The 144,179-nt window shown below is 35.6% G+C and overlaps 1 protein-coding gene across 7 annotated transcripts; it reads left to right on the plus strand.

The window, feature by feature from the left end:
- Positions 1-62,673: 62,673 nt before the first annotated feature.
- LOC149564366 (uncharacterized) lies at positions 62,674-110,166 on the plus strand. Of its 7 annotated transcripts, none has more exons than XR_016364199.1 (5): positions 62,786-63,624; positions 64,116-67,104; positions 67,848-67,928; positions 109,434-109,490; positions 109,661-110,166. XR_016364199.1 is itself a non-coding variant. In XM_089827427.1 (3 exons), the coding sequence occupies exons 1-2, from the start codon at positions 62,952-62,954 to the stop codon at positions 67,097-67,099; spliced, it is 3,657 nt and encodes a 1,218-aa protein (XP_089683553.1). In that variant the 5' UTR covers positions 62,674-62,951; the 3' UTR covers positions 67,100-67,104; positions 109,434-110,166. The 7 variants fall into 7 exon arrangements, 2 of the variants coding, with proteins under 2 accessions (XP_089683553.1, XP_089683554.1); XR_016364198.1 differs by lacking the exon at positions 67,848-67,928 and adding an exon at positions 109,231-109,341; XR_016364197.1 differs by having other exon boundaries at positions 109,434-110,166.
- Positions 110,167-144,179: the final 34,013 nt, after the last annotated feature.

The raw sequence follows: 144,179 nt of genomic DNA on the forward strand, positions 1-144,179 counted from the left end.
TCCCTTGAGTGCGGACTGCTACTTTAACTACAGATTCTTGCCTTTTCTAATGTCGTGGGAGCTCCTTCTTGTGTCTTCAATGCATTGACTCCTGCTCTCCATGTTGAAATGTGGACTTTTTCCTTTTACTATTGCCTGGGGTTTGCTCATGGCGTTGATCTCCTAGTCCAACGTGGGTTGCTTCTCATTTTTGCTGGCCAGTGGCTTGGTTTGTTATAGCATATTTTAAAATTGATTCTGAATTTATTTATTTTGACACCATTTAAAAGGTGGGTTTCCTTTGCTCACACGCTGATTGCTACATTGTGATATGGTCTCCAAGCCGTGGGCCACTGCAAAAAAGTGGCTGACTCCCTCTTAAAACCTGGATCCCCTTCATATGGGCTTTTTCTTTAAAAATCATGGGCTTATTTTATGCATGGACTGTAGCTTTCTTCTTTTCTAATGCTGGTCCAAGCATGGCGTCCTTTTATAACCTATTGCTTGGTTCCATGTCCCATACACTAATTGCTCTGATATAAACAGTGCCATGCTCGAAATTATGGAGCAACTCATCATGATCCCACTAGTGCAAATTATCAAACTTGTCAATGCTACATTAGTCATGCTATCACACCAATCAAGTATATAAATAGCTTCTCCAAAGATAGCCATATGGAAAGATGTATCAATTATACCACCATCCATGTGTACTCCCTCATGTTAATGTATCCCACCATGTTTGATTGGTATAAGGCAAACCATCAAATCTAGCCTCTTGAGGAGAAAAAAAAAAGAGATATAGGAAAATACTAATAATTCATTCTTTCAAACCTACCCACAAACTCACTTGTAATTGAGTCCACACTAAAGAAATGTTGCCTATCTTTGTAAGCCGTTATAATTGGAACCCAAACAATTTCAACTTCAAAGCCATGATTTTTTAAAAGTATTTTGCATCTCTTCAGATATCTTCTTAAAGAATGAGATTTGAGTTTTAGATACTTCCAGTGTTGAAATGAACAGGAAGACCATGTTTTCCAAATATCATATCAGTTTGACAGGATTAGTCGGGCCCGAAAGTGGGTCCAGCTAAAAAAAATTTCATTTCCAAACAACTGATATGCAAACTGTTCCCTCGGACTAATTGGAATCCAATTCAATCACTAAACCATCAATTAAAACTCATTTTAACTCTATTTTGTAAACTATTAATTTTGTGTCAAGAGGTCCTTTGACTGGCCTTAAAACTTGATCCGAACAACTGACCATGCTCTGAAATCAAACACATTGATTTTCTGTTTTGCATACTTTCACCCCATCGAATTTTGTCTCATGATGAATTCCCAGTCAAAAGATATTAACCATCAAAGTTGACCTCTCAGAACCACTTGCAAGAAAACATGTCAAAAAAAAATAAATTGGGTTCAAAATTGGCTTCAAAAATTGGGTAAACTGACACTTGAGGGCATGAAAAATGGGGTGTTGATTCTTTATCATGAGGAGACTATGAATCTATGATTTGGGATCATGACGAATCACGAGATGCAAATGGAAGCGGTCAAAGTAGGCTACTCGAAATTCGCAAATTGAAATAATGGCAGAAAAGCGATTTTTGCAAATGGAATTGACCTAGAGAAGTGTGCAAATGGATTCATCAAGACTTGAAACTTGGCACACTTAAAATATTTTTGGAGTACAACACAGTGGTATAATCCATTCAATCTCACCTATCGCAGATTATGAGTTATAACATCATGAACATGGGTTCCAACAAATCTACAAATGACGACACCAGCAAAAAGATAGAAATCCCATTTGGAATCACATTTGAAAACTGATCAAACAGATTCGTCATTACTTGAAACTTGAAACATAACAAGTCTCTAACATCTATAATGCAACACAAAAGGAGATTTAATATTTTGGTCAACTGGTCAAAAGTTATAACACATCAAACATGACCTTCTAAAATTATGCACAATTTGCAAATGCATGAAAACAGTAAACTACCAACTTTGAGGGATTCAAAACCTAGTCAAACAGACTCGAAATAACTTGAAATCTGAAACATAGGTTCTCGGGTATAGAGAATAGACACTACCAAAGTATAAAATCATGAAACATTTCTAGGTGCGAGATATTTAATGACAAACATAGCTTCCTATTGCTATTTGACACTTGGTGAAAATGCAGGTTTGAAATGCGCTCAAAATAGGACTTTGCATAATGGTTCAAAATGTTAGTTTATCATTATAGAACATATGGATAGGATGGATGAAGGGTGTTAAAAACATAAAACACCACTTGGGGCTCAAAGGACAGGGGGGTATGAATGCATTTAAAAGCACTTATAGGGCTTGAATTTCTCAATGGTGCTCAAAATCAGGCCTTCAATTTTGAGTGCCAACATGAGCATCTGTAGGCTTTGAAGGAATCCACCACTATGACTCCTAGCTACCTTCTAGTTAAGTAACATGCTTTCTGTGAGAAATTGTTTACTCTTAGTGACCTTAAGGAGGCTATCTTTTTCATGGCAGATGACAAGGCTCCTAGGCACGATGGTTTCCCCTGTGAATTCTACAAATATTTTTGAGACTCCATTGGGACAAACGTTCACAAGGTTTACAAGGAATATTTTCACTCTAAATCCTTATGTAACCTTATAGACAAAGGCAATATCAAATTCATACCTAAGGTTGGTGATCCTGAAGATATCTACAATTGGAAGCCTATCCCTTTGTTGAATGTCTCCTATAAGATCATCACCTTTGTGAGCATCACTTAGTCCAATGAGTGCTAAGTGTTCCATTTATTCTCATGAGAGATGGACTCATTTGTGAATCACTACTCATGATAAATGTGTCAATGAGTTAAATCCTAATAGCAATATCATAAATTAACTTGTTGTGGAAAACATCCCCTACTTTTCAATTGATGAGCTTAAGTAGCTTTATAATGAATGGTTCATAAGGCTCAACACTTGGTGGAGGTTTTGCAAATGGGGTTAAAAGAAGAGTGGGTTTAACCATGGAGGTAACTCCATAGTTAAGCATGCTTGAAATGGAGTAGTACTAGGATGGGTGACCAACTTCCTAGGAAGTCTCACTACTTCACCTCTTTGAGCATTGCCTAGATCCAATGAGTGCTAAGTGTTCCATTTATTCTCAAGAGAGATGGATTCATGTGTGAGTCATTACTCATGATATATGAGTCAATGAGGTTGACTCAAAAATTACATGGTTAAATTTGGATAGCAATATCACAATTTGACTTGTTCTAGAAAATATCCCCTACTTGTTAATTTCTCAAATACTGAAAAAATTGCCCACACCCTCCTCAAAGCTAAGAATCGTGTGAAGTTGGCATGGGAAGTTTATGCAAAAACTAAAGAGACCCAAGTAGTCCTAGATGAACATGGATTTTTTTGTTTTATTGTATAGTATACCAAAATGGGAAGAATTTGTAGAGCATATAAAATAATAATATTACCCTAAAAATACCTATGAATAGAGATATATGCAATGGGAATTACTTTAATAGAAGAAAGACTAATCAGTTCAAGGGTACACTAACATATTTCATTCTCTTTTTGTTAAGATTGGTATACAATACTCCAAAAAACATAGAGTTTTGAAGTATAAGATTGGTCATCATAGATACACTCAGATCATAATGGAATTCTTGAATATAGATACCTTGTATAATGCATTCAAATATGCATGAAAATTTGAGGATAGATTCAAACAAAAAGGGAGGAGGGATAGTTCCATGCAAAATAAATGGAAAGGTGAAGGTAGTAAGCTTGCAGGAAAACAAACAATGAATGATCCATTTCCAAATTCCCAATAAAGAAGAAATGAGGTCTAAAGAAAATAGAGCAAGAATTAGGTATGGGGTGTGAAGTTCATAAAAATCCCTCTTATAACACAAAGGATTATAGAAATATAAATAATTTAATGATGGAAACTTGTAAAGAATCGAATGAAACCAAGGTGATTCTAGAAAATAGAAGGAAGATGAAAAAATCATTAAGGATGACCCATATGGAATGATAGCCATTGCAATGGTATTTTCTTGAGGTGATGAAGAGAGATTATTCCATTCACAAATGTGGGTAGGAGGAAAGGCTTTTTATTTTATTTTATATTCTAGACTTAGGAATTATAATGTGGTTATCCTTGATGATGTAGTGCATCTGTGTCAGGCATGATTTGAGGTGTTAATTTCGTGTCCAGTCAAACAACAAGAGAAATTTTATTTTGAGGCCTTTATAAACCCATCCATTTCCTCCATTTTGAATATCCACATATATCTACATCCAAGATACATATACAATATAACATCCATCATTTGCATGCACAAGCACTATAACATTCATGCATTCTTCAAGTATTCTAAGTGTTCAATCATGTTATCCATTGAAAATCAAGGATTAAAGCAATTAAAAGAGTTTATAGAAGCTCAAGATTCAAGATCTCCCTTCATACATTTGGGGTTTGTTAGTTAATAGTTTTTCTTCCTTGATATTTTGGTTTATACCTTGACTCTATGATTGCCCAATGGCTTATGGAAAACAAAGGAGTTAACAAAAGAATGGGTCAAAGTAGTAATCTATCAAAGACACCTAAATTGAAACATAGAGCTCCCTTGTGAGTGCAAGATATGCAATGAATTTTTCTTTCAAATTTTGGGGGTATGCACTTAATTAGAGAGTAGAAGAGGCAAAAAAAACCAAGTTGCTAAACACTTTGAACAACCTATAAAAGAGGGAGAAATAACTCATGAAGTATAATCTATTACAACCTAGATGCAAGAAAGGAAACATGCAAAAGTAACTACAATAGTAGGAAGGAAGGAAGAGATAGTGAAATAAGTAATTCCCAAATTACACAGTTAGCTAATGTTTTAACACTACCCAAATTGTTTATCCTGAAGCTACTCCACACATTACTTTACGACTTCCTTATGCAATGAACTAAATTAAACACATGGGGTACCACAAACAATAGAGAGAACAACAGACATGCTTATGTTGAAGAGAGTAAAACATACAATCTATTGAACAAAGGAAGTAAAGCTAAGTTCATTCACATTCATTCAACTTCAAATATTAACACATTCATTCCATATTCTCCATTCTAAACTAAATGAACAACAAAACTTAAAATAAACTCAGAAGCACACATAGTAGTCCTAGCAACAGGAGTTTTCCCAAAGAAAATTTTGTCCATCTTATTATCTTCATCAAAGATTACATTTATAGGACTTCTCAAAATGGTCAGTTACATTGGATTATTGTAGGGTAAACTTTAACAAAGTCGCCTCCAAAAAAGGATATAAAATATTGGCAAACCTTTTATTATTTTGAAAAAACATAATTATTTCTATTGACGAATTTCTCAAATTATTATTCTAAATATGATTAATATTGGCGATTATTTTTGAATGATATTTTTTTTGTTTAAAATATTGATGAATCTCAATAATAATAGGAAGTTTATTAATCACCATGGAATATTACAAATCAAAATTGAGCATTTTTTAACCTCATGGAATATTATGAGGATTGTTACATATACTTTAAATCAATAGTGAAAACTAAATATTATTGATATATCCATAAAGTAACTAATAATTATGATAATTATTGGCCAGTTCAATTTAATTTCTCCAATAATATATTATATTTAGGTGACCCAAATCTAATCATGTAACGAATATTGTGGCAAATATTTGAATTAAAAATTTTCAATAAAATAAATTATTGAGGGATTTAAAATCTTCTAGAACTAAATTTTATAAAACCATGGTGATTTAGGTTGTATCAAATCTTAAGTTATTAGCCAAATTACTAGTCAAAAAATTCTAAAATTAGCCAATTTGTGAATATTAGCCACTAAAATATACCTTGGTTTATTACCTTTGCAGAGCATCTCTAGAAGGAATAATATAAAAATAGGACAACCATGAATCATTTTCCATTATAGAGACTAACAACATGCCATGAATGGTGACAAAAGAAAGAGGAGGGGAAGAATGACAAATGTCTAGAAAAGCATCAAAACATCATGTCTTCTTAGAAGTAATTGATTTAGCTCTATAAGCTTTTATAACTTCGATTACTTTATCCAACTCTTTGACACTTGGAATGAGGATATTATCGGCTTAGATCATCAAGTAGTCATACATTTCTATCAACTCATCAATTTTGGCCACACTTGACTAGAATTTCTTCGCTTCCCTCTTTATGATTTCATCTACTACTGACGATTCCTAGATCTTGGATACTTGGAAGTTGAGTGGGTCAATAACTTTGTCAAAAAATGCCAAGAACTTGGATTTTATTCATTAAATGTCTACCAGGTTTCCATTAGTAGACATGAAGGACTTTGTGTGCAAGATCTTCAAATATTGAAATAAGTTATCAATGATCTTTTGCACCAGGTCATGAACACCCTTGAGTTCATTTGCAAATCTCATGGATCTTTCTATGACAAACTCCAAGGATTGCTTCCAATGGAATAGTGACTCTTTTCCAGTCTTCAGAATCCCATGAGCAATGACCACATTGGTTTTCATGTCTATACCTTATTGCAAAAGGGCCAAATTCTCTATCAGCTTGTTTGTTGTCTTTTTTATAGTTCTTTGATGATTTGAAGCCACTTCCTTGAGATTGTGAGTATCTAATGCTAGGCATCCCAAATTCTCAACCAATGGGGTACCTTAAACCTTTATCTGATCCACCCAAGCTTGGCCTACTTGCCCAAATTATTTTTCTTGTTGTAGATTTAGGATTAAGTTCTTGTTCTCCTCTACATTTAGGTCAAATTATCTCGAAGAAGTTCTTCTAAGTGCAAACATTATGTAATCCACTAGTTCTTTGTTTGAGGCCTTCAATATCTCCTTTTACACCCTAATCTCTTCTAGCTTATCCTTGATCTTTTCATTAGTTGACTTCCACATGTTTACTAGAGTTGTGAACTGGGATTCCAAGATCAACTATCCTAATCTAGAAATCCTCCTTTGAGAGCTCATGAAATCTGCCCTTTTTCTATGGCTCAACAATCTCAACTAGCATGTGGCTAGTTTTTGAATTTGTCGCCAATGCTACAATTATCTTCTGCTTCTTTGTCTTCTTGGATAGCTGAGAGGAGGTGACTTGTGTGATCAAGTCCTTTGATGGGGCTTCATTCTCATATCTCCTCTTCTTCCTATCAATGGTCTCCTTGAGCCAAGACTCTGTAGAGAGTACATCAATAGAAAATTGAAGTGTTGTGGGGTCAAACAACTTCCTTACGATCAATGGAGTTGGCTTTCTCTAGGAGGCAATAGGGAAGGCAAACCACCTTGGTTACCGAAAGGGCTAGAGTATCCCCTTGGTGAGATGTTTCTTGTTCCTAGCCATCCATGGTGTTAGTATCACCATCCAAATTGATGACTTCAATAGGGGAAGATGGCTTAGCCATTGATTTTTCTTGTTCCTTCCCCTTATCCTTGTCATCTTCCTTCTCTCCAATCTTCTTGATATTTATAAGAGGGCTAACTTTGCAAGTAGATGAGTGGTACATTATTTTTTAGAGGCTAATCTTCATCTTGGCCAATAGATTGTAATGGCCCCATAGATGTTGATGTAGTTGCTATAGTAGTTGTAGTTGCAATCAACTAGGTGACTCTAGTTGATACTCCACTCATAGACGTAGTGCTTCAATCCTTTTCTTCCTTGCTTGGGTCTAGTCCACCCATTTTTTTGTTCTTTTGATTATACCTTACATGAGAGCCTCCATGCTATCAATGACTAGATCCACAAGTGGGGCAGACAAAATTGGTGTACCTTTGATCTTCTCATAAGAAGTGGGGTACATGTAGGCTCCATCATTTGCAAGATCAAAAACATCAACAAAATTGGTATATAGTTTTATTTCATCAATAGTGAGTCTTGACCAAAATGTCTCTTGAGTTTGGTACTCATTAAGACACCCAGACCAAAATTCTTCAATATCTAGAACATGCCTATAGGAATGTCCCAACTTCAGATGATCCCTTAAAAAATTAACTGGATCATGTTAAGGCTTGAGCACCTCATAGTCTAACAATTTAATCTTTCTCTAAAAACTCTTTACGAAATTTTGAGCATCGAATCTAGAGGTACATGAATATGAGCCTAACACTATAGAGAATGGAATCCTAACAATATTCTTCACAATGGAACATAGGGTGTTCACTTCGAGTATCTATCAACACAGTTCAACTAGGACCACCTTGTTTTCAGGATACCTTAGCAACCTCTTAGGGAATTTATCATGAGATCCTATTCGCAAATAGGAGAAACTCTAGAACTAGATGAATGAGTATTCAAACTGGCTTATGGCCAAAATTTCTTCTAGTGAGAATATTCTTTTTGGGCATCCTTGCAATTCTTGGCACACCCTCATTATAAAAGCATCATTAACAACTATGTCTTCCTTGTAGCTCCTTTATAGTTGCAAATGCAGGTAGAATTCATAGACTTTGGTGCACTTATCATAATTTGGAATGCTAGGGAGTCCAGGCCATAAGTGGTGGGTTGCCAAAGCATACATTAAATAAGATGACATGTAGAATTGCTTGAATCTTGTAGCTGACTGCAACCGCAAGGTGAGATCATCAAAGATGATATGTGTCCAATTGATCTACATATTCTTAGCACGAATTTCTTGTACAAGGAAGAAGTGGTGCTTGATGAACTCCAAAATCTCTTCTTTTCCTTTCAGTCCAAGGAGGAGTGTGAGGATATCCATAATCTCTCACTTCATATTTGTGCCAAATAGAGTCTTTGGTATTTCTTTTCTTTGAGTGGGTAGTTTGGAACTAGGTCCTCTACATGACCTCTCATCTGAGGGTTTTCTTCTCATTGAACATGGATGCAAAGGACCTAAAATCAATATCACAATATTTCTCCTTTACAAGGACTCCAAATGCAGACTGAATCAATGCCTTGTTAATTGATATGAGAATGGATTGGTTAGTGTTAGGAATAAGGTGTCTCAACCTTGGATAATTCCTATTCTTATTATTTGTTTTGTAAAATGTATTTCTTGCAAATAATGTTGATGTGTCGGCATCTTGAATTGTGTATAAGGAGATCATAGCTAAAACAGTTATGACAGATTCCTATGACACATAAGAGCTATGTTAGGAAGATTCAATGACAGGTGAAGACATGTGGGAACTGATAAATTTGAGTATTGTACACTCTACCCCAATAGTGGGGTTCGGGGCATCGCCCCAAATTTTTTTTTAGGGTTCTTATTTCTCAGAGAATGGTAAAACCCTAATACGATTACCTTTGGGAGTAGCCCAAAAAGTTAAGCACATGTTATAAGCATTTTTTAGGGTTGCGAAGAGGGGGATGCAAAAAAGTGTATTTTTGGTATTGTGAGTTGCTACTGGAGTCTTCTGTTGTTGTTGTTGAACTTGCATTGCAAGTGTATTGTAACCTTGTGTTGAAGATAATACATTGTTCAGGTTCTGGAAGGGTGGGGTTGTTTTACCGAAAGGTTTTTCCCCACCAAAAAATCTTTGTGTTATGTGTTTCTTTCTATATCTATTTTTTTTATGCTTGGTTAGCTGTAATATTGTTGTTTACATGATATTGAATTTGTAAGTGTAAAAGATTTTAATAGGATTTGCATCATACTTCTCTTAAGAGATAAGTGTAGGAAGCTATTTCCGCACCTGAGTTTCCTTATAGTTAGGAAATACAATTTTCTTTGTTTCTAGGTTATATCTCTCTATGCACTCCTTCACTAACTCAAGTGCATGAGTTGCCATTGGAAAATTGACTGCTTCTACCAATCCACTCTCTTTAAGTTTTTGAGTGATTGGGTGAATGGGTTGGGAATTAAGCCTCCTATGAAGATCACCCAAAACATAGAACTTGAAGGATGTATCTATAAAATATTTTAACTCACTCTCCAAGATAATTGATCTATTGTAACCAATAACTTTGATTTTCATTCATTATGATTTCATAGTATGCATTGTTTGATAAATAGTCATTAAATTGTACTTGAAAAAACTAATTGCATGCAATTCCAATGAAATAGTTTTAGGAATTAGAACGTTAGCACCGCATGAATGAAATTAAGTTCAACCAATGATTATAATGAATATATCTGCATTTAATTCCATGAATAATGACTATTTAAACTTTACATTCATTTGTATGTAAAATACTAAGTTCCTAAAAACACTCTTACTTTACTTAAAGTAAAATGATATGACTAAGAATCACTTAATAGTATAAATACTTTAGCTTTACTAGAAGTGCCTTACTTCACATCAAAATTTAGAAAGAAGATATATTGAATAATATTAACACATGTGGGAGAGAGAGAGACACTTAGCTTTTTTGCAAACCCATTTTCCTTTTATTTGGAAATGCAACATGGGGAGTAATCCTTTGGCTAGCTTGTGTACTCTGCTCTTCCACTTTCTGCCTAAGGCTTTTCATAATTATTTTCCTTTATATCGGGTTCACTTTTGCATCACTAACTTCTCCACAAGTATCTTCTAAGAATTTCTAATGGATATTCGTGTGAGTGGTTTGATTTTCTTTTCTTGAATCATCTAGAGAAGTGACATTTTTCATTGCCTTGGGGTGGAAAACTCCTTTCTCAGTAACATTTCTCAGACTGAGGCACAACAAACAATGTTCAACCTTTTACTTCAATCTAATGGCTTTGATGTTAGATCTTGAGCATGCCTTATTTTTTTTGAGCTTTAAATGGTTCTCTTCAACATTTTCTCACACATTTAGTTCGATCAAGGGGAAAAATTATCTTGAAACTTTAGAATCCATGAGATCTAGAAAATTAGGGCAAGATGGAAGAGAATGAAATAAAAAACACTTACTTCTCATCAAGAGGACACCAAAACACACCCCAACCATACCTAAATCAACTAAACCTCATGCACATCAAAAAAATAGGAAACTCGCTTGGAAATACTAGGTAGAGGTTATGTAAAGGAAAACCCAAAAAATAAAGGAAGCAGAGTACTTCGAGAAAGATGAGATGTAAGTCACCTAAAAAATACTTAGACACTTCTCTCTTTGGAAGACACTCACTCTAACCAATGACCTCAAGATTTAAAAGGGGAAGACTAAAACTTGGCAACAACTAGTTTTGACTAGGGACTTAGGCATTGCAAAATGTCTGAGAAGGGATCCAAAATCTCTAGTTTTGCCTAGATGGAATGACAAACTATAGTAGGAAACTAAACTAAGCACACAAACAGAAAGGAAATCTAATCTAGGAAAGAAGTAAAACCAAACAAAGAAAGATGCAACGTAAACCTACCTAGACTAAAACTAACTATAGGGGTTACCTTCTTTTAATTATGAACTTGATAGAACTTTAGATCCTATGTATTGTAGGAAATGGTAGAACCTCTCTAGAGTTATATGCCAGAACAAAGGAATTATTCTAGTTTGCTTGCATAATCTTGAAAGGGCCCTTCCAAAGGGAGTTAAACTTGTGATGCATTCCTTTGGGATCATGCCTTCTATCCCATACTAGGACTAGGTTTCCCTCCATGAAATTCCTTGGTCTAGACTTCTTATCAAAGAATGTCTTAACACACTTCTGATGTTCTGTGATATGATCAACCATTCTTTCACCTTCTTCTTCTAGCTTAGTTAGATACATAATGCCCTTCTCCAATCCATCTTGGAATTTTGGATCCTTGATCACTTGCTAAAGTTTGCAAATGGGTAGGTCTAGTGGAAGAGGAAGACTCACTTCAACTCTGTATACTAGCTCAAATGAGGAAATCTCAATTCCCTCCTTAGGTGTAACTCTATCTACCCAAAGCACATCATACAATTTCTTGTTCCAACTCTTCTAATTCTCAAAGACCAATTTCTTCATGATACTAATCAAGTTTTCATTACTTCATTCTTCTTGACCATTTCCTTGATGAAAATAGTCAACTAAATGACTGGGATGTATGCTATTATCATAGTAGAATTCTCTAATCTCCATAGAAGAAAAGTATGAAGCATTATCCATGACAAGCTTCTTTAGCACTCCACTCCTTATCAAGATGTTCTCTTTGATGAACTCACAAATGACTTCAAATGTGGTCTTCTTAGTTGGCTTGGCCTCCACCCATTTAGTGAAGTATTTTGTAGAAGTGATGACATATAATGACCAACAAATTAAGGTGGATTGATTGGTCCAATGAAATCAATTCCCCATTTCTAAAAGAGTTCTTCAATTACAACTGACTTTAGGGGAAATGCAGCTAATTGAGGCTTACTAGAGAACATCCTACACTTGTCACACTTGGCCACCCACTTGTAAGCATCCTTGAACATGATAGGCCAGTAGTAGCATTGCCTCAAAATTTTATATTCTATAATTATTGATGAGAAATTACCACCATAGGCCTCATTATGGAAGTTATGAAGCAACCTTTTGTTGAACCCTTGGTATTTGGTCTTTGATTGTTGTCATTGATGTTAATAATCTAAAACAAGGTGTTGGTGCTTCCCAGAGTTATAGCTCTAAAAGATTTTCCCAAGAGGCCAATAAAGTTTCAGATTCAAAGTGGTTTTTTACCATAAGGGGTTTTCCACATTAAAATACGGTGTCACTTTTTTATTCATTAACTATCTTGCTCATGTGTTAATTTTTTATAACTTATATTTGTTTCAAGTTTTGAAAAGTATTTTGAACCACTGATTCACCACCCCCCCAACTAGTGTTTGTATTCCAATAAGTGGTATTAGAGAAGGGTTCCCTACATCAAGTTTAACAACTTTGAGTAGATTTTGGTTGAGTGGGATACTTATCTTTTATGGCTCAAGATAGTTCTTCAAAGGTTCATATTTTTTATTTGGATTATGCTTTTTGGGAAGTAATGATGCAAACATATTTGTTATCTATTAACATTGATGTTTGGGCTTCAGTTGTTAATGGTTATAAAGTTCCTAATACTTTACCTATAGATCCTAAAGAAAAGAGGAAGTATCAAACTAATATGAAAGCTAAATTTGCTATACTTAATAGTTTATCTAAAAATGCTTTTGTTAAGGTAATGCGTTGCAGTTCTTCTAAAGAAGTATGGGAGAAATTGAAAAACACATATCATGATAATGATAGAGTTAAAGAAGCCAAGATACAACATTTGAAATCAATATTTGAAGACCTTAAGATGGGTAATGATGAAAAGGTAGAAGACTATCTCCTTAAGATACATGAAACTGTAAATTCCATAAGAGGACTTGGTGAAAAAATTGATGTTGTAAAGAAAGTTTTGAGATCTCTTCCTGATAAATTTGATTGTAAGATATGTTCTATAAAAGAAACTAGAGATATTAACAAGTATACAATGGAAGATATTCATGGAGCACTTGTAGCTTATGAAATGAGAAAGTTTGGCAAGCAAGAATCCACAAAGAAGCAACATTCAAGGTGGAAAAGAAAGTGAAGCAAGTCTCTTCAGAATCAGAAGATCTTGATGTTCTTGAAACACATTTATCAAGGAAATTAAATAAAGGAGCAGGTCAATACAAAGGTAAAATTCCTTTCAAATGCTTTAACTATGGTAAAATAGGACACTTTGCATCTAAATGTCCTTATAATAGTCATGATGAAGTAGATGACGAGAAAGAGAAATCAAGTAAAAAAAATTCTATAACAAAAAGAAGTTCTTTAAGAAGAAGAAGAGTTTGATTGCTGATGTATCAAATAGTGAATCTAGTAGTTTTTAATGTGATGAAAATGAAGTATCATTCATGCTATAGAAACTACTTGTCAATAATCAGATAGTGATGATGATGTTGAACTTGCTAAGGCTGATTTAGAATGTGAATTTCTTTATGCACTTAAAAAGATCAAGGAATTAAAAAGGAATTTAAGTGTTCAAGAAAATAAATTCTTAAAAGAAAAAGAGAACTTTGAAAAATAAACTAAGGAAAAAATCAAAAAATTATAGAATTGAAATTAAAAGTTGAGGAACAAAAGAGAATTGTCTTTGTCCATAAGAAAGAATTAAGTTCTAAAGATCGGGAATGTAAAAGGTTAATGAATGAAGTAGTAACATATAGAAGAAAGTTATAAAAATATGAGAACACTACTTTGGATGATATGTCAAAGAAACCAAGAAGAACTGATGATTTAATAGGAATTGGTTTTGAACTTGGACAATGCACTGGTGACAAGAATGATAAATCTTTATTCAAGATATTTAAATCTAAAAGTAAGGATACAAATCTGAATGCTACCAGTTCAAACGAAGGTAAAAATGCAGATTTTAATTAGATTTATAATGATAAAAATCAGGTTATATCAAGCACTTCATTCATGGGTAAAAGATACTCAAATAGGTTTACTTCTTTCTTTGATGGGTATTGCTTCATGTGTCATCAATATGGACATAGAATAAGTAATTGCATATACATGTCAAGTAGGTATTCAAAGTTTCATTTTGGCTATTCTATTCCTTAAATTATTGGTCTAATATGTTAAAAATGCAATCTCTTTGGTCATGTTATGAGTAATTGCAAAACTAAGTCAATTCAGAATGATTAATCTTATGAAGTCAATTTAGAATGATCAATCTTATGCTAGTCTACAAGTTGATAAAGAATTTGATACTAAAGTGAATAAGATAAGGAGGCCTAAGATTAACAAGTCTATGTTTGTCCAAATGGCTCTACATTCTAAAGAAAATAATTTTTGGATAATTGATAGTGGTTATTCTAAACACATGACAAGAGATAGATCAAAGTTTGACAAATTGATTAACTAAAAAAATGGCAATGCTAGTTTTGGTGATGATTCTTCAAGGAAAATTAAAGGTTTGGGTTCTTTGATGCTTAGTAACAAAATTTCCATTCATGATGTGTATTATGTTGATGGATTAAAGTACAATCTTCTAAGTGTTAGTCAAATTTGTGATCATAGATATGAAGTTGTTTTTGATGACCCTGGTTGCCAAATCAAATTAAAATCTAGATAGTTGGTTGCATCAGGTAAAAGATCTAAAGGCATTCTATACAATTTAAAAGATATCACAAATACTAACAATCATGAAGATGTTTGTCTTATGGGATAGGTGAATGAAAGTTGGTTATGGCACAAAAGGCTTGGGCATTTGAATTTTGACAACTTGGTAAAAATTAGTAAGCATTAGAAAGTAAGAGGTATGCCATGTATAAGTAAGCCAAAGAATGTTATTTGTGAAGGGTGTAAATATGGTAAACAAACAAAGGCATCTTTTTCTTCAAAAGAATATTTTGCTTTTAAACCATTGCAATTAGTACATATTGATTTATGTGGTCCTACAAGGACAATACCATTAAATGGTGAAAAGCATTTCATGCTTTTTATAGATGACTATACAAGAATGACATGGGTAACATTCTTAAAGCATAAATCAGAGGCATTTAAAAAGTTTAAGATTTTTAGGAAAATGGTTGAAAATGAGTCAGACATGAAGATTAAATGCTTACGATCAGATAAAGGTGGTGAGTTTATTTGAGATGAATTTTTTGATTATTGTGGAAAACATGGCATCAAAAGACAATATGTAGCATCCAGGACACCTCAACAAATTAGAGTTGTTGAGAAGAAGAACCGAATAGTGAAAGAAATGGCAAGGACTATGTTAGATGAATCTAAAGTACCAAAGAGGTATTGGAAAGAAGCAACTAAAATAGTAGTATATATTTTAAATAAGGCATAACTAATGGTAAAAACTAAGTACACTCCTTATGAGTTACGGTATGGAAATCCTACATCTGTTAAGAATTTTAGAATTTTTGGAAGTAGATGCTTCATTAAGAATTTTGATGATAAAATAGGAAGCTTTGATTCAAGATGTGATGAAGGAATATTTTTAGGATATTCTTCTCAAAGTAAAGCTTACAAATGTTTTAATAAAAGGTTGAATAAACTTATTGAAAGTGTACATGTGAAAGTGGATGAAGTTATGCAGGATAAAAAGGAAATATGAATGGATAATTCTTTCCTACAAGATAGTGATAAAGATTTGAAAGAAGTAGATAATAAAGTTGATGAAGGTGAAGAAGAGATAAAAGATCAAATAGAAACACCAGAACCCACAGGTACAAAGGCTATAGGAACAACATTGAAGAAGTATCATCCTCAAGAACAAATTATAGGGGATAAATATGCAAGTATTCAAATGAGAACAAGAACTACATCTAGTGAATGTGCTAATCTTTGTTTGTTATCTCAAATTGAACCTAAATCATATAAAGAAGCTAGTATGGATGAGTTTTGGGTTAATGCTATGAAAGAGGAACTAAGTCAAATTGAAAAGAATAAAACTTGGGAATTTTCCTACACTTAAAGATTAAAATGTAATAGGTGCTAAATGGATCTTTAGAAATAAACTTGATGAAAATGGAAGGATATCAAGGAACAAGGCTAGATTGGTTTGTAAGGTTTATGCACAAATATAAGGTGTGGACTTTGATGAAACTTTTGCACCAGTGGGTAGAATTGAAGCAATTAGAATCTTTCTTGCATTTTCAGCTTTCATGGGCTTTATAATGAACCAAATGGATGTTAAAATGGAATTTCTTAATGGTTATCTTGATGAAGAGGTTTATATGGATCAACCTAAAGGATTTGAAAACAAAGACTATCATAATCATGTCTACAAGCTAAAAAAGGCTCTTTATGGTTTGAAACAAGCTTCAAGGGCTTGATATTCTAGGTTGTATCATTATCTTATCAAAAATGGCTTCAGAAGAGGTGATGTTGATAGAAATTTGTACATATACAATACATGTGATGATATTCTCATTGTTCTTGTTTATGTTGATGATATAGTATTTGGATCCAATGATGATGCTTTAAGTCAAGGTTTTTCAAAGCTTATGCAATCTAAATTTGAAATGTCCATGCTTGGGGAACTATCCTATTTTCTTGGGTTGTAAATTTCTCAATTGAAAAATGGTATATTCTTATCCCAAATTAAGTATGCAAAAGAAATGTTAAAGAAATTTCATATGGAAGATTATAAGCCTATGGGAACACCAATGATAATAGGATGTAAACTTACTAAAAATGATGATTCTCCTAATATTGATAAAACTACTTATAGATCCATGATTGGTAGTTTACTATATCTCATAGCTTCAAGGCCTGATATCATGCATGTTGTATGTTTTGTTGCAAGATTTCAATCTTCACCTAAAGAATCCTTTGTTATGGTTGTTAAAATAATTTTCAAATATATTCAGGGTACTTTGGATTATGGGATTTGATATCCTAAACACAATAATTTTAGATTTGTTGCTTATACTGACTTAGATTGGGTAGGTTGTCTAGATGAAAGAAAAACTACTTCAGGAGCAGCATTTTTCTTAGGTAGCAGGCCTGTGTGTTGGCATTGCAAGGAAACTCAAGTGCAAAAACAACTTCCTACACTAATCCCTTAAGGAAAGGATTGTGCAATTTCTATTTAAATCCTTACAAGTTCAGATTTGATATTATGTAAACAATAATATTGCAGTCAACCATGAATACAGAAAATAGATAGAGAAAGAAAACACAAACACAAAGATATGCCAGTGGGGAAAAACCTTTTGGTAAAACAACCACACCCCTCCAAAACCTACACGATGTATTATCTTCAACACAAAGGTTACAACACACTTGCAATGCAAGTTCTTTTAGGACATGGAAAAAAAATCCAGTCACAACAAAACACTACCAACAATACACTTTTCACCCTAATCTATCTGTAACCCTAAAGTCACTTATATCATGTGCTTTCCATTTTTTAGGGAAAATTCCAAAGAAGAACCATATTAGGGTTTTACCATTTTCCAAAAAAGTAGGAACCCAAAAAATAATCTCGTACACTAGATGGAGACTTGAGTGTATAGTACTCAATGATCAATTTCCACATGTCTTCACATTTTCACCCATCATCATATCTTCCAAAGATAGCTCTTACGCATCATAGGAATACGTCATAAGAATTTAAATCATGATCTCCTTACACACTATTCAAGATGCCGACACATACAAGTGGAGTGACACATCAATATGCCAATTAGACATGTACACTCACACTTAATTACATTATTTGCAAAAAAATACATTTACAAAACAAATAATAAGAATAGAAGTTATCCAAGGTTGAGACACCTTATTCCTAACATTCTCCCACTTGTCAAACACCTTGTTAGAGAAAAATGAAACTAACAAGAACTAACCACTATCGGTCGAAAGGCCCATAGAATCCAAACACTGTCTTAACTTCTGTATGCCCACTAGTTTCATCTTCCACCACATCTCTCACAAATAAAAACTACACATCAATGTGCTTCATTCTGGCATGGAAAGTTCGATTATTTGCAAGGAAAATAGCACTCTAACTATCGCACCAAATAGTAATATGTCCTACATTTATACCAATATCAAAACACAATCTCCTAAGCCAAATGGCTTCCTTACAAGCATGAGTAGTAGCCATGTACTCAGCTTCTATAGTGGACAAAGCAACCACAAGTTTTTTCTTACTCATCCAACTGATGGCACCACCAAACATAGTGAACACATAAGCATTGGTGGATCTCTTGTTGTTAATATCACCTACCCAGTCTAAACCCACAAACCCACGAAAACAAACTAAATGTGAAGCTCTAGAAGAGTTACCATGATAAAAAAATGGAGTAATCTAATGTACCCCTCAAATATCTAAATACTTGCTTAATTGCATCCCAATGTACCCATCTTAGATTAGCCATAATCTGGCTCAAAACTGCCACTGCTTGGGCAATGTCAGGTCCAGTATAGACCATAGCATACATAAGACTTCCAACTACACTAGCATAATGTATTCTACTCATGTCCTCCACCTCACTAGGAGATTTTGGACAATCATCTACAAATAACGTTGTTCCCATAGAAATAGGAACACACAATGGTCTACAATCTACCATGCTAATCCTGTCCAACATAGATTTCACATACTTTCTCTAACTCAACCAAAGTTTTTTGTTAGACCTGTCTCTATTGATTTCCATATCCAAGATGTACCTTTCTGCCCCAAGATCTTTCATCTCAAACTATGCTAACAACTGAGATTTAAAAATAGAAATCATACCCTTACCCTTCCCAAACAACAACATACCATCAACATATAATGCAACAATAAGAAGGTGATCATTTTCAACTCTAAAATAAACACAGTGATTTGATTTCAATCTTACAAATCCAATTGACAACACAAAGGCATCAAACTTAAGGTACCACATCCTCGAAGATTGTTTCAAACCATATAGAGACTTCTTTAATCTGCAAACCAAAGATTCCTTACCTTTAACAATGCAGTGCTTAGGCTATGACATATAAATCTCTTCCTCCAAATCACCATGAAGGAAAGTTGTATTCACATCCATCTATTCTATATCTAAATTATATTATGCAACAAGAGATAAATGAAATCTAATAAATGTCAACTTTGCAATGGGAGATAATATTTCACTGTATTCTATTCCTTGTACCTGTGAGTACTCCTTTGCAACCAATCTAGCTTTGTACCTTTCAACACTGCCATCTACACATAATTTCTTCTTGAAAACCCATTTGCTACCAACAAGTTTTCATCCTTTAGGAAAAGGTACAAGGTCCCAAGTTTTTTTTTTATCCAATGAAGCCATCTCATCGTCCATGACCTCAATTCAGGAACTTGAATCTTCCATATCCAAAGCCTCTTTCACAGATCTAGGCTCATAAGTGTTAGTAATAAAAAAAAAAGCACAACCATAATCTAACATACAATAACCAAACTATTATGGCTACTTTCTTACTCTCGTGGATCTCCTCAAAGGCTTAGGTTGAGGTTGTTCTTCCTCTTCTTTAGAACTACCAGAGCTACTAGAGCTCTCCCCATCATTAGAGCCAACATGGTCTTTTTATTCAGTCTTCTTAGGGATAGGAGGCAATTGAGCAATATCTTCCTTATTTTCTTTTTCATCTAGTTCTAGCACAATAGGAGAATATGTTAGCTCTCTAAAAATAACATTTCTTTTATACAACATCTTACTAGAGCTCTCTAAAGCTTGTATCCTTTCACACTAACACTATATCCAATGAAAATACATTTGACAGCTTTGTTTTCCAACTTAGATCTTTTCTCCTTTGGAACATGTGCATAAGATTCACAACCAAAAACATGAAGATGTCTAATTGAAGGCTTTTACTAGACCACACTTCCATGGGTGTCTTACCAATAAGGGCTAATGTAGGAGATCTATTAACCAGATAGAAAGCAGTGGCCATAGCTTCAGCCCAAAACCTTTGTTTAAGATCAGCTCCATTAAGCATAATCCTAGCCTTCTCCATTAGTGTCCTATTCATTCTTTCTTCAAATCCATTTTTTTGTGGGGTATAAGGAGTTGTCTTATGTCTCTTGATACCTTTTTCTTTACATAACTATTTGAATTCTACTAGGTAAAACTCATCACCATTGTCAGTTCTCACACACTTAATCTTCTTACTAGTTTGATTCTCTACAAAATCTTTAAATTCCTTGAACTGACTAAATACTTGTGTCTTACTTTTCAAGAAATAAATCCATGTAAAGATACAAAAGATATACACTTGGTGATTGAAGGAACTTTTACAGGACCAAATACATCAGAATGAATAAGATCTAAAACATCAGAAGATTTATGAGAACTAGAGTAAAACTTAACACAATTGTGTTTACCATAAACACAATGTTTGTAGAAGTTGAACTCAAGATTACAATCATTTAACCCCTTAATGAAGTTCTTATTTTTTAGGGTTCTTAGACCCTTTTCACCAATGTGGCCAAATCTCATATGTCACAACATTGTCTTTTATGTAGGAAGCTTTCCTTCCAATGTGTTTGCACCCATAGGTATACATGCTACACTGCCATTAGAACCAATAACCATAGTCTTTTTTACTACTCATTTAGATGGTGGAGATGAACTGATAGCTACTCTCTTCTTTGGAATAGAAGAACTATTACACTAAGAAATGCATGCATCAAGCTAAAATAGAGTACCTCTCCTAGTACACTTAGCAAGCACCATAACTCCTCTCATCATCATACATCCATCTTTATAAAAAAATAACATGCACACCTACATCATTCAACATACTTACAAATAATAGGTTTAATGTCAAACTAGGGATGTGCATTACCCTATTGATCCCCTTTACTCATCCATCAGGGAATTTGATAGTGACCCGTCCTTGTCCAACTATCTTTAGGTAAGAATCATCACCCAAGTACACCTTTCCACCATTGAAAACTTCATACTTTGAGAACTAGCTTCGACGAGAGGTCATGTGGAAAGAACCACCCAAGTCTATCAACCACACATCATTAGATGTATGTGCTGCCAAGGCTGAAATGAAAGCATCACCATCTTCTTGAGATTTTTCTGAACCTGAATCTGAGGCCTTCTTCTTCTTCTTTGGCTCTTTACAGTCTTTACGAAAGTATCCAGTCTTATCACAGTTCCAAGATTTTTCCTTGGACTTTCTAGGAGTCTTTGATTTTCTACGAGATTTGGATCTACCCTTTCCACACTTGTCGTCATTTTGCTTCCCTTTGTCATTGGATCTACCGCTAACAACAAGAGCTTCCTTAGCCAAATCTAAAAACTTTCTTTGCATCTCCTTAGATAATAGCAAAGGCACCACATCATCCATTCTGAAAGTGACTAAAGTATTTCAAAGAGCCATCACAATATGGTCCCATGAATTTGACAAGGAATATAACAGGCTCATACATCGATCTTGCTCCTCTATCTTGACACCAAATGATGTCAATTGTGAAATTAGTAAATTAAAAGAATTTAGATGATATATAAAAAATCCTCCTTCCTCCATTCTTAGAGAATACAAGTTCTTCCTCAGGAACAACTTGTTCACCAGAGATTTGGCCTGATACATAGACCCAAGCCATGTCCACAAACTGTTTGCGATCTTCTCATCAAGAACATTCAGGAGAACTAAATTAGCTAGATAGAGTCCAATGAGACCCTTAGCTTTTTTATCCTTGAGATCCCAATCTACTTGAGATATTGCTCTGGGTCTTACATCAAGTGAAGCTACCTCCATAGATCATGATCTTCAAGCAAGTTCTTCATCTTGAGTTTCCACAACTTGAAATCACTGCCATTAAATTTCTCCACCTCAATTTTTTTTGTATGATGAACCAACCATCTCAATCTACAAATAAGATTCAAAATACTCTGTACTAAAACTCCCACTCAGCTTGAGATTAGCTCAAAAAACCCTACCCAATAACTAGGATCAAGATTTGATAAAGCTCTAATACCACTTGTAAGGAAACTCAAGTGCAAAAACAACTTCCTACACTAATCCCTTAAGGAAAGTATTGTGCAAATTCTATTTAAATCCTTAAAATTTTAGATTTGATATTATGTAAACAATAATATTGCAGTCAACCATGAATATAGAAAATAGACAAAGAAAGAAAACACAAACACAAAGATATGTCAGTGGGGAAAAACCTTTTGGTAAAACAACCCCACCCCTCCAAAACCTACACAATGTATTATCTTCAACACAAAGGTTACACCACACTTGCAATTCAAGTTCTTTCAAGACACAAAAGACAAATCTAGTCGCAAAAAAACACTACGAACAATACACTTTTGACTTTGACCTATCTGCAACCGTAAAGTCACTTACATCATGCGCTTTCCATTTTTAAGGAAAACTTCCAAAGAAGAACCATATTAGGGTTTTGCCATTCTCCAAAGAAGTAGGAACCAAAAAAAATTCACAGTATAGCACACAATACTCGATGATCAATTGTAACATGTATTCACATCTTTACCCATCATCATATCTTCCAAAGATAGCTCTTATGTGTCATAGAAATCTGTCATAACCGTTTGACTCATGATCTCCTTACACACTATTCAAGATGTCGACACATGCAAGTGGAGTGACACATCAATATGCCAACTAGACATGTACACTCAAACTTAATTACATTATTTACAAAAAATATATTTGTAAAACAAATAATAAGAATATGAATTATCCAAGGTTGAGACACCTTATTCCTAATAGGCATAGTAAGAAGCAAGAATCTACTACACTTTCTATTGTAGAGGTTGAATATATAGCCGCATGTTCTTGTTGTCAACAAGTTCATTAGATGGTCCAAACTTTATCAGATATGAAAGTAATAGTGTCTAAACCAGTTCCTATCTATTGTGATAATTAGAGTGCAATCAATATTTCTAAGAATCAAGTTATGCATTCGTGCACCAAGCACATTGATGTTTGTTATCATTTCATAAGGGAACATATCTTGAATGGTAATGTTGAATTAGAATTTGTCCCTTCTTTAGATCAGCTTGCTAACATATTTACAAAACCTCTCTCAAGAGCCATATTTGAAGGGTTAAGAACAAGATTGGAGATTTTATCCCTCTCTTCTCTTGCATAAGTTCATAAATGAGTGATAGGTTTTAGCAGGAGCATATTTTGGTCATCTTTTTGTTACATTGAAACCTTGGTACATCTCCTTTGTCATTGATGTCAAAGGGGGAGAAAAATGAAGATGTCTACATAATGGATATATAGGTACAGGTACACATGGATATGTAGGTGGAAGTTGGCATTGACATCAATGTCGAAGGGGGAATATGTTGAACCCTTGGTATTTGGTCTTTGATTGTTGTCATTGATGTCAATAATGTCATTATAATGAGCATATGACATGGTTAACATCATGTAATTATCTTATTTGATTTCCTTAAATATTTTTCAAAACATATTCAAGACAAACATGTAAGTGTTAAACAATTAACACTTAATGTTCACATTGGTTTAGAAAATGGTTGTAAAACAACATTTTTGGTCTATGAGAAAGTTGAGAAGATTTGTATCCAATAGACCCCAACTAACATATCTTTTTGGAAAGGTCTTTGAGGTAGCTAAAATGGGTCTTTGTTAGTTTTTGCATAACACATGCATGTAAAGAGAAAACGTTTGTTTATCAGAAATAGTTACCAAATTGTTATGATAGTTTTAGCAGTTTTGAGCGGTTTTGGTCTAATGGAAGTTTGGGCTATGTACCTACCTCCAAAATTTTGAATTTTTTGGTTTATAAGTAGAGGATATATTCCTCTAAAACATCCAATAGATGGTTTTGACAGAAGTTGTAGGATTTGTGTGGAATTCCTTGTAGATCGAACAATTTGCAGGTAGGTTTTTGACAGCAAAGACGAGGTTAATGCTTTATGTTTCTATTTTCATATTTGTGATTTGATTTTCATTGTAGAAGTTTATTAGAGGTATAATAAGGGTTATATATTGGTTCTTCATTCATTCATATTAGTATTTGATCATATATTTTAATTGAAAAAGAAAATATATTTGGGTATTGAATGTTTTGAGGAGAATAAAAGTATATCATGTATTATGTTTTCAACAAGAAGTTGAAACTAGTGATTCATGATTTTTGTTGTAATAGATATGATCCTCTAATTTTATATCTCATTTTTTCATTTTGGAAGTTGGTGCTTCTTGTGTTCATGAAGTTGATGCTTCAGGTGTAAGGGATTCGTGTTCCTTGAAATTGGTGTTTCTAAAACAAGATGTTGGTGCTTCCGAGAGTTGTAGCTCTAAAATATTTGCTCAAGGGGCCTATAAATTTTTAGATTCAAAGTGTTTTTTTAATCCTAATAGGTTTTTTCATGTTAAAATATTGTGCCACTTTGTTATTCATTAACTATCTTGCTCATGTGTTAAGTTTGTATTGCAATACAAACACCACTGATTTCCGCGCCCCCCCCCCCCCCCCCCCTCTCTCAGTGGTGTTTGTATTGCAACACCTTTCTTGTTGGGGTTTATCCACGCATCTTAAGAAGGTTGCATCTATTTCTTCCTTGTACAATTGGTTGTCATATATGGCATACTTAGCTTATTTGATTTTGGGGTCTTATTTTTGCTTATATGTCGGTCCATCAAGCCAATCTCCATTAGTTAGAAAGTAGGAAATGTTCAAGAATGAGGGATCCTAAAGACTAACCATTAGTGCCCTTGTTGATTCATCTTCTTGGCTCAAGTCATGATTTTTTGCTATCATTTTGCACAAGCCATTCCCTTACACCAATTTGGTTGGCTTTAGGTTGATGTCATACTCTTGAACCTTTGTTATCCATGCACCTCTAGTGTTGCAACCTATCTCTTGTTGAGTCAATATGCTCTTCATAGCCAAATCAGGTACAAATATAACAAAATGAGAGTGCAATACATAGAATCTAATTTTTTTGAGAGCTTTTACCACTACATAGACATTTTTTTCTATTTGAGAATATCTCAACTCATGCTCCTTAAGGGGGGTACTTATGAAAGCAAGTAGTGCTTAGATACCTTCCTTGTCCTCTTGTATGAGTATTACAAATAGCGTATGAGCTAAGGTATAATAGTGTTATATGAACTCCTTGGTGTAATTTGGATGGACCAACATGGGTGCTTTGGCTATGGCATCCTTAATTTGGTCAATAGCCACTCTTCTAAAGTCATTTCATTTGAAACTTTGACTCCTTTTCATCATATCAACAATGCACTTGGTGATTTAAGAAAAATCAGGGATGAAGCATCTTAGAAATTTTAACTTTCCACAGAATGATTTGACTCTAGATTTTCTTCTTGAAAAATTTAGCTATTATATGACTCTAACACATTCTGGGTCAATTTGAATACCTTCCTAGGAAACTATATGACCTAGTACTTTACCTTCTGTAACATTGAATAATAATTTCTTGGGATTGAGAAAAATCCCATGCTCCCTCCATCTTTTCAACACCTTCTCTAAAAACCTTAGATGATTTTCTCTTTTCTTTTAGAAGATTGTCAAGTCATCCAGGTAGATAACTATGATGTTATCCTTCAAATTAGTGAAGGGTGAAGTCATAGCCCTTTGAAAGTTGGTGCCAACATTAATGAGCCCAAAGGGCATTCTATTATATGCAAATGTTCTCTAAGGAGTGGTGAATGCAGTCTTGAACTGATCTTCTAGGTTTACCGTAGTTTGGTTGAAACCCAAAAATCCATCTAGCATGGACATCATTTTAGAGCCAACAACTACTTGTAGTAGATGATCCATATTAGGAAACGCATAGTTTTCCTTTATAGATGCTTGATTCAAATTCCTAAAATCCACATAAATTTTGATCTCCCCACTCTTTTTCTAGACTAGGACAATATAAGCTATCTACATCGAATGATGTATGGGGTAGATAATTCAAGCTTCCAGCATCTTATGCACCTCTCTAAAGATGGCATCAAAGACCATAGGGTTGTATTTAGGCTTCTTTTTCATGAAGGGAGTAATGTTAGGCTTGAGGGTGATTTTTTGTTTGAACTCACCATTCCTCAAGGTCTTTAGGTCCTCATATCCCCAAACAAACACATCTTGGTATTCTGTCAACAATCATTTTGATTTTTCCCTTTCTTCTTTTGAGCAACTGCTACAAATATTAACCATCCTGGGTTTATATTTGGTACCAATATTCATCCCTTAATACTCTCTAAAAGTTCCACCTTTCCTTCCTCTTTCCCTTTGAATAAATGCATCATGCCTATCAAAACATTTCTCAAGATCTTTGAGTTGTTCAGCTCCTTGCTTAAATTCTTTCTTGGTCTTAGGGGAAAAATCCTTGTAGGAGCTTTCACTCTCTTCAAAGTATTGATCACTAAAAGGTTCAGATCCTTCCAAGAAATACTAGATTTTCTTATCATCAACACTTGCGAAGTTTTAACATTGTCAAGAATGTTCAAATTGAACAAGACTTCAACCTTGTATTGATTATTTGTGAAATATGGATGAGGGAGTAGCAGTGAGGATAATTTAGCTAATAAGTTTTCCCTCGTATTATGTTCCCTTAGAAGAACTTAAATTGAGAAAGTTTCCAGGTTCTCAATCTTGTCCTAGGCTCTATTTTTGTCATTCCTAAGCCTTGCATTCTTTACTATGTACTGAGCTAAAACTTGTTTCACTATTAGTTCCATGTCTTCTTGAGCTCTTAAAATCTTCACTCCTCTCTGCTTCATGGTAGTGATACCCAACAACAAGATTTCATACTCTCATGTGTTGTTGGAATTTTTGAATTATAGCTTGTAGGCAAGCTAATTTATATCTCCACTTTTGGACACAACTACCGCTCTAGCTCTAGACCTGATAATAGTGCAACTGTCATCAAACTCCAGAGTCCAAATTCCCAGATCACTAGGAGGATTTGGTTGTTCCTCTCAGTAATTAGAATTAGAGAACATCATGTGATTTATGAACTCCATTTCTTGATATAGAATTTGCACCTTAGGATCATCAGACTTTAAAACTATGAATTTGGCCTTCTCATCAGGTTCCAACTTGATTTTCTTATTTCCCATGAGAATAATGGCATGAGAAAAATCCATCTTGATTTTTCCTCCCATGTCTCGACAAAGGCTTCTACTCAAAAGCATCCCATAGCTGGTCGAAATGTCTACTACTAGGATGGTTAGCTTCATTCTCTTTGTAGGGTGAGCAACCAATGCTATTTGTGCATCTTTTACTTGACCTATTAGAGGGACCTTCTTTGCATCCATGGGATAACAATGTCTAAAGGTTTTGGTAAGGGTCAAGCCAAGGGCATGAGTGACTGAAGAAGGCATGACATTATTAGAAGCTCTAGAATCAATAATGTAGTTACTAAACATATGGCCATTTACATATAAGGACACATAGAATGGGTCTAGGGAGGTAGCTAAAATTGATGCTTCTTCTTCTTTGAAGAGCATAATCAAAACATGCTCTTCATCAACTAGTGGGCCACTATCTAATTGGGTTTGATCATTGCTAATGGTAGAGTTGACATTAGGATGATTTCTAGCATTAACATCTCTCTTACAATAAGCTACTAGCTTTTGTAACTCAATAGGATGAGTCTTGAGATAATCAAGGGGAGACAACTAGATATGAGCATCCTTACAATATTGTATAGTATCAAATGAGGAATGAGGATTACCACTTGATTCAAATTTTTATTTCTCTTTCCTCCAAGATGAGGAAGTGGATGCTTTAGCTACAACTAGTGAAGGGCCAATGGCTATGTTCTAGAAAGGAACAAAGTTCACCGAGTTCTTCTCTCTTTGACTTCTTATAGCCACAATCATTTGAATTCCATCTAAGGTGGAAAATCAGTTGCCTCCAACCTCTAAATCCAATTCAAACTCCAAAAAGAAAATTCTATAGTCACCACGGGGAGCATAATCATCTTCACTTTTAAGATACTCAATGGTCAACTCATTAGAAGTAGTAAGCTGCTTATTTATTCATTTTTGGATAGGAATCACCATAATGATCCACTCGTAGATGAAAAATGCATATATTTTTCTTCTTGGAGGTTGCCTCAATAGGAAGCTTTTGTTGAATAGATGACAGTTGCAATGATCTACCTTTGTGTTTCCTTCAATGAATGTCTTAGTATGGTTTTTGGAGAAAAGAGCTAGGTTTTCACATTTTTCTCTTCATAGTAATCTTTTCATTTGAGAGCTTCTGAAAAATTGCTTCAATATTGTTAGTTACATTAGGGACAGAGCTTGTAGACACTCCACAATGAATCTCTCTATTTTATTTTTTGGCAACTATGAAATCATCTTCTAACTTAATGGCCAAGGTCTAAGTAGCCAGAAAATTAGCCAAATGTGCACATCTAATTTGAAATCTTATATCACAAGGCATGAGGCTGATGAAGAACATCTTCTAGTTACCATCAGTAGATCTTCTTGTAGCAAGAATCCTATTGACCAGTCTGTTGAATTTAGCAATAAAATCTCTCATTGGAACACTTGGTTCTTTCTTTATCTAGGTAAGTTATGTCAAGGGAGTATGTTCATCATCTATACTCTTATAGCACACTTCAAATTAGTTCTACATGTCATCCCAGGTTATGATACATCCTATTGGAAGGTGCTAAAACCAATTAGCTGCATTGTCAACCAAAGCTTCCAAAAAACCCCTCACTGCTACATCTTCATGTTGAGGATAAACAACACTACATGTAGTGAAGAAATCTGCAATGTGCTCATCATTAGAGACCTTCCCATCACCAATGAACTTTGGAAAATTATTTTTAGAAGCTCCAAGGAGATCATTTTTGACAACAAGACATAAAGGGCCAATAGCATTACCCTAGAGAACAACCATTGAACCCAGAAAGATTAGTGGTACATGCTAAAAAGTGACAATTGTAGGGGTAACTAATCTATCAAGAGTGAGGGCATTGCACAAAGATGGGATTTGAGTGCAAAAAATAGGAGGTGAAGATGAATGGCTACATATCTGGACAATAGGGTGAGGAGGTAGAAAAAGAGCACCATGGATACCTTGATAGACTAGATCTCGAGAATGTGTTATCCCTCCTCCTATAGGATCTTTGAATAAAGGGGGCTCAAATTTCTACAAAACAGGGTCAACTTTCCCTTTACCACAAGCATTGTGGGTATATGTAGAATCTAGGGTGAACTATCTTAGGTCATAATGGGTGCACTTCTCTTCTTTCCCATAATACTCCCTCCCAATATTCAACATTGGCTTCCTCTCTTTTGAGGGAAACGATTACTCTTCTATATTGGTCAAGAAACTTTTGACTTTTCCAAGTAAGGGTATTCAACTGATTTATGATATCCTCTTGTTCATCCTAGAAAATGAGGTTAGGTTGCACTACTAAGATTTATGTCTCGTGAGGCAACACCATTTCTCCTTAAGAGTTGTTATACATGACTCAAGTATTTGATTGCCATAAATATAATCTCTAAGTTTCTCAATATAGCCACAAATAGACTTACTTAAGAGCACATAGGAAGTATGAGTATCATCCCTAGTAGAGTCACCATAAACTATTGGTTAACAATTTGTATTCCTTGATATTTTGGTTTATACCTTTACTGTATGACAACCCAATGGCTTATGGAAAAAAAAGAAGTTAACAATAGAATGGGTTAATGTAGTAATATATCAAAGACCCTTGAATTGAAAGGTACAACTCTCTTATGAGTGCAAGATATACAATGAATTTTCTTTCATGTTTTGGGGTATGCTCTTAACTAGAGAGAAGAATAGGCAAAAAAAAAAAATTGAAGTTGCTCAACACTTTGAACAACCTATGCAAAGAGGGGGAAATAACTCACAAACTAAAATTTATTACAACCTATATGCAAGAAAGGAAACATGCAAAAGTAACTATGACAATAGGAAGGAAGGAAGAGATAGTGAAATAAGTAATTCCCGAATTACATAGGTAGCTAATGTTTTGACAATACCTAGATTGTGTATCCTTCAGCTCTCCACACATCAATTTTAGGCTTCCTTATTCAATGAACTAAATTAAATGCATGGACTATGATGAACAAAAAAGAGAACATAAGACATGCTTATGTTGAAGAGACTAAAACATACAATCTATTGAATGAAGAACATAAAGCTAAGTTCATTTGCATTTATTCAACTTTCAACATTTTCCATATACTCTATTCCAAACTAAATGAATGAAAAATCTTAAAATGAACTTAGAGTCACACACAGTAGTCCTAGCTAAAGGGGTTTTCTCAAATTAAATTTTGTCAATCTAATTATCTTCATCAAAGTTTACATTTATAGGCCTCCTAAAAATAGCCGATTACATTGGATGATTGCCTTTGTAGAGCATCTCTAAATGGAATAATCTAATAATAGGACAAGCATGAATCATTTTCTGCTATAGACACTGAAAACATGTCATAAATGGTGACAAAAGAAAGAGGAGGGGGAGAATGACAGATGTCTAGAAAAGCATTAGAACATCATGTATACTTAGAAGTAACTGATTTAGCTCTATAAGCTTTCATAGCTTTAGTTACTTTATCTAGCTCTTCGATACTTGGAATGAGAATATTGCTCGGCTCACACCATCTAGTATTCATGCATATCCATTAGTTCATCAATTCTAGACACCCTTGATTGGAATTTATCTGCTTCCCTCTTTATGATTGCATTTGCTACTTATAGTTCCTAGAACTTGGACATTTGGAAGTTGAGTGGGTCGACTTCATCAACAAATGCCAAGAACTTAGATTTCATTCTTTCAATGTCCACCAGCTTACCATTAGTAGACACGAAGGGCTCTGTGTGCAAGATCTTCAAATATTAAAATAAGTTTTCAATGATCTTTTGCACTAGGTCATGCACATCCTTGAGTTTATTTGTAGATCTCACAAAGATTTCTATGACAAACTCCAAGGATTTCTTTTAGTAGAATAGTGACTCCTTGCTAGTCTTCAAAATCCTGTGAGTCTATCACTTCTTGCAAAAGGGCCAATTACTCTATCAGCTTGTCCTCTACCTTTTGTATAGCTATTTGATGATTTGAAGTTGCTCCCATGAGCTTGTGAGCATCCAACACTAGGCTTCCCAAGTTATCAACTAGTGGGGGGCCCTGAACCTTTATCTAATCCACCAAAGCTTGACTTATTTTCCCAAATTATCCTTCTTGTTGTAGCCTTACGATTAAGTTCTTGTTCTCCTCTACATTCGGGTCAAATTAACTCGAAGATGTGTTTTCGAGTGTAGACTTTATGTAATCCACTAGCTCTTTATTTGAGGCCTTCAATATCTCCTTCTCTACCCTAAGCTCTTCTAGCTCATCCTCGATCTTTTCACTAGTTAACTTCTACATGTTTACCATGGAGTCATGAACTAGGATGCAAAGATCAATTATTGTGATCTAGAAATCCTCCTTTGAGAGCTCATGAAATCTACCCTCTTTCTATGGCTCAACAATCTCAACTAGAATGTGCTCAGTTGTTGAATCCATTGCTAATGCAAAAATTATCTTATGCTTCTTTGTCTTCTTGGATTGTTGAGAGGAGGTGATCTGTGTGATCAAGTCCTTTGATGGGGTTGTATCCTTGTATCTCCTCTTCTTCCTATCAATGGTCTCCTTGATACAAAAATTTTTAGAGAGCACATTGATAGCATATTAAAGTGTTGTAGGGTCAAACAACTTCCTCAGGAACAATGGAGTTGGATTGCTCTAGGAGACAATAGGTAAGGAAATCACCTTGGTTATCGAAAGGGCTAGAGTATCCCCTCGCTTAGATACTTTCAGTTCTTAGCCATCCATGGGGTTAGTATTACCATCCAAATTGATGACGTGAATAGGGGAAGATGGCTTAGCCACTAATTTTTCTTTTTTGTTCCCCTTATCTTTGTTAACTTCCTTCTCTCTAGTCTTCTTGATATTTGGAAGAGGGCCAACTCCATGAATAGGGGTGAGTGGCACATTATTTTCTAGAGCTTGGTCTCCTCCCTGACCAATAGATTACAATGGCCATGCAAATGTTGATGTAGTGGTTGTAGCTATAGCTAACTAGGTGGCTCCAGTTGATACTCCACTCGTAGAGCTAGTGCTTTCTATCCTTTCCTTCCTTGCTTGGGTCCATTCCACCCATTTTTCTATTCTTTTGATTATACCTTGCATGAGAACCTCCATGGTTTCAATGACTAGATCCATAGGTGGGGTAGACAGAATTGGTGTACCCTTAATCTTCTAATAAGAAGTAGGGTGCATGTAGGTTCCATCATCTACAAGATCAAAAACATCAACATAATCATTATATAATTTTATTTCATCAATAGTGAGTCTTGATCAAAATCTCTCTTGAGTTTGGTACTCATTGATACACCTAGACCAAAAATCTTCAATATTTGGGACATGCCTATAGGCATATCCCAACTTTGGATGATCCCTTACAAAATTAATTGGATTGTATTGAGGCCTAAGTAACTCATAGTCTAACAACTTAATCTTTCTCTCAAAACTCTTTACCAAATTTTGAACCTTTGATCTAGAGGAACATAAATACGAGCCTACCATTATGGGGAATGGGATCCTGACAATATTATTCACATTAGAACATAGGGTGTTCACTTCAAGTATTTGTCAACATAGTTCAACAAAGACTGCCTTGTCTTCAAGATACCTCAACAACCTCTTAAGGAGTCCATCATAAGCTCCTATTCGCAAATAGGAGAAACATGGGAACTGGATGAATGAGCATCTAAACTAGGTAATGGCCAAAATTGCCTTTGGTGAGAATATCCTTTCTAGGTATCCTTGTGATTCTTGACACAACCTCATTGTAAAAGAATCATTAACAGTTACATATTCCTCATAGCTCTTTTGTAGTTTCAGATGTGGCTATAATTCATAGACTTTGGTGCACTCGTCATAATTTGGGATACTAGGGAGTATAGGCCACAAGTGTAGGTTTCCAAAGCATAGATTAAATAAGAGGATATGTAGAATTTCTTGAGTCCTCTGGCTGACCGCAACCACAAGGAAGGCTCATCATAGATGATCTATGCCTAGTTTCTTTGTAATCAACAAGATGCAAGATGAAAAAAACAAGATGCATGGATGGATGGAGTAATCAAGACCCCCCCATTATGACATACATCAAGAATATACAATAGAGAAGTATGAGAAGAACATAATCCCAAAAGAGGAAAAGGTCCCCCTTGCAAGAGAGAAGAGGTAGAAAGGAGACAAAGTAGTCCCCCCCCCCCCCCCCCCCCCCAAATATAGAATGCCCATCAATGATAGCTACTCCAATGTAGACACTGATCCATGACTATTGAATAATGTTCCTCCCCTTTGGAAGAAACAATGATAGAGGTACATGTGAGATGCTTCCCCAATGTGTGGAAAGAATCTCGAAGATGAATGATGTCTCTATAACTTGCTCAACTATCCCTATGTCGATACTAACTATCACCCCTTCCAATACTACTAAAAAGAATAATGTCAGATCTAGCAAGGATGGATGTAGAACATATCCCAAAGAATTAACTGTCTCCTCGAATGATAAAGAGACCTCCTACAACTATTGTACATAAGGATCCACAATCATATCAACCTGGAAAGACTGATCATGTAGAGAATGGACAAGAGGGTCAGAGTGGGCCCTCACAACAACTGAAGAAGGATCATCTTTGTCAAAGAGAAGATGTATGTCATCGATGGTATCTCCCAAATTTTCTATGTGTGACTCCACAAAAAAACCTAAAATATCTCCTATGTAGTCATTCCCTGATGTTGGAGTTGGAAGACAAGGTGTAACCTATTGTGCTAGACCTATCACTATGGCAATGTATGCATGTGGAATGTGTTGATGTTGTAATGTTGTGTTGTATTTGTCAATAGGATCCCATATATCTGAATCTATTGAATCACTATCACTAGTGTCACTATCAATTTCCATTGTGTATGAAGTGTAGAGAGGATTAGAGGATAACCTCAATGAATATTCCTCTCTACAAAAATCTCATGAGTCTCAGATCCATAATTCTATATGCCTTAACATTTTCTTCATATCCGATGAAAGTCAAAGGCCTTAGTGGTGGTGCCTTTCATTCTTGTGAAGATATGTTTGCCCATGCTGGACAACCAAAGACTCTGAAGTGTTTCACGACTGGTTTTTGGCTACACCATGCCTCAAAAGGAGACTTTCCATCTAAGGCATTATGAGGAGACCAATTAAGAATGTGATTGGCACTACTGATAGCTTTGACTTCAAGTGATGGATCAAGAGACTCAGCTTGAATCATGCAACTTGTCATTTACTTAAGAGTTATAATCCTCATTTCTAAAACACTTGTCTTTTGTAGATTGAATGCTACTGGATTCTAAAGATCAATACCCTCAAGTTTACAAAAGTCTTTAAGTCTTGAGTTCACATATCATTTTTCATTGTCCATGCGAAGCACCTTGATGGATTTCCTTGATTTCTTTTCAACATGACTCTTGAAGGCTAGAAACTTATCAAACACTTCATTCTTGTGATCAAGAAAGTAGACCCATATGTAGCATGAAAATTCATCAACGATAGTGAGAATGTAGCAACCCTTGCTAACTGATGTTACTGCAAAAGGACCTACTAGAACTGTGTGAACCAAATCAAGAACAATCGATGCTCTTGAAGACTTCCTTTTATCAAACTTCTCTTCTAGATGCATATCCACTGAACATGTTAAACATTCACCTTTGGAAAAGTTGATTGTAGGTAAACCTTTGACCATGTTTTTGGAGAAAAGTTAATGAAGATAGCATAAGGGAAGATGTCCATACGACTCATGCCATAATATACTTTGTGAATGAGATTGTGTAAACAACACATGTGAAGGAGACTTAGGCACAAAGTGGGAAAAAGAATAAAGCCTTTTGTGATGATTGAATTTACCCACTATAACTAATGAATCATCTTTAAGATTGCGCACCATTATTGAATCTAGAAGGAACTCAACTTTATTGTCATCTCCATAGTGAGTGATTTGGTAGATTGAAAGGAGATTAGAGCTAAGGTTAGGAACATAGAGAACTTCTTTGAACTCTGCATTTTCCATCTCAACTTGTCCTTTCCCTTCAACTTCCATTTTTGTATCATCTCCTACAAAGATGTGTGGTACCTTGGACTGCTTCAATGAAGAAAAGTCTCCTTTTGAAGAACCCATATGATATGAGGCACCTAAGTCAAGAATCCATTCCACTAAAGAAATTGAACTGGCCATAAGTGCTTGCCCTTTTCCCTTTGAAGTGGGTGGAGTTGAATCCTTGGAAGCATTTGGCACATTGATTTTGTTCTTCCTAAGTAGGTTTTCCAACTCGTCAATTCTCTTAGTCTTGTAATGATGCTCATCATGATTTGGTTTCTTGCAATATGCACAAAATAGTTTTTCCTTCTTATCATTGTTTCCCTTCTTGTTGGAAGAAGACTTGTCTTGTTGTGAGGAGGAAGATTGTTGTGTTTTTTATTGTAATTTTTGCTTCCACTGCTTCTTCTTGATGTTGGTAGAACTTTTGCCACTTTGATTTGATTGGTTCTCATTAGTAGCCACCAATGCTTCAGTCTTTGATGACTTGATAATTCTCATATCTATCAACTTGGATTTTTCCAGCATTAACATTTCTATGAATGCATCAAATGTAGGCTTAGCGAAGGCACTTCCCATGGTCAACTTGTGAGTGTTGTAACTCAAAACAAAAGATGCATACTCAGATGATAGCCTCTTCAAAATGTGATGAATCAACCGATCATTCTTCATGGGATTACCACAATCTTTAAGTAGTGCTCTCAGCTCATTGGTTTTGTTGATATAAACTTGAATTGTGTCAAAATTCTTAGGATCCAAGAGAAGTAGATCATCCTCAATCTAGTATCGCTTTTCCTCATCCACCTTACCATACAACCCTTCAAGTTTGTCCCAAGTAGGCTTGGCTTTCTTAAAGCTAGAAATGTGGAAGAAGAGATCTCTATGAACACAACTCCTAATGATTCCTAAAGCCTAATTGTCTTTTATTTTCCAATCAACTAGTGTGGTAGCATCAGTGGGTTTGGTAATTGTGCCATCAACATATAGATTTAAACCTCTTTCCATTAATCTACTCCATACAATATCTTTCCATGTAGCATAATTGCATGAAGTTAGAAGTGGAGCTTTAGGTGAATCCATGATGTATAAAATGAAAAAGAGCACAAGAGAGAGACATAAGAACACAATAGACATCCCCCTATTCACTCAATCAAAAGACCCCCAAGCCTACCCCCACCCCCAACCCCCCCCCCCCCCCCCCCCAAAAAAAAAAAAATGATGCTTTTGGTACTTTATATGTAGTGCATGTACAATAGGCCACTTGTCAAAATGTACAAAGTGGACTTCTAATTTTATTATTTATTATTTACAACTACCTTTTGAGGCTCAAAATTTGTCAATAAGCACTGCAGCTCAGATGTACAACAATTTTGAAAAGTAATCAAAGCAATACAATGCAGAAAAGGCCCTAATTTTGAAAGTGATATTTTTGTCCACACAACCCTATAATCTGAATGTAGATCTAGAGAGTAGAAAAAAATTAAGCACTTTCAAAACAAATGAAACCTGAAAATGTGTCTAGATGAGCTTGTACAAAGTGTTTAAGTTGCAAAATGAAGGATTGAATAGGTACAGTTGCCAAAAAATGCAATTTTTGACAAATCTATGCACTAGAACCAAAAAATAATAGCACCACTAAAAAATTCTACCCAAAAAAAAAAAAAATGCACCTGATTTGGAATCTGTATGATTGACTTATGGACTCCCAAAGTCAGACTATCAAATCAAAACTACATCTGGAGAGGGGTCTGGACAAAAACTACAAGGTTAAATTTGATGGTCAAACGACCATTGTAGTAGTTCAAATTTGGCTAGAAATGATAGTCAGATGCTTGTCAAATTTATCATAGTAAAATGTTGATGTCAACAAAAAAAGTCCACCCTAATGACATGGTACAACCATACGTTGATGTGGTGGCAGGTACGACCATACAGAACTATATGAATTTAAGGTATTTTCTAGTGTCACTATAGCGACATGGAGGGCTGAGAGGATGGCAAGGGTATAGATCCTCATTGGTAGAGCTGACTAGGTAGCAAGCTAGTGCTTATGTGGCTAGTACCATTGATGTGCAAGTTGAGGTGTCGACTGAGGTGACTCTGACATGGCACCTAGAGGTTACGTTATTGCTATGCTCCATAGTAGGTTTGAGTGCATGCCATGCGGATGGGTGTTGTGGCTATGGATGTCAACACATGTTCTGTGGTGATGCGTTGGGTTGGGGTTGGGGGCTGGTGGGTCTTGTTGCTGGAGGAAGTCAAGAAATTGAATCACCAACAGGCAAGTTAAACAGTTAGTGAAAGACTCAAAATATTATCCCACATTCAAAAAAATAAAAGCTCCAATGTGTATAAAATTTCCAAGCCATGAAAGTGAATTCAAATGAGTCGTGGTGGTATGTTGAACTTGTCGGGTCTTAAGTGTTGGTCATCGATTGGGCAAAGCCACCATAATTTGGTTGATGTGCCTACTAGTATATAGTGTCATGTGAACTTCTCCAAAATTTGTGAGAAGTTACCAAAAATTGTAGAAAATGCTGTCAAAATTTGGAATATTCCAATCAAACAATGAATATTCCCTACGAGGGTCGGGGTTTCACCACCCAATTCCTACAAAAAAAATTTCTCTGAAGGCCCAACGGGCTAATTTTTTTTCAAATTAGCACGAAAATGGCTGAAGAAAATTACAGAAAAATAAATGCAAATCTGAAAATAAATTTGGAAATCTAAAAAATGACCATACCATATTTGCAAATTAGGCCTTCGAGTACTGTTTTGCAAAAAAATTTTGCCTCAAATTTGACTATGGCCTAGGGTAGGCAAATTTATAGTCAAATTTTACTGAATTGACATTTTAGACGTAATGGCAAGGACCATTTTGGCTCCTCACCCAAGATCAAGGAACTCAAGTACAAGCACAGAATAGACCAAAGTATGATTAGAATAATAATATAGTATTCAATAGATATAATGTCATGTGCATACACACTAGGAGTGCCTAAATATAAAGGCATCTAGAATGCTTCTAGAATTCCTAGGAGTCAACACATTGATAAGTCTTACAACCAAGTGCATGTCCACCAAGAGTGGATTATCCTCCATTAAGCACAAGAGTAAGTGTGATGATGAGAGGATAAGCCTACAAAGGTGTAACATGTAAAATTATGTTGTAGACATCATGTGCTAAAATAAGAGTGTGAATAACTATGTTGTCTACATGAAAACTCAATTAATTATGCAAACTCTAGTGTTGTAGACACCATGTGTTGAATTAGAGTTGTTTACTCCTATGTTGTCAACAAGACAACTCATAAGAGTACGCAAACTCCTAGGTGTCAAAGTAATAAATAATAAAATAATACATTGACCTAAGTAAACTTAAGTAAAGTGTAAATAGTGAATACTTATTTACACCAACAATTTGCATATTATTAGTACAAATTACTTGTACTAGGAAGAAGTGGTGCTTGATGAACTCCAAAATCTCTTCTTTTCCTTTCAATCATAGGAGGAGTGCAAGGATATCCATAATCAGTCACTTCACATTTGTGCCAAATAGTCTTTGCCATTTTTCTCCTCTTTGAGCCAACAGTCTGGAACTAGGTCCTCTACATGTCCTCCTATCTAAGGGTTTCCTTCTCATTGAACATGGATGCAAAGGATCCAAAATCAATATCACAATATTGATCCTTTATGAGGACTCCAAATATGGACTACATCAGTGCCTTGTTAATTGATATGAGAATGGACTAGAGCATGAATTGCCATTGGAAAACCATCTACTTCTACCAATCCTTTCTCTTTAATTTTTTGAGTGGTTGGGTGAATGGGTTGGGAATTAAACCTCCTATGAAGATCACCCAAATCATAGAACTTGAAGGATGTATTTATAAAATCTTTTAACTCACTCTCCAAGACAAAATTGATCTATCTTAACAAACAACTCTGATTTCTATTTGCTATGATTGCACAGGATGTAGTTCTTAATAAATAGTCATTAAATTATACTTGAAGAAACCAATTACATGTAATTCCAATGAAATAGCTTTAGGAATTATAAAGTTGGGGCCACACGAACAATATCAAGTTCGGTCAACAATTATAACAACCACATTTGCATTAAAGTGATTTAACTAAGAATCACTTAAGAGTAAAAGGGAAAGAATAAAACTTGGCAACAAGGTCCTTTTTACATCTTCTACATTGATTGTTTCATTCATTCTCATACCTTCTAATATTGAAAGTGATTCAATTTAATGAAGGTTTAGAACCTATTTAATGTTATATCATCATTCATTGGCATCACTCCCCCTTTCTTCCCCTTTAAATCCTCTTTTCCTAGGAAGAACTAAGGTAGAACCTAATAGATCCTCTATAAAGCTCTTATTTTCATGACATAAAGCTCAAGGAAGGATTTAATCACTTAGGTTCTCTCTTTGCTTCATCAAATCACTTAGAATCTATTTTTGGCATTATAACATACATATCTTACAATTTGTACCTGATTTCTACGATCTAAGTCCTATTTTGAACCTTATAGGAGACCCTTGAGTTTTGAGCCTGGATTAGCAAAGACATAGTGTGTCCCTACACTATCAAGGATGCAATGTGTCTTTATCTAGGCCCTATCTTAGGTCTCCTTCTTAGATCTTGAGACTTGGTTTACCTATAATGCAAAATTTAAGGTGATTCAGCCTCCATCAGAAAGATTATCTCAATTCCTTTATAAGCCCATCCACTTTCTCCATTTGCATCATACACACACAAACATTTACTCAAGAAACTAAGTCTTCAATTCTCCAATCATTCAAGTCTTCTTCAAGTAAATACAAGGAAATCTTTTTGTTATCATGAATGTTGATGATACTACATTGAGGGAGTGTCCTAAGCATTGGAGAGTATTGACATGTTAAATTCATGACTATGTTTATCATTGATGTCAACATAATGTGGTTTCTATAAAGACTGGCTGAGTAATGGTACATAAAATGGTTTGATTGTCTAGTAATGTGTAGTTACAAACATGTTTGGCATAGTGTCCTAATGACTTGGTTAATTGTGTAGAGTCCAAGTCAAAGACATGGAAGTTGTACCCAATTTATAGAGAGAAACTTAGAGACAAAGTACTAGGAAAGTAGTTCTCGATATTTGTTTGCTAGATTACATCTAAGATGTAGTGAGGAGATGCATAGTTAGACAGTAACAAAGGACAATCAAGTGATGACATCAAAAAGTGTGCAAGCCCTTGTATCACATGTGTGAAGTATTTTATAGACTATGATCTAAAAGTGCTATTGTAATTGTAATTAATTAATTATCTTATTATACTTAATTAGGAAAACCTCAAGGCCAAATCAAGGAATTATTATGAAGATATGGTATAAAGGAAAGATGTTTCCCTTATTTTTAAGTGTGTGGAAAAATTATTTGAAGTGAAAAGTGTAAAAAGGGGCAAAGTGCTTACTAAGTGTGTGTATGCAATCTAAGGGATTATTGGATGTGATATTTGTGATCTGGTTACAAGATCAGAAGGATAAAAAGTATGGTTGACAAGATAGAGAAAGACGAAGGAACAATACAATACAATTCTATTATTCTTCAAGGAATAATATAGAGATCATTTGGACATTGGGTTCATTGGTCTTGCCCTTGAAGCTATTTGGGAAATGGGTCCAACTATCTTCCATAATGCCTAATAGGGTTGGCATAACTCCCAAGTTTGAATTTCCTAATAGGTAGTCAAAGTCTCGTAACAGGGACTCATATATATTGAATGTATTCATAGACTCCTAATAGGGTCCATCCCCTCACAAGGAACATTTATATTAGTACATCATCTTGTGGGTACCATTACCACTGGAATTTCCCTCTGATAAAGGGTTTTCATAGTTAACATATCTGGTGTTATTGTGTATGAGTATCTTGTTGTGGTTTTATTTTATATTACTCACATGGTTAAGTTTGTTTAAGGTTGATAATTGTGATAATAATTGGATAACTGATTCACCCCCCCTCCCTCCAATTATACCAGTGGACTATATATTATAACAATTGGTATCAAAGCATCAAGTCCTTGAAGGATAAGCTTAACATCTTTGGTAGATTGATGGAAAACCTTTTTAGAAAGGATAGTCCTAGATTTGATGGGGCCAACTATGATAGTTGGAAGGAGAAGATGAAGACTCATCTTTTGTACATTGGTGTGGGATATTGGATCTTGACAAAGAGTATGAAGACAATTTTTGAAGAAGAAAAACTAGAAGGATGTAGTGAAGATGAAAGAGATCTATTCATGTGTAACATGAGAGCAAGAGAAGCTCTACCAAAAACTCTTTCAAAGAATGAATATAGTCAGGTAAAGTCACTTGAAATATCTTATGAAATTTGGAAATCATTAGAATCTACTTTTGAAGGTGATAAGCATGCAAACAGAATGAGATTATAGAATTGGATATGTGCATTTCAAGATGCTAAAAAGATGGAAGATGAATTTGTAAGAAGTTATATTGGTAGAATATCAGAACTTGTTGCAGGAATTTGGTCTCATGGTGGAACCAAGGAGGAAGATGAAGTTATATAGAAGATCTTGAAAATTTTGACACCACCATTCAATCAAGTAGCTCAGATGATTCAACTAATAATTCCCTACACTAAGAATTCGACAAAGGAAGAATTGCTTGGAAGATTAGAATATGCAGAAGTATATCTAAGATAGTATGGAGATCTAGCAAGAGTCCAAACAATTTTTAGTGCCCTAAACATTCGATCTAATCTGATAAGGAGTACAAGTACACATGGAAATTTTGTTGGTAGTAACAAATCTGGTAAAGACAAGAAGATTGAGAAAGGAATAGCTCTTCTTTTGAGAAGAGACAAAGATGGTAAGAAAATCTATAAATGTTGGACTTGTGATAAATTTGGTCATTATGCATCTAAATGTCCTAAAAGAGAGAAAATGTATAAGGGAAAGTTTAAGCCTAGAATAGATAGAGATAGAGATTGTTTGTATGCAAATGAAGATGAATAATTTGATGAGAAAGGTCAAAGTGAAAGTGATGATAAATTGGGATTTGTGGCTATCAAGGAAGATGACCTTGATAGAGAAATTAGAGAAGAAAGCTATAATTTCTCAAGTGAAAAAGAAATTTTATTGGATAATTGACAGTGGTTGTTCACAACACATGACTAGTGATATGAATAAGCTTGTTAAGTTCAAGAATCATGATAAAGGTATTGATAGAATTGGTTACAATACAACCTATCATATAATAGGAATTGGATCCATTACTCTTGATGGTAGAACTATCATTGATGATGTTCATTTTGTTGATGGATTGAAGCATAACTTGTTGAGCGTTGGATAGTTGGTGGACAAGGGTTATCAATTGTAGTTCACTAAGAAGACCTGCATTATCAAAATTGGAGATGGTAAGCTAATTGTAACTGACACTAGTTCTAGAGGTAATGTATTTCAGTTGAATCCAACAAAAATGACATGTTTGGTAGATAAAGTGGATAACAGTTGGTTGTGGCATAGAAAATTCTATCACAGAGACTTTGATAATATTGTGAAGGTTAGTAGCATTTTTGCAGTTAGAGACTTGACCAAGATTAAAAAGCCTACTAATGTTGTGTGTAAAGAATGCATTTTGGCTAAGTAGAAGAAAGTATCATTTCCTAGAAAGAAGCTTACTACCACAAAGAAGTTGGAGATCATTCAAACTGATCTGAGTGGTCCCTCTAGAATAAGAGGATTCTATGATGAAAGGTATTTTATGATTTTTTTTGATGATTTCATTAGAATGATGTGGGTAGCATTACTTAAAAATAAATCTAAAGCTTTTGAGAAGTTTAAGATATTTAAGAATAGAGTTGAGAATGAATCTGGTGTTAAGATAAAGTATTTGAGATCTGATAGAGGAGAAGGATTCACCTCTAGAGAGTTTAGCATATTTTGTGAAGAGAATGGAATCAAAAGGCTACTATCTTCACCTAGAACACTTGAGCAAAATGACATTGTTGAAAGAAGAAATAAGTCAGTAGAAAAAGAAGCAAGAGTGATGCTATTTGAGAATGATACTAAAAAATTTTAGAGAGAAGTAGTCAAAACAATAGTATACACTATGAGTAGAGTATAGATCAAAAAAGGTATGAACAAGACACCTTATGAACTATGCTTTGGTCATTCATTGTTAGTTAAGTATCTTAGAATATTTGTGAGAAAATGTTATATTAAGAGAGATGATTTCATCGGTAATTTTGATCTAAGAAGTGATCAAGGTATGTTTCTTGGTTATTCAATGAAAAGTAAGGCATATAGGTGTTTTGACTATAAAACTAAGAAAATAGTTGAAAGTGTAAATGTAAGGATTCATGAAAAGTTTGGAACTAAGGAAAAGTTAGTAGAATATAATTTAGATGAAGAAGAAGATAATTCTAGAATTGTTAGATAGAATGTTGGAGTTTTCTTTGAGACTAACAATGATTTGTAGAATGATGTGCTAACTATTGAGCAAAGAGGAGAGTAGAGATCTGAACCTAGAGAAGAGATCAGAGTTGTGATGTCAACTTCTACCTCTAATAGGAATATGATAAAGAATCACCCTCTTGAGTAGATAATTGGAAGCAAAGTCAAAGGTGTTATGATAAGCAATAGAGTAAATGAGGAAATATGTTTGATGTCTCAAGTTGAGACTAAAAGCATATATGAAGCATGTACAAATGATCATTAGATTCAAATGATGAAAGAAGAATTATATCAAATTGTGAAGAATGGTACATGGGAGTTAGTTCCTAGACCTAAAGACAAGAATGCAATAGAAATCAAATGGGTACTTAGAAATAAGATGAATGAGAAAGGCGAAGTTGTGAAGAACAAGGCTAGACTTGTACGTAAGGGATATTCACAACAAGAAGGCATAAACTATGAGGAGACATATGCACCTATAGACATAATGGAAGCAATAAGGATGTTCTTAGCTTATGCAAAAAATAAGAAGTTCAAGGTTTATCAGATGAATGTTAAATCAACCTTCTTGAATGGAGAACTTGAAGAAAAGGTATATATTAAGTAGCCTAAAGGTTTTCATTTATCAAAATACAAAGACATGGTATGTAGACTAAAGAAAGTTTTATATGGTCTGAAGCAAGCACCTAGAACATGGTATGCAAGGTTGGACAGTTATTTGGCAAAACTTGGATTTGCTAAAGTTATGGAAGAAAATAACTTGTATTTGAAAGAAGTTGAAAATGGTTTGCTGATTATTGTAATATTTGTTAATGAAATCATTTTTGGAAGTAATAATGAAGCAAGTGATAAGTGTGCTAAAATGATGAAGAGTGAGTTTTAAATGAGCATGATAGGAGAAATAAAGTTTTTCTTGGGATTGCAGATTTTATAGAACAATGATGGTATTTTCATTTCACAAGCTAAGTACTTGAATGATTTGTTGAAAAGGTTTGGTTTGGAAAGTTGTAAACCTATTGGTACATCTATCATAACTGGTCACAAGTTATTCAACAAAGATGAGACACCTATAGTAGAGCAGAAGAAGTATAGATATATGATTAGAGGTTTGTAGTGTCTAACTCATGCTAGACTAGATATATTAAATACACTTGAGATTGTAGCCAGATTTCAAGATGATCCTAAGGAGTATCATTTTGCAGCAGTGAAGAGAATATTTAGATATTTGAAAGGGACATTTGACAATGGAATTTAGTATGACAAATTGAGTGATTTCACTCTATGTGCATATATTGATTTAGATTGGGCAAATAATATGGATGATAGAAAGACCACCAATGGTGGAGCATTTTTGTGGAGCATTCTTTCTTGGAGGAAGATTAGTTATTTGGTTAAGCAAGAAGCAAGATTATATTTTGTAGAGTATTGTTGAGGCCGAGTATGTTGCAACAACAAATAACTGTAATCAAGATATATGGATGAAGCAGATATTGAAGGATATCAGAATTGAATTTGAAGAACATGTTATCATTTTGTGATATTGCTATTAGGATTTAACTATGTAATTTGACCCATGTTTCATGAGTAGTGATTCAACATGAATCCATATCTCATGAGAATAAATGGAACACTTAGCACTCATTGGATCTAGGTGATGCTCACAAGGGTGAAGCACCAGGACTTCCCGGGAGGTCACCCATTCTAGTACTACTCCAGCCTAAGTGTGCTTAACTACAGAGTTTCCTCCATGGTTAAACCCAAAGCTTGCAACCCCATTTGCAAAACCTTCACCAAGTGTTGTGCCTTATGAACCATTTACTGTGGAAATTATCTCCTACTTATCAATGTTATCATTTACTGTGATAACAAAAGTACAATGAGTATGTCTAAGAATCCTATATTACATTCTAAAACTAAGCATATATCTATTAAGTATCATGTGCTGAGAGAAAAAGCAATAGATGAGGAGATCAAATTGGAGTATGTGAGTACTAAAGATTAGATTGTAGATATGTTTGCAAAGCCTTTTCCTAAAGATACATTTGAGCACTTGAGAGGTATTCTTAGGGTTATGCCCCTACCTACTTCTGAGTAGATGATGCAAAAATTGCATTAGTCCACTAGTACAAAGCACTATTATTAGCATAGACTGAATGTTGATGCTTCCTATATGGGGGATTATCTATGATGATCTGAGTCACTAAGGACTCTTTATATTTGGTATTGAATAGTGTCTTTAAACACTTGAGCTAGTTGAAGACTTGGTGCAACATATTACCAATTAGTATTTTTTTCAATTGGCATGTAGTAACATTGAGATTGAGGTCCTTGACATTGATGTCAATAGGAGAGAATTTGTATTAAAAAACCATCTCTTAAGGCATGGGGTATAGTATCTCCTAAAGCATGAGGGAGAGATATCTCTTTAGAGAGATTTAGAAAGATTCATGAAAGGAAGCATGAATATGCATCTGATGTATTATGAATTGTTTAGTGTGAAGTAAAAAATTGATGTCTAAGAAGTAGGAGTACGTACCTATTGTGCACTTATTGTTTTGAGATTATTTTTAGCGTGTGGACAACTATTGTTGGTCAGCAACAACAACAAAACACTATTTAGTATTCTTGGAAGTTAGATGTTTTTTCATCTATGTTTCCATCAATGCCAAAGGGGGAGATTGTTAGCATGAATGTTGATGATACTGCATTGAGGGAGTATCCTAAGCATTGGAGAGTATTGACATGTTTCATTCATGACTATGTTTGTCATTGATGTCGACATAACATGGTTTATGTAAAGATTGGATGAGTAGCAGACAAAGATCTCAATGGTATGAATAATGGTTTAATTGTCTAGTAATGCACAGTTACAAATATGTTTGGCACAATATTTTGATGACGTGGTTAAGTGCACAGAGTTTGAGTGGAGGATGTACGAAAGTTGTACCTAATTTATAGAGAGCAATTTAGAGACAAAGTATTAGGAAAGAAATTCTTGATATTTGATTGCCAGATTACATATGAGATGTAGTGAGAAGATGTGCAGTTAGGCAATGACAGAGGACAATTAGGTGGTGACATTAGCAAGTGTGCAAGCCCTGGTATCACACTTGTGAAGTTTTGTATAGACTGTGAATTGACAATGATATTGTAATTGTAATTAATCAATTATCTTATTATAACTAATTGGGAAAGCCTCAAGGCTGATTCAAGGAATTATTATCAAGATATGATATAAAGGAAAGCTGTTTTCCTTGTTTGTAAGTGTGTGATAAAAATATTTGAAGTGCAAAGTGTGAAAAGGAGCAGAGTGGTTACTAAATGCGTATAAGTGATCCAAGGGATTTTTGGATGTGAGATTTGTGATCTGATTACAATATCAGAAGGAGCAGAAGTTTGATTGATAGGATAAAGAAATAGAAAGTAACAATATAGGATGATTCTATTATTCTGTAAGGAATAATTCAAATATCATTTGGATAGTGGGTTCATTGGTCTTTCCCTTGAAGTTGTTTAGGTAGTGGGTCCAATTGTCTTCCACAACTATCTTAGTAAACATATTGTCTTTTCCTATCAAATAAAATAATTCAATCTATGCCCAAGGTATAAAATCAATGGTGCTCACAATAGTTGGGTAAATGTTATGTAATCATTTCCTTCTAAATTGTTTATAGGTACAACTCCCTTTCCAAATGATTATTAATGAATCTGAATTAACTAAAGAATAACAAAAATGCACACTTTTTCCTAAAAGTGCTTAAGGATCTCTAACGTACTCCTAGGTATGGAGGTAAAGTTCATAAATTCAAAGATTAAGAAAATAAATGAAAAGCACATAGTCTTTCCACAATAGAGACATATTTAAGAAGAATTTAAATTCTACAACAACTTTAACTACTCTTATACTAGGGATGAAATAGGTACAACAATTAAAAGAAATAGTAATAGACATTATCCATGATTAATCATATCAATTCTCAAAGTAACTACAAATGATTAAGTTCAAACACCAAGTTTCAAACCATGACAAAATACTGATAGATTTATATATTAAAGTAAATTTCTTAAGCACCAAGTCTTAAAGAAACAATAGTTGCATATATCACCACCTTCTGTCTATTATTATCAAACAAAAAAGCTTCCAAAAGATACTAAGCTATGAATGTTTTTCTATCTAACTAAAATCTAACCCTTTCCTAGTTTAATGCTCCAGTATTTATAGTCTTTTACAAACTTGAAAAGGCCTCCATCAAAACCTAGATTTTTGGTTACAAATGGTTATAGACAAAAATAGTTTTTTTTTTTTTTTTTGAAAATTTAGAATCCAAGAGATAATTGTCCATAACTAAACTTCTTTTTTTGGCTTCTCACCTTCTACCATGGGTTGTTTGACCAATTTCTAGCTCCTGAAGGTGCTTGTAAATTCCTAGATTATGTGAGAATGAGGGTTCTTCAGATTGAGCAACTTTGATCTACATGCATCCTTCTGCCACCTTAGTTCCCCGATCCTTTGAATCTCCCTTGACATAAGCTCTTTGCTTAGGTACAACATCAATTTGATGTTAGCTATTGTGGTGAAGTCTCAGGAGGTAGAGCTATCACTATCTCTGATCCTAGACATAGTGTCACTAAAGCTTTTGGTTAAGGTATTTAAATCCATGCTACCATCATTAAATTGCAAGACACCTGTGGGATTTATGATCTGCATATATTTCATTATCTCCTTATGCATTCTAGTAACTTCAATTTTGACCACTCACATTTCTTCTATGGCTGCCTCGTAGATAGAATCCTTCCAATTCATTTTTCTTTTTAGGATAAATATCATGCAGGAGTCCATGACCTTCATGGGGTTTTCACTCAGGAACTTTAATATGCCATACTTCTCCACTTAGTGTACTTGAAACATGACTTCCTGGCACTAACTCTAATCCATCTCCCATATTGGAATGAGGGTCTTAACTTCTCCTAATAGTACTTCTTCCTTCGTGTATGTAGTGATAAAGTCCAGAATAAATTTTCTTCTTCCTTCACAATGGACTCCACCCATTCATTCATTGCCTCCCAAAGTAACCTTCCTCTTTGCATTTACCTAATTGGTTGTTCATTGTCTCACAAGTTAGGATCAAAAGATTTTGGTGTTTATATCAGCAGGAGAGCACCAATATTCATAAAGGAGTCTATATACTTGGCCATGGTGATTATCAGCTTCTTCACTTCCTTCTTTTCTTTACTATCCCTTTCAGATTGAGTCAACATATGGCCCATAGAAAACTTGAAAAAATGATTCCTGGTGTCCTTGGAGATGGCCCCCAAGTCCATAGTAGTAACCTTGAAGTCCTCAGCATCAATTTCCCCAGAGTCTTCTTTCTACTTGTAGGTAGCCAATTTTTTTGTAACCTTACCCATTACATGATTCTTGATTAACCGCATGTCTCTCTTCTCCTTCTTATTCTTAGAGATGCAAGCCACATACTTTGTGACTAGATCTTTTACAGGTATGGACACAAGTTGGAGACTATACTTTTTACTTATTGAGTTGGATAGCTAGGGTAGAATGGTAGAAGTGGTTGCTACTCCTTGATTATTTTTGGGAGGAGTCATGAAACTAGAATGCACTAGGTTTGGAGCTTCTATTACTTTCACATCACCATCTTAGTTGTCTGACAGAGTAAGTTCTTCCCCTTTTTATGCTTCTGAACCATGGTAGTCCTTTGAACCTTTTCTTGAGCAAGCACCATAGACTTGGTTTTAGACTTGGTCCTAGGAGTTGTGAGCTACTTAAGGGATGCCGCTTCTTTTTTCTTTTTAGAAGTTGAAGTATCACCTAAAATATGAGATAGAAATGGGATGTCAAAGGTTAATGGTTTAGAGAAAGAAACTACTTTTGGAGATTTTGCAATCTGTTTCTCACTAACTGATCTCATACTCTTCCTCCTCAACCAATTATCCATACAGGCCAAAATGGATCTAGTCCTAAGATTTATATCATCCTCTTTGACTCTACTCTAGTCTACTTCAAGTGGAATTTTCTCATTTGCTTCCTGATGAAGGTTGCTCCCCTTAATACCATAAACCCATAACATAAACAAAGAAACAACATCAAATGTGAGAACAAAATATGGACATCTTATTATTGCCACAAATATGGAATTATAGAATTCCCAAGTACAATATGTTAACCCACATGGGCACCTTCATTACAATAATTTGTAAGACTAAACTGTGAACTACCACCTAGAGTTGTTCTACACAATGTTCGGGTCTTTCTTCCTAGACATTTAAACTTAATACCTAGGGCTAACAGACCCTAAAAATACATATCAAGTTAGCCAAATACATCTTTGACATTTATTTTAGGAATTTTAGGTGGCCCAACTTTGGAAGGCCATAACTCTTGAACTATTGCTATGATTGGCTATTATAACCATTTTTTGGAAACACCAACTCTTGAGCTATAGGCTCAAAATTGTGCAAGAGACCTTCCATCAAGTTTTCAGACCTTATCCATGGCTTCTAAGGCCTTCAAAACTAAGTTCAAAGATTATTTTCCAATTTTTTCCACCAAAAATCTGCAATAACTTCATTAATACTTAAGCTAGAGCAATGAGATTTTTATGGAAGGCTTATAATTCTAAAATGAACATTCATGTAGAAAATGAGAACATTTCAAGATCGTATGACAAACTAACTAAAAATAATAAGTTCCTAGAAATAAAAACCCCCCATCTACTAGTCCTTATTAAAATAGAAAACTCTAAAAATAAAATTATTTTTGGGTGATGCAAGATTGCTCTTACACCTAAGATGCTCCTAAATTAGACACCAAGGGTGATTTGAGAAGTGACTCCATCATGTCTTAGGTGTTCAGAGTAAAACTAAGATGGTTAACCTCCTCCCTTGCTAGTCATGATGAATATCCTCTACTGGCATCCCTTTCCATTTGAACAAGTATTCCTCATAAGTTATGTTCCTTGTACTTTTTCAAAGATGACTGTCTAGTATCTCCTTAATCTCCTTTGTAGCCAAACTAGTTGCTAGAATACTCCACTACACTTCTACAACTTCATCTTTGTCATCTCCTTCATAATACTCTATCAAATTTGAAATATTAAATACTGGTGAAATATTCAATTCAGTAGGCAACTCCACTTCATAAGCATTTCCAAAATCATGCTTGTTCACTATCTTGCATGGTCCAAACTTCTTCATCTTTAGCTTATTCTATGTACCCACTAAAAAATGCTCCTTTCTCAAATGAAGCATGATGTCATCTCCAATCTAGAATTCCTTATACCTCCTTTTCACATCTCCCTTAGCCTTGTACTGTGTATTCATCTTTATGATGTGCCTTCTCACCTCCTCATTGATGTTCTTCAAATGTTTAACAAATTCTTCTACTTCAACACTACTTATTTCTCCTTTATCCAACTACTGCAATTCAGAAGCATTCTGAGACTACTCCCATATACAATCTGGAATGGTGATTTACTAGTATTCCTATTGATAGAATTATTATATGAAAATTCTTCCTATGGTAAAATCATGTCCCATCCTTTTGGTTTGTCTCCAACCAAACATCTCGGCAAATTTCCCAAACTCCTATTCACCAGTTCTGTTTGTCCATCAGTTTGTGGATGATACAATGAACTGAACTTCAATTCCATCTTCAATTTATTCCACAATGTATGCTAGAAATACCCAACAAATTTGGTATCTCAATTTGAAACTATACTCATTGGAAGACCATGTAGTCTCACCACTTCTCTGAAAAATAAATCTGCCATATAAACAACATCACTAGTCTTCTTTCAAGTAATAAAATGTACAATCTCTGAAAATCTATTAACCACCACAAAAATAGAATCATGACCTCACTAAGTCCTTAGTAATCCAAGAACAAAATCTATGTTGACATCCTCCCATGGTTTCTCTAGTACAAGTAATAGTTGATACAACCTTGTATTCTACTTCACTCATTTCACCATTTGACATACTCTACAACTCTATACAAACTTCTTCACATCTTGTTGCAACCATGGCAAGTAATAATTCTCTGCAACCAAAGCTATGGTTTTATCTCTACCAAAATGTCCAGCTAATCCTCCACTATGCTTCTCCTTGATAAAATTCCCTCTCATTGAACTTTTGGGAATGCACAACTAGCTTCCTTTGAACAACATTTTATCCTAGATCATTAAATCTAACCACTTTGTCCTGTCAAGTGTAATAGGTTCTGTAGAAGCCTTCCAGACTTCACCAAAATTAGGATCATCTAGATACAAAATACTGAGTTCCTTGAACCCAACCACATCTATCTATATTTCTGTTAGCAAAAGTTGTCTTCTACTAAGAGTATCTACAACTTTGTTAGACTTCTCACATCTATGTTTCAAAATAAATGTATAACTATACAAAAACTCAACCCACTTCAAATGCCTTTGGTTTAATTTCCCTTAACTATTCAAATATTGCAAAGTTTTATGATTAGTATACAAAACAAACTCCTTAGGAAGAAGATAGTGTCTCCACTTCTTCAATGCATGAACTATAGCATAAACTTCCTGATCCTAATCATAATATTTTCTTTTTTGCATCATTCAACTACTCACTAAAATAAGCAACAAGTTTACCTTCTTTGCTCAAAACAACTCCTATTGCAATACCACTAGCATCACAGTCTACTTGAAACAACTTGTTAAAATCGGAAGTGCTAAAACAAGCTGCTTAGTAACTTTTTGTTTCAACAAATTAAAACTCTTATCTGCTCCTATAGTCCATCCGCTCTCATGGTTTCAGTTAGGGGTCCACAAATAATGTTAAAACCTCTTATGAACTTTCTGTAAAAGCTAGCCAAACCATGAAAAGATCTTAAGTCTGTCACACTCTTTGGAGTAGGTCATTCAAGAATAGCCTTCACTTTCTCTAGGTACATTTTTAAACCTTCTATTGAGACTAAAAATCCCAAGTACAACAAATCCTTCTTTATAAAACTACACTTCTTCAGGTTTATTAGCAACTTTTCTTCCCTCAACTTATCAAACACCTTGTGAATATGAATTAAATGCTCCTCCAATGTCTTACTAAAGATCAAAATATCATTTAGGTAAGCAATGACAAACTTAACCAAAAAATTCTTCAGTACCTCATTCATGAGCCTCATAAAAGTGCCCATTGCATTGGTTAGCCCAAAAGGAATGACTAACCACTTGCACAATCCTTCCCTTGGCTTGAAAGCAGTCTTCCACTCATCACCTTCTCAGCTACAAATTTGATGGTACCCACTCTTCAGATCTATCTTTGTGAAATACTTAGCCCCACTCAAACAATCCATAATATCATTCATCCTTGGCAATGGAAATCTATACTTGATTGTGATCTTGTCGATAGGGCAAGAATCTATGTAAATCCTCCATCCTCCATTCTTCTTTGGTGCTAATACAATTGGTACAACACATGGACCCAAACTCTCTCGAATCAACCCTTTCTGCAACAACTCATGAACTTGTTTGTTCAACTCTTCACTTTTTCCCGGTTTCATTCTATGCATTGCCTTGTTTGGAAAACTGGCTCCTATAACCAAATCCATCTAATCGTTGATCTTCCTCATTGGGGGAAATCTATCAGGTACATTATTTGATACAATATTAAAAAAATCTCCCAACATAGCTGTGACTTTTGTACATACCTCCTCTACTTCTCTACTATCTTTTGGAATTATAGAAAAACACATATACTCACACTTCATAGCTTTGAGAAACTCATTTCCATCAACAAAACATGTTCTAATAGTACTACATACCTTTTCCTCTTTCTCCTTCAATGACTTGAAATTATGTTTCACTCCATCCTTGGTTAGAGTGTAGGTATTTGCTCGCCCATCATGTATAGCATGCCTATCAAACTACCATAGCCTACCTAGCAACATATGAAATATGTCCATAGGTATGATACCACAAAGTGCCTCATCCTGGTAGCTTCCAATCCTAAACTTCATTGAGTATTGCTCATTGACCATGATCTTGTGGTCATCTTGCACTCAAACAATATGGTATGGACACAGGTATTTTTGTCTCTTCAGCTTCAACTTTGTGACCATCATTTCTGACACTAGATTGTTAGTGCTTCCACCATCAATGATCACATCACAACACTTATCTTCACATCTACACCATGTGTGAAATAAGCTCCTTCTTTGATCAAGTTCATTCTCACCATGTAGGAATGACTCTTCTGTTAACTAGGATTTCTCCTCTTTCAACATCTTCAAAATTTGATGATCTAACATCTTCATCAACATGTGCAACTCTGGCTTGGCCTTTTATTCTTCAATTTGTCCTTCCTTGGTGCTAGGAACATTCAAATGCTCTATGCCCTTCTTCTCTACAATGAAAATATTTTTGATGGAAGCCTCCTCTTCTAGATCCTTGTCCTCTACCTCTTCTTCTCTGATCTCTGTTGTTCTAATCATGGAAATGATTTGAATTGTTTCCCCTCTGGTTTTGATTTCTACTTCCAGCCTCATCCTTGTTCTTATGATCATCATTACGACATCCACTAGATTTTCCACTAGATCTTCCACCATGACCTCTTCCACTATTCTTGTTGTCAAATTTCTTGCTCAATTTCTCCTCAACTCTTAGGGAAAAATGGTATGCCTCCTCAATATTGTTCATTCAAATCAAAATCAACTCTTCCTAACTACTTGATTTTAATCCATTAAGATAATATGCCACTTTCTACTTATTAGCTTTTGGATGGTCGATTCTAATGAGAACTCGATAGAACTCTTCAGTATACTCTTGAACAAATTTTCCCGCTTGCTTCAACCCTTGCATTTTCTTCGACAGATCAAGCTCATAATCCATGGGAATGAATTATTGCTTCAATTTAGCTATCATCTGATCCCATATGGTGATTTTGTCATTTCCCTTTCTATTTCACTCCAACTAAAACTCCTGGCACTAGATCTTTGCATGTCCCTTTAGTTTCACCTTCACAAACTTGACCCTATTAGAATCCTCAATATCTTCATACTCAAAGTACTCCTCTAGTTCATTGATCCAATCAATTAGCTCCTCTGGGTTAAGATTTTTCAAAAATGTGGGAACCTCAAACTTAGGTCTTTTTCCAATCTTGGAGATGGCTTTAAAAATTCTTTCTTCCTTTGTGTTTAGAACTACCTCTAGTTTGGCATTTTCTTCTTTTTTGTCCTTATCCTCACTTTCATCTCTTACAAAAAGATTTATTCCTCTGCATATTTGTTCTTCCAATGCTTGCATTTCTATTTGGAGGCCTCTAAAATAGTCAGGTGTAACACCTACAGCTCTTCCACCACACTCTCTTCATAGAGGCATTTTTGCACTTATGTTGAAATCGTAGTGCAAACTGCCTCACAATCAGTGATCTATCTACACACTCAGCCCAAACTATGATCCTGGTGTGAACTACCTCATAGTTAGTGATCTATCTACACACTCAAGAACTCAGCTCTAATACCACTTGATAAAGGGTACTCCCACTAATACCATTAACCCATAACATAAACAAAGAAACAACAACAAATGTGAGAAAAAAATATGGACATCTTATTATCACTGCAAATGCAATATTACAAAATTCACAAGTACAATATGCTAACCCACAAGGGTGCCTTCATCACAGTAATCAACAAGGCTAAGTTGCAAACTACCACCCAGAGATGTTCTAGACAATGTTTGGGCCTTTCTTAAATAGCAATTTTATGCCACCCAGGAAGGTTCTAGACATTCAAACTTAATACCTAGGGCCGACAGACCCTAAAAATACATATATAGTCAACCAAATACATCTTTGACATTTATTTTAGGAATTTTGGTTAGCCCAACTTTGGAAGACCATAACTCTCAAACTGTTACTTTGATTGGCTATTATAACCACTTTTCAGAAATGCCAACTCCTTATCTACAGGCTCCAAATTACACAAGCGCCATTCTATCAAGTTTTTAGACCTCATCTAGGGCTTCTAAGGCTTTCATAACTAAGTTCAAAGATTATTCTCCAATATTTTCCACTAAAAATCTGCAATAACTTCTCTAATACTTAAGTTGGAGCAATGAGATTTGTATGGTAGGCTTATAATTCTAAAATGAACCTTCATGTAGAGAATGAGAACATTTTGAGCTCATATGACAAACTTACTAAAAATAACAAGTCCCCAAAAATAGCAACCCCCATATCAACTAGTCCTTATTAAAATAGAAAAGGTTGAAAATAAAAATATTTTTGGGTGATTCAAGATTTATCTTATACCCAGGATGCTCCTACATCACTTCCTCCTAGCTTGGTTCAACAATTTCTAAATCATCATCAATCATTCCCTCCAACTTGAACTTTAGCTTTAACAAGGTAATTAAGGGGAGCATCAACCTCGAATGGTCTCTCTTAACCACCTCATGCTCATTGCCACAATTTTCCCACAAATCCTCCAGGTGAGGAGTTGATTGAGACTGACCCTTTATCCCAAGCACCAGTTATGCAAAACCTTTACTGTCAAAATCCCTCCTCCCTTGATAAAAATCGAGGTTAAAACTGAGTAGGTTACTTCCAATTATAGAAGCATTAATCACAGTGCTACATGCTAGAGAATCGAGTTTGATAGGGAAAAAAGACTCCCATTTTTCTTGAGGAATATTATCTTTAATTACAGAAAAAAATTGTCTACATATCTCCATAATAACAAAGTAGTCTAGGGCATATAGAGGTAATTTCATAGGCTCTTCTTCAAATCCCCCTACTCTCAGGTATGTGAACATTGGAAATTGGATGTCCATAGGCTTGGATTAGCTTTTGGGCTTTTGGGGATATCCTCGGCATTGGGGTTTTCATAAGACTGAAATGCACATTCCCTATCAAAACATCATGTACTTTTTAAATTCTTCTAACACTTTGTCCTTGTGTCACAAGGGACAATATTGATAAATAGTTATATCTTCACTCCAAGGCTCATGAGGAATGGAGGCAATATTACTAACACATGCAATGCAATAAGTCAAGTAAGAGGACATATATAATTCATGTCTTGAGATCTCTAAGTGTTTGAGTTGACTCCTTAGTGAGCTAGCTATCAACTCTGGCCAAACTATAAACTAATTCCTAGTTAGGATAATATCTATGTAGTAGTACATCCAGTCTTCAAAGAGTAAGACATTAGAAGACCCCTTAGCTAAGTACAATAGAACCACCAGGTCATAGATATGAGGTTTTATATGGTCTTTGGCAACTATTTTGGGTAGCCTTGAACTTCCTTTATAATTTCATTGCGTCCACTTTTGGGCCATGAGGTTACAATACTTTGTAGGGTTCTCTTGGTACTGAACTAGGGATTGGGTAGGGCCAAAAGCAATAAAGGTGCATTTAGGTAAACACAAGACCAATGAAGTGGTTTCCCTAGAAATGGCCAATACTAGCTCCCCATTCCTATTCAAAATACTTCTGGTTCTTGCATCATAATGGTCAATACACAACTGAAGTAATTCTAGGCTTAAAAGAGTTAGAGGGAAAGTGAAAGCTTCAAGAAAATCACTCATCAGAACATCTAAACATCCTTTAATCTCATCAACCTATTCAAGAAAATTCTCTTGTAACTTATCAACCCTAACTCCCATTAGGTTGGTGTTAGAAATTACGGGCTTTTTACATTCAAGACTGGAAACATTCTTGAAAAAATTAGAGCAAACTTCATTCTAACAAAAGGAAACAAACACCCCAACACTGCTTTTTTTCAAAACAACAACACAGAAGAAGAGACAAGAAATTTTTCGCATTCTCGCCTGTAATCCACTAAAAAAAACCATAAAACTTCCCTTCTTTCACTGCTAATTGACCTTCAATTCACTTCAGCGTAGGATAAAATAATTAAGTGGTAAACTTGGCACTTTTAAAGGTAAGTTAACATACTTTTGAAAGTACCACCTCATAATGTGATATTTATGATGAGATCATCGTAGCCTAGCACACATACTTAAAACAATGATGGGACTTCCTTATTAAATGATCACCTTAAGGGAATGTCCTTGCAATAATTACAAACCCCAAACAACTGATCTAGCTTCGAAGTGAAATATTTTCCGTTTTATCACTCGTTGTGCAAATTAATCATCCACATCAAGTAATGATGAATTGGAATGGACACCTTAATCATTATTCTAATGTCATATCTAACATCTTGGGAATCACCACCTTTTCAAGAATAAGTAATACTGATGTGCATAAATCCTTAGTAGTAGAACTACTTTGAACCAAGTTCAAAGAGGTTTGAAGTGGTTCGGAAAAACATCTCCATTGTGCTTGATGGGTCCCACTTGCAAGATCAAGAGTCAGTCTCAAAACTTTGGAAAGATTCATGAAGAGGCATCACAAGACTCAACTTTCGGAGGTAAGATAAGACTACACTCGAACAAAAGGATATATGAAAAACTTGCTGACAAAAAAATTTGAAGTTAAGAGAGAAAATGAAAAACCACAATTGTGACTCAAAACTAGGGCTAACAAACTCCTAACAGGGTTGGCACAACTCCTAACAGGGATTCAAAGTCTCCTAACATGGACTCATATGTATTGAATTTATTCATAGACTCCTAATAGGGTCCATCCTCTAACAAGGAACATTTATATTAGTACATCATCTTGTGGGTACCATCCCCGTTAAGGTTTTCCCTTTGATCAAGGGTTTCCCTAGTTAACATATCTGGTGTTATTGTGTATGAGTATCTTTTTGTGGTTTCAGTTTATATTACTCTATATGGTGAAGTTTCTTTAAGGTTGATAATTGTGATAATAGTGGGATAACTGATTCAACATAAACCCTTGTCAGTTATATCAATGGACTGTATATTCTAACACCTTTTGCAAGCCATTAGAGATGAAATCCCTTACATCCATAATTCTTGTACATCCATGTCCGCTTAATCCATTCAATTGGTGAAGTGATCATATTGCATTCAACCTAAGAAGTCCTACTATTGTAAGGTGAATTTGTGCTTTTACTTTACATTTCAACATTTCAATTCAAGGTTAATTCCTAAACTAGGGTTTTACTAAGACAAACCCCCATCAATAATAGGAAAACTAGTTTGTTGCAAGTTCTCACAAATGAGAATACGTTCTAGATTTAGATACCCTTTTTGTCATTTTTCAGAACTATAGAATTAGAATAACATACAAACATAGTTGACTAGGGATGCATTGCTCCCCTACTTTAGGTGAAAGTCACTATCGTCAAAAATTCACCCATGCCAAATCGATGAAAGATTTATGGGTTTTGTAGATTTTGTAGTTTTAGGCCTAGATCTGGTGATACTTGTCAATTTGGAATAGCATATCAAGAAAAAAAAAAATTCTTTAATCTTATGGGAAGTCTTCTAATTTCATTCTCTATTTTAGCACATCTACTTATTACATCTAGTGTTTCATTTTATTTCATGGCTCTTGCTACATTAGGGCTTTAAGGATTTGGAATTCATTCTCCAAGTCTATAACCCTTAGATCTTTGTTTGCATTAGTTCTCGTCCATCACTTGGTTGACACTTATCTTCTTGGATATAGTTACCTTAGAGTTGGTATTGAAAGGATCAAATTCATTGATTCCCCTTTGAGGTATTAGGTTATGTAATGAACTTAGGTTTATTTCATTGTATCATAATTCCTAAGGTGAATTTCAAGCACATTCATTCATGGAGGTTTTGATTTACTTCAAATTCCTTTCCTATGTTTTTTTAGGTTGGGTCAAGGTTATACATCATTCAAGAACATATTCATAGATTTACATAGATTTGTATGAGATCTAGTAATACTACTTGCTAGCATTTATATTTCTATCTCATTTCAAGGTTAATTCATAAATTGGGGTTTGACCAAGGTAAACCCCCATCAACAAAATAAAATCGTATTTCTTGTAGGTTACAAATATTGAAAGATGGAATAGAGTGCACATTTGGATACCCTTTTCATAGATCTCCATCAACACTTTTCTTGTGAATATTGCATTTCATGTTGTTACTTTGTTCTTTCATACTTCTCCTAGCGCGTTAGGTGTCTATCAAAAAATTGGAAAAATAGTTGTTTATACTCAGTAGATTTCTAGTTTTTTAGTGAAGGGTCCATTTGGTGTGGAGCATTTGTACAAAGCTCAGAAGTTTGGTACAATATTCCAAGTGTTATGAGAAGGAAAAGTATGTAGTTTGTAATTGCAATATCTCTCAAGATCCAATCCGAAACACTAGCTAGTCTAGATCCACACTCTGGTAGAAACCTCCAAGGAAGATCTAAACTTGTGCTCACAAGCCCACCAAGCAATCTCCTTGTTTTCGAGCCCCAGTTACTAGCCCTTCTCAAAACTCACTCTTTTGCCACATCCTCTTCCCCAAGATGGATAAATCACGACTTAAAACTCCACAAGACCTAAGCCACAAGTTGGCCTAGCCTATTACAAATTAATATAAACCCTTACATTTAATAATATGCATAAGCCACAAGTTGGCTGCAACACAAATTAAATACCTACAACCCGAATTAAATGCATAAGTTGACTAACTACAAACAACTCGATTAACACATAACCAAGACCAAACTGAGCATCAGAGAAAAACCATGCCAAGTGTTAGCATTCCACCAAACATAATTGAGCTCCTTTATTGACCAAGCACCAAAATGTGCCGAGCCTTCCAAAATCAACTAAGTCTCTTCATTGATCGAGCTACTCGATCAACACTACAACCAAGCATAACCAAGCATAGTCGAGGACCATAAGCATCACCAAAATGCCTTTATTAACTGAGTCACTCAGTTAACACCACAACTACAAACTACTTAGTAATGACCAAGCGACACATCTTCCTGACCAAGTCCTCCAACTCCAAGGTCAAACCACACCATTCTGTAGGATTGCTAGCCAACCAAGGACACTCCTACATCAGACACCGTAGGTTCAAAAAAATGTTCTTAATAGCGCGAAGAACATCTTCTAGGATTCAACACATAAATCTCAAAATGGTTCTTCAAATGTGTTCATGAATGTTTTTCATATTATTTTCTTTTACATGCTAAAATTGTTATTATACATGTAAGTCAGTTAATGAAGTTGATACTCAGTATAGGAAGTGGAATCTACTTACTTAAAAAGGGCTTGGGGATAGTTGACCCATTCCCCCCCAGCCCCACCTTCTTAGTTATCTAACAATTGGTATCAGGGGATTGGTGCTTGGAGGAAGACGTTTGAAAGTCTTAAGCTAAAGATCTGAAGATATATAAGAGAGAGGTACTGAAGCAGAGCAAGGAGAACTTTCCATCATGGAAAAGCATAATGAGGTTGTACTTATTTGGCATTGGAGACTCTACATTGTACTACATGGACAATCAATACACATCGCCACCCCAAGGTCCTATGGCAATTGTGCATATGAGAGAAAAACAAGAACATAATTCTCTAATGATAGAGATTGCTTCTTTCCTTAAAGACATTGAATTGATAATATCAAAGATTGCGCCACTGCTAAGGGGACGCAAGACAAATATTGCCTATAAAATTGTAATACACATAGGTGAAATCCTCAAATTTATTAGTAAATGAATGTAAAATTAAATAACTCTAATCATTTAGTTATTTAAAAAATTTACATGTTATTTCGATAAAAAATTGAAAACTTTTAAAAACCAAAAATACCGAGTTCTAATTGATTGAAATGAATTATGTTAATAACTAGTTAACAAAACTCATTGCAATAAGTTATAATACAAACTATGGAATGCATACACTACATTAAAAACACTTGTTTTTTTTACCACTATATAGTTACATTGTTGTTTTGTTAAATACAAAAATGAACTATGTTTCAATGTAATAACCTAAAACCAAGACAATAAAGAAATTAGATAAGGACATAAGTAGGCACTTAGGTATATTGCACAATATAATGCAAAAAAAAAAAGAGAATGCACATGTTTGAAGGACCAGTAGATGTGCCCATTGTGCAAACAAAGGTTGTTGACTTAAATTTCAGGTTCAATATACACCACAAATGAAAAAATAGTTGAATTCATAAAGTCTAAGTTATGATGACTAAATAAAGCCATTCAATTCTATAACAATGTAATGCTTTAAAATGATATGACATCAGCTTTGTAAAAATGTAGCAAATACAAGCCTTTATTAACAAATCCATTTCATAATTATCATGGGAAAGAGAGTATAAAAGGTAAAATTTAAGATTTTACAAATATGAAAGTTTATATTTTATATATGAAAGTGAGTTCTCAAATAAACTTTGACAAAATAGATAGTGCCCGGTCTTTAACTCTTACTCAAAAAGTTCTATGAACCTCTAACAAGCATAAAAGAAAATTGAATTTATTTATATAATTGAACTTCTTTAAAACATGTTATTTCAACCATTTACTCCAAGTAAGTGGAAACCGCACCATGGAGTCCTTTTAAATATTATTTCCAACATTATAGATTTAGTCCAGTACTCGCGAAAAAGAGGCGTGAGAAGGTGGGAAAAGAATAATTAGTATTTTATGAAGTCCACTTGTTGAGAAAAAGCGATCGAAAGTTGCATAGACAATTTCACTGAATGCAGATTCATAGTTTAAATCGTGCGGATATGCGCGGCCGATGCCGCATTCTCGAGTTTTGACTTGAAATAAATTCATAAACAATTCAAAGCTGGCGCTGACCCACATTCGTTAAGATTTGCGTGAAACAAATCTGATCGAATACAACCGGGCCAGGCCATCAACATCATCTGCACGCATCTCTATTTTCGGGCTGTTAAATTAACGAACCGGCTCTTGTACCCTTCAGATTTCGGACAAAAACGAGTTTATTCCTCGTACTGCATATAGAGGTACATGTTGTACCGAATTTGGCTTTCTCATTTAAGTTCCATTTCGTCGCAGACGATCAACTTTTTTGAGCGTTCTGGCCACCTATAGTTCTGTTGTGCATGTTAAAATCATGCAAACAGAGCCGGACAGGGCCAAGTTTGATGAGCTACGCGCAGAAACGCTTTCATTGGTCGTTTGTACCGAAAACCCACATGTTACAGAGTGTTGCACGAGTTTTGTGAGGCTACTGGATTCGATTCCAGAACTTCAAACATTAAATGGCCGGGGAGTTCTTTCCATGGCAGCTAATCTCCAGGTGGGTCCTTTCCGAGACCTTGAAATTCTCTGTATTTTGTTTGACTTCACGCGAGCGGTCTTGTCTCACGTTGTTTCGAAAGATCATACCAGCACTCTTGATTTGCTTTCCCAAAAGAGGCATTTTGTTTCTGCATTTTCAGTTCCTCCGGATGAAGTTCGTATCCCAAAAGCACAAGTGAGGGGACTAGGGGTTTGCTCCTTTTCTCTGCGCAATAAATCTTTAGAAAACTCCCCTTCGCAATCCTTGAAAAGTCCTATTGAAGTTGTAGAACTGGATGCGACACTAAAAGAAGCAGAGGAGGCCCTCACAATTGGAGGTGATAATATGAAAGAGCTGATGCTTTCTATAATGGACTTGAAAGTCAGGCTTTGCAAGGCTGCAGAATCATTTGAGGCGATATTCTTCTCCGCAGAACCGCAGTTGCCAAGCTTTTTGGTGAGAGCCCATCTCAGAGGAGTAATGCAATCATTCCTAGCCTTTCAAAGTGAGCTCTCTGAAATTTTATGCTGGTTACCCTTTAAATTGTCTAGCCAAGTGGCTCGTAAGATTTGTCAATTAATAAATTTTAAATTTTTATTTGGCTAAGTTTGAATAAGAAATTTCAAAAATACCCTTAAAATTTTGACGACTACATCTCGATGATGGACCACATAAGTCTGATCCAAATATCGCTAAAAATATATATTTTTTGTCACAAGTTTTCTGTAATTCCCATTTTGCAAATTGTTATGGACTGGGAAAACTTTAATTCTTCATTACATTCAATTACTGGATTCACCAAAAACATGCAATTTGATTATAGCATTTTGTTGCCGCTGGAATATGCTATAATTTTCTGATTTTGATATTTTAAGTTGGAGAGATATACCAGTTATTACATGCTTCTAGTAATAATTTATTACTTGAAAATTTCTCTCTCATTTATGTAATTGTGTCTGGAAAGTTAATTTTACAAATTCGAATTTACCATTGAAGGTTTCTCTAGCACAGTTGAAGACTCAATTACTGAAGGTGGAGAAACACTGTGTCCAATTGGATGTCGGATTGCTAGACCGATGGTGGATAAGGTCGTCTTGGAGCTTTTGGATCCTGGCGGACCTTTCATACTTGGCATATGCGGACCTGGAGGCATTGGTAAAACCACCGTTGCAGCCTCTGTAGCTTCTGACTCTAAAATCAAGAGACGTTTTGTCGGAGGAGTTTTCTGGATCCCTGCGGACCAGAGAATTGTGGACCCCATGTCTCTGCAATCATGTCTTTGGAAGGCTGTCTCTGGATCAAAAACTGTTTTCAACTCTCTGGATGAAGGTCTTACTGCACTTAAAGGGAAATTCTTGAATTGCCTTCCGTCCCTCTTGATTGTGGATGGTGCCTGGGAAGCATCTCAGTTGGAAGGGCTCGTGTGTTTTGATGGCAAGCATCAAGGAAGGATTATTGTGACTACCTCAAACCCTCACATTCTTCCAGCCACGGACACCCACATCCATACACTGTGCTTTGTGAAAGAAGAAGATGCATCGGATTTGTTTCTGTGGGGTGCAGGATTGAATGATTCTTGGACCTTGGAGGAAAAGGAAGTGGCAGCCATGTTGGTGAATAAGTGCAGGGGTTCACCCTTGTTCATTCAAGCCCTTTCAAGCACTTTATACCCAGGATCAACAGAGAAACGACATATTCTGGATATATTGCCTAATAAAGGTGGGAAGTTTTATGCGGACAGGAGGACTATAGTGGATCAGAAGTTTAACACTCGGGAAACTGGAAATGAAGATGAAGTCTTGACTGAAAGTAATTCCGGTGTGAATAGTAATTCTGAAATGGAAACACATTGTATGTATGCTGTGTTTTATGATTGCTTTAATTCATTAGGATCAATGCATCCAATTTTGCAGGAGTGTTTTCTGGACCTTGCTGCTTTTCCAGAAGAAGAATGGTTAAGCTTGTCAATGTTGGAGGAGGTATGGCTGGCTTTCAGCAATGGGCTAAGCCATGAAGAGATTGTGGTCATCCTTAGTATTTTGGTATGCAGATCGATGGTAGAATGGCGGCTGAATATACGTGATAGCTGTAATCATGATCTTAAGATAGAGTTCAAAATCCCCAGGCTGCTACACAAGATGACCTCGAGAATGATTAATCTAGGTATCCAAGTGCATCCATGGAAGAAACAATGTCATGCTCATATGACTTCCCCGGAGCATTCCAACAAGGGAAAAGATATAGAATGTGGGAATATTTCATCAAAATACTTTGGGCACATAAAGAGGGTATTTGGTTTTGGTAATGCGTATGTAAAATGTGCCCGGGAGGACATGGATGTTAAGCCAGGTGAGATGGTTATGGAGAACTTAGGAAATAATAATCTGTTGGGGACAATGGATTTCGAAAGCTTTCCTATTTTTTCAAATGAAAAAAATGATTCAAGAAACATTGGCAGGGATTGTTGGACCAACCGTTTCCATCAGGAGCATCGTTTATTTGTGCCAGGCTGCAATGTGAAATCTGCACAAGGAGGGTTATTAAATGAGAGTTTGTTAAGCAGGGCCACAAAGATCTCTCTTTGCAATAGCAATTTTCAGGAGCTCCCATCTTCTTTCAGCTGTCCATTTCTTCACGTTGGGCTTTTTGCTGGGAATACACAATTATCATTCCTTCCCTCTTCTGTTCTAAGGAATTTGACTCAACTTCAAGTTCTTGATTTGAGCAGCTGTGTGTCTCTTACACACCTTCCAAAAGCAATATCTGCTCTCAACTCACTCCAACTGCTTGATCTCAGCTTTTGCACATCACTTCAATCATTGCCATCATCGATTGGCCATCTGAAAAAATTAAAGTTTCTCAGGCTGTCTGGATGCACATCTTTAACCTGTCTGCCAAAATCTACTGGTTTACTAAAAGAGCTGGAAACCGTGCAGCTTAGTGGTTGTATAAAGCTCAAAACTCTACCATCCACACTAGGGAGACTGCATTTGCTCAAGATTCTTGATTTGAATGGATGCTTGTCTTTACACTCCTTGCCTCTGTCAGTTGGTTTTCTCAGAGAGCTCCATGTATTAGATTTGAGTGAATGTAGGAAACTATCTTATACGCTTCCATACTATGCACAATTATTATTTCTTATCATAGGAATCCAGAAAATAGGAAGCATGGCAGTTCCAACTGCACTGTGGAATTGTAGTCAAGTTGAGGTACTTCGGTTGGCATCACTTAAGAACTTGACTTTTCTACCACATTCAATAGACAGATTGCAGCACATACGCCATCTTGACCTTTCCAACTGCAGGAGATTGGATATCTTACCAGAGCAGATTGGTAACCTGTGCCTGTTGCAAGAACTGGATCTGAGTCACACTGCCATTAGAAAGCTTCCAGACTCAGTAGGTAAGCTGGGCAACTTACTCCGCCTTGGTCTGCAAGGCTGCTCCAGGTTATTATGTATACCTAATTCCATAAGTCAACTGCCAAAACTGAGGTACTTAGACATGTCAGAGTGTTGGGATCTTGTTCTTCTTCCCAGCTCCATTGGAAATCCAAATTCTCTAGTTGAACTTGTGGAGCTTGATTTAGCATATTGTGGTTTCAAATCACTGCCAGCCTTCTCAGGGCATGCCCTCCCAAAGTTGAAGCAGTTGAGACTTTTTGGATGTCATATTCTTAGCACCCTTCCCCCTACAATGGAAAACCTAGCTTCACTGGAGAAGGTGGATTTGGAAGGTTGTTCTGCTCTGACTTCTCTGATAGGCATTGGGTTGGGCAAACTGGAGAAGCTAGAATGGCTGAGCCTAAGAAACTGCACCTGTCTGACTTCCATTCCAACCAAGGAGATTGTTGAGTTAAAATCTCTAAGGTATTTGGATGTTAGTGGCTGCACGGGATTGTCCCCACTTCCACAAACACTCATAGATCTTGCTGGTGAAGGCAACCTAACATTAATCCGATGGGGTTCTGTGTGGCCATAGCAAAGGTAAACAAATCTTCACTATTGCTGAAATTATTTCGTGCATTTCCATGTTGAATAAGAAATAGGTCTAATTGGTTGATACAAAGTGTCATTCTACATTTCAGCCGTTCACAAACATCTTAACAAATCTATTAATAAAATTCCTAACTTAATGCCCTCAATTCTTCCAAATTTTATGGAGGCATCATGTTTTGAACATATGCTACAAGGATACATAAATGTATGATTCATGATCTTGCTTTGTCACATAGTCTTAAATTGTTGGAATATTGAAAGCTTCCTAGGAGTAGAGCATATTTCTTCATGTCAATCTGCCTAAGAAGTGATCTGCACAAGGTGGTCTTTCCAGTGTTTCCTTTTTAATTCCACAGTCAACATAAATGTGCAATCATCTTCTTGTTTGTGACACTAAACCAATTGAGATTCAATTAAGGGTCACATATGATATAAATAAATCTTGCATCGGGTAGCTTGTTTGTTATATCCTTCTCCATATGTATAATTCAGATTTCATATCATTTTCCTTGTGTTTCGGAAACTGAGGGGGCATTGAGTCTGATGATCTTTGTTTTTGGAAGTTGTGTTAAATCTTCGTTCAGCCTTTACAATTCTTTGTAAAAGCATTCAGAAATATTTTCCTTGACAAGTCTGTTATTAGAAGGTTCTATGTGGAGCTGTAGTTCATTTAACCATATATGTAAAATTGTTTATGATTTTAATTTTTTAATGGGCCAATTCGATTCCAGGTCAATATGTATCATGTCATATAAACAGTGCCCCGCTAGATGGATGACTTCATCAAACATTTGAAGTTTCTATAAGAGGAGGTCAGTTATAGGATATATTAGAAGCGTCTAGCAGTGGAGGTTGTTTATGCATTTAGTAGCATTTTATTTTGTGTCTGAAAAGATTACACAGAGCAGAGCAGCACACAAGACTTAACCTCTCTTTGAATTGATAGAAAAGGCTCCATGAAAACTAAACACGACTCAACCTCATGTTATGGAAAAGATTTACAGTAATGCTCATTTTACAATGTCATAAATAGGGATTATACATACAGAAATAACTGAAAATTAACATGACCTATCTTAAATTAAAGAGATCAAATTTCCACAATCCATAGTAAAAATAAACTGATATATTTCTGGATTCGATTCGATGACCTATCTTGTTAAATAAAATTTCTGGAATGAGCTGTGTAAGTTTATTTGTTCAGCGTCTTGGATCAAACTGCATGATCCATCATCAGGAAACAATTGCCAGCAAGAGAATATAATAGTATGATGGTAATTGTTTCCTGATGAGGGATCATGGAGTTTGATCCAAAATGTTGAACAAATAAACTCACACAGCTGATTCCCGAAGTTTTATTTAACAATATCATGGACCGTGGAAACCATTTGTCTACAATAACCTATCTTTTTGAGTCTCTGGTTAGACATATGACTCAAAAGGTATTTATTTGACAAATTAGATTTCACATTTTGAGTACTTGCAAAATCGAATGACGCACTTAAACTAGTAATAACAAACACAGTCTTACTTGGTAAACTTAGAGGCTAGAAAATTCCCATATACAGAAAAATGCTGAACTTTACTGTCAACACATATCAACAACAGAAAAATGCATAATTGAACAACTTAGATGTATGCGAGTGTACAAGATGAATCACAATGCAAATATAAGCCTAACAGTATATCTCACTTTTAGCCCATGGAAACGAAAAATACTAATTGCACATTATTTTTAGCTTGAAAACTTGAATGCCAATTAACATATCATAACTTTCACTATTGTTAAGAATTGTTGGTGTAATTAAGTATTTACTAATTACACTTTACTTAAGTTTACTTAGGTTAATGCTTTAGCATATTAGTTGCATGTAGGCACCTAGGAGTTTGTAGATTCATATGAGTTGTTATGTTGACAACGCAGTAGTTTGCACTCCAGTTGAGCACATGTTGTCTACTACATCTTTTTATGAGATACACCTTTTCATTTTTATCTTCTCATTGTTGCACATGTTGGTTATCAAAATCGTTGATTAGAAACCTACGAGCCTTGCCTGTTCGATGCTAGGATATTTAATTGATTTTGGCCAACTTGATAGGATCAATTAAATTGATTTAAATCCTCCGTGCTTTTGGCTTCGCTAAACCAAGGCCTGTACCCCTGATCTTGGACAACAAAACTTGGATCCAAGATGTTTTATAGCGAATAGATTATAATGCAAAGGCAATCTCCTTAAATGGCAAGATTCTAAGGAAGAATTTCTGGATTACGAAGGATGAATAATCTTCAAATTTTAATTACTTTAGTAGAGTTGTGAATTGCTGAAAGGAAAATTTAAAATGAATTACTAAAACAAATAAGTATCAAACCCTTCAAAGAAAAAGATTTAGAAAATCACCAGCACATGAATTGAGAAATATGGATCAGTGCCGAATTTTTAAATAGGCAATAGAGTCAACAGTACATGTTCTCACATACAATTTTATGATATACAGTATCTATAAACAATCCAATTATCACGATGCATCAAATTATTTCCTTTTATGCGTATTTAAACTAGTCTATAATGTTTTAATCTATAAAAGGAGAAAATAGATACAAATATGAAAACAATTTTATTTTATTGTATTTGCATTTATCAAGTTTAAATAACAGTGAACAATTTGATCTACTTATCATGATAATGAACTATTAATAAAAAATAAAATGATTCACAAAAGATGAACTATATAATATTTAACTCTAACACAAATGAAATTTTTACTGATTACACTGCAAGGAAGTGATGTTGAAGACACCCAATTATTGACGCTCCATTCAACACAATTTCTCAAAATATTTGAAATATATGTCCAATAACCTCAATATGTAGGAGCTTAGTTCAACTTCAATCCTTTTCAAAAGATGAATTTGATAATATATGTCTCAGAATATGCAGAGCTTTTTATTTTAAAAAAATATCTTGAATGGTGTCTATTTGATTTTCTAGCACACATATTTATAGAGGTTTTAAAGGATGTCGGTTGTATTGTCAAACATTGCAACCTTTCACCAATAAAAACTAATCCATATTTAAATATGGCTTAAAAACTGTTTAGTTATAATTAGCATCTGCATCCTTGAGCAGCTTAATATTTAACACAATCTCTCAATCCCATGAAGTCCTTTTCTGCATGATAATCATCCATAAAATATCGATTACGTGCCACATTCTGCAGAGGATCTCTGTCATATTGCAGACCTGTCCATTATTCCTGACAAGGCCACCTTATTTACCATGTTGCTTAGATATTCTTCGACTTAGGATTATAACCCATTGTCTTTTGCAAGAGGCGTTACATGGTGGTTATGCTGTGCACTCTCTTAGTCTTTGTTGGAATTGTTCGAAGCATTTACTTTCCTTGCTTTAGACAGCTCCTTCATCCACGCAATACCTGCCACAACATTCAAAATGCTGTGAGTAAACAATATTGATAAGGGTTTTATGCAGAATGCTTCATCAAAGGATGCCGTTGACAAATCATTATTCCATGGTATTGTTAATTGATCCAAAGAGTAAATTAATATTTGCAATCTTCGATATCCAAACTCACGATAACCTCTCCACCCAAGGATCAAAATTCAACAGAATCTAATTTCTCCTTGGTTTGTCGATAGTTTGTAGCATTTGATAAAGTTTAAAATAAATATTTCTCCTGGCTGAGATCCACGGTGCCATTTATTCGAGCATTTGTCTTTCCCCTGATTAGAGACATCATTCCCCTTGATCGCAATGAAAATTTACTTCCATGAATGATCGATATGGAATGTGCTGACTTTTCTTTCACACTCACCATCATCATGACCATGAGAATTTTAATGCTAAACAGACGATCTGAAGAATACACTATGCAAAATTAGGCAGTTTAACTCCACACTCGTGCATTTTCTTGGTCTATTTGTGCTATATCTTTACCAGATAACGTGATCATCCTATCCTCCTGCTGTCTTCAAACTTTATCACAATTTGTGATTGTTGGTGATGGTTTATTAATTAACTTCTTATGGATTTCCATTAGTTTGTTGTGCTTTCCACGTATACCACTGTAGAGATAAAATGCTTAAATCATGTTTCATTTCTTCAAATGATGATGTATCTGTATTAAATCTTGAAACAAACTGTTGACTGTCATTGATTGCCTATGTATTTTTGATGCAAGATGCTAATGTGAGGCTTGGACTATTATAATGCTACAATTCCAGTTTCAGATCTGTTGCAAAGTCTCTATGTAATACGGTGAATTTTCAATGCATTTACTTCTTAATATTCTCCAGGTCATTCCTCATTATTCGTGGTCATCTTCATTGACATATAAGCAACTATCCAAATTATTTGTTTCCCTATTGATGTGTACCTTCTATACACCACGTGTTCTTAACTTTGTCATCAATGGTAATATCATGAATTTCCAACATTGTTTCACAAATGGAAGCCCCAAATTTTTGCAAATAATTTGGGCTCCATAAGTGGCTCTTATTGGGGACATATGCCTCTTGCAGGCGTAGTGAATATCTCAGCTATCTCTGGGAGAGAAGACTTGCCAAGACATAAGGAGAAATCAGCTCATGAAATAATACATATAGAAACCTAAACAATAGAATAAAAATACAATAAAATAGAGAAAGGAAATAATACTCCCCTTTTCATACTTATTGAAAGAATGGCTTAAGGTACTGTCCATGGATTGGGAAATCCTGCATGCGACCATCTGTATCCTACAAAAAATAAGATTGTTCCCCAGCCTTTTCAAAGATGATAAACGGTCGTAACCATAAAGCCTCGAACTTACCATTCTTTCCTTTGTCTTGATCTTTTGCATTCCATTTTAGGACCCAATCACCTACTTTAAAAGATTTGTTTGAAGATTTCTTGTCATGAAGAAATTTAACCTATTGCCGCTTATTTATATTTTGTTCCTGCGCAAGTCTTCTTATCTCATCTAGCTCAATTAGTGCATTTAATCTATTTTCCATGAAATTGATATCCTCTAATTGTTTCTCGGTCACAAATTTGTAAACAGGCAATAAATTGTTTAAAGGAAGCTTTGCTTCTTTGCCATAAACCAAGTTGAAAGGAGAAAAACAGGTTGACCTTTTCACCATGATTTTATTTGCCCACAATGCTAGATTCAGCTTCGAATCCCAGGCGCACTTCTTGTTGTCTAACATTCTTCTGATAATCTTCAAGATGTTTTTGTTGCTAGACTCAGCTTGTCCATTGCCTTGGGGATGATATGGAGATGAGTACGATATTGTTATGCCATATTTCCTACAAAATTCAGCAAACTCATTAGATCTAAAACACATAGCATTATCTGCTATAATCTTTTGAGGCACTCCAAATCTAGTTAAGATATTCTCTATAAGAAACTTAATCACGACTTTACTTGTAGACTGTCGAATAGGTATAGCCTCTACCCACTTGGTAAAGTAATTGGTAGCCACTAAAATCCAACTATGCCCACCGCTTGACTTATCACTAATTAAATCAATTCCCCACATTTGGAAAGGTTCCTCTACTTGTAATGTTCTTAAAGGAAGGGAACCATCATATTTTAACTTACCTGAGAATTTCTAACAAGCCTCACATTTTCGCACATAAGAATGACAATCTTTAAAAAGCTAGGGCCAGTAGTAACATGCTCACAATATCTTATGCGCTATGTTCCTAGCTGAAAAATGACCACCGCAAACTCCTTCATGCATCTCTTTGAGAATAACTACAGATTGAGCAATATCTAAACAGAAAAGCAAAATTCCATCTTGATTTTTCCAATATAAATTTCCCTGAATTAGAACATACTTTGCAGCTTGTAATTTGATAGTTATTTTTTTATTGTGACTGAGATCATCTCTACATTTTGTATGCTGTAAATAATAAACTATATCAATATATCAAGGGCATCTTTCAATACTAACTTTAGTATGATCATCATTAATCTGATTCACTTGCACAACCTCCAAATTTGATTCTACCATGAGTTTAGCCAATCCCCTGCCCTCTAACTAATTTTGTAATTTGAATAACTATATTGAATTCTTGGATTTGAATTATCCAACGACATCGTCTTCCAGTAGTTTCAAATTGTCTAAAAATATCCTTAATGGCAGCATTTGGCACATAAGCAATGATTTCAGCTCCGACTAAATAGGGTCAAAAAGATTTAATTGCTTTAACAAGAGCATAAGCCTGCTTTTCATTTATATCATAATCAAGTTCAACAGCTTGTAAAATTTTGCTAAAGAATGCAATCGGCTGATCATGCCCCTTGCCGTTCTTTTGTAACATAACAGCGACTATAGTATGATGAGAAGCAAATGAGAATATTTGAAAAGGCTTCTTAAAATCTGGAGATTTCAGGACTGGAGCTTCTTTTATAGCTTTCTTTATTTTAGCAAATGCTTCTACAGCTTCATTATCCCATGCGATTTTTGCTCCTTTTTAAAGTATTTTAGCGATAGGTTTAATGATCTGTGCAAAATTTGAAACAAACCTTCTCACGAAGTTGATTTGCCCAAATAACGATTGGATACCCTTAGTTATTTTAGGCATCTGGATGTTATCAATGGTTGCTATCCTTTTTGGATCTATTCTTACCCCTTCATTGGAGACAATATGACCTAATAGTTTCCCTTCAGTAACCCCAAAATGGCATTTTTTAGGGTTTAAAGAAATTCCAAATTCAAGAGCTTGTGAAAATTTTCTCCAAATGCTTACAATGATCTTCCACTCTTTTCGAATAGGCAGTGAGGTCATCCTGACAAACTACCATAATCCTATCAATTAATCCATCAAAAGCAACATCCATTGCTCTTTGAAAAGTGGCTCCCGCATTTGTTAATCCGAAAGGCATCCTAGCATACACGTAAGTACCCCAAGGAGTTGGGAAAGCAGTCTTATACTGTTCGGACTCTTTAACTTTGACTTGATTATAGCCTGAAAATCTGTCCATCATGGATAACAGTTCATTACCAGTTACCTTTTGCAGTAAGATCTCCATATTAGGTAATGCGTAATTATCCTTTAGAGAAGATATGTTCAAATTTCTGAAATCTATACATAATCTTATATCACCGTTCTTTCTTATTGGCACCAAATTTGAGACCCATGTAGTGTGCCTAATCGGTTTAATGGTTCTGGCATCTCTTAACTTAATGAGTTCATCCTTCATTTTTGGGGCTAGGGTTGGATTTATTGGGCGTTGTCTCTATCTAAAAGGTTTTGCATCAAGTTTTAAAGGTATTTCATGTTGAAACAAGTCTTCCCTATAAGCTTTAAGTTCATCGTAACTCCAAGCAAAGACATGTCTTTATTTTCTTAACAGAGAAATCAGATCAACCCTAATCTTGGATGACAACTTCTTCCCTATATAAACTTTTTTGGGAGAATTTTCACTTCCCAAGTTTATTTCCTCTATATCGTTTTGGATTTTAGTGGATTTGCTATTTTTTGCACTTTCTCTTTCATCAAAGATCCTTTCTAAGGCTACTAGACCTTTTGGTATTTTGTTTGTTTTTAATTGCACTTTTTCTTTTCCAAATAGCATTTCCTTGCCATCCTCTTCTTCCACACATCTGTTCCAATCAATGAACTAATTTTCATAATCTCTTGACAAGTTAAAAACCTAATAATATCTTTGTCATTTTCAAAGACTTGCCAGTTTTGTACATTATCTGGTATTGAAGGTCTGTTTTTCATTTCAACTTGAATAACCTCATCAAATGGAAGATCAATTTGTCTAATAGCAAGGTTGGCCATTATATCAGCCAAGTAGTTAGCTGACCTATCAATCCATTTTATAGAAAAAACATCAAAAAATTCTAACAAATCTCATACATAATTATGATATTGTTTTAACCTTGGCTTCCTAGTTGAAAACTTATGCCTAATTTGAGAAACAATCAGATCTGAATCCCCTAAAAAAGTAACTTAATCCCATAAGCCTTAGGAATATCAAGACCAATAATCAAAGCCTCGTATTCAACAATATTGTTAGTACACTCAAAATTCAATAGGAAAGAAAATTTAAACATTTTAGTTGATGGCGAAATAAATATAACACCAGCCCTATTTCCTTCCTTACTACAAGCACTGTCAAAGAACATTTGCCAAATGTTATTACAATCTTCTTTCACATGAATTGAAATCAGATTAATAGTTTTAGAAGTAGGTTTAGTTATGCTTACCTGGAAGTTATCCATGTCAAAATGGCAAAAGTTGACTTCAGGATCTGAAATATAATCCTTAACCAAGTAATATGACTGGGGTTCCCTCTCAATTCTGATTTCTTTGCCCCCAACTGGTATAGTAGCATATGAAAAATCTAGCTGTACATGACCACCGACCAAATTCGACCAATGTCTAGATAAAAACATGCCATAACTCGTTGATTTATCAACTACAGTAATGTGAGTCTAATGGAAAACAAAATTCAACATTTTTAATAATTCCAACTACTGGCACAGATCTATTATCCATAGCATAGCATTTACCAAAAGGAGTATCAACTTTGAGACCTATTTCTTTCATTACATAAGCAGACATGATATTAATTGCTGCACCAGAATCAATCATACAATTCTTTATCAATTTATTATTTATCAACAATGTTAAATAAAATGGGTCTACTTGATTTGACTTTTTATTCAATGCTATTCCTAGATATACAATAGGTGGTTCCTCATTATTTCTTGCACATCCTCTATGCTAGATAATATCTTCAAAGTTTCATCCCTGCAATCAGAAATTTTCATCATTTCCATTAGGGGAATAGTTATTTTCAACTAAGACAATGCATGATTCATAAAATTATAACAGTAAGATATTTGCTTACCATTACTGTGTGTAACTAGCTGTTTGGTTAGCCTAGAAGACTGATTATTTTCTTTCTGCTTACCCTGAGCTTGGTTACCAGATTTTCTGGATGTTTCAACTTGCTGTTGATTTTTTGCAAATATACCAGCAGGATTACTTTGATCAGCACTGTTGTCTTTATGTCTTCTTTGGTAGGTTTGTTTAGCATGTTCTACTGCTGCAATAGTATAAGTCTTCCTTTCTTCTGCTATCAATCTGCGTAAAATAGGTATATCTTTCTCATCTGAAAACACTTGCTGAATACAATGTTGTTGATTAGAACCCCTATAGTGACAATTAAAATTTTGGTCTTCATCTGTAGAATCATCTTCATCTCTACCCCACAATGGTTTTGATGAGATGCCATTAACCACAAGTTTTTCTTCACTTTCCTGATTTTCCTCCTTGAAAACAGATTGTGCAACAATGCAATGCTTAGGATCATGGGGCAGCCTATATACATCACACCATGGCCCGTCATCAACAATGTTGATTTTCTTTAAAGGATTAGGGGTGTCTTTAACATAATTTGGTCTTTCTGGTTTCCCATCCTTCCAATTTGTATTGTAAGGCATGTCCTGAAGTCTTACCCTGTCATTTTTGTGGAATGATGGTCTTTCATTTCTATTTTGTTTGACTTTTATTTCTTTTAACATATCCATTATCTCTTTTAGTTCATCCTTCTTACGGTTTTTAGGATTATATAATTTTGGATCATCCCTTTTGTTGATTCTGCCTGCTACTTTCCTATCATTTTCAATTGTCATGGCAACTTTGAAGGCTTGCGGCAATGAAGAGGGTCTTTGAGATCTTATCTCGAAATGAGTTTTAATATCAAATGCACTTAAGTAGAAATCAATCAAAAATGAATCCACTGGTCTAGTCTCCCTCGGGATCTTGTTGAGAACTTTGTTGAATCTTTTGTTAAATTCTGATACTGACTCATTTGTATTCTTCTTAATACTTGTTAATTCATGTGATGCAAAGCATGTGTCATTGTGATCACCAAATTGTTCAATAAACTGATCAGCAAAATCGCACCATCTAGAAATGGATCCATCCGACAAACTTCTATACCATTCTATAGCATCCTTAGTTAATGATTTTACAAAAAGTTTCATGAATACATCTTCGTGATCTTCCTCAAAATCTTCAATTACATATTTCAGATTAATCACATGTCACTTAGCAAATTTTGTTCTGCTTCTTGAAAACTTTGGAATAGCATTCCTTAAGTCTTTTGATATCGGATTTGGATATCCTCTAATCCCATTGAAATCAAGCTGTCTATATCTTTTGATTGCCATAGGCTGCCTTATTGCTTGATTTCTAATGCCTTGATTTTGCACCATATGACCTTGGGTGTTTTGATTGTTATTATTTTGATTCATACCATAGGGTTGTCTAATGTTTCCACCATTTTGTGGAACTCCTCTGGTATGTTGCCTAGTATTCCAAGCCTATTGATTACTATAAAAATGTTTGTTAAAATTATTATTTTGATTCTTATCCCTTTTGTTCTCATATAATGGATTAACATGACTAGTGGCAAATTGTGATTCTAGATTCTTTCTATGAGGTGGATTGTATTTCAATGATGTATTTACTTCATTTTGCATTTGATCAGACCTTTCTTCTCTCCACCTATTTGACTTTTCTTCATTACAAGTTTTTCTAGGTGGGGAAGCAATAAGATCTTTTGATATCCCTATTTTTGCAAGGATATCATCTGGCAACATTTTTAATGTTTTGGCTAATATTGCACTGTTTCCATTCGTTGTTTCAGCCATTTTCTTTATGATCATATCCCATTGCATTATCTGCTCTTGCTCTTCGTCATCCTCAACACGAGTTTTCTTCATCCTTTTTAGGACTATTATGACATGATTTGCACATCTCAATTTGTTTGTTGGTCCTTTCCTAAAAATTTCTGTGTCCTGTGTAAAGCATTTTTATTGTTGATTTTTAACTGTCTTCTTTCTTGGTTTTTTCTCAAAAGCTAATTGCTCAAGTCTTTTAGGTTGGGGATTCATGATCTTCTTCCCCACATACACCTCAAAAGCAAGCAAATGCTCTTCAATAAAATATATCAATGAAACACAATAGAGTCGCCACTTTCTTTTTTTAGAAAGAAAGAAATAAATACCTAGGTGTTTAACCAGCAAAGTTAACGTCAATAATAACTTGAGAATGATTTTCTGAAAATAAAAATAAAACTAGAGGTTTAGTTGCTTTCAAATCTTTTGTGAAATGGAGAAAACTTTAGATTAAGCGCGAACTAAAGTTTTGAACACAATTAGAAACTTTAATCTTAGGAAATTTTTTATGAATTTTATGCTTAAATACTGATAAGAAAACTAATTCACAGAATCTAAAAATTATAAAACAACAAATGAAAAGTACTAAAAATAAACTTAATAGTATATTCATGATTTGGTCAAATACTTATAAAAAGACAATCTGAAAACTTATCACAAAATCGTATTTAAATGAAACTCCAAACTGGTCTGATGGAGTAAGTATGCAAAGCTTATTTGCGACTTTGTCCCCAGCAGAGTCGCCAATATGTTGATTATCAAAATCATTGATTAGAAACCTATGAGCCTTGCCTACTCGATGTTGAGATATCTAATCGATTTTGGCCAACTTGACAGGATCAATCAAATTGATTTAAATCCTCTGCGCTTTTGGCTCCTCTAAACTAAGGCCTATACACTTGATCCTGGACAACAAAACTTGGATCCAAGATGTTTTATATTGAATAGATTATAATGCAAAGGCAATCTCCTTAAATGACAAGATTCTAAAGAAGAACTTCTGGATTACGAATGATGAATAATCTTCAAATTTTAATTACTTTAGTAGAGTTGTGAATTGCTGAAAGGAAAATTTAAAATGAATTACTAAAGAAAATAAGTATCAAATCCTTCAAAGAAAAAGATTTAGAAAATTGCCAACACATGAATTGAGAAATATGGATAGTTAAATGATCAGTGCCGAATTTTTAAATGGGCAATAGAGTCAATAGTATATGTTCTCACGTACAATTTTATGATATACAGTATCTATAAACAATCCAATTATCACGATGCATCAAATTATTTCCTTTTATGCGTATTTAAACTAGTCTATAATGTTTTAACTTATAAAAGGACAAAATAGATGCAAATATGAAAACAATTTTATTTTACTGTATTTGCATTTATCAAGTTTAAATAGTAGTGAACAATTTGATCTACTTATCGTGATAATGAATTATTAATAAAAAATAAAATGATTCACAAAAGATGAACTATATAATATTTATTTCTAACGCAAATGAAATTCTTACTGATTATACTGCAAGGAAGTGATGTTGAAGACACCCAATTATTGACGCTCCATTCAACACAATTTGTCAAAATATTTGAAATATATGTCCAATAACCTCAATATGTAGGAGCTTAGTTCGACTTCAATCCTTTTCAGAAGATGAATTTGATAATATATATGTCTCGGAATATGCAGAGCTTTTTATTTTAAAAAAAATCTTGAATGGTGTCTATTTGATTTTCTAGCACACATTTATAGAGGTTTTAAAGGATGTCGGTTGTATTATCAAACATTGCAACCTTTCACCAATAAAAACTATTCCATATTTAAATATGGCTTAAAAACTGTTAAGTTATAATTAGCAACTGCATCCTTGAGCGGCTTAATATTTAACGCAATCTATGAATCCTGTGAAGTCCTTTTCTGCATGATAATCATCCATAAAATATCGATTACGTGCCACATTCTGCAAAGGACCTCTGTCATATCGCACACCTATCCATCATTCCTGACAAGGCCACCTTATTTACCATGCTGCTTAGATATTCTTCAACTCAGGATTATAACTCGTCTTTTGCAAGAGGCATTACATAGTGGTTACGTTGTGCACTCTCTTAGTCTTCGTTGGAATGGTTCGAAGCATTTACTTTCCTTGCTTTAGACGACTCCATCCACGCACATACCTACCACAACATTCAAAATGTTGTGAGTAAACAATATTGATAAGGGTTTTATGTAGAACGCTTCATCAAAGGACGATGTTGACAAATCATTATTCCACAGTATTGTTAATTGAGCCAAAGAGCAGATTAATATTTGCAATCTTCGATATCCAAACTCGCGATAACCTCTCCACCCAAGGATCAAAATTCAATAAAATCTAATTTCTCCTTGGTTTGTCGATAGTTTGTAGCATTTGATAAAGTTTAAAAGAAATATTTCTCCTTGCTGAGATCCACAGTGCCATTTGTTTGAGCATTTGTCTTTCCCCCGATCAGAGACATCATTCCCCTTGATCACAATGAAAATTTACTTCCATGAATGATCGATATGGAATACGTTGACTTTTCTTTCACAAGCACCATCATCATGACCATGAGAATTTTAATGCTAAACAGACGATCTAAAGAATACACTGTGCAAAATTGGGTAGTTTAACTCCACACTCGTGCATTTTCTTGGTCTATTTGTGCTATATCTTTATCAGATAACGTGATCATCCTGTCCTCCTACTGTCTTCATACTTTATCACAATTTCTGATTGCTGGTGATGGTTTATTAATTAATTTCTAATGGATTTCCATTAGTTTGCTGTGTTTTCGACGTATACCACTGTAGAGATAAAAGGCTTAAATCATGTTTCATTTCTTCAAATGATGATGTATCCGTATTAAATCTTTAAACAAATTGTTGACTATCATTGATTGTTTATGTATTTCTGATGCAAGATGCTAATGTGAGGCTTGGACTATTATAATGCTACAATTCCAGTTTTAGATTTGTCGCAGACTCTCCATGTAATACGGTGAATTTTCAATGCATTTACTTCTTAATATTCTCCAGGTCATTCCTCATTATTCGTGGTCATCTTCACTGAGATATAAGCAACCATCCAAATTATTTGTTTCCCTGTTGATGTGTACCTTCTATACACCACGTGTTCTTAGCTTTGTCATCAATGGTAATATCATGAATTTCCAACATTGTTTCACAAATGGAAGCCCCAAATTTTTGCAAATAATTTGGGCTCCATCAACACATACATTCATGTACAATGGAGGATAATCCACTCTTGGTGGACATGTGCTTAGTTGTTATGCTTATTTCTTTGTTGACTCCTAGACATATCGGTTGCCTTTGTATACAAGGCACTTCTATGTTGTATTTACCCAATTATTTGATTAATCCATTCTCCTTTGATCATAGCTTGTCTCTCTTGTGCTATCTATTGAGCTTCTAGATCATGGCATTTCATTCTTGCCTTAAGAATATTCTTACATGGTATCAAAGCTATATCAAATTCTTACATGGTATTAGAGCCATAGAATTTTCATCACATAGCCATTGGAGAGATTATTTTTTGCAGGTCAAGATTGGAGATTGCTAGTGCAAATTAGATATTGATATCACATTCAGAATGTCCAAAAACCCCCAAATCGACTTTTGTTTCATCAAAATCGAATATCTGAGGTGAAATCTAGAGTCATTTGATTTTTGGAGGTGCAACGGTGGCAATTCAGAAAAATTAATTACAAAGGTGATTTTCAAACAACGATATTTCTCTCATACTGACTCCTTTTTTCGAGCAATTTTTTTTTGTTTTGGGGTAGGATTTCGTGATCTGCACATTGGTGCAGGTTGTTTGTGATCTCTGTTCTTGAATTTTTCTGAAAATTGTCAATCCCAATTTTTACATCTTCAGAGGCTTCATTTGAGCTCATATGGACACATATTCAGGTGTTATTTATTTGAAAGTGGATAATTTTTTGTCTACTTTTTAGATCTGGTATCCGTTTGGAGTAATTGTGAGTGGACATAGTACTTTCAACATTTGGCCATTTTTGGCCTATTTTGGCACTTGTAATTAATTAGATTCTTAAGAGGTCTTGTGTCTTATCTTGTTGAGTCATATGTAGCTTCATATTTTCAGTTGTAAATATCAAAAATCAGAGTTCCACTTTGGCCCAAAATTGGCAAGTGGCTATTGTGCCCGCACTAAATATAAAGTGCCAAATCATCTTTTTTGGGGTGGGGATTCTTTGATTGAGTAAAAGGGGGTGTGTGTCTTGTGTTCTTGTGTCTCTCTTTCTCTCTTGTGCTCTTTTAATTTTTTGCATCATGGGTCTACCTAAAACTCCACTTTTAACTTCACACAATTATACTACATGGAAAAATATTGTATAGAGTAGACTAATGGAAAAAGGTTTAAATCTATATGTCAATGGTACAATTGTAAAACCCATTGATGCTGATGCACAAGTTGATTGTAAAATTAAATACAACCAGGCTTTAGGAATTATTAGGAGTTGTGTTCATAGAGATCTTTTTTTCCACATTTCCAGCTTTAAGGATGCCAAGGGTGCTTGGGACAAACTTGAAGGGTTGTATGGTAAGGTGGGTGAGGAAAAGGGATTCCAAATTGAGGATGATCTACTTCTCTTGGATCTTAAGAATTTTGACACAATTCAAGACTATGTCAACAAAGCCAATGAGTTGAGAGCACTACTTAAGGATTGTGGTAATCCTATGAAGGATGATAGATTGATTCATCACATCTTGAAGAGGCTACGTTCAGAGTACACATCTTTTGTTTCAAGTTACAACACTCACAAGTTGATCATGGGAAGTGCTTTCACTAAACCTTCATTTGATGGATATGCAAAAATGTTGATGTTGGAACAATCCAAGTTGATAAATATGAGAATTCTCAAGTCATCAAAGTTTAAAGCATTGGTGGTTAGTAATGAGAACCAAACGAATCAAGGCGGTAAAAGTTTCACCAACAACAAGAAAAAGCAGTGGAAATTAAAATCACAATCAGAGACACAACAATCTTCCTCCTCATAAGAAGGAATTTTTCTTCCAACAAGAAGGGAAACAACAACAAGAAGGATAAGCTATTTTGTGCATATTGCAAGAAACGAAATCATGATGAGCATCATTGCAAGACTAAGAGAATAATTGGAAAACTTACTTAGGAAGAACAAAATCAATGCGCCAAATGCTTCCAAGGATTCAAATCCATCCACTTCAAAGAGAAAAGGGCAAGCACTTATGGCAAGTTCAAGTTCTTCAAGGGAATGGATTCTTGACTCAGGTGCCTCACATTATATGGGTTCTTCAAAAGGACACTTTTCTTCATTGGAGCAATCTAAGGTACCTCACATCTTTGTAGGGAATGATACACAAGTAGAAGTTGAAGGGAAAGGACAAGTTGAGATGGAAAATGGAGAGTTCAAAGATGTTCTCTATGTTCCTAACCTTAGCACTAATCTCCTTTCAATTTACCAAATCACTCATTGTGGAGGTGGAAATAAAGTTGAGTTCCTTTCTGATTCAGTAATGGTGTGAAATCTTAAGGATGATTTATTGGTTGCACTGGGTAAAGTTAATCATGACACAAGGCTTTATTCTTTCTCCCACTTTGTGCCTAAGTCTCCTTCACATGCCTTGTTGCCACATTCACGATCACAAAGTAAATTATGACATGAGCAGTATGGACATGTTGCCTTCCGCTATCTTCATCAACTTAGCTCAAAAAATATGGTCAAAGTTCTACCTACAATCAACTTTTCTAAGGGTGAATGTTCAACTTGTTCAATGGACATGCATCTAGAAGAGAAGTTTGACAAAGGGAAGTCTTGGAGAGCATCAATAGTTCTTGAGTTGGTTCATACTGTTCTAGCAGACCCTTTTTCAATGACATCAGTTAGCAAGGGTTGCTATGTCCTCACTTTCATTGATGACTTTTCACGCTACACATGGGTCTACTTTCTTAATCACAAGAATGAAGTGTTTGATAAGTTTCTAGCCTTCAAGAGTCATGTTGAGAAGCAATCAACTAAAGGCATCAAGGTTCTTCATATGGACAATGAAAGCAGATATGTGAACTCAAGACTTAGAGACTTTTGTGAACTTGAGGATATTGATCTTCAGAATCCTGTAGAATTTAGTGCACAAAAGACAAATCTTGCAGCAATGAGGATTAGAACTCTTAAGTCAATGGCAAGTTGCATTATTCACGCTAAGTCTCTTGATCCATGACTTGAGGTAGAAGCTATAAGTAATGCCAATCACATCCTTAATAGGTCTCCTCATAATGTCTTAGATAAAAGAACTCCTTTTGAGGCATGGTGTGGAAGAAAACCAATTATGAAACACTTCAGAGTTTTTGGTTGTCCAACATGGGCACTCATATCTTCAAGGGAATGCAAGGCACCACCACCAAGGTCTTGTACTTTCATTGGATATGAAAAAAGTGTTAAGGCATATAGACTTATAGATCTTGAGACTCATAAGATATTCATAGAGAGGAATGTTCACTTTGAGGAAAGTTCACCAAGCTTATTCTCTAATACTCTCCATACTTCATACATTGTGGAAACTGATAGTGACAACAGTGATAGTGATTCAAAAGGCTCACTTGTGGGGGATCCTTTTGTCAGATGTAGGACGAGGCTACAACATCAAAAAATTCCACATGCACACATTGCTATAGTGATAGGTCCATGTAATTCAGTACAATTGGGTACACCTTGCCTTCCAGTTCTCGCGTCAGGGGATGACTACTTGACAAATATTTTAGGTTTTTTTGTGGAGTCCTACGTAGCACATCTGGCACACATTATTGATGATATACATCTTCTCTTTGATGAAGAAGATCCTTCTTTAGTTGTTGCGAGGGAACACTCTGACCCTCTTGTCCATTCTCTACATGATCAATCTTACAAGGTTGATATGATTGTGGATCTTTATGTACAAAAGTTGCAAGAGTCTCTTTATCATTCAAGGAGACGGTTCTTTGAAATATGTTCTACATCAATCCTTGCTACATCTGAACTTGTTCTTTTCAGCAGTGTTGGAAGGGGCAACCATCAGTATCGACACAGGGACAGTTGAGTAGTTTTTAGAGACACTATTCATTTTCAGGATTCTTTCTACACATTGGGGAAGCATCTCATATGTACCTATGACATTGTTTCTTCTTAAGGGGAGGAATATTATTCAGCATTCATGGATCAGCTTCTACATTCATCTTGGAGCAGCTATCACTGATGAGCATTCTATATTGGAGGGGGACTACCTTGTCTCCTTTCTTCTTCTACTTCTCTCTTATGGGGGGCACCTTTTCCTCTTATGGGGTTTTTTCTTTCTCATACTTCTCTATTGTATATACATGATGTATGTTGTAATGGGGGGTCTTAATTACTCCATCCATCCATGCATTTTGTTTTTTCATCTCTCTTTTTGGGGGAAGGTTTTTCCCATGGAGTTTTCTCTCTTTCTCCACTTTCTGAGAGCTTGCATGCTTTTTGCATCTTGTACATGGGTACTTAGCATGGCCTAGTAGCCAGACCCATCTTGCATTATCATCTAGCTTTTGTGAGCTTAAGTGCATTCCCCTAAGTTGCACTTAAGGGGGAGTGTTGGTGTAATTAAGTATTTACTAATTACATTTTACTTAAGTTTACATAGGTTGATGCATTAGCATATTAGTTGTCATGTAGACACCTAGAAGTTTGTAGATTCATATGAGTTGTCATGTTGACAATATAGTAATTTGCACTCCAATTGAGCACATGTTGTCTACTACATCTCTTTATGAGATACACCTTTGCATTCTTATCCTCTCATTGTTGCATGTACATTCATGCACAATGGAGGATAATCCACTCTTGGTGGACATGTGTTTAGTTGTTATGCTTATTTTTTTGCTGACACCTAGACATATCGGTTGCCTTTATATACAAAGCACTTCTATGTTGTATTTATCCAATTATCTGATTAATCCATTCTCCTTTGATCATAGCTTGTCTCTCTCATGCTATCTATTGAGCTTCTAGATCCTGGCATTTCATTCTTGCCTTAGGCACATTCTTACATTGTATTAGAGTTATACAAAATTCTTACATGGTATCAAAGCCATACCAAATTCTTATAGTCTTGTTCCCACGGCATTGTAATGTCCCTTCTTATAGATGCCCTTCATTAAGATTTGAACCCAAGAATCAAAAGATAAACAACATTAAAAAAAACATAAAAGAGATGCAATCAACACCAGAAATATCCTAGGAAAACCCTTCGAGAATGAAGGGAAAAACCCAGCCACACAATGAAAATATATCTTTATTGATAGTGAAATGATCAAGTGTACAATATTCTTTTCTTGATGCGAATATATAACAATACGAGAGACTTTTCATATTATAAATGAAGGTCTCTTGAGTTTCTCATAACTGCTATAATTAATTATGACTCTTCGAATATTCATGCCTCAATGCATGTGAATGACACATATAATTTACATTTATTATTACAAATTAAACTTAAGTGTCCATTTCAACTGAAGATGATAATAACAATAATAACGTTTAGATTTTGAGAGATAAAGATCTCTATCGCAGCTAAAAACTTTAACACTTTCTCTTAGCAAGAGAGAGATCTTTAGTTGAACAGATACACAAAGCTGCATTTAAAAATGTCAATGATAAATTCTGATCATACGAATTCAAAACATAATTCATTGAGTTACTCAACATGAACACTTGTAACAATGAATCATATTCATGGAATCACTCAACATGAAAAGATTTGTAACAATCAATTATATTCATGGAATCACTCAACATGAAAAGCTGTAATAATCAATCATATTCATGGAATCACTCAACATGAAAACTTGTAATAATCAATCATATTCATGGAATTGCTCAACATGAAAAGATTTGCAAGACTCATAGCTAAACCTTTGTTCATGGACTCTCTCAATGTGGACTATCATGGAATCTCTCAACATGACATCCAACTCCCATCACGAAATCTCTCAGTGTGATGACATCATGGACTCTCTTGACATGATGTTCACTGTCGCATAGTGAAAGAGTTATCATAGCTGATCTTGCAATCTTATTTATTCACACAAGAATAAAATAGACATTAATACAATAAGACTTAGTTCCATTAAGTCTCAAATTTACAAGCATTACAAGCATATTTGAGTATGATAGAGATTCCATAAGTACTCCCTCCTAATTATGAAGCCTCCCTCTGAAGATTAAATCTAGATCATGTTGCATCTTGCAATCAAGGAAGAGTAATAAAAATCAACCCATCATAAATATTAATGCTAAGAGTTTATGAAGCCCAGGAACTCATCTCTAATGAGCCATTGATCACAATTTTTCAATCTTAATACAATCTTCTACATTATGTTCCCTACTAATTTGGCTTGCTCTATAATTATGACACTTAAAAATTCACTTGCAATCCTAAGAGCATCAAGGAGTTTCAACATCTCCTACCAAATAATTAGTATTTTAAAAAGGAAACACATCAATATCAAAAAAAAAAAAACACTTATCTGATAATCTTTTGGTATCCTTTGGCGAATTCACTCCACAGTCTTATAGAATCCCAAAAGATTATCTTACCCTTTAGCGCAAACTTAGATAATCTTACATAGTCATGAAAGCCTCACAATAATGGAACTTTAGATCAATTTGAGAACTCTACAGGTAGCTCTACTTCAACAACTCTTATCGCTTTTAACACAAACATGGAAAATCCAAAGCAAAAACTATTGGTGTCGAGAGTGTATGCAAGAAGTGTAGACATCCCTCAAGCTTTGAAAAAAATAAAAAAATAAAATAATGATAATCTCGAGAAAGCAACTGCAATAGCAAGTTTCTTCTTCCCTGTTCTTTATTCACTTTCTTTCCTTCCCCGTTTAGACTTAGTACTCACCAACAACCATGCTTACACTAATAATGGCATTGACCATTAAGTGTCATTTCATAAAACATAAGATGCAACCTTTTGCCCACAATATTTTTAATTTAGTTCCTTGCCCTTCATGTGAGAGTTCGAATTTGAGCCAATTAAAGAGACATCAGTTACATAAGTACAAGATTAGATAAAAATAGCTGCAAACCATCATAAATAAAATACAACCAGCAAGGATAGAACCACATGCGCAAAGATGATCCTCATAATCTGCAACGGCTGTTTTCCGCTCTATTCTTCATGAATGTCTCATGCAAAATCTCCTTAGCTTTGAAGTGATCACGAGGAAGGTCCATCTGCAAAAACATACAACCTTATAATGAGCTTATCTTTCTTTTTCTTTTCTGACTATTTCAGCCACAATGATGGATTCAACGCTATAATCACAAGTTTCTTCTTCGAGTTGATATTGCCATTCAAACGCAAATATACACCCGATCAACCAAACATGAATTTAAGAGATTGAGCAAGATTGAAACAATGTGCTCGCAAAGTTAAATTTGACAGGAAAAGAATCATGAGCAACACTGAGGCACATAAATCAACGGCAAACTCTAAAGAAGATAATGCGGTAGAGGAAAGATCTTGCTATGAACCCAAAAAAAAGACCTGGTAAAAGAGAGTTCAACTGATTGATGCCAAATCTATAAGCCAACTATTTACTTTCTCTATAGAGGAGAATTCAAGCCTAGAAACAAGAATATTGACCACATCAAATCACACATAAAAAAACGAAATCCATTGGTCCGGGCAAAAAAAATTTAAAAAAAAAAAATATATATATATATATATATATATATATATAATTCCAACTGATTCAAACATTAAGCATTTGAAACTTCACGGCAAAGCACAAGGATAAAAAATAAATTTGAATTCATGACAATAAGAGAGGCGACTCACAATTCCAGATTTAATGAAAATATGCTGCTATGAATAAGTGCAGAGATCAAGCAAGACACAAATAAGTGAAACATCATGATGCCAACTCAACGCACATGTATTCTTTGATTTCAATCAGTGCGAACTATTGAACACTGTGCTAGTAGCATATAGATAGAGACAAGTCTGGATATACTCAGACAGTAAATAAAACAACATAACTTGCCATGCCACATCAAATATAAAGAATATAGAACATTGAAAAGATATACACAATGTCATTGAGTGAAGGTACTCAACCTTGAGCATTTCCCAACCTTATGATAATTACAAAAAAGAATGAAATTCACACACAGTGATCAAGCCAATAAAAGATATATACAAATTCCTTCATTTATATAATCAAAACTGGGCTCTGATACCATGTTAAGATTTGAACCCAAGAATCAAAAGATAAACAGCAGTAAAGAAAACATAAAAGAGATACAATCAACACCAGAAATATCCTGGGAAAACCCTTCGAGAATGAAGGGAAAAACCCAGCCACACAATGAAAATATATCTTTATTGATAGTGAAATGATCAAGTGTACAATATTCTTTGCTTGATGCGAATATATAACACGAGAGACTCTTCATATTATAACCGAAGGTCTCTTGAGTTTCTCATAACTCCTATAATTAATTATGACTCTTTGAATATTCATGCCTCAATGCATGTGAATGACACATGTCATTTACATTTATTATTACAAATTAAACTTAAGTGTCCATTTCCACTGAAGATGATAATAACGGTAATAACGTCTAGATTTTGAGAGATAAAGATCTCTATCGCAACTACAAACTTTAACAGTTTTTACCCTAAATCACAAATTCCAAGTAGAAAAGTAGGATAAAATTAGTAACATCATGTACCTAGTTAAGATCTTGAAAGATGTTATGAAATCATTGAAACATAATCCATATACATTTTCCTTGAAACATATATTAAAACATAGATTATAGCAACTAGGATTAAAAACATTACATAACCATAATTGATGCAGTCCAACTATAGGAGAGTTAGGATAAGGGGTTTATTAGGGTACCTCAGAAATCTTTGACCATAGGCCCAAGAGCTGATTATTATCCCTCTTGGCCTCATGTGGCTCTTGCCATCCAGACAAGGGGGTTTATCTAATGAGAGATCCATAATCCATTCACCCTCTACACTAGACCCAAGAGCCAGTTGTTATCCCTTTTGGCCTTATGTGGCTCGTTTCCATCTAGATGAAGGGGTGTATCTAGTGAGCTATTTCATAGTTGTTCTCCGTTTCATAGCCACCCTTATTTTTCTTATGATTATACTCTCTTAACAAAATGGTCAACCGAGGTAAGTGTTTGAGTAAAGTACTATAAGAATTTGGCTTAGGCAAGAATTCACCCAAGACCAAGGAACTCAAACACAAGCACATAGTAGACCAAAGATAGAGTATGATCAGAATGATGATATTCATTTGATATGCCAACTTTGCCATCTCAAGAGTACACTAGGAGTGCCTGTATATAAAGGCTTTTGGAGAGCTTCTAGAATGTATAGAAGTGAGCATCATGATAAGTCATACAACCAAACACATGTCCACTAGATATGGGTTATCCTTCATTAAGCACGGGATTAAGTGTAATGATGTGAGGATAAGCCTACAATGGTGTAGCACGTAAATCAGTGGTGTAGACATATGCTAAATTAGAAGTGCAAATAACTGTGTTGTCAACATGACAACTCAGTGAATGATGCAAACTCCTGTGTTGTAGACACCATGTGCATAATTAGAGTTACGCACTTCTATGAGAGTACACAAACTCTTAAGTGTCTCACCTAAATAAATAATTAAATAATGCATTAACCTAAGTAAACTTAAGTAAGTGTAATAAGTAAATACTTATTTACACCAACACCCCCCCTTAAGTGCAACTTAGGGGAATGCCCTTAAGCTTACGAAATCTAGGATGTAGTGCAAGATGGGTCCTGGCTACTAGGCCATGTTAGGTAATCATATACATAATGATATGCAATCTCTCATAAAGCGGAGAAAGAGGGAAAACCTCATGGGAAAAACCCTCCCCCAAAAAGAGGGATAAATAGGGATGCATGGATGGATGGAGTAATCAAGACCTCCCTATTACGACATGCATCCAGTATATACATAAGAGAATGATGAGAAGAGAAAGAGAGACGGGATAGGCTCCCCCCCCCCCCCAAAGAAGAAGGCTGAACAGTGACTGCTCTGATGAAGAAGTTGATCCAAGACTGCAGAATGGTGTTCCTCCCTTTAGGAAGAAACAATGCCAAAGGTACAAATGAGACACTTCCACTGTGCGTGGAAAGAATCCCATAGATAAGTAATGTCTTTGAAACCTGCTCAACTGGCTAAAGAACCTGTCTCAAAGAACTATCTGTCTCTGCAACTGATGAAGAACCCTGCTGCAACTGCTGATCATAAGTATCCACAATCACTTCAACCTGTGATGATTGATCATGTAGAGAATGAACAAGAGAGTCAGATGGAGCCCTCATGACAACTGAAGAAGGTGCTTTTGCATCAAGAAGAAGAGGCAGATCATTAATATTGTCCTCCAAATCTGTCACTGAACCTGGACCTGGAAGACTAGATGAACCCTGCTATGCTGGACCTATTACTATGGCTAGGTATGCATGTGGACTGAACTGATGTAGTGACCTCTCACTGCAACTGTCAATAGAACCCCACATGTCTGAATCTATTGAAGCACTATCGCTAGTGTCACTATTGGTTTCCACACGGTATGATGTGTGAAGAGTAGAGGACAAGCTTGGTGAACTTTCCTCAAAGTATACATCCTTCTCCACAAAAATCTGATGTGTCTCGAGATCTAGAAGTCTGTATGCCTTCACACTCTTCATAACCGATAAAGGTACAAGGCCGAGATGACTGTGCCTTGCAACCCTGGAAGATATCTTTGCCCATGCAGGACAATCGAAGACTCTGAAGTGTGTCACAATAGGTTTTCTGCCATACCATGCCTCAAAAGGAGTTTTTCCATCTAAGGCTAGATGAGGAGAATGATTAAGAATGTAAGTGGCATTAGAGATTGCTTCAACTTCTAATGATGGATCGAGAGACTTGGCCTTTATCATGCAACTTGCCATAGAGTTAAGAGTTCGGATCCTAAAAGCTACAATATCTATCTTATGTGGACTGAATGCTAGTGGAGTCTAAAGATCAATTCCCTCGAGTTTGCAAAAGTCTTTTAGTCTTCTGTTCACATAGATGCTTCCATTGTCCATTCGGAGTACTTTGATGGCCTTTTTGGAATTCCGTTCTACATGAGTCTTGAAGTCTAGAAACTTGTCCAACACTTCATTATTGTTATGAAGAAAGTAGACCCAAGTGAACCTTGAAAAGTCATCAACGAAGGTAAGTATGTAGCGACCCTAGCTAAATGCAAAAGGACCTGCTAATACGATGTGAACCATCTGTAGAACACCTAGTGCTCTTGCAGACTTCCCTCTTTGTAACTTCCCCTCTGGATGCATATCCACTGAATCTATTGAACATTCACCCTTAGAAAAGTTGATTTGAGGTAGACCTTTGACCATTCGGTTTGTGCAAAGTTGCTAAAGATAGCGGAAGTCAAGATGACCATACCACACATGCCATAATTGCATGTTTGAATTTGATTGAGATAACAAGGCCTTTGAAGAAGACTTGGGCATAAAATGAGAGAAAGAGTATAACCTTTTGTTATGATTCACTTTCCCTACTGCAACCAAGGAGTCGTCTTTAAGACTGTGCACCTTTACTGAGTCTGGAAGGAACTCAACTCTGTGTCCATCTCCAAAATGAGAGAAAGAGTATAACCTTTTGTTATGATTCACTTTCCCTACTGCAACCAAGGAGTGATTTGGTAGATTAAGAGGAGATTTGAACTTAGGTTTGGAATATAAAGAATATTTTGAAACTCTCCATTTTCCATCTCCATGTTTCCTTTCCCTTCAACTTCCATTTTGCTATCATGTCCCATGAAGATGTGCAGTACCTTTGATTGCTTCATTGAAGAAAAATCCTCCTTTGAAGAACCCATGTGATATGAGGCACTTGAGTCAAATATCCATTCCTTTGAAGAGTTTGAATTAGCCATGAGTGCTTGCCCTTTGCCTTTCGAATCTAAAGAAGACCCTTTCTCCTTATAAGCATTAGGCAATGGAACATTATGTTTCCTCATGATGTTGGTCAACCCGATTTCTTGCAATAAGCACACTTTTTCTTCTCCTTATTGTTGTCCCCCTTTTTGTTGGAATTTGAGGACTTGCCTTGTTGATTGGATTGTGGTGTTGCCTTTTCTACATCCTTAGATTTGTTCTTCCATTTCTTCTTACCCTTTTCTTTATTTGAAGACTGCCTAGCTGAGTTTTGAGAACCCTCATTGTTGGCCACCAATGCTTTAGACTGAGGTGATTTGAGAATCCCCATTGATTTCAATTTCTTTTCTTCATCATCCAACAATTTAGCATATTCATCAAAAGTGACTTTCTTGTAGGCAGACCCTAAGGTAGTCTTTGAGGTGTTAAAAGAGGATACAAATGTGGAATACTCCGATGGCAACTTGTTATGTATGAGATAGATGAATCTGTCATCTTTGATAGAACTTTCACAATCAGTAAGCTTTGTCCTTAGTTCATTCACCTTGATGATGAAATCTTGTATTGAATCATATGTCTTAGGATCTAAGGAGACAAGCTCATCTTCAATTTTGAAAATATCCTCTTCAGACACTTTACCATAAACGTTTTCGAGGGTATCCCAAGCTTCCTTGGATGCAGAACACTTCTTGATTTGATACATGATCTTATCATCTACCCCCAAACATATATCACCTAGGGCTTTCCTATCCATTGCTACCCAAGTTGAAATATCACTTGCTGATACATTATCACCTGCTAGTTTAGGAAGAGTACCATCTACATATTGTGAAACTCCATTATGCTTTAAATGATACCACATTTTGATGGACCATGTAGCATAGTTATGAGGAGTTAATTTAGGAAACTTAAAGTTTCCTATAATGCAAAAAATGAAAGAAAATTGTAGAAAAGAGAGAACACAACACCAAGAACACTCCCCCTTTTCACTAAATCAAGAAACCCCCCCAAAATAGATGCTTTGGGCACTTTATCAGTAGTGAGATTACAATGGGCCACTTGCCAATTTTTGGCCTTCATAGACTTCTGATTTTGCTTATTACAACCTCTTAATGGATTACAAATTTGGAACTTTACAATGTGCTACAATTCTAAAGCAATACAAAGCAAATAAAGGCCCTATTGCTGAATGACACTTTTGTCCACACAACCCTAATTTGACTGCAGATCTGGAAAGCAAACAAAAAATAACACACTTAGAAAAAAAAATGGAACTTGTTTTCGACTCCAGATGTGCTCGTACAGAGTGTTGGAAGTTGCAAAATTTAGGATTATGTAGGTACAGTCGCCAAAAAATGCAAATTCTGACAAATCCGTGCACCAAAACCAGAAAAGAGCTACACCACTGAAAAGTTTAAGAAATTCTACCCAATTTCAAAAAAAATCACACCTGATTTGGAGTTTGGATGTCCGAGTTATGGCCTCCCAAAGTCGGAGTGCAAAATCAAAAAACAATTTGGAGAGGGGTTGCATTAACGAATGACGAGGTTAAATTTGATGGTCATATGGCCGTTGCAATAGTTCTATTTGGCTAGGAATGACGGTCAGATGGCTGTCAATTTTAAGCTCGTGAACTGGTGACATCAGCAACCTTCTGCCCTATGATGACGTTAGCATGACATTAGCATCGTATGCGATTGTACGGAAAAAATCCACGTGGGTAGCTGACATGGATGACAGCAAGGAGATGACATGGCTGCTTGCGTGGATTTGGATGTGGCGCCGCCAGATTGACAGCGTGTCAAGCGCTGATTGGTAGCTGCAAACGTTGTCGTGTCACAGAGATGTGACGTGTCTTGTCGTCGTGTCGTGATGACTGTTCATCGTGTGGCGGGTGGAGGAGCCACTTTCAGGCAAATGATACATTGCCACGTGTCATGAAGCTTGTTACTCAGCATGGGCGGCCCATGGAGTTTGCAGGACCCAGAATATGCTCGAACCGGAATATCCCAAGTTGCGGCGAGGAACAGACTTCCGATGCTGAAAAGGAGAACAACAATCGCCGTGTTTTATTTGGATTTATCCCACATACGGTGGGAGAGCGCAATATGTGTTGTTTAAAAGGAAAACCCCCCATGCGTTTAAAACAAAGAGAGGCCCTGCCGAATGTTGGCTTGCTCGTTAGCTTGTGAGGCACTCACCAGAAATGTGTGGTTGGGTCGGGGCTTGGGCCGGATTTTGATTGTATGGCTATGCACAGATTTGATGCTGAATTTACAGTACAAATTGCTTGGATTGATAATAAGCCCTGCAAATAAATAAAAATATTCCACCGAAATTGCAGAGCCGAGCCAGGGTGTCACTGTTCGGTTTGGCTACAAAAAAATTCTTTGCCTGAATGCCTGACTAGGCAAAATATTCGAAAATACAAAGAAATTAAATTCAATCAGATCTGAAAATAAATGCGCAGATCAATAAAATGACCATACCCGAACTGCAAATTCGGGGCTTCTGGGTTCCAATTTGCAAAATTTTTTTGCCTCATGATCAACTTTCACCCAGCACAGGCAAATTTATAGTCAATCTTCACCGAATTGATGCTCTGGATGCAATGGCGAGGTCAGATCTAGCTCTAGACACTCCCAATTTCTGCAGATTCTCCGGATTTAGGTCGAGGTGCTGAAGCATGAACAGTCTCGAACGGCTATGTGTAGAGAATCTCCCTTAGCTCTGATACCATGTAAGAATTTGGCTTAGGCCAGAATTCACCCAAGACCAAGGAACTCAAACACAAGCACACAGTAGACCAAAAATAGAGTATGATCAGAATGATGATATTCATTCAATATGCCAACTTTGCCATCTCAAGAGTACACTAGGAGTGCCTGTATATAAAGGCCTCTGGAGAACTTCTAGAATGCATAGAAGTGAGCATCATGATAAGTCATACAACCAAGCACATGTCCACTAGATATGGGTTATCCTCCTTTAAGCACAGGATTAAGTGCGATGATGTGAGGATAAGCCTACAATGGTGTAGCAAGTGAATTAGTGGTGTTGTAATGACCCTCTCTATAAAGGCCACAGAAACCCTCAAACTGAACTTAGGAATTTTGTCAAACACTTGGCGTGTAATAGTAACAATATTCAGAATATGGTAATTTCAGATTTGATACTTTCAGAATATAATCACAAAATTACAATATATATAAAGCCATTGAACTATATTTCAATTACAATGCCATAAATTCTGAAATTATTTTATTACCAATTCTGGTCTGATTATTACAATGACTGTATGACAGCAAATTTACCCAAAAATTGACATATATTTCAGAATGCAAGAACCTGGTTTGAAGAACTATGGAAGAACACCACGTTTTTCTGCAGATCGTTGATGAAGACCTCCAACCGCACCCCCAAACTATCCTTAATTTGCTGCTGCTGCCCAAACTAGCAGGGCCGTACCAGGCCGTACCTGTACGGCTGCTGAAATAAAATAATATTAGGGTTTTGGGACCCCCAAATGCAAGGAAAATGGGCGCCTAGGGTTAGGTAGTAACCTTGTAAAACCATAAGAAATAACTCCAAGGGGGTGAGGAGATATGAGCAATTATGTGGTTCCGAACCCTGCTTTGCCAATTCTGAAAATGCACTTATTCTGTCTTCAAACTCTTGTCAAATGCTTCTCCAATGATAGGGCAAATCTGAAATCCTTATTCCAACCAAAAACAAACCCTAACAACGAATTCTCAATAAGCTCCAATGAGATGGCTGAATACCAACTCCAATTATGCAACAATTCAGGTGATATTTCACACCCTCAAAGTCGCCAATCCAAGGGAGTGATTCGTTCCCAAAGATCGAATAATTTGCAGATCCAAAGTCCACAAATGTCTTCACAATGAAGAAGTAGAAGAGTTCTCCAATCCAAGCATGTCCAAATGAGAGGCCCAGCCCTCTATTTATTCACTTTTCTAAGAAGTTGCTAGAACTTCTAGAAACATCCTTTATAATTTCTCATTATAATGCACTTTTTATAATAAAGTAATTTTATAAAATAAAAAGTGCAACTCAAATTAAAATTATAACATGTGGGCCCCAATATCACATAATGATAAAATATAACCTCTTAACACTTCTTCAAGAGCAAGATATGACTATCTGATCCGCAGAATTGACTCTCTTTCCACACCATTTGCCTACGAGAGTCTGGAATAGGCAAATCCATGATCAATGCCATGTCGAACTAAAGAGGGGACATTATAGTCCGCCCCTCCTGAAATTGCTTGGCCTCAAGCAATCTCAACGCCGGGTGCTGCAAAATAGCCTTCCCCTCCCAAGTAGCATCCTCAACAGGTAAATCTTTCCACTTAACCAAGTATTCTCTGATCACCCTTCTACGAAGCTGCTTTTCTCTGCTCTCCAGGATGGATTCTGGTACTAAAATCAATTTCCCCTCATCGTCTAAAGGAGGTAATACTGCAGAAGGCACCACATTCTGACCCAACGCCTTCTTGAGGCGTGACACATGAAACACATTGTGCACTCTGCTGTCTGCGGGAAGCTCCAACTCATAAGCCACTTCACCAACTCGCCTGATAATCCTGAATGGTCCATAATAGCGTGGCTTAAGTTTCTCTGCCCCACTCTTCTTAAGAGTAGATTGCCTGTATGGCTGCAACATGAGGTAAACCATATCATCTACCTCAAAACTACGCTCAGTTCTCTTCTGGTCTGCATACTGCTTCTGCTGGTTCTGAGCTCTTGCAATATTGTCTTTGAGGGTAGCAACTATATCCTTACTCTCCTGTAATAATTCACCTGCACTGGGTACCCGGCTGTCGCTCAACAACAAATCCAAGAAACTAGGTGCTTCATAACCGTAAAGTGCCATGAAGGGTGTCATCTGTATAGTCATATGATATGTAGTATTGTAACAGTACTCGCAGAGATATATCCATCTGACCCAAGCTCGCTGCTGAGCTGCCACATAATTCCTTAAATACCCTTCCACCCATTTGTTCACAATTTCTGTTTGACCATCGGTTTGTGGGTGATAGCTAGTGCTGGGTGTAAGCTCCGTGCCACATAACCGGAATACCTCCTGCCAAAAGTGACTCATGAAACGGCTATCCCTATCACTCACAATGTTCTGAGGCAAGCCGTACAATCTGAAAACCTCCCGAAAGAAAACCTCTGCCACCTGAGCTGCTGAATGTGCAGTGGTGATAGGAAAGAAATGAGCATATTTCGTTAATCTATCTACCACCACATAAATACAATCTCGTCCTTGTACCTTGGGCAAACCTGTGATAAAGTCCATGGAGATGCATTCCCACTTCCTGTCGGGAACCGGAAGTGGCTGTAGGAGCCCTGCCGGATAGCTGTGTTCTTGTTTGTTTTGCTGGCAAACAAGACACTCTCGAACATACTGCAAAATGTCAGCTTTCAGCCCTTTCCAAGTGAACCGCTCTCGAACTGACTTGTAAGTCTTGAAGTACCCGGGATGGCCTGCTGTCGGTGAGTCGTGAAGTGCTCTCATAATCAGTTGCTTAACCTTCGATCCTGGGACTAGGTAAATCCTGTTCTTGTAAATGATCAAATCATCCACAAGTGTGTATCTGGTATCAATCACTGTTCCCTCTACTATATCGGAGGCCCATGTTTCCCTGGCATACTCTGCTATAATCAAGTGTCGCCAATCCTCTGATATCTGAACCATAAGAGTGAGGTGTGGCCTTCGAGATAGAGCATCTGCAACAACATTCTGAGTTCCCTTGACATATGAGATGTCAAAATCATATGCCTGCAACTTACTTACCCACTTTTGTTGGCGATCATTCAGGTCCTGCTGTCCCAAGAAATGCCTCAGACTGTTATGATCAGTTTTAATACAAAACTTGCTACCCACAAGATATTGTCTGAATTTGGCCAAAGCATGCATGATGGCCAACATCTCCTTATCATATATACTGAATGAACGCTCAGGTCCTCTGAGCTTCTTGCTCTCATAAGCTATGGGGTGCTTATTCTGCATAAGTACAGTACCTACTCCCTCTCCAGATGCATCACATTGAAGCTCAAATGGCTTCGTGAAATCAGGTAATGCTAGAATTGGGCACGTAGTCATTATCTCCTTAAATCTCATAAAATAGTCCTGTGCCTTCTGAGTCCACACAAATTCCCCTTTTTTCAGTAAATCTGTCATGGGAGCTGCATGTCGTGAGTAGCCACTGACAAACCTGCAATAAAAACCACATAAACCAAGGAACCTCCTTAACTGTGTAAGGTTCTCTGGTGGAGGCCAATCAACAATAGCGCGAATCTTTTCAGGATCCATCCGCACTCCTTCTGCACTAATGATGTGTCCTAAATATAACAGCTCGGTCATCCCTAAGTCACATTTGGACTCCTTTGCATACAAGGACTCCTTCTGTAGAATGCTCAACACCGTCTCCAAATGCTCTAGATGCTCCTGCCATGATCGGCTATAGATCAAAATATCATCAAAAAACACCAGCACGAATTTCCTCAACTGATGGTGGAAAACTCTGTTCATAGTGGACTGGAAAGTGGCAGGTGCATTGGTCAGGCCGAAAGGCATGACTACAAACTCAAAGTGCCCACAATGACATCTGAAAGCAGTTTTCTCAATATCCTGTTCACGGACTCTGATCTGGTGATATCCTGATCTCAAATCAATTTTTGTGAAATAACAGGCCCCATGCAATTCATCTATCAACTCATCAATGCGAGGAATAGGATACCTGTTCTTAATGGTTCTCTTATTTAATGCCCTGTAATCAATACACATCCGAAGCGTTCCATCCTTCTTTTTTACCAAAACAACAGAAGATGCAAAAGGTGACTTACTAGGTCGGATGTGCCCCATAGCTAGCAACTCCTCAATGGTCCTTTCGATCTCATCCTTGAGTCGCTTTGGATGTCGATATGGTGTGATCATGATAGGTTTAGCACCTTCCTCCAGTTCAATAATATGCTCAATACCTCTGTCCGGTGGCCTGCCTGGTGGAATCTCATTGAATACCTTTTCGTACTTAATCCTCAACTTCTGAATATCAGGATGATATTCCACCTTATGTTGCTCCTCCTGTGTAGGTATCAAAGTACAAACTGCTGCCCACTCTATATCATTATGCCTAGTTAATCTCTCCAGCCGCCTAAATGAGATAGTCCTGATGTCTCCATTACGGATAGCCTTTAGCACATGAATCCTACCATTTATTTCGAATTGTATCTCCATATCCTCTAATCTCAAGGTAACCACCTTCAATGAATGTAGCCACTGCATCCCAAGTACTATGTCCATGTCACCCATGTTGACCACATGATAATCCGCCTTAAACTCATAGTTGTTCAAGCGCAAAGGTAAGTCTTGTACCATCCTGTCACAACGAAGAGTGTATCCATCAGCTACCTTGACTCTTAGTCCTTCGAACTCCTCAGTAATGAGTCCACGCTTCTCTACAAATCGTGCATCAATGAAATTATGCGTGGCACCTGTGTCCAACAATGTAATAACCTTCTGTCCAGCCAAGACTCCCCGAAGTCTGAAAGATCCCTCTCTCTGGATACTAGACAGTCGTGCTTCCTGTAAATGTAGCTCTGTTTCCTGCCTTTGCCCTGCACTGTCTATCTCCTGCTCTCCCTCTGCTTCATCAGGATCCTCATCATGATGTTCTGAACCATCTGAATCTGAGCCTTCGTAATAAGCCCACATTGCCCGGTTGGCCTTCCTTTTTGGCCTCATAGGACAGTCATGGCCGTACTCATACGGGCCTTTGCAATAGAAGCATAGCTTCTTCCTACGCAAGTCATTAAGTGTCTCCTTGTCCAGCCTCTTACTTTCTTCCTTAGGTAGCTGTGCCTCTCTATGAAAGGGTTTCCTGTCCTTATCTTTTCCTGAAGGGAAACTCTTTGCCTGAAATTTATTTTTAGAAGCTGAAGAGGAATCCATGTCACGAGCTTTCTTAATGGCTTCCTGCAAAGTGGGAGGGTTGAGAGCTTTAATCCACCCTCTCAACGGATCAACTAACCCATCCATAAATAAAACCAATAGCCTTCGTTCAGATACATCTGTTACTAACACTGCAAGTTTCTGAAACTCTGAAATGTATGTTTCCAATGAGCCCCACTGTTTAAGCTGGGCTAATTCCTTGAAATGGAGTTCTGGATCTTTCTTATCAAAACGTTCAATCAGTCTCTCCGTAAACTCCACATATGAGGTAATGTGTGCATGAGCCATAGTGATCATACCATGATGCCACCATTCGTGTGCTAACCCATCCAGGTGAATTGCTGCATACTTAATAGCTTCTTCCTCAGACATAGGATTCAATTGAAAGTATGTGTCAAGCTTTTGAACCCAAGCTCTTGCTGTAGACTTCCCCGAGCCATCATAATATGGTAACTGTAGTTTTCCTACTTTCTTTCGTAGCTCATAGTTCTGAGTCCTGTCTTGTCCACGGGGCATATGCTTCATCCGCACATCCATATACTCTCTAAAGGTGATTGCAGCTGTAAAATCTGGTCCTCCTGCTTCCCAATCTCTCCTCAGCTGATCCTGTATGTCAGTGATCTGGGGTTCTGGTACCGGCTGCTCTGGAGCTCTAGGATGGAACGTAGGAATCATAGGCCTTGAACTTACTGTCCGAGCTTGCTGGGGGGCATGACCGAAATTGTTCCCAATTTGTTCGCCTCCATTATGTCTCTCATCCTGATTATTCCCATTCTGATTGTGACCATTCTGATTATTTCCTCCGCCTATGTTAGCGTTCAACCCCATTTGTCGAGCCATCATCTGCATCATAAGCTCCATTCTCTGATTCTGTTCTTGTGCTCTTTGTTCGGCTAATCGCTGTCCCTGTGCCAGGGTGTCTAATAACTGTAAAAATCTTTCCTCTTGCGGATCTGGACCGGCATTCCCGCCTCTATCCATATTTTAGTCGGAGTCTTGATCAAAAAATACCTCCCCTGTGTCTGTATGACTGGATTCTATGTCCACCTGGATAGATGAGCTAGACTGTTCACTCTGCAGGTCAGAAATCCTATCTTGTCTTGCTTTGGTATTGCGGAAATTATAAGGCTTTTGTTGCATGCTCTGATTTTAGTGTTTTGACATTTCGTCAAACACTTTCCCTCCTATCCAGCTGTTCCAAATTCCCTATACGACCTCCACAGGATGGCAGGACTTATAGCTCTGATACCACTGTAATGACCCTCTCTATAAAGGCCACAGAAACCCTCAAACTGAACTTAGGAATTTTGTCAAACACTTGGCGTGTAACAGTAACAATATTCAGAATATGGTAATTTCAGATTTGATACTTTCAGAATATAATCACAGAATTACAATATATATAAAGCCATTGAACTATATTTCAATTACAATGCCATAAATTCTGAAATTATTTTATTACCAATTCTGGTCTGATTATTACAATGACTGTATGACAGCAAATTTACCCAAAAATTGACATATATTTCAGAATGCAAGAACCTGGTTTGAAGAACTATGGAAGAACACCACGTTTTGCTGCAGATCGTTGATGAAGACCTCCAACCGCACCCCCAAACTATCCTTAATTTGCTGCTGCTGCCCAAACTAGCAGGGCCGTACCAGGCCGTACCTGTACGGCTGCTGAAATAAAATAATATTAGGGTTTTGGGACCCCCAAATGCAAGGAAAATGGGCGCCTAGGGTTAGGTAGTAACCCTGTAAAACCATAAAAAATAACTCCAAGGGGGTGAGGAGATATGAGCAATTATGTGGTTTCGAACCCTGCTTTGCCAATTCTGAAAATGCACTTATTCTGTCTTCAAACTCTTGTCAAATGCTTCTCCAATGATAGGGCAAATATGAAATCCTTATTCCAACCAAAAACAAACCCTAACAACGAATTCTCAATAAGCTCCAATGAGATGGCTGAATACCAACTCCAATTATGCAACAATTCAGGTGATATTTCACACCCTCAAAGTCGCCAATCCAAGGGAGTGATTCGTTCCCAAAGATCGAATAATTTGCAGATCCGAAGTCCACAAATGTCTTCACAATGAAGAAGTAGAAGAGTTCTCCAATCCAAGCATGTCCAAATGAGAGGCCCAGCCCTCTATTTATTCACTTTTCTAAGAAGTTGCTAGAACTTCTAGAAACATCCTTTATAATTTCTCATTATAATGCACTTTTTATAATAAAGTAATTTTATAAAATAAAAAGTGCAACTCAAATTAAAATTATAACATGTGGGCCCCAATATCACATAATGATAAAATATAACCTCTTAACACTTCTTCAAGAGCAAGATATGACTATCTGATCCGTAGAATTGACTCTCTTTCCACACCATTTGCTTACGAGAGTCTGGAATAGGCAAATCCATGATCAATGCCATGTCGAACTAAAGAGGGGACATTACAGGTGTAGACAACATGTGCTAAATTAGGAATGCGAATAACTGTGTTGTCAACATGACAACTCAGTGAATGATACAAACTCCTATGTTGTAGACACTATGTGCATAATTAGAGTTGCGCACTTCTGTGAGAGTACACAAACTCCTAAGTGTCTCACCTAAATAAATAATAAAATAATGCAAAATAATTAAATAATGCATTAACCTAAGTAAACTTAAGTGTAATGAGTAAATACTTATTTACACCAACACCTACAAAAGGGTGTCTGGAGCACCCTTCCCTTCTAAGCTCAACATAGAGCACTCCTTGCAATCCTCTTGGCTTCATGGGACAACCCGTCACAAGTATGGGGTGGCATACTAGAAGAGGACCTCATAACAGTTTCTCCCTGCTTGCATTCCCTTCCTTACCCACACATGATTTCTTCCTTGGGAGAATAAATAAATAAATAATCTAAAAGATGAGCAATTCTCATAAGAAATAATATGTTAGATAGTATCTCCCTCATGCATACTAAGCTGACATCTTATGCATAGAACTGTTGAAGAGGAATGCTACTGCCTACAGTTAACAGTAATCTCTGGCTTGATCTATCTAAGTGCCTGATCGCTGATATATGATTAACTGATCTGCTCTTATGAGCCCTGATGCTGATTGGATTGATTGTCTTTTATTGCTCCTCTTTCACTGTCTTCTTGCCTTTATAACTTCATGTCTCTTGAAGAGAGATAACACTAGGAGGTTTCTGTCCTTAATGCCTTTCCATAACTGATCTCTTAATGCTATTCCTTCATAACCAATTGCTACCATTAATTGTCGCTTCAAGCAACTTTTGAATATTCTAACCACTGGTATATATTACTTGCATAATATGAGTGCCTTATTACTGACAATCACTGTTTGTTAGTATTGATTGCCTTATATGATAACAGAATCACCACTTTGACATATTATTGCTGCCGCCGCCACTCTCTTGTTAATTTGCCGCTCTAGGGTTTATCTCTGCTTATGTTTTCTATAATATTTTATTCTCTTTTTCACTTTTCCCATCAACAAGTAATAACCCATTTGTATATATTTTTCAATGAGGTCACGACTCTTTTCCTGCTAGGGATGCAACTCCTAATTTGGTCAGCCCTACGAAGAGAGGTGTCTTTTTCACCAGATCACTGCTTTGTCATATTATTGCCGCTGCTGCCACTGTCTTGTTAATTTGCCACTTTAGGGTTTATCTCTGCTTCTGTTTTCTATATTATTTTATTCTCTTTTTCACTTTTCCCATCAACAAGTAATAATCCATTTATATATATCTTTCAATGAGGTCACGACTCTTTTCCTGCTAGGGATGCAACTCCTAATTTGGTCAGCCCTATGAAGAGAGGTGTCTTTTTCACCAGAGATTAGCCTCTTTAGACATATATGATTTTACCTTTGTTTATATTATTTAATTTCTAATCTCCTTAATTTCTTGACTGATATAAATTCCTTTCCCTGATTTTTACAGACTGTGATTTCATGTAAATGATGTGATCCTATAACTTGCAGGGGTATGACGAGCACTTATTTAAAGTGTTCCACAAGGATGTGTCTCTTCCAAAAACCCTCACATATTTGGAATTGGGACATCCTTGAGACTTGGGGAGTTGGATAGGACACCCCCCAATTGTTCCACCACTAGCACTTGAGATTTGGGCACATTTCTGGAAGTCCTCAGGAAGTGATGTTTATATGATGTCCCCCTTTTTGGAGTTCTAGAGAATTTTGGGACATCCTCTAGATGGCCCTGGGATTCCCAAGGGTCTCTAAACATCTCAAAGACTTAAGGGTCGCCTATGGCAGATATAAGCAAAAGTTTATTTTTTAACATCAAAATGATTTTTTTAAGTATGTGTGATAGGAGGCTCCTAATGGTCTGCATGTGATAGGGGGCCCTAAATGAAAGATTGGTGTCTCTCACTAAGTTGGTGCTTAGAGGTGGGATTTGGTGCCTCCAGTAGGTTGGTGCCCACAAATTGCTAGAGCCTCTAGTATGATAGTGCCTATGAAGATGATTGGTGTCTCCATAGTGATGGTTCCTAGAAAGTTTGTAAGACAAGTTTATTTCAGCAATATTTTTCAACGGTTTTCTTACATGCTTTTGCTTTTGAAATAGCCTTATCCAATCAGTTGGCACAAACATTTAGGTTTGTTTAAATGTTGGAAGAGTATGTAATAGCGTGCAAAGTCTTCTAAATTAATCAGTATAATTCTCGTAGGATCTCAAAAATGTTGCTTTAATTTCCTTAATTTAATACAGTAACCATTATTGTTTCTTTGTTCAAGAACATCGAAGAGAAAAGAAAAATAAATACAGCTTGAAGATTCCATCCTGTCAAGTATATTGGATGTCTAGTATTCTAGAGTCTAGATCATGCTGGGGCTGCCAATCATATGCATTTCTCTTTAACTTCATTGATGCAGATTGTATTTTCTCCACAACGAGCATTGGCTTCTTGTTACAATAAAATTCAAGTTTATGCATCCATGTCCATGGTTCAATCTTCCTTTGATTCATCAAATTTGAAGATGTTGATATTTAGCAGTCAAGTTCAAGTTTCATTTAAAAGACTGGCTGATTATTCCTTGCTGCCCAAGACTGTGAGCTGCATAAGCTCTTCATAACTTCTTAATACTAATAGGATCTGCATCAAATACTCTTGCTTGCCTTGTATAATTTTGTCTATAGGAGCAGATGTTTGCAGTTGTAATGATTCCACCTTACATGAAGAGGGATGATAAGAAGAGTCTATGCTGCCCATGTTATGCAGAAGTCATTGCATGGTCTATGCCATTTCTCCCATATTTCTATCCATATTATTCTTTTTCCTCAATCAAAGGCTGGAAATGTCATTCTATGGCCTGCTTAAGTTCACTAATATCTCCTTCATGTTTGAGCCCATTTTGGATGTCCAGTTGTAACACAGGCTAGTAGAATTACTGCTCTGTTATAAGCCTAGAATAATTTTAACTGAAATTGATAAAAATGTCAGAAAAGAAGCGTCGCTGAAATTCTGAAATATAAATTTTTGAGTTATGGAAGGGAACATATTTCAAAAGAAAACATCTTATTAACTTCGTTCCATTTAGAAGCAATCAACAGAACAATTGAAGCTCATAAGTGGACAACTCCCAATCTTGAAGACATCATGCCTTTCATTTAAGTGCAAATTTTGATAGTTACATTCTAAATAATCATTCTCTTATTATAGTATAGTTTATCATATTTATAAGCACAAAAAACCTATAAAAATAAACAATCTTTGCCACATTCTATAATGTTTTTCTCTGTCTATATAAACACCAATTCTTTCTTTATTGTACAAAGCATCCTTAATTAGCATAGACATTTTAAGGATAATATTGTCAACTTTAATCTTTCTCATGAAATCCTTCTTATGGCCAATTCATTGACATGAATAATGAGATCATCATAAAGTAGGTGGAGAGCTGGAGCAACAGTAAGAGATGGCTAGAAATTCAAATGAATCATGAAAAAGATGGAAATTTGGAGCAACTATAAAGGTTATATAGAAATGAATTAGAGGCAGGTGGACTGTTGGAACAATTGATAAGGTAGAGATTTAGAAACAATAAATGTTACCATAATTTTTCGTCTTTATACATAGGCTACTCCTATGTAGTTATTGACTATGTTCCACAGGGCATGTCCCTTGGGTTTTTTGACCCATTCCCATCCCTAGTACAGTTTGGGGACACAGGGATGTCATTTTCCTGTCTCCCCTCTCATATCCTTTTTGGAAAATTTGAAAATGGTCCTTGAAATAAATTCAAGGTGGTTGAAAGTAGTCAGGGATGTAGGGGACAGCTAGAAGTCTCTTGCCCATCTCAGGGACTTATGGCTGTTCCCTATGGCCCAAGCCATTTCTTGACTGCCACTGTTAAAAAAAAGACATATCTAAATTTGAAGAAAAGGCTGGTTAGCCCACGAGGACACCCAAACTGCATTTAGCTATACCAAAACATAGTCTGTCTATAAAATAACCAAAAAGAAGAAAAATAAATTCATTTTCACATTTGCAAAGGAGAAGAGCAGCAAGAGGAGCAGCTGGTCAAGGAGTGTGAATAAAAGCTGAAAAGGTAGGTTAGAGTACTTGATTTAGACTCTTAGACCTACCATCTACTAGTTATGGGTAGTTATATATTATTGAGGACTTCTATGTTACCGTGTAGTAGTTTAGTTATAGTGTTTACGTTTTAATATTTTATGTCATTTCATGGTTGAAATTTGGCACCTTTGCGCATTTTTGCTACATGTATGTCATTCATTGGCAATGAAAGCATTTGATTTTTGTTAATTTGTTTATCGATTCATATGTGAAATCTCAATTTAAGTCTAATGCTATGTATTATTAGGCTTCTAAAGTGTCTATGATGAATGCTTTATCAATGTTATAATATGCATATATGAAACTTATCTCAATATTAAAAAATTTCCCTGTTTTTTTAATAGCCGTCCCCTGAAAATTGGCCTGAAACTGTGCCCATACCAGAACCATATCCTCATCCCCTACACTGTCTCCATCCCTGAAATTCTGTGGAACATAGGATATGGCAGTGAGCAATTATTTACACCTGTTTCAGGATCTCTATCTGACAATTATGAGTTAACAAGTCTTCTCTATGGACAGTAGAATTATTGACCATGAAAATGATTTGATTAGTTACCCGAGCCTTCACTCCTTCCAATTCTGAAGTCAGCTAAGCAAAAAGGATTTTTTTTTATTTTTTTATAGAAAATGTATCAGTAGAATGTCCTATTTGGATTTGGTGGGTACAATACTTATGTCCACCTCCAGATAAGGGGGTTGATCCCTTAATGTAGTTGTTTGATGAGGTATATGCCTAACTGATCGAGCAGGAAAAATGAGAGTTGTTAGAGGCAGAAGTTGAGCAGTAACATTTTCTGAAAAGGAAAAGATAAACTAAGCTTCATCTATGTCTTTTGTTGCTTAAATTTCAAACTTATTAGAAAGGTGGGAGGCACGCTTTAAGGAAGTGATGGTGCAGAGCTCTAAGTGCTGTCAAAAATGAGAAAACTATCTGGAAATGAATTTGATATGAGGTTTTTAATATTTGATTCTTAATGAGGATACATAGATTTTGTGATTCCAAGTGTATTTTGTTTTGCACATGGTTCATAGGAGATAAATTGTGAGCAACATAGCTGAGTTAAGCAAAGTGGGTGAAATCAAAGGAGAGATGATTCAACTAAGCAAATCATTTCTATACTACATTTCTCTTTTCAGTGTTGCAGTAATGTGGCACCTTTATCACTTAGTCATTCCCATTAGACAATGTAGTTCTAGTTGTTATTGTTTTGGGGCACCTACATTTATGTTACTGAGGTTTCATGTTTAAATCTACCTTGAAGCTTACAACTCCAACTCTGGTTCTCTTTCAATAACGTTACATCATATTGGTTCCACTTTTAGCTGGCTGCTTGTGTTGGATGCCATACTATGTTTCTCAGTTCCGTATTACCAAAGCAATGCTTGCTAAAGCTTCCTTTTTACTAAACCAGAGTTGTACATTCATTTGGGAAAAGGCTATGACAATTGAATCATATACACAAATAGGCAGTCAATTATATCATCATTAAAACTACTTTTTATTATTTTAATCATGACCAAACATCTTAATCCTGTTTTGGTTGGTTTAACAAAATATATAATTCTACTATATCACAAGATTATCTTATTTCTAAATGTATAGTTAAATATTTTAAAGGTAAAGTAAAGTGAGTTTTTAAGTCTCCTTCTAGCTAGTTTGCCAATTTGAAATATTAGACACCCATTTAAAATGAGAAGGGGTTTTCAAATTACCTTGAATATATTGGTTAAATCTGTATATTTGATTTCAGTCCTACGTTGTATCTTGTACCTTGTCTCTATGCTTGGGAGCGAACGAACCCTTACCTATCTGCTTATGGTATAGATTTATCTGAATAAGAAGATGACCTCATATAGTGATGGTAAGTAGATAATATAACAGTTAAACTACTGATTTCACTTGTCATTTGTTTTACTTATATTGATATCTCCATGTGTTGTTTGATTGCTGCAGGAGCTTTAGTATGTAATACTGCGGGATTCATGCAAAAAACAACTCAGAAGAATTGATGTGAGAATTTAAATTATTGAAATAGAGAAGTGATAGAAATAGAGAATCACCAAAAAATAGACGCAATGATCTGTGCCAACTGAAGTTGGATTTTCAAAGACTCACAGGGTCTTATTTGTTTAATACACTGGAGTCAACAGAAGCTGACTGGTTGATGTGGTTTTTAACAGGGACATGGTTCGATTTGATACAAGTCAACAAAAGTTGACTGTTTGATTTGGCTATTGATGGGGGTTTGTCTAATTTTATGTAATGCAGTCAAGAGATGTTGGCTGGTTCATGTGGTATTCAATATGGTTCTGGTTTAATTTACAGTTATTCGGTCAACAGAAGTTGACTGGTTCTTGGGGTATTCATAGATTAGTGACAATGGAAATTTGAAGGTCTGGAAAGTGCTATATAATGTTATTTCTGGCTACCTGTGACCCTTCTCTGATGCATTTTCATTGAAGCTAGAAATCCTGCAAGATATTTGTAGAATTCATCCATTCAAAAGCAGGTTAGGAATTTCTAGAAGGCACTTTTGGTTCTAGCCATGGGCACAAAACTGGATTTTGGCAGATTTTGGACTTGGAAAGGGTCCTCATCTTATCATATGCTTAGGCAAGTGAGCCACCTATTATTACTCAGATCAAGTTTTTATAAGCCGTTTCAATAAAAAATGACCTTAACATAACATTCCTGTCCATAAAATAAGTACAATAAATAGGTGATGAAATGAATTGTTGAGGGGAAGCAATAATTAGTCATTGGTAGAAATTGAATCAGACAAGCAAATTGTTATGGAGAAAGTTGAATGAGAACAGTAAAGTCCTTTCTCAAACTGCATTCGTTGTTTATTGGTGTGGTCAATTTGTGCACTTTTCAAAATCATTGGGTCCTTATAAGGTTGTATATCGCTAAGATTGTGTTTATAGATCCTACAAAGGTACAACTTTTGATACTTTCAACATCACCTAATCCTAGTTTCAGTGTGCATTTTGTCACTAATCATTTAGCTGGCTTTTCCTAGGAATTGGTAATTTGTTTATGTGCTTGGCACCATAACTGTTAGCACAAATTTTGCACTTGCACATATCTAGGTTTAGTTGAAAGGCGGTTGTATTTATTTATTAGGGAGAGAAAAGAATTGGATCATGTGTTCCATTGGTTCCTTCCATGCATTGTCATGATCAAAGACACTGAGAATTGTGTATATGGTAGAATTTCCGTGTTAAGTAGAAGCTGGGGAATAGGAACGGGCAGGTACTATTAATATTAGACTATTAATACTAATCTATTTAATGGCATTTTTTCATACCTTCTAATGAATAAGTTTTGACTATGAATTGAGGCTAAGCTGAGAAGTCTTTTCACCGTTACAAATATCTACTTCTTGCCTATTCTTAGAACTGACTTTGTCAGGTCTTTTGCAGCAATAAAGCATTTAGGGAGTAGAGGTAACTGCACAATCAACATTGTTGATATTTAGGATGTCTCTCATTGTGATCTATGCCATGTGTCGATAGTAAGTATAATACTTATGTTTTATGTTTTGAATAGCATTGGGAAAATAATGATTGATAAGTAGAAGATATTTTCCACAATAAGCCAAATTGTGATATTGCTATCAGGATTTAACTGTGTAGTATTTTTTTTGAGCCAAATTTGTTGACCCATATTTCACGAATAGTGGTTCACAGAAACCCATCTCATATGAGAATGAATGGGACACTTAGCACTCATTGCATCTAGGTGATGCTCATAGAGGTGAAGCAGTCCGACTTCTTGAGAGGTTGCTCATTCCAGCATAATGCCAGCTCGAACACACTTCACTACGAAGTTTCTTCCATGGTTAACCCACCCTGCTTGTAACTCCATTTGCAAACTTGCAAGAAGTGTTGTGCCTTATGAACCATTCAGAAAGCCCCTTAAGCTCGTGTGAACCACTATTCATGAAACACAGGTCAACATGTTTGACTTAAAAAACTACACACTTTGATCCTAATAGCAATATCACAATTTGACTTCTTGTGGAATATATTTCCTACTCATTAGCACAACACTTGGTGAAGGTTTTGTAAATGGGGTTACAAGTAGAGTAGATTTAACCATGGAGGAAACTTCATGGTTAAGTGTACACTTGAGCTGGAATAGTACTGGGATGGGTGACATCCCGAAAACTAGTTGCAATGAGTGCTAAGTGTTCCATTCATTCTCATGAGAGATGGGTTTGTGTGAACCACTATTTATTAAACATGGATCAACAAGTTTGACTCATGGGTCATCGAGTTTGACTAAAAGAAAAACTGCAGAATTGAATTCTAATAGCAATATCACAAATGATGTTTGCTTCTTGAGTAGTTGTTGGAGGTTTATGTACTCAACTAACCATTGAAGCACTTTATATGTAGCTGAATGGCATTAAGAATGGATCACTGTTGGTATGACTAGCAATAAGAATGCAAACAATTTTGGTAGCTTATTTTGGTTGGCCAGAAAGATTCTAAACACATAGAAGGCTACAATTTGGAGGTTTTTTTTCTAGATTCCTTAATAACATTCATCAGGATCTATAAATTAAACTTTGAGTTCACATAATGCATCATTGCTGAAACATTTGAATGACCAAGTAAAATGCCACGAAGGAGCTTCCCAGTTCAACCTTGTGATATCATTTTTAGACATCAACACTTCTGAATTATATTTGGCCAAACCCAATCAAAAATCTTATTGACAAAGTCAGATACCATAGAATTATGTCTTGTCAAAAACGGTCACTCTTAAACATCACGCAGTAATGGAAACATTAAGCTTAGAAAAATAAATCAACTTTGACAATTTAACAATTATAATCTAGGAATGAAGCCCTAATATGTGATTAAACCAACTGGTCAAGAACTTGTAAGGATGCCAAGTTGTGATAGTTGTATTAAGATGACGAATTCCGTCATACTTTCAGACTGTAAAACATACCTTGCAATATTATGATGTTGCGTATATTTCCTCAGCATTGACCCACAATGCAAAGCAATTTTAATGTTCTGAAATCCCAAGACCAAAAACTACATAAAATCAGAAAGTCTTAATAAAGTATTATTTTTTGAAAAATTGTACTCAGCTGAGCACCGCCGTTCCCATGCACAACTATTTTATTTATTGAATGTTTTTAAGAATTTCCAGCATTAAAAAGATAATGGCATGTGGCACTTAACCATCGATAGGTAGAAGTTAATTTAGAATAGAGAAAAATTAGAATAGAGAATCAAGAGAATTGCCTAAGGCCCTGTTTAGAATTTAGAATGGAGGCATAACGCATTCATATTATTAAACAGAGTTACAGAGAAAATAATTCATTGTATTACTTCTAGACTCACTATCACATTAGATCTTTCTTTCTATTACATTATTTAATAATTGTTTGTTAAAGTTGAATTTGTTGCTGGATAGCTTGTTTCACAAGTGTCAACTAATAGCTGAGTAGTCGTCTTTAGTTATATAATCAATTATAGATTGAATTTTATATGTATATTTAGAATTTAGAATGTCAGTGATGTTCTTATGTATACATATACAAAGACTACATGTGACTATAAAATACAAAAATGCATAGGTTGTCGGTTGGATAGACATGATAACATCTTTGATAATGTTTAATGTTTAAATTAGAGTCTTTAGCAATATAATTTGATGGACTAAATATTTTTTGTGATTTTTAAGAGATAAATGTTCACATTAAATGACAAGAAACTTGAAATCAATTGATTTATTAGAATATGATGAATATATGACCCACATTATATCACTTTCCTCATATTTAATGTTAATATAAATTTCTAATTAACTAATTTAATTCAAATATATTCTCAACATTTTTATAATGGTTCTAGAAACATAAGAAATATCAAATTATTCATTATATTATTATAATATAAAATTTTAATAGTTATTTCTAAGGATTTTCAGAACTATCCTACAAATCCATGTCCAATAATGTGCTAAGAATAATGAATAAGAGAAACCAATTCAAGAAAATATAAGGTTCATTACAAAGGCCTCAATAAATGAACATTTTAAAATATCATATAAGACTCTAATTCATCCGTGTCCAATTAAAAACTAGAAAATTAATATATACAAATTATAGAGTTAAAAAAATGATATGCATTTTTTAAGAAACATAATATTTATATGAAAAACATCAAATAAAATAAATTTTAATTGGTATAGAGCTCATTTAATAACTGATTAACATGAATAACTCTAAAACTATTGCAATAGTATTTAGCCTAGCCAAATGTACTAAAAATAGATTCAAAGTTTAGAAGTTCTATGATTTTAAATGTTTGCAATAAATATTTCAATTGTCAACACAACTCTTGCACATAGCTCACCACCAATTACTCCATAAGTCCAATCATTCCATCTCGATACAATTTTTTGATGAATAGTCCCTTTCTATTAATAAATTAATACACTAGTTACAAATTCACAAAAAGGGATGGGGGATACAAGATCACCCCGCGAGAGTTCGCATGACCGAAGCTGAATATAACAACTATTCATCAAAAAAACATTTAAGCAACTCCCTCAAGCTGCAAGAGTAGTGCCAACCGAGGGAGGTGGTTCATCATGATCATTAAAACCCCAAGCATCCCTGGGATTGGCAGGCATACTAGGAAATCTAGCTATTAATAACATCATCAACAACTTGTTCTTTATCTTTCTCTTCCGTCTGTGGTGGAGAGATAGCCAAATTCAGGTAGAAAGGCCATTTGGAGCTAACAACACCAAGATGAGTAGTAGGAGGGGGATCCACAGGAACCGGGGACTAGCCAGAGCTACGGTGAGGCGGAGAAGCCGAGCAGCGCCACCAACCATCATCACCACCACTTGGAGAGTGGTGGCGGTGAGCCTACGAGCGTGGCACATGCAAGCGATGATTAGCAGAAGAATTGCAACCCCAATGACAGCCTCAAGGTAGAGTATGATCAACAGAGTCAGGAGGCACTCTAGCGACCATGCAAGGCAAGTTACCTCAGTGATTGAGTAGCTCCTGAAGGTGGGCCACCTCCAGAGCCACCTTGTTAGCTTGGACCTGTATTTGCAACATGACATTATTACAAATGCATGTTGTAGTGTACATACCAACATTGATATCAAGAAAGCTGTAGGTAAAAAGAACAACATTCCTATCCTTCCATAAAGTAAACAAAATCTCCATCCTTAAAGTACGCGAGATTTGGGAAAATTTCCTAGGGATCTTGGGGGAATCACCCAACACAATCATGTGCCAAGAAAAGGGTTTTGGCCTGAAAGGCTTGAAAAAAAACATGTATCCAATTCCAATAATTTTGAGCATGCTTATAGAACCAAAAAATATGCAAAAAAGACTCAGGATGCCCACAAAAAGGACAACAAGGATCCAAAACACCAAGATGCTTGAGCTATGACCCAAGGGGAAGCCCTTGAAACAACAAGCACTAGGCAAAATGGGCAATCTTCAGCTCAGTGATAGCACTCCAGATAGTGTCAATTCACATTCTCTAATGATAAGTAGAAAACTGAAGATGCCAACATTGGTTGAGAGTATCCACCATAGGAATATGGGAAGAAAGCCAACGATATCCTAAGTTGGGCTTGTAACTAATGAAGGGTGTGGTAGGATACCACTTCCAATCTTTCCACCAAGGTCGTACAGAATGTATACCCTCCTTGTAGATCAAATGATATGGAAAGGCAGAGAGCAAAGATCAAAAGTCTTTTGATCTGGACGAGCAAGAAGGAATTGGACCTGAATATCCTCCTAAGATCTAAGACTCATGGAGATCCTGGAGAAGAGATCCCTAGGAGTCTTGATGTCATGTTTGAAAAAATGAAGAGCATTGACACCTTGAGTCTTGGCCAGAGGAACACCCTGAATGGCAAACAACGATGACCACCAAAGGTTCTACCCATCATGAAACCCATCACCATCTCAGCGAAGCCAAGGCTTAACAACTTCCCAAGCTTTCCATATGTTTTTGATAACAAAGGAGCTCTGGATATGAACAGGTTCTAGCATAATGAGAAGGGTTTGAAGACCAATCCCCTTCCACGCAGACCTGTTAACAAGGAAACCAGAAGAGATACAATGTTGAACTAACACTTTCCAAGCTTCATCAATAGTGAGGGCATGAATAATCCACTTAGCACAAAGACTGAGCCCTTGCTTCTGTGTGGAAAGAAGGCCAAGACCTATAAACTCTTTGGGAACACAACAAAAATTCCAAGCAACCTTGTGAAAACCATGATGATCAATCTTGATACAATTTTACCAACAAAAAAAAACTAAATGGTAAATGTAATTTCACCTAGCAGAAGACATGTGTTAAGTTTAGATTTCTCTAAATTTACAATTAGCAACTCTCTCAATGTTAAGAGGTAGTAATCAAGTGAAGGTGAGACTACCACCACCGTCATCCCCTAAGAGCCAAACAATGTTGCCAACACAATGCATTTAATCTTTGACTTTTCATATATGTCCATGATTGTAGTGATTGAATCATTGTTATGATAGCCTTTTACTATGTTTAACATGGATCAATGACTTACTACTATGAATAATATTTTATTTTAATTTTGGATTTATGTTCTTGTTAGTTGTTGTTTAATTTTTTGTATTTTGTAAGGTTTGACATGTAAAAATATAAGAAAAATGTTTATAATAATTTATTTATAAATATGGGTAAGTGCAAGAAGTTGGGTCTCACTTTCAGGCAAAAAGTGGAAGTGTTTTTCCTATTTTTGAAATTTCTTGTCAATTGATGTCAAAATTTGACATATTTAGATATTGAATATAAAAAAGCTTCAAAAATAAAAATTATGGTGTTCGAAATCTACTTTTTGAATATGTAATTTATTTGTGTACCCATATGATAGATTTTTTTTGGTATGGATCTTTAAAAACCACTTTTTCAAAATGCCCGTTTCAAGACCATACCACACTTGTGTACAGACACCATAATTTGACACAAATAAATATTTTTTTAAAATCCTTTTAAACGAAGCTACCTAACACACCAAAGATTGATGATAATATTTTTTCTTAATTTTTTATTGAATTATTTATTATTATTAATTTTTAATTGGCTATAAAGGTAAATTTTAAAATCTCTCATGTGCGGACACCATAATTTGATCAAAATTTTACATTTTTTTTTTTTTTTTTTGTTTAAAACTTCAAAAGAATTGAATGTAGATTGATGACATATATATTAATTTAAGAAAAATCATAAAATAAAAAAGTTATTAAAGTTTTAGTGAATGTCGCTATTTTATATTTAGGTACCCGCTTTGATTAAAAATAATACAAAAATAGTAAATAAAATCATAACACTATAAAATTTATATTTGTGAAATCAGGACAGTGAGAGCTCTAATGGGTTTTTGTTTCGTAAAAAAAATTGATCGAGAAGACCCTCTAAAAATTATGGCAAGAGATGAATTTGTCAGTTCAATGCCTTAGCCAAATCTTGAGAGGCCAAGGCATAGGCTTGGTCTAACTAGGCTTATCCCGAACCAAAATCCGAGGCAAGGAAAAAAATCTTGTCTCATGTTGTAAGAAAGGGGTACTTGTTATTTGAAATTCAAAAAATGAGTACCTATTTTGAAAAATTATAGAAATTTGATTTTTTTAGAAATGGGTACCTTTTTTTACTTTTAAATAATGGGTACCCGATTTTTTAAAAGTAAAAAATGGGCACCAATTTTTTTTTAATTTAAAAAAAAAAAAAAAAATGGGTGCCCTTTTTGAAATTTAGGGTCAAGTACTCAAGCTTGAATTTATTTCTTAGAGGTCTAGTTCCGGTGAACTATCAAAGCTAACAATGCTTGGAAAGAACTTGGATGGAACTTCCCTATGGCTAAATACTTCAAACCTCAAGCCTCTAGCTAATTTTTAAGCATATGAAAATACCAACAAGTAGTGTTTCATCTTCTTGAATGGAAAGAACAAGATTTTAGTCATGACATGAGTTTGCATTCTTCTATATGGTGGAATGGATTTATAATTTTTCAAGAGTAGCATCTTCTACCAATTCTCAATTGCATAGAAAACACTTCCTAAAAAGACATAATGTAATTCAAGGATATATATATATACTAGTTCACATCTTTAAATTAGAAAAATGATATGCAAGTCAACAATGACTTCAAATTGTCCAAAGCTCTTATCAATGACATTCACAAGGTGCAAGAGATTTAAACTTTTTACTCCCATCTCATGCAAATTCTTTAAAGATTGGAGGTGATGTCGGAGTTATAATATTGAAAAAATATCCTTAAACTAATTTACTGTAAAATCCTTCCTCTAGTCAAAACTCAACTGAGATTAAATGTGAAATGGGGTTTGAATGGGCATAATCCAAATGGTCCAACTTGATCATTGTTGTGCATAATTTTAAAATTAAATTTCTAGCATTGAATATTATTCATTATAGAATTGTTGTGAGAAAACATCTCAACATTCTTCCCAATCACTCCAACAAATGTTCCTTTTGTCAAAAGTTAGAAACTAGCAAACATGTTTTTTGGACTTGTAAGCATACTTAACAACTTTGGACAAGCAATCATGACCCTTATTTTAGTCATATTTATCGAAGTTTAAATAGAAACCTGCTCTTCTATGACTGCACTATTAGTGATCTCGAAATGTTTTTGTCAATGTATTTTTTCCTATATTTGAATGCTCCAATCTAAAACTATCTTTTAAAGTGTGTTTCTTCCACTAAAAATGATTATGCATAATTTATTTTTTAAAATTATTTTATAGCAAACAACTCTTGTTAAAGTTTTCATGAAGAATCACAATAACAATTCAAATCTATAAACACAATTATTAAAAAAGTAATCACAATAGACAAATATTGCTAAAGATCATAGATCTCTACATACAATGTTTAATATACTCAATTTACTCTTCTATGCAATATTGCTTTTATATTCAACTTAAATTGTTACTCTCAAACATTTTGAATTGATAGTACCTCCTCCATATTATTACATCTGCTTGTACAATTTAATTTAATTTTATTAATATAATTTTTTAAAAGATAACTGAATACTAAATTTAAAAATTAATTGACAGCATAGATTAACTAGTTCAAATTTTAATAAAGAATAATAAAATTCTTTGCCATGACCAAAGAACAAGTCGAACAATACTTAAAAAATATCCATCGAATAGTAAAATGTACAGATTTTTATACAAACGAAGTCTACTTCAACCTCTTTTTAATCTAAAAAGCAAAATTAAAGATAATTTGAAAGTGATTGAATAGTTTAGCTGAAATGCTAAAGTATTGAATCCTATGATCTGGAAATAGAAAGATATGCCAAATAATTTCATATATTATAAGCTACCTTACCCTCTAAAAACACACTAAAATTTGTAGGGCCAATCAAGATGAATAGAGGTCCCATAAATGCTCTATCAACCTCATTTTGAATCCATTTTCCAAAGTTTATCTGCACAAAATTACTGTATTTGAGAATATGTCTGAAATGGAGGATCATCGGCATAGGTATTTCTGCAGTTGTTTCATGCTCCCCATTTCATGGTTTTAAGGATAGTATCTCTGGCCAGGTATTTCTGCAGTTGTTTCATGCCCACCATTTAATGGTTTTAAGGATAGTATCTCTGACCAGCTGAAAAAGATTTGTTGGTTCTCTTTTACGATGCAGAAAGGAATCGTCAGAGAACATGCCTAACAGTAAAGGCAGTGCCACCTAGAAGGAATTTCTGTGATTCAAAAGTTCAATTATTTTTATTTTAAATCTATGAATTGCTAAAGTTGGCTGCCTATTAATTTGAATAGTGGCTACCCACTCGTGACATTAATCTATATGTTATCCAGAAAGGCTGCCGGCTGTTTATTCAATCGAGGTAATATAAACGAAAAGATTTTGATGAGTGATGGTCTATCTGGGTCAGGGAATTCAACAACTACTCCAACCACAATGGATTTTTTTAAGTAAGATAATTGTTGTATGATATGAAGATTGAGATTTGACGCGGGATTTCTGATTGGAATATTTTTGTAAATGGACTGCTTAAATATCATATATTAAAGTTTTATTTGTAGGTTAAAAGTGTTAAATAGTCAAAGTTGATTTATTTTTGCAAACTTAATTTCTTCCTTAGTATGTGATATTTAAGGGTGCCCATCTGTAAAGCATCATATTCAAAATAAGTTTTCAAAAGCAACATGACTCCGCTCATGTATTTCTATAATAAGCTATAGTAGAAATATGAACAACTTGACATACAATTCAAATTCTAGATTGCTTTGAAATTTATTTAATGGTATGGATGAATTGAGCCATAATTTCATTTATGGGTGGATTGTAACATGTCATGTAGATATTGATTGATCAAAATTTTAGGAAGAGTTTTTCTTTTCTTGAAAGAAATGAGACAAGTTTAAATTTGTAGTTTGTAGTATATCAAGGGTTTTTTTTTTAATAAGGAGTATGAGGTAGTCTTATATTGGAACAAATTAATTGTAGATTCATATAAGATTCATCCAGTATGAATCATCTGGTATGAGTCGATATGGTGGACTACGATAAAATATTTCTTTCTTTCTTTAAATAGAATTTTTCGGCAATGACAATTTTGAATTGTTGAGGGTTGCAAATCTTCCTACTACTCAAGAGAAAGGAAATATTTTGGTTGAAATAGTTATATAGAGTTTTAATCATCTTTTATATGGTTGTGAATTGTCTCAATTTAACATTTTTTGTTGAATGGTTTGGTGAAAATAATGACATCTTCAAATAAATGTCACTGGATGTTTGTTTTCAAACTATTCTAAGAGGTTTTCTTTTTAACCAATTTGTCGATGCGGTGTTTTCCATCTCTAGATAACATCTGCACGATGATAGCATTTTATTTTGAGAGGATAATTTGTCAAGATAACTTTCCTTAAGGTCATGTTCCATTAATGGATTGACAAACATTAGGTCCTGGAAGGGGCCAAGCTTGAAATTATTCAATATCTTACCAAAGGTTTATTTCTTTTTCATTTTGTTGAGGCTAACCATGTTGAGACAATCCTCAAGCATGGTCCATGATATGTATGCAGATCCTTGTTAGCATTTCAATTGTTGATGCATGATTTTGATGTCTTTGATGAAAAGAAACTTCATGTCTCTGAGTTTTCTAGTCATATTTTCCCTATTGGACTTTTTGACTATTGTGCTACCACTTTAGGGAAATATTTTTGTTTACAAGTAAGTAGATTCTAGAAAGCTCACCCTATAAATGTGTCTTTATTGAGATTGGTCTCTTTAGACATCTAAAATATTTTGTGGATATCCATTTGGACATTTATGCCACACCCAACATATGACAAACCTTATTTTTCCCAATACTTATTTTTGAAGTTACACACAAATCAAATATTATCTTGTTGCCACTTCTCAATATAATCCCTCCACTTAAGGTTTTTCAACTAAACCTTAATCTGAAGTTTGGTTTTTCAAAACACCACAACTAACATATATTTTGACCTAATAATTGAAGATACGTAGCCATTGTCCTCCATCTCCTAGGAGTTCAAAGTCATTCTTGCAGATTTCTTGGGTTATTCTAGAAGAGTAAGGGCATGTTACAAAAAAGGATGTTATTAATCCATATCCTTTAATCAAGGAGTCTCAAAGATGAACTTTTGCAAAATTGATTTCCTTTCTCAAAGAGATGGATTATGATGCAATGCCTCTTAATTCCCATTTGTTGAATTGTATGTTTTGGAATGTTTGAGGTCTTGTTGACTTTCCTCAAGAACTAGGTGGTGAGACATGCATTAAAATTTTTCACTTTTAGATGTTGTTTTCTTACAAGAGGATGGTATTACTATTATTTATTTTCTATAATTTTGTACAATCAATCGGCTAACTAGCTAAATTTTTCAACAATCATGATTTTGATTTTAAAGTGTTTGACAACTTTATATTTGCTAGGAGGTATTAATACATGTGGTAGATTAGTGGTTAGATCCACCAAAGGGTGATTTGGGTTCTATTTTCCCAACATTTTACGGAGAGTGTAATTACATTAATTAATTGAAAAGAGAAAATACTAAAGAAAATTCAAACTTCCTCTCTTCCCATACTTTTCTCTCTCCATGTACTAAAACTTTAGAGAGAAGTACAGGTTAAGGTTTTAAGTTTGAGTTTCCACTCTCTCTCCTCCCATTTTTCTCTCTCCACGTACTAAACCTTTAGAGGAAGTTTGGGTTAAGGTTTTAAGAATTTCACTTTTTCTCTCTCCACGTACTCGATATACTCTCTCTCCCCGTACTCCAACTTTTTAACCTAATTCTAACCCGGACCTTCTAACCTAAACTTCAACTTGAAGGTAACTGCCGGCTGGAGATGAAGTTCATAGATGTTGGAATAATTTAGGTATGCTGTTTCATTGGAGGCCAGTTTGAAGAAGCCCTGAAATTGCAAGAACCCAACTCCTGTATTTCTCAGAAAATAAAATGGCAATTATAATGTCTGTGCAAAGAGGATGAGGATGCAATCTTCAATGAAGTGAAATTATTGATATTCATTAGCAATGGAAGGTCGTGGCTTCTTGAATGACAGAAAATAATGCACATCAAAGTCGTCTCATGAGTTACCAGAGTATGTGTGCGGATTTTAAAACTAACATTGACATCTTGTTGTTGCCCTTGCCGCAGAGATACAACATGGTCTTCATAATGATGATACGCGAACAGGTTTGATTGAAAGCTTGGCTGCGACAAGAACACGACATTCTTACCTATGACATCAGAAAAATAGGATCGAAATGCATGAAGTTGAGACGAAAAACTTGAGGTGTGATGTGCCACGTCTTGAAACGTCCTCAGGCTGATATCAAGCACTTAGAAAGAAGTGAGGCAAACATAGAAGGTGATGATTGAAGCAACCATAAGCAAGGCACGGGAATCGTTTGACAAAATGTGTTATCTCCAGGCTGTGGTGCCGTGAGCAGCATTAAATGTGGGAATAATGTGCACGAAAATGAATGTGCAGATCAAGAATAAGCCGCCCCCAACAAAGCATGAGCATTGTTAAACAAAAATTGCAGGAAGACGCTCCAAGGCACCTGATAATGTCAAAACAATGGTATTCCGAACCTGTCACAGCCTAGCATGGTATTGTTATACTCCCAAGCCGCATTAGCACTGGTGTTTGGAGTTGAAAAACTCACAATGCATTTGAACACTGAGTTTAGAATCACGTATGGGAATACAAAGCACTAGGTGCGACTTGTTTGATGTAATGCACTTTAGAGTTTAACTGAAACGTTTGACAGAATTCTTCACCTCCAGCACTCGGGTAACCCTCGACTTTTCTCTCCTGCGGTATCCATAGAAAGAATCTCGTGTCACTAATGAGTTCAAACAGTTGGCAAAGCAATGGAGCAAATACATTCAAAGCCAGTGTGCTTATGTGGTTCAACCGAAATATCATCAATTGATTAGGATAAGTACAGTGTATGAAAAGACATAAGGGCAGAGGTGCATGGACATAGACAAGCACGTGACCATTGATATTTGAAGGTAATTTGAAGACTGAGGAAAAGCAGGCAATCCCGCCATCACGAAGAAGCACATATTTTTTTAAACGTGCCCACTATCTATTTGACAAAATGAACAACCTCGAATGCCAATAAAGCACTTCTAAACTGCCGCACAAGAATGCATAGAACAGTCACAAAGCAAGCTCTCAAAGAGGTGAATTGTTCGATGAAATGCTTCTGTCACACATGAGAGCTGGATTCTTCAAAGTGAAGTAAAGATTTTGGTGAAATTTATAATTGAAGAAGATTTAACATCAAATTTGAATAAAGAAAAGTGGCTATTAACTCCGCACTACTGCCAAGATAGCCCTTGACAATTGACAAGTGACAATATGAGGTATAATTTTCAGGGTAAGGAACTTCCTATGATACTAAAAAGAACGCTCCCCAAAATATCTGACACAAAGATGGGGCATTTAGAAATTGTAGACTTCTGGAAGATGATGAGCAAAGAAGATAAATCACCCCTAGCACGTCGAACGCTGGAAAGTGATCTGGCCCATGCAGGAGGGCATCCACTCGCAGTTCAATGTGTGGAATTGGTTTTAGAATGTATCAAGGCATATGATTAGAATTCGAGGGACATCAAGACTACAAGAGGTAATGTCGTAGCAAGGTTGGACCCAATATCTATATCCATCACTTTCAAATTGCCAGTAAGAGAAGAGTTTACAGAAATTTCTAAAGAAGGTGCCCAAGGTTATTTCCATCAGAATAAGAAAACATGCCTCAATGTTATTGCTAAAAGTTGGCTCGATCAACCCAGGCGAGGACAATCGCAGTTGCCAAGAATGTTACGCAGGAATATCTTCAATGAAGACATTTCTGATATGATAGTTCTTCTCAATAGAGTGGTGGGAAATCAGACAGCTGAAGATTTTCATGATTGGATGTTTTTGTATATTAATACCATCACCACTGGGAAACAATTTATAGACTGGGGAGAAATGATTAGCGATGCTCTCCATTACCAGTTGACAGGATTCAATGCAAATCAAGGATTTTACATGTCCTCATATCTAATGTACGCAATTGCAAGTATAAAGTCATGGCCCAGTCTAAATCATTATGGGGAGTATAGCTTAACTACTCAAATTTATAACTATTACCCCCAGTTGCAATTGAAACAAAGCAATGCACACTTCCGCAAGGTGAATGATGCTTTTTCTATGCTCACTGCCAGGGAACTACAAAGAGACATAGGACTTCGACTTTCTCCTGAAGCAGCCAGTCTCATTAGTACTTATGGTAGCTTTTTCATACAATATCCTCAATTCAGTTACATCCTTATCAGAGGTTTTCAAGATTGCCCTCTCATGTTGCCTCGCTTTGTAGATGACAGGTTGGTACTTTCAGAAGTCTGCAGGCAAATTGGTCAAGTAAACAAAAAGTGCAGGAACAAAAGATCAATCCCTTTCCCAATTGGCATCGAACATTACTATTGTTTGTCTTCTTCGGATGCCTAAAATATTGAGAGATCCATGGTGAACATAACTCTAAACTCTTTCTACAGTCGCTTTCCATTTGATGGTAGCAGGTATGTTGAAAATAACTTGGCACTTGGACCTGGCTATCTTCATTTTCCCACATTGGAAGATTTTTGGGCAAATTGTGAGAATGATTTTGAAGTTAGAAAAAGGGACTGGATGAGATTTACAATACAACAAATCATTGATTACAAAATGGGACGGGAGGTGATAGGCGTAACGGAGGACGGGTCAGACTTGATTGATCCTTACTTCTTTGAGCGGATACAATTACTAGAATTGCCATATATCAATTGGTCGCTGCCAGAACTAAAAGACCTCAAGGAAAGGACTTTCTTTGTGATTCAATGAACTGAGACTTGGTTAAATAATAAAGTCAAAGAAGCCACTACTACCACTAAGTCAACAGGAAGAAGTAGTGTAAATAATAATAATACTTCTCAAGAAGGAACATCAGTTTCAGCCATTCCATCTGCTATTCCTACATCCTCAGGCTCTTTGCATAGCACACAAGGGGGAGATGATGGTGAAGATCCAGCTAAACGAGTTAACCTAGTTTCAGCATGTGAACTCAATGTAATCACCAAGAAGAAGAGATCAAAACCCAAGGAGAAGACCTTAAAGCCGATTCAACAAATGATTGACGAAGCTCCTAAGATGAATGCTTTACCCTCATTTGTAGATGAGATGATTCAATCCATAGCATCTCCTTCATGCTCATTGTCTCCTGAGAGCACATAAGCAATCTAAGAGGAGCCAGATGTAGAAAATGTGCATAACTTGAACTTATCATCTACAACCTTACAGGTTCCTTCAGTAATCAGTACACCCTCTAGTATTTCAACATCTTGGTTACAACAAAGTTTAGAGAGAAACAAGAAAAGGATGATTCAGTTAGAGGTGCCCAATCTAGATGTTGTAGCTGACTTGATGCACAGAAGTACAAAGATAAAGAAGACTAAAATGGATTCCAAACTAATAGTGAACCCTACTTTAGGTAATTTATCTGTTGAAATTGCACAACTAGTTACAGAGAAGGATATAAATGAGACAAATGAATTTGATTTTAGCATCACTAAATTGGATCTAGGCAGGACTACTCGTGAAGGGAAAGAACACAATTTTCAAGTGTCAGTTGTTGTCCTAATAGAACAATCAACGAGAGATAAGCAAGTTAAGAATCAACTCAAGTGTCAAGTCCGAGCTCTTTCTTCATGCATCAAATTGATGATTGGTGACTCCTTTCCAGATCCTAGTTCATCCATAGAAAGTACAGAAGATCCAAAGAAGATGTTTGATGAAGGAACCATTCAAAACATAGGAGAATGCCAAACATATGGTAAAATGGTGAAAGCATGGGTACACAGTATGAAAGAACAGGCATCAAGCTTATTTCAAGATGTTCAAGGTACATTTACCAAAGCGGATCATATACAACAAAGCATTCAAAAAGAACTGGCAACTCTCAAGGAACAACAAACATTCTGGAGAGAAATTGATGCCAATTTAGTAGAGATTAAAGGTATGGACAGCAATATAGTCCGGTCACTAAAGTTAATCAGCACTGGAGAAGAAGAGAAAATTTACATATGGTTGGAAAACATCCGATGGAAGAATGATAGTATGAATGAACAATTGAGTGAAGGAGAACAATTCTTAAACTCTTGCAAGTTACTGAAAAAGAGGGCCTTGGGAGAAATACCAATGATCATAGAGGGTATTCCTATTAATGAACATACTCAAAATCTAGACATATCTTCCATCTTGAAATGCATAGAAAATAAAATCAACACCGAACTTGGCCGCAAACAAAGTTCAGATGCTAGCGCTATGATGAAATTGAGCAGTCTCTCAGTAGCATTGAACTTCTGTACTCAAAACTTGTCAGGTTGTGTCACAGAATTGGATGAAATTAGAAAGAGACATGAGTTGTGTAAGCTGAAGATGCAGAGTTTAATTGTCATTAAGAACAAAACTTTGGCTCAAGTCATAAAATTATTCAGAGCGTACAAGGCAAACTTGACTCAGTTGCTGGTAGCACCTACAGATCAAGGAATGAGTTCAAAGAATTAAAAGTTAGAAGTTTTCCTGTCAAAAGTTGTCTTAGAATTTTATTGATGTAATTTGTAAAAAGCTCAACTTTAGAATTAACTCTAGTTTTCATTTTTCTAACCGTAGTTAAGCTTCAAGGGTTAGAGTTGGTTATGAATCATCTTCAAGTAGCCCAAACTCTAACTTTTTGGGTAGTTACGAACCTGAAAAGTTAGTTATTCTAGATTGGCTATAAAATTTTGGAGATCAATGTAATAAGGGACTTTTTGGACTTGGATACAGGGGAACACTTATGCTCTGATCATAAAGCAATTTTTGGAAAGTGTGTACAATTGTTGTTTTTGTGTAATCAGTTATTTCTTTCTTTCTTTCTTGGTGCAAGAAATAAAAGGAAGTACATTTAGCGTTCTCTCTCCAAGGAATCTGGATTGTTAAAGTGTTGATTCATCTATGATTACTTTCATGGTATGATGTGAGTATTTGTGGATGTTTGAATTAGCATCGTGTTGGTGAAATTTTTTCAAGCATAGTCTTTGATAGCTCTCATTAATAGTTTACATCATTTTTATGAAAACGTTGAAGGCGTGTGGTGCATTCTCTATCAATGGTTTTCCTTCCTATTTTTTAAGTTCTTCTTATCCTTTTTGAAAAATCTAAAATTCCATCTTACGAGGGAGCTGCCCCTCTAAATGCAAAGGAAGGCTGGATATCAAGGGCCTATCCAACTGTTGTGAACGATTTTCCACATACACTCTGTTGGGCAAATTCTACTGTGACAAATCTGTTTACCAACAGATTTTTGGCGACTCTACTAGGGAGACTGAATAGAAAGATTGAGAGTTTCCTGTGATGAAGTACAATGGTGCTTCCGCATGAGAACATTTTTCCTGTTCTCCAACCGAACCTCGGCTTTCAAGACACCCAAGAAGATATCATCTCAGACTTGAATACTTCAGACTTGAATACTTTAGCCTGGAGGTGTAGACGAAGTGTACAGGAATATCATCAAGTTAATCGAGTTCTTGAAGAAGAAGAAGAAGAATTTGGAAAAATCTTGCGAAGAACCCCTATTGGTCAAGATGTTGTAGTTATTGAAAGAATAGTGGTCATTCCAAGAAGAAACAGACAAAATCTTGGCCATATTCAAGGGCAAATAAATAATAATAACCATTAAGCTAGCTAATAAACCATAGACATGGGTTGATAGAAAAAAGGGTTTGGTAGACGAAGATTTTGAAGCCCTTCGAAAGTTAGATTTTAAGCCAGTTACTCCTAAGAAGAAGAAAAAGGTCAAGTCTATTAGTAGGTCTTCTTCACCAACCAAAGCTACTGTTTCTCCTACGGATTTTCAAGCTTTGATTCTGCTAGGTACTCTTGTACCTTTAGCTATAAATTTGTAGCCCTTGAATATCATTCTTCCGACTATGGCACATCAAGCACTGCAGCCACCAGTCCCATGGGGAGCCGCTATTGGCCCCCTAGACTTAGGAAACCAATTACATGACTTGCCCGTTGGTTCTCAAAAAATTCTTCCCAAGTTTTTTGGTGACGGAAAAGTCACTACTGATCAGCATATAAGTGCTTTCTTTACAGCAAGCGGTGTTCTTGCAATCCAACATGAAGATGTTTCTGTCCGTCTTTTTGTTGAAACACTCACTGAACCCACAGCTGAATGGTTTGGACAGCTACCAGCTGGATCAATTACGTCATGGGTAACTTTGATTCAAGCTTTCGAGAGGAGATTTAAGACTGCTGAAGATGAACATTTACTCCTTTCCCAGTTGACTTCAATGAAGAAAGAAGTTCATGAGCCAATGCGAGAATTCATTGCTCATTTTAATCAGACGGTGAATCGAATTCCTATCAAAAAAAGACCCACTGAAGAAAATCAAATGAATTTCTTCATCAGTGCTCAACCTTCTAACGTAAGTTTTCAAATACGAAGGACAAGACCCGTTAATCTAGCAGCTGCACAAACTTTGGCTATTGAGGTGGAAGATGACTTGCTTAGTTCAGGAAAATGGAGTCGTGATCTACAAAAGGGAAAAGGTCAGCAAGCTCCTGTCTCTACCACTGATCCTTTATATCAAAAATTGGCTAATGATCTGTTACAGCTCAAAAAGCAGTTGCCTTCTAATCCTCTACCTTTGTATCAAGATATTCCAAGGAGGAATTATATGTCGTATCAACAAAATAGACAAACTAAGTGGTTACCCCAATCAACACCAAGATTGGCCATCGAACATCCCTCATCCTCTGGTAAACAGGCTGCTATGTGTGATTTTCATCTAACAATAGATCATGATGGTGCAAGCTGTCCTGAGATGGCCAGATTCATGCAAATGCATTTGACTGCGAAGAAGATAGAAGAATATGTGGCTCCTGAAGATGTAACAGAACCCACTGTTGGCACCTCTTCTATTAACTTTTTGGAATATGAATCTGATGATGACCAAACTGAAGATATCAATAATCATTCTTGCAATGCGGCTACACCAAGTTGGAGACAGAGATTGGAAGAAAAGTGGAGTAAACAAGCAAAGGAAAAAGCTTCTGATGAAACTGCTAAGAGGATTTTGTCTCATAAACATACTCCGGAAGAGCCTTCACAAGTGAAGGAAATAGATAAGTATAAAACATCTCCCATTGTTGAAGATTCTTTCAATTTTATTGATCATTGTAAAAAGACCAAAGTGCAAATTTATCAATTAGACTATCTTAAGGCAAACCCTCATCAATTAGAAAGGTTGATTCAATGTGTTGGTAAAGGAAAACATTCACCTGAGATCACTATTAACCATGAATCAAGAGTTTCTCTAGAAGTTGAAGATAATTTGGAAGGGCCTATGACGGAGAAAGAATCTTTTGTTGTAGCATCCTTGTCAGATAAACCTGAGCCTTTCTATGTTTCTCTTTTATAGTTGGATGCAAGTTAAGTAATTGTATCATCGATTCTGGTGCATCCAATAATGTTATGCCTTCAAAGGTAGCCCATGCCTTAGGAATTTCTCTGAATAAACCATCTGGAAAAGTGTACTCTATGGAGGCGAAACAATTCCCACTAGTTGGCCAGTTAAAAGACGCTCAAGTGGCACTTGCAGCACATCCTGAGAAGAAGTTAAAACTGAATATCTTGGTCATTGATATTCCTGCTAGTTACGGGATGCTTTTAAGTAGGATTTTTTGCAAAGATCTTGATGGTGAAATCAAGATGGATATGTCTCATGCCCTTATCCCGATTGGAAACAAAAAGGTTAAGCTTGACCTTGAACCCAAAGCTAAATATACAGTTTTGAAATCAGATGATCCAAGAGCTGAAATATTGTATGTTGATACTAGGCATGGAACGTATATGATGACATCCACTGAAGAAGATGTAACTGAACCTCTCATGCCTGATATAACCAATTAATTATGGTCAATGGAATTTGATGGAAGTTCTTCTTCTTTTGGTTCTGGTGTTGGGATAGTGTTGATATCACCCAAAGGAGAGAAATTTCCAAAGGCTTATAAGTTAGCTTTTGAGACCACCAATAATACCGCAAAATATGAAGCTCTTCTACTTGGTCTCGAGTATGCAAAAGAAAAAGGAATCAAGCAACTCAAGGTATCAAGAGATGCAGAATTAGTTGTCAACTAGGTATGAAGACAATATCAAACAAAGAATGCAAAATTGAAGGCATATAGGAATAGAGTGTGGGATGAGATTGAGCATTTTGATGCTTTTTCTTTATTTTCTATTCCTCGTGAACAAAATTCCAAAGCAGATTCTCTTGCAATCTCTGCCTCTCTCCTTATTCCTCATCCTGAGTTCAACAAGGATGTTTATAAAGTAGAGATGATTCATAGACCCGGAGTGCCCGATAATGATCGACACTGGCAAGTTTTTGATGATGATGGGCAAATAATTGCATTTCTCGAGGGAAGGCCTCCATTTTCAGACCTAAAATTTGAAGGATCGCATAATCATGATGGAAAATTAGGAGATGATCCTGAGGTTATTCAATTGGAAGGTAATGTTATCCCGAGAGGATTAGTCACCCTAGAGAGTCTTTTTGATAAAGAAGACAAAAGGAAAGAGAAAGCTAAAGACACTAAGTCGTCTGATTGCTCGGGTTATGGGAAAGTAAACATTGGTTCTGAGGAATATCCCAAGATGGTCCTGATAGGGAAAAATTTGACATCAGAGGAGAAAGAAGCATTCATGAAATTATTGAGAGCCTACCAAGACATTTTTGTTTGGGGTTATGAAGATCTAAAAGAATTCATGAACGGGAAATTCAAACATCAAATTCCTTTGAAACTTGGTTCAACTCCCTTTCGGCAAAAGCAAAGGCAATTCAATCCTAAGGTAGCCGATGCTATTTTCAATGAAGTTGATAAGATGCTTAAAGCAAAGATCATTTATCCCATTCACCATTCAACATGGGTAGCCAATATTGTTCCTGTTAGGAAGAAGAATGGTGGGATAAGAATATGTGTAGACTTCCGCAATTTGAATCAGGCGTCACTTAAGGAAAATTATGCGCTCCCTATTATGGATCATATTTTGCAATTGGTATCTGGCTCAAAACTGATGTCAATGCTAGATGGCTTCTCCGTTTATAACCAGATTAGTGTCGCACCTGAAGATCAACATAAAACAACTTTTACCACTCCATGGGGTACGTTTGCCTACAATCGTATGTCATTTGGTTTGATAAATGCTGGGGCCACCTTTCAAAAAGCCATGGATCATTCATTCAAGGATTTCAAGAATAAGATCATTGTGATGTATCTTGATGATCTTACAGTGTTTTCAAAACAGAGAAGAGATCATGTGCATCATCTAGAAGCCATCTTACATCGATGTCGAACTCAAGGCATCTCACTGAATCCTAAGAAGTCAATATTTGGGGTGACAGAAGGTAAACTACCGGGGCATATTGTCTCCAAAGAGGGTATTCAAATAGATCCTGAATGGGTGAAAGCTATCCAATAGTTGTCACTTCCTATGAGTAAACCAAGAGTCAGGTCTTTCTTTGGGCAGATAAACTTTATAAGGAGATACATACCAGACTTCTCTGAGATAACAAAGTCAATTGTGGATATGATGAAAGGGAATACAAATTTTAAGTGGACCAAAGAAGGTAAGGCTTCTTTTGAACAAATCAAGACTGAAATTGCTAATGCCCCTACCCTTTCTTATCCAGATTTTTCTAAGGATTTTCATTTGTATTGTTATGCATCCGAAAAAAATTTATCTGCTATACTTACCCAAACTGAAAAAGGTAATACCGAGGCCCCAATAGCATTCATGAGTATCCCTCTTAAGAAACACGAATTGAAATACTCTTTGATCGAGAAGAATGCTTATGCTCTAATTAGAGCAGCGAAACAATTCAGGTTTTACATCCTGAACTCTCACTCCAAGGTGTTTGTTCCTGATTCAGCAGTGAAGACTATCCTGACACAACAGGAAATTGGTGTGAACAAAAGGGCCTCGTGGATAGCTAAAGTACAAGAATATGATCTCGATATCAAACCTACAAAGCTTGTCAGGGGAAACGGTTTGTGTAAGGCAATTGCAGAAAGATCTTCTAAAGGTGAAGAAGAGATGAAAGGAGAAATGCCTTTAGTTTTATTCATTAGCAATGTTGATGATTGGTTTTCAAATATTGCCTATTTTCTGACATATGGAGAATGCCCTACTCATTTATCACCTAAAGAGAAGAGGACCTTGAAATTGAAATCTGCAAAGTATGTTCTCTAGGGTGACACTTTATATAAGAAAGGAATAGACGGTACCTTTCTGAGATTTGTAGATTCTGAACAAAGAAAGGAGTTACTTCAATTGTTCCATAATGAAGCATGCGGAGTTCATTACTCAGCATCAGTAATGGCTTACAAAATATTAAGGAATTGTTTTTACTGGCCTGAGATTTTCAAGGATACAGAAGAATGGGTTACGAAGTGTGACTCTTGTCAGTATTTCAAAGGAAGAGTTCAATTAGCAGCATTGCCATTGAAGCCGGTAATGATTGAAGAACCCTTTCAACAGTGGGGTTTGGATTTCATCGGACCTATCCATCCTTCTTCCACTACCAGAAACACTCACATTTTGATGGCAAGTGACTATTTTACAAAGTGGGTCGAAGCTATTCCAGTCAAACAAACAACTTCAGAAGTGGTGTGCAATTTTATTAAGCAAAATATTTTGGTTAGGTTTGGAATTCCTAACAAAATTGTTACTGACAATGCTACCAACTTCTCCTCCCAGGAGTTCTCCTCCTTCTGCTATCAATATGGAATCATTCTCTCTCACTCTTTAGATTATTTTGCCCAAGGGAATGGTCAGGCAGAATCAAGTAATAAAAATATTATGACCATTGTGCGGAAATTGATAGATGTCAATCAGAGATCTTGGCATAAACATCTGTATGATGCACTTTGGGCAGATTGAACCACTAAGAAGAGAGCAACAAGATTATCTCCCTTTGAGATACTATATGGAACTGAACCAACTCTTCCTCTTCCTCTAGAATTATCTGCCTTGAAGTTACAAGATGCTATTGAGAATCATGAATTCAAAGATGCTATTGAAAAACAAATATTATATTTGACCAAGTTGGAAGAAAAGAGAGATCTAATTGTGGATAGAATTCAGGAACATCAAGCCCATGTTAAGAAGTTATTTGATAAGAAAGCTAAGCAGAGGGTGTTTCAAGAAGGTGATCATGTCTTGCTTTGGGATAAACACCGAGAACCAAAGGGCTTACATGGAAAATTTGACTCCTTATGGAGAGGCCCTTTTCAGGTTAAAGAGGTATGTGGAAAGAACTCTTTTATTTTGTCATACTTAAGTGGTACTCAGTTGGCCTTACCTTACAATGGGCAACATTTGAAACACTATCATCAGTAAGGTGTCCAGTCTGCCACCTTGTACATATCTTAGCTAGGAATTTCTGTTGTGCCTTCTTTTCTTCTCAGTTCAGGTGTGTTCCCATTTTTGTTGTGCTTAGTCCCTTTTTCTTGGATTTATCTCCTTTTGGGGTGACTCTATAGCCCTTGTGATAAAGCACTGTCATTTCTTAACTCTGGGTTCCTTCAGCATCCTGTATAGTCCTTGTCCCCAGATAGAGCCAGCTGTTTTCCCAACATTTTACAGAGAGTGTAATTACATTAATTAATTGAAAAGAGAAAATACTCAAGAAAATTCGAACTCCCTCTCTTCCCATACTTTTCTCTCTCTACGTACTAAAATTTTAGAGAGAAGTACGGGTTAAGGTTTTAAGTTTGAGTTTCCACTCTCTCTCCTCCCATTTTTCTCTCTCCACATACTAAACCTTTAGAGGAAGTTTGAGTTAAGGTTTTAAGTTTGAATTTCACTTTTTCTCTCTCCACGTACTCGCCATACTCTCTCTCCCTGTACTCCAACTTTTTAACCTAATTCTAACCCGAACCTCCTAACCTAAACTTCAACTTGAAGGTAACTGCCAGCTGGAGATGTAGTTCATAGATGTTGGAATAATTTAGGTATGTTGTTTCATTGGAGGCCAGTTTGAAGAAGCCCTAAAATTGCAAGAACCCAACTCCTGTATTTCCCGGAAAATAAAATGGCAGTTATAATGTCTGTGCAAAGAGGATGAGGATGCAATCTTCAATGGATTGAAATTATTGATATTCATTAGCAATGGAAGGTCGTGGCTTCTTGAATGATAGAAAATAATGCACATCAAAGTCATCTCGTGAGTTACCAGAGTATGTGTGCAGATTTTAAAACTAACATTGACATCTTGTGGGTGCCCTTGCCGCAAAGATACAACATGGTCTTCATAATGATGATACGCGAACATGTTTGATTGAAAGCTTGGTTGCGACAAGAACACAACATTCTTACCTGTGACATCAGAAAAATAGGATCAAAAAGCATGAAGTTGAGATGAAAAACTTGAGGTGTGATGTGCCACATCTTGAAACGTCCTCAGGCTAATATCAAGCACTTAGAAAGAAGTGAGGCAAATGTAGAAGGTGATGATTGAAGCGACCATAAGCAAGGCATGAGAATCGTTTGACAAAATGTGTTATCTCCAGGCTGTGGTGCCGTGAGCAGCATTAAATGTGGGAAGACTGTGCACGAAAATAAATGTGCAGATCAAGAATAAGCCGCCCCCAACAAAGCATGAGCATTGTTAAACAAAAATTGTAGGAAGACGCTCCAAGGCACCCGATAATGTCAAAACAATGGTATTCCAAACCTATCACAGTACTAGCATGGTATTGTTATACTCCCAAGCCACATTAGCACTGGTGTTTGGAGTTGAAAAACTCACAATGCATTTGAACACTGAGTTTAGAATCACGTATGGGAATACAAAGCACTAGGTGCGACTTGTTCGATGGAATGTGCTTTAGAGTTTAACTGAAACGTTTGACAGAATTCTTCACCTCCAGCACTCGGGTAACCCCCAACTTTTCTCTCCTGCGGTATCCATAGAAAGAATCTCGTGTCACTAATGAGTTCAAACAGTTGGCAAAGCAATGGAGCAAATACATTCAAAGCCAGTGTGCTTATGTGGTTCAACCGAAATATCATCAATTGATTAGGATAAGCGCAACGTATGAAAAGACATAAGGGCAGAGGTCCATGGACATAGACAAGCACGTGACCATTGATATTTGAAGGTAATTTGAAGACCGAGGAAAAGCAGGCAATCACACCATCAAGAAGGAGCACATATTTTTTTAAACGAGCCCACTATCTATTTGACAAAATGAACAACCTCGAATGCCAATAAAGAACTTCTAAACTATCGCACAAGAATGCATAGAACAGTCACAAAGAAAGCTCTCAAAGAGGTGAATTTTTCGATGAAATGCTTCTATTGCACATGAGAGCTGGATTCTTCAAAGTGAAGTAAAGATTTTGGTGAAATTTATAATTGAAGAAGATTTAACACCAAATTTGAATAAAGAAAAGTGGCTATTAACTCTGCGCTACTGCCAAGATAGCCCTTGATAGTTGACATGTGACAATATGAGGTATCAGGGTAAGGAACTTCCTGTGATACTAAAAAGCATGCTCCTCGAAATATCTGACGCAAAGATAGGGCATTTAGAAATTGCAGACTTTTGGAAGATGATGAGCAAAGAAGATAAATCACCCCTGGCACGTCGAATGCTGGAAAGTGGTCTGGCCCATGCAGGAGGGCATCCGCTCGCAATTCAATGTGCGGAATTGGTTTTAGAATGTATCAAGGCATATGATCAGAATTCGAGGGACATCAAGAATACAGGAGGTAATGTCGTAGCAAGGTTGGACCCAATATCTATATCCATCACTTTCAAATTGCCAGTAAGAGAAGAGTTTACAAAAATTTCTAAAGAAGGTGCCCAAGGTTATTTCCATCAGAATAAGAAAACATGCCTCAATGTTATTGCTAAAAGTTGGCTCGATCAACCCAGGTGAGGACAATCGAAGTTGCCAAGAATGTTATGCAGGAATATCTTCAATGAAGACATTTTTGATATGATAGTTCTTCTCAATAGAGTGGTGGGAAATCAGGTAGCTGAAGATTTTCATGATTGGATGTTTTTTTATATTAATACCATTACCACTGGGAAAAAATTTATAGACTGGGGAGAAATGATTAGCGATGCTCTCCATTACCAGTTGATAGGATTCAATGCAAATCAAGGATTTTACATGTCCTCATATCTAATGTACACAATTGCAAGTATGAAGTCATGGCCCGGTCTAAATCCTTATGGGGAGTATAGCTTAACTACTCAAATTTATAACTATTACCCCCTGTTGTAATTGAAACAAAGCAATGCACACTTTCGCAGGGTGAACGATGCTTTTTCTATGCTCACTGCCAGGGAACTACAAGGAGACATAGGACTTCGAATTTCTCCTAAAGAAGCCAGTCTCATTAGTACTTATGGTAGATTTTTCATACAATATCCTCAATTCACTTACATCCGCATTGGAGGTTTTCAAGATTTCCCTCTCATGTTGCCTCGCTTTGTAGATGACAGGATGGTACTTTCAGAAGTCTGCAGGCAAATTGGTCAAGTAAACAAAAAGTGTAGGAACAAAAGATCAATCCCTTTCCCAATTGGCATCGAACATTAAAGTTGTTTGTCTTCTTCGGATGCCCAAAATATTGAGAGATCCATGGTGAACATAACTCTAAAGTCTTTCTACAGTCGCTTTCCATTTGATGGTAGCGGGTATGTTAAAAATAACTTGGCACTTGGACCTGGCTATCTTCATTTTCCCACATTGGAAGATTTTTGGGCAAATTGTGAGAATGATTTTGAAGTTAGAAAAAGGGACTGGATGAGATTTACAATACAACAAATCATTGATTACAAAATGGGATGGGAGGTGATAGGCGTAACGGAGGACGGGTCAGACTTGATTGATCCTTACTTCTTTGAGCGGATACAATTACTAGAATTGCCATATATCAATTGGTCGCTGCTAGAACTAAAATACCTCAAGGAAAGGACTTTCTTTTTGATTCAACAAACTAAGACTTGGTTAAAGAATAAAGTCAAAGAAGCCACTACAACCACTAACTCAACAAGAAGAAGTAGTGTAAATAATAATAATACTTCTCAAGAAGGAACATCAGTTTCAGCCATTTCGTCTGTTATTCCTACATCCTCAGGGTCTTTGCATAGCACACAAGGGGGAGATGATGGTGAAGATCCAACTAAACGAGTTAACCTAGTTTCAGCATGTGAACTCAATGTAATCACCAGGAAGAAGAGATCAAAACCCAAGGAGAAGACCTTAAAGCCAATTCAACAAATGATTGACGAAGCTCTTGAGATGAATGCTTTAACCTCATTTGTAGATGAGATGATTCAATCCATAGCATCTCCTTCACGCTCATTGTCTCCTAAGAGCACAGAAGCAATCCAAGAGGAGCCAGATGTAGAAAATGTGCATAACTTGAACTTATCATCTACAGCCTTACAGGTTCCTTCAATAATCGGCTCACCTGCTAGTATTTCAACATCTTGGTTACAACAAAGTTTAGAGAGAAACAAGAAAAGGATGATTCAGTTAGAGGTGCCCAATCTAGATGTTGTAGCTGACTTGATGCATAGAAGTAGAAAGATAAAGAAGAATAAAATGGATTCCAGACTAACAGTGAACCCTATTTCAGGTAATTTATCTGTTGAAATTGCACAACCAGTCACAGAGAAGGATATAAATGAGACAAATCAATCTGATTTTAGCATCACTAAAGTGGATCTAGGCCGGACTACTTGTGAAGGGAAAGAACACAATTTTCAAGTGTCAGCTGCTGTCCTAATAGAACAATCAACGAGAGATAAGAAGGTTAAGAATCAACTCAAGTGTCAAGTCCGAGCTCTTTCTTCATGCATCAAATTGATGATTGGTGACTCCTTTCCAGATCCTAGTTCATCCATAGAAAGTACAAAAGATCCAAAGAAGATGTTTGATGAAGGAACCATTCAAAACATAGGAGAATGCCAAACATATGGTAAAATGGTGAAAGCATGGGTACAAAGTATGAAAGAACAGGCATCAAGCTTATTTCAAGATGTTCAAGGTACATTTACCAAAGCGGATCATATACAACAAAGCATTCAAAAAGAACTGGCAACTCTCAAGGAACAATAAACATTTTGTAGAGAAATTGATGCCAACTTATTAGAGATTAAAGGCATGGACAACAATATATTCTGGTCACTAAAGTTAATCAGCACTGGAGAAGAAGAGCAAACTGACATATGGCTGGAAAAAATCTGATGGAAGAATGATAGTATGAATGAACAATTGAGTGAAGGAGAAAAATTCTTAAACTCTTGCAAGTTACTGAAAAAAGAGGGCCTTGGGAGAAATACCAATGATCGTAGAGGGTATTCCTATTAATGAACATACTCAAAATCTAGACATATCTTCCATCTTGAAATGCATAGAAACAAAAATCAACATCGAACTTGGCAACAAACAAACTTCAGATGTTAGCGCTATGATGAAATTGAGCAGTCTCTCAATAGCATTGAACTCCTATACTCAAAACTTGTCAGGTTGTGTCACAGAATTGGATGAAATTAGAAAGAGACATGAGTTGTGTAAGTTGAAGATGTAGAGTTTAATCATCATTAAGAACAAAACTTTGGCTCAAGTCATAAAATCATTCAGAGCGTACAGGGAAAACTTGACTCAGTTGCTGGTAGCACCTACAGATCAAGGAACGAGTTCAAAGAATTAAAAGTTAGAAGTTTTCCTGTCAAAAGTTGTCTTAGAATTTTATTGATGTAATTTGTAAAAAGGTCAACTTTAGAATTAAATCTAGTTTTCATTTTTCTAACCGTAGTTAAGCTTCAAGGGTTAGAGTTGGTTATGAATCGTCTTCAAGTAGCCCAAACTCTAACTTTTTGGGCAGTTACGAACCCGAAAGGTTACTTATTCTAGATTGGCTATAAAATTTTGGAGATCAATGTAATAAGGGACTTTTTGGACTTGGATACAGGGGAACACTTATGCTCTGATCATAAAGAAATTTTTGGAAAGTGTGTAAAATTGTTGTTTTTGTGTAATCAGTTATTTCTTTCTTTCTTTCTTGGTGCAAGAAATAAAAGGAAGTACATTTAGCATTCTCTCTCCAAGGAATCTGGATTGTTAAAGTGTTGATTCATCTATGATTACTTTCATGGTATGATGTGAGTATTTGTGGATGTTTGAATTAGCATCGTGTTGGTGAAAGTCTTTCAAGCGTAGTATTTGATAGCTCTCATTAATAGTTTACATCATTTTTACGAAAATGTTGAAGGTGTGTGGTGCATTCGCTATCAATGGTTTTCCTTCCTATTTTCTAAGTTCTTCTTATCCTTTTTGAAAAATCTAAAATTCCATCTTATGAGGGAGCTGCCCCTCTAAATGCAGAGGAAGGCCGAATATCAAGGGCCTATCCAATTGTTGTGAACGATTTGCCACATACACTTCGTTGGGAAAATTCTACTGTGAAAATTTTTTTTACCAACAGGTTCTCTCAAATATTTAAATCTATTCCTTTGAAACTATCAATATTTATTATTGGGTAAAAGCACAAAGTTTTGTCACCTTTTAGGATATATGATAGGGTTACAACTAAAACACTTCCAACTGAATCCATGTGGTGCCAAGTGGTGTCAATGTGATGCGTTGGTGGCAGCAAGGGTCCAACTAGAATAGTTTTGATCAAAACAATTCCGTCTGAAACCCCAAAAAACTATATATAGGTTGTGGTGACACTTAGTGGGTCATTTTCGTTGTAGGGCTTTCCAAAATTCTTGGAGCCAATGTTTTGGTATTTTGATCAGAGCAGATAGGCCAATCTTTGTTGTAGCTTTTACAAGTTTTGTTTAGCTAGTATATGTTCTAGTATAATTTTTTATATAGAAGTGTTATTTAGTTAGTACATATAAAATGTTAGGATAATTTAGCTTAGTTATATATGATTAAGTTTAATTAATATGTCTTGTATTCTAATTTTTTTAGTTAAGTGATAGTTTCTTGTTGCATAGATTAAATGTAGAAAATTATATGCTCAAATATAATCTAACTAACCAAAGATGCAAATTCAATGTAGATAACTACATCTTGAAATTTGACTTAGTTAATCACATACACAAATTAAATGTAGATAACCATAGTCAAATCTAACCTTAGTTAATTATAGTCGTGGATTAAACATAGTGAACAAAGATTCGTTTTAGTTAATTGTATTTTAAATAAAGTTAACTTAGTAAACCTAATCTAACATATCTAACTTTTAAGATATAGAACTAACATTGTCAAACATTGAAGGTAGAACTAACCTAGAATTAACCTAGTTCATCAAATTTAGAACTAAAAACTAACCTCTAGTCAAAATATATAATGTAAAATCTTGAGTCAACTTAGTTGTTCAAATCTAGTTCTAACCTAGTTAATTTCCATCTACATCAAACCTAGAAAACATGCTCAAACATCTAGTTAACTTGGTTGTTCAAATCTAGTTTTAACCTTTATCTACTTCAAGTTAAGTTTCAAATTAACTTTATTTTTATCACATGTACATGTTTTCTAAAAATAGATGAGCTATACATTGTTGATATACACATATTTTAAAATGATTTATAATTTTCAGTTGTTCAATAAATTCGTTAAATAGCATACATGTCCCCTCTTATGTTGTTATTATTTTGTCATTGTTCCTACTTTTTTGTCATTGCTCCCTAACAATTATCCAATGGCATATAGTTGTGGGGCATTGGGGGCTATTGTTTTGCATTGCCCAGTTCAAAATGAAGAAACTAGAGGTAGATCCCTACTATTATAAAGGGGTTGGCAGGTTGTGTATAGAATCTAGCAAGCCCATCTTTTTTTGTTGTTCCCTAAAAATTATCCACTGCCATAAAATTGTAGGGGCACCAAAGGCCATTGATTTTCTTTGCCCAATTCAAATAGAATAAATTAGAGGTAGATCCCTACTATTCTAAAGGTGTTGGTAGGTTACATATAGAATCTAGCAAATCTGTCTCTTATCTACATAACATGAGGGGTGGGAGGCTTTTCTAGTTTGGTGGGTGGCAATATAACCCCCCAATGCACTAGCAAGGTGCATGGACCCTAGAGCTCAAGTAAGTAATCCATGCCTTCAGGGATCCTACTTGGAATGATCCCCACCAAGTATTCCAATTAAGATTGGTTGGTAGTTAACATCTACAGTTGTGTTCTTGACCTACTATTCTAAGAGTGAGTGGATAGTGGGCACCCTACTACCATAATAAAGAGGGACTCTTAGTTCTTGGGAACCCCCACCTCTATATATAAACCACTAACAACTTAGGTAGTAGTGACTCCTCCCCAACCATTCTAGTTAGTTGACCAGTTTTGCAAAGAAACATAACTAACAACATCAACTCTGCATCTTGCCAATCTACTTTGTGGAGGCAATAGATCAAATTGAGGAGCAACTGTTTACCATAGGGACTGATTGGGGTAGGGGATGGGTATTTTTGGTTTTTCCTCTAGTAGGTTAATGAATAAACGGAGGGCCCCTAACCTTGTACACCCCCTTTCAGATTATTGTAGGGCACTGGGGTGAGGAATGAAACTGCTTGCTATGAAGAAAAGTATGCATGCAAAGGAATCAACATCAAAAGATCAAGTCTTGGTCTCTTTCTAAGAGGTGCCCTCCTTTCAATTCTTGCACAGGTCTAGGAGTGAAACTCCCTCTCGGATCTCTGCTCTAGTGATCAAAGCCAACCAAAAGAAAAAAATCAAGTACCTACATAAATATTGACCCATGGTTGGATTTGGGGACCCCTACTATTTTATGGAAGAATGCCGATGTTTTGAGCAACTTGATTTCTAGTTTATTTAAATGAGCGATACTACATGCAATCAATCTTCTAAACTCACACGATCAGTTGTAATGTTGTACATATATGTTTTAAATTAAAAAGATTATTTTTTATTTACATTGTATGTATATGTGTATATATGCATGTGCATATATCTTTGTCATACTTTTATCTTAGAGATATAAATATTTACATCTTTACATCATACATTATGGCATCTAGTACTGGGGCAACACTTGCATCTTCAAGGGAGTGTAGTGTCAAGGGAGGGGGTGGTGGTACTCAATCAAGTACAACATATAGATCAACATCATCTAGTCAGGACATATAGCATTTATTTAGAGACACCATTGCTAAACTATCTTATATAATCAAGGTCCTTGATTCTACACTGTTGACTTCCACCACCCTCCCTAATAGAGAGAAGTTGACTAGTATTAGAGATGAGATATATCCTATGATTCAAAAAATTGGATCATAAAACCCTTCTATAATATTAATATTGACTCTTTTTATACTTATATTTCTTGTAGTAACATTGGCTCTATGAAGACATAGATTGATATAGAGGTTACCACCGCTATGGTGATGACCATGTTTCCTTTTTATATAGACATACTTAGGGTTAGAGGTCACTTAGCAACTAGGTGCATAGACAAGCTTGTTGCACCATTTATATATCCTCATTGGATAACCACACATCATGGATGACCATAGAAGGATGAGTTTCCCTTCTATTTCTATAAATAATTATTTTTAGAATTTCATTTATAGTATGATGTAAAATATATAGATTTTCCAAGTCATGGTAGGCATGGTGTTGGTAGATTATCAAAGAGATTTAGACCTACAAATACTCCCATGCTTTCTAATAAGAGGGAAATGATGGGCCCAAAACTTTTTATTATGTCAAAAGGTCTGGAGATGACCATTGTAGGTCTAAGTGTTGTAGATGATATAGTTAGGACTGAGATATATTATAGCATCACCATAGTTTCTATACAGTTGTAGGAGATATCGTTTGATCGATGTAGGAGATATATGTTGTGGTCTCATACTACCATTCCTATAGTTGCATCTTCTAAAATGGGACTTGATGATGCATACGGGGTAAAAGAAAAACCTTCTCCACTAGAGGTTTTTTCTTTGTTAGTTGTGGATGGATTGTCTCATATGACACCATATTTAGCTAGTGATATTCTTGGTGCATATTAGTCCTTATCAATAGTCACTAGGATTCCTCTCCCTACTATTGGTGATCACGTCAACCACATTCTCTCACTCACATCAGAATAATAGGGTCTACAAAGACATGAGGATATTCTTGCACCTCCTACAACTTCTCAACAAGCCACAATTAGTAAGGATATTTTAGCACCTCCTACAAAATTTTCTCCTACTCAAGCCACTACAAAATGTCATCTATTTACCACTATGCTTATAAATGAGATGTTCAATGTGGACACTAGTGCCACTTTATAATTGCATGATTTAGATATTAGTTAAATTGACAGAGCATTATATGACTCCATGGTGTGTGTGTATGTATACACACACATATGTGTGTGTCTTTTACACACACACACACACACATATGCATATACGTACATGTATACATATATACGTATATATAGAAGTAATTTTAATTTCACATGTATATATATATATATATATATTTCTTTTATTTGACATTGAGTTTAGATGTACATGATAGAGGTTTCTATGATCATGGATTAGGAGGGGTCCTAGTTGATCTGTATATGTGTATTACTTATGATATTTTAGATGTGCATTCATTAATGATTGTTAGATTTTATTCTAGAGATATTTGATATATATATGTATGTTATTTTGGAGACATTTTATATGGGTACATTATTCTCCAAAGACATTTCATTATGGACATGTGCATTTTATTTCATACACGTGTTATTTTGTAGATGTATGGTATGTTCATGTTTATGCTCACATGTTATGTTCATGTCATGTATGCATGTTTTTAATGTTCATAGTTATATTCATGTTTATGTTCATGTGTTATGAACTCATTTTAGGTTCATGTTATGTACATGTTATCAATGTTTATATTTTCACTAAAGAAAATATATACATATAAGCATATAAATAATTTAATATATGTAAACATAATCTAACATATTAAAATTGCATCTAACATATAAATATATGAAAGCATTTAAT

This window comes from Cupressus sempervirens, chromosome 4, assembly GCF_028749045.1.
Source record: "Cupressus sempervirens isolate cs-2001-9-10 chromosome 4, ASM2874904v1, whole genome shotgun sequence".
NCBI lineage: Eukaryota > Viridiplantae > Streptophyta > Pinopsida > Cupressales > Cupressaceae > Cupressus > Cupressus sempervirens.

Coding starts and splice junctions, on each gene's coding strand:
- LOC149564366 (XM_089827427.1), top strand. CDS start 62,952: ATGCAAACAGAGCCGGACAGGGCCAAGTTTGATGAGCTACGCGCAGAA. Junction 63,625..64,115: donor ATCATTCCTAGCCTTTCAAA/GTGAGCTCTCTG, acceptor TTACCATTGAAG/GTTTCTCTAGCACAGTTGAA.